Raw genomic sequence first — 144,179 nt, forward strand, 5'->3', positions numbered from 1 at the left:
CTGTTTCTCTCTTTCTCTCTCTGTACATATGTATATATATATATATAGTATTTTATTTTGTTGTTGCAAATATGCTCAACAGGACATACACCAATTCAACAATTTCTACATGTACCATTCAGTGACATTGATTACATTCTTCAAGTTGTGCAACCATTCTCAGCTTCCTTTTCAGAGATATTCCTCCACCATTAACATAATCTCATTGCTTTCTAAATTTCCAATCTAATCTTTCAAGTCGCTGTTGGCAATTTGATCCCGTATAGATAGCTCTTAAAAGAGCATAATGCTCAAGGCAGACCTTTCTACTAAAAAAAAAACTAGTTAAGCTAAACTATTATTTGGTTTTGAGAAGGGGATATTTTTCTTTAAGGTTTAAAGATTATCTCAGGGCAATGGATTCAGGGGTTCATCCAAACTTTATGGCTCCAGAAAGTCTGGAGTTCATGAGAATTTGAAATTCTGTTCTGCCTTTCCAGACTTTTGATCAAGATTCTTCTATAGAATCTTTTTTTTTTCTAAAAGTTATTTTGTTGTTGTTGAGAATATACACAGCAAAACATACACCAATTCAATAGTTTCTACATGTACAATTTAGTGACACAGATTGCATTCTTCAAACTATGCAACCATTCTCACCCTCCTTTGTTGAGTTGTTCCTCCCTCATTAACATAAACTCTCTGCCCACTGTTTCTATCTAACCTGTTCAATTGCTGTTGTCAATTTGGTCCCATATAGATAGTTTTTAAAAAAGAATAATGTTCAAGGCAGACCTTTTTTTTTTTTTTTTTTTTTTTTTACTAGCTAGGCTAAACTATTGCTTGATTTTAAGAAGATTTCAGGGAATATTTTTGGTTTAAGATTTAAAGATTTTATCAGGGTAATAGTTTCAAGGGATCTTCCACCCACCATGGTTCAGAAAGCCTAAATTGTATGAAAATTTATAATTCTATTCTACATTTTCCCCCTTTTGATCAGGATTCTTCCATGGAAACTTTGATTAAAATTTTGAGTAATGGTAGTTCTCCTGGCTTACCATCCAGTTCTTCTAGTTTCATGGCAAAGAAGGCAGTGGTTCATGGAGGCAATTAGCCACACATACCATATCCTCCTCCTATTGCTGACTTTCTTCCTCTGCTGCTCCAGGTGAATAGAAACCAGTTGTTGTGCCTTGAATGGTATCTTGTAAGCTTTAAACACCCCAGGCACTACACAGTGAACCAGGGGATAGAACAGAAGCACTAAATACATTATCAGGCCAATGAACTGGGATGTCGCATGAAACCATGACCCCAAGCCTCCAAACCAGGGAACCAAACCCCATGAGGTATTTGGTTGTACTAAGTAGGCTCAATAGTTATTTTTTTTGTCATTGTTTTAAATATAACTATCATACAACTTTTGCCAATTCAACTTTTTACAAGTGTACAATTTATTGACAGCAATTAAAACAATCAGCTGTGCAACTCTACGCTTAATCAATGTGATTTTTCCATTACTGTTAACCTCCCTTTTCCCTCCTCTCTCTCACCCCTGGTAACCGCTAATAAACTCTGGTCTCTGTACATTTGCCTTTTCTTGTCTTTTTACGTAAATGAGTTTATGTTGTCCTTTTGTGATTGACTTATTTCACTCTGCACGATGTCTTCAAGCTCCATCCATACTGTACCATGTATCAAGACTTCATTTCTCTTACTGGCTGAGTAGTATTCCATTGTATATGTGTATCACATTTTGTTTATACTTTCATCTGTTGATGCACATTTAGGTTGTTTCCACTTTTTGGCTATTGCAAGTAGTGCTTCACTGAACATTGGTGTTCTCTTTTTGAGTCTAGGCTTTCAAGTCTTTTTGGTATATACCTAGGAGTAGAATTGATGGGTCAGATGGTAGTTCTATTTTCAGTTTTTTTTTTTTTTTTTAGCAACTTACACCATTTTGCATTCTCACCAGCAATGGACAAGGGTTCCAATTTCCCCACATCCTCACCAACATTTGATATTTTCTTTTTTTTTTTTTTTTTTAATCCTAGCCATCCTAGTGGGAGTAAAATGATATCTCATTGTGGTTTTGATTTGGATCTCTCTGATGGCTAATGATGCTGAGCATCTTTTCATGTGTTTGGTGGCCATTCGAATGTCCTCTTGGCGAAAAGTCCTTTGCCCATTTTATGATTGTGTTGTCTTTTTGTTGTTAAGTTGTTGAAGTTTTACATACATTTTGGTTATTAGATTCTTATCAGGTATACAGTTTCCAAAGATGTTCTCACAGTCAGTAGCTCGTCTTCTCACTTTTTTGATCATGTCTTTTAATGAACAAAAACTTTTAATTTTTATGATGCCCTATTTATTTATTTTGTCTTTCACTGTTTGTGATTGTTATTGTATTAGATAATCCATTATAAAAACTAGGCCTGATAAGTGTTACCCCTGCATTTTCTTCTAAGGACTTTATGATTTTAGTTTTCATATTTAGGACTTTAACCTATTTCGAATTTATTTTTGTGTATGGTGTGAGGCATGGGTCATGTTTTATTTTTCTGCATGTGGAAATTCAATTTTCCCAGCACTATTAATTGAAGAAACTCTTCTTCCCCATCAAATAAACTTAGTACCCTTGTCAAAAATCAGTTGACCATAGATGTGTGAGTTTATTTCTGGACTCTCAATTCTATTCCATTTGTCTATGTGTCTATTGTTATACCAGTACCAGGCTGTTTTCACTGCTATAGCTATGTAAAATATATATATATATATATATATATATATATATATATATTTTAAGTATGTTTTAAAATCAGGAGGTATGAGTCCTCCTACTTTGTTCTTCTCTTTTAACACCCGTTAGCTATCTGGGGCCTCTTGTCATTCCATATAAAGTTGAGGATTGGTTTTTCTATTTCTAAAGAACACTGTTGGAATTTTGTTTGGGATTTCATTCAATCTATAGATAGGTTTCGGTGGTGTAGACATCTTAACAGTATTTACTCTTCCAATCCATGAACACAGAACATCTTTCCATTTTTTTTTAAGTCTTCTTTAATCTCTTTCAGCAGTATTTTATAGTTTTATTGTATAAGTCCTTCATGTCCCTGGTTAGATTTATTCCTAAGTATTTTATTCTCTTAGATGCTATTGTTAATGAAATAGTTTCCCTAACTTCCCCTTCAGATTTCTCATTGTTGGTATATAGAAACCCAACTGATTTTTGTTTGTTTACGTTGTACCTTGCAACTTTACTAAATTCCTCTATTAGCAGTAGAAGTTTTTCTTGTGGACTTCTTGGGATTTTCTATATATAGGATCATATTATCTGTAAATGGAGATAATTTTACACCTTCTTTCTGTATAATTTTTTTATCAAAATGTCCAGTAATTGTAGTTGGGCACAGTTCAGTTCTCCTGGTCTTGTGGCAGAGGAAGCAGTTGTTCATGGAGGCAATGAGCTACACTTGCCATTTCCTCTCTCTATTCCTAGTTCTCCTTCCTCTGTTGCTCCTGGCAGAGACCAATGTTGTACTTCGATGGCTGCTTTCAGGCTTTTAAGACCCCAGGCACTACGCAACAAACTAGGAGATAGAAGAGAAACACTAGAAACAATACTAGGCCTATTGACTGGAATGTCCCATGAAACCATGACCCTGAACCTCCAAACCTCCAAACCAAATCCAATAAGGTGTTTGCACATGAGTGGTCTCATAAGCTGCTCATTTTTGTTGTTATTTTTGTAAATATATCTATCATACAACATATGTTTTTTATTGTGGTAAAAATATCTGTAACGAATCATTTGCCATTTCAACATTCTCACACATACAATTCAGTGACATTAGTTATGTTCATCATGTTGTTCAACCATCATTTGTTTTCAAATTTTCCCATTGCCCTTAACAGAAACTCAGTGTCCCCTAAGCAGTAAGTCCCATTTTTCCCCTCTCTCCCACCTGCCCCTGTAACCAGTAGTAAACTTTGTCTCTATACATTTGCATATCCTAGATATTTTATATAAGTGGAATCATACAATATTTGTCCCCTTGTGAATGACTTATTTGACTCAGCATAGCATTTTCAAGGTTCATCCATGTTGTAGCATATATCAGGACCTCATTTCTCTTTATAGCAGAGTAATATATTATTGTGTGTATATACAACGTTCTGCTTATACACTGATATGGACATTCAGGTACCTTCCACCTTTCGGCTATTGAGAATAGTGGCGCAAAGAACATTAGTGTATATATATTTTTAATATTGTAGGATCCTACTTTTGAATAGGTTGCTGTGCCTGCTTACCTCCACCTGCCCCTCCACAAGGTAGGTTTGATGGTTAAGATTGTGTGTCAACTTGTCTGGGCCATGATTCTCAGTGCTTCTGTAGTGGTATAATGCTGTGATCACTTCCCTGTTGAAATTTGATACTTGATCACCCCCATGATGGAATATGCTGAGTGGTATCCACAAGGGCGGGGCCTGTAGAGGCTCACATCCCCTCAGCCTTCATCTCTCTGCCCTGTTCCACCTACTTTCTTCCTACTCTCCTTGCTCCCATTTTTCTGGCCTCTGGTTCTCGGGATTTAGGCTGGTGGCTTTCTAGTGGTCTTGCCTACTGATCTTGAGATTTGTCTGTCTTCACTGCCTGCAGTGGCACTGTTCTCCGGTCTGCTGATCTTGAGTTCACCAGTCCCTGAGACAACGTGGATCGGGAGAATTCCCTTTCCTGCCTCATGGACTTTGGATGTACAGCCTCTAGGGGCCACGTGAGCCATTTCCTTGATAAAAATATATAAATCACTCCCTCTAGCTCTCTGTCTCTGTCTCTTTCTATATGTATATGTTTTGCTTCTCTGGAGAACCCAGCCTAAGACATTTGGTACTCAGTGTGGTTCTAGAGAAACAAAATTGTAAGGATGAATTTTCTAAATTGGCTCTCAGGTCTGGTTAGCCTTAAAGATGTTGATGACTCTGCTTCCAGTAGTAAGGAGGGCACTGCTAGTCCACGGCATGAGGTGGCAGTTCAAATAAGCAAAATATCACCACTAATGGATCAGGTATTGGTGAAAAGTGAGGCTCTGGGTGATTGCATATATGATACCTTTCTACAATTTTGTCATATTGAGAAGTATAGGCAGGCTGGTTGGCTGATCCTAATTTTGCTAGACAAACTGGTGAAAGAAAGAGATGAGCTTAGAGCTTCAGAGTGAAAGCTCAAGTGCTGCATAAATGAACTCAAAGTTTCCACTTGTGCCTTGAAAGAAAGCCTTATTTCTTAAAATAATAGAACTGTTATAGCCAAAAACCAAACCCAGGGTTTTATTTTAAGAGTGGCTAAATTACAAAGCTAACTCAACAACCAATCTTGAGAGATGTCTGAAGTTAAAATGAGAGCATTTGTTTGGAATAATTGGGATCCTGAAACCTGGGATGAGGACAGATAATCAGGAAGCTGGAGACACTGAGCCACTAAATTCCATTGAGTCACTCCTGCCAACAGAACTTTTAGCCCCACCACTCGCATTTAATGAGATTAACCCAGCTGTATGTAAATTGCCTTTGTCTGAGTTATTGCCTGGGACATCGTCTGAGGCAGATGGTTTACAAGACAATTCTGAATGTTGTCAAAACATTTACCCACTGATTTTGGCTTCTAGACCTGTACGTAAACTTAAGTCCCAGCGAGCCCCAAAAGATGAAGTACGAAGTGTAACCCAGGAGGAGGTATACTACACTTCAAAACCACTGCTTGGCTTTTCTAATATGTACAAACAGAAACCTGGGGAATATATGTGGGAATGGCTATTAAGGTATGGGATGATGGTGCAAGGAACATAAAGATGGGTCAGTCTGAGTTTATTGATATGGGTCCACTAAGCACAGATTCTTCATTCAATGTTTTAGCTCAAGAAATTAGGGAAGGATCTAATAGTTTATTTGGTTGGGTTGCTGAAGCATGGATTGTGCAGTGGCCTATACTAAATCAAGCTGAAGTACCAGACTGCCTTGGTATACTGTAGAAGAAGGTATCTAAAGGCTTAGGGAATTGGGTATGCTACAGTGTATTTATCAGGTTAGACCCACAAACCCACACATGGAGTGCCCAGAGGACACACCTTTTACCACAATGATTTGAAACAAATTTGTGAAGGGAGTCCCAGAATCCTTAAAGATTGCTGTGATTGCTATTTTCTGTCAGAGTTGACAGTGGGAACTGCCCTAACTGAATTAAGACACCTAACTACAATGGGACTGATTGGAGCCCATGGTGATGGGGGCCAAGTGGGTGCACTCAATCGACAAAGACAAGGTTGGAATGGTTACCATAATGGACAGCAGAGTCAAAGCAGTAATCAGAATACTCTGACTCATATTGAACTTATGGCATTGACTACTTAGTCATGGTGTCCCTAGGGTTGAAATAGATAGGAAATGTACCAAATATTTACTTGATCTGTACAAGTGCATGAATTCTAGGTCAAGTGAACAGTAGTCCAACTCGAATCACTGGAATAGAGAGTCACAGCCCCTCAATCAATTCCCAGACTTGAGTGAGTTCACAGATCCAAAACCCTTTGATTGAAGGGGAGGCTGAGTCCCCTTGGAGAAGGGCTCCAATAAACTGCCAAAAACTTATACTGTTAGTCTTTCTCCCAGCCTTCCCCAAAAGGATCTACAGCCTTTTACAAGAGACAGTTCACTGGGGAAAAGGAAATAATCAGACTTTTCTTAGACTACTGGATATGGCTCTGAACTGACACTTATTCCAGGAGACCCAAAATATCTCTGTGGCCCACCAGTCAGAGTGGACATATGGAGGTCAGCTTATTAATGAAGTCTTAGCTCATATCAGTCTCAGAGTAGGTCCAGTGGGTCTCTGAACCCATCCTGTAGTGATTCCCCCAGTTCTAGAATACATAATAGGAAACGATACACTCAGCAACTGGCAGAACCACCACATTGGATCCCTGGCAAATGGAGCAAGGGCTATCATGGTAGTAAAAGCCACGTGGAAGCCATTAGAGCTGCCCCTACCTAGGAAAATAGTAAACCAAAAGAAATACTGCATTTCTGGAGGGATTGCAGAGATTAATGGCACCATCAAGGACTTGAAGGATGCGGGGGTGATGATTCCCACCACATTCTCATTCAACTCACCTATTTGGCACGTGCAAAAAACAGATGGATCTTGGAGAATGATAGTTGATTACTGAAAACTTAACCAAGCGATGACTGCAATTGCAGCTGCTGTTCCAGATGTAATCTCATTGCTTGAGCAAATTAACACATCTCCTTGTAACGGTATGTGGCTATTGATCTGGCTAATGCCTTTTTCGCCATATGTGTTTCTAAGGACCACCGGAAACATTTTGCCTTTAGCTGGCAAGACCAGCAATACACCTTCAGTTGCCTACCTCATGGCTACATCAACTCTCCAGCCCTATGTCATAATTTAGTCCACATGGACCTTGATTGCCTTTCCCTTCCACAAGATGTCACACTGGTCCATTGCAGTGATGATATTATGCTGATTGGCCAGAGGAAGGAAGAAGTGCCAGTGACCCTGGACTTAACTGACAAAACATCTGCATGCTAGAGGATGGGAAATTAACCCCACAAAAAATTCAGGCATCTTCCACCTTTGTGAAGTTTCTAGAGGTGTGGGGCTTGTCAAGATGTTCCTTCTAAAGTAAAGGAAAAGTTATTGCTTCTGGCTCCTTCCACAACTAAAAAGGAGGCACAAAGCCTAGTAGGACTCTTTGGCTTTTGAAGGGAGTATATCCTCATTTGGGTGTGATACTCTAGCCTCTTTCAACAGGTTCAGGCTGCTGTGCAAGCTGCTCTACCACTTGGACCATATGATCCGGCTAATCAAATGGTGCTTGAAGTGTCTATGGAAGATAGAGATGCTGTTTGGAGTCTTTTTCAGGCCCCTATTGGTGAATCACAGCACAGACCCTTAGGATTTTGGAGCAAAGCCCTGCCATCCTCTGCAGATAACTACTGTCCTTTTGAAAAAGAGCTTTTGGCTTGTTACTGGGCCTTAATAGAGGCTGGATGCTTAACCATGGAACACCAAGTTACCATGCAGCCTGAACTGGGTGTTGTCTGACCCACAAAGTCATAAAGTTGGAGGTGCACGCCAGCACTCCATCATTAAATGGAAGTGGTATATAGGAGATCGAGCCCAAGCAGAACCTGAAGGCACAGTAAGTTGCATGAGGAAGTGGCCCAAAAGTCCGTGATCTCCACTCTTGTCACATTGCCTTCCATCTCTCAGTCTGCACCTATGACCTAATGGGGAGTTCCTTATGATCAGTTGACTGAAGAAGAGAAAATTCGTGCCTGGTTTACAGATGGTACTGCGCAATATGCAGGCACCACTCAAAAGTAGCAGTAACAGCACTACAACCCCTCTCTGAGACCTCCCTGAAGGGCAGTGGTGAAAGGAAATCCTCCCAATAGTCAGAAATTTGAGTAGTGCACCTGGTTGTTCACTTTGCTTGTAAAAGAGAAATGGCCAGATGTGCAAGTATATACTGATTCATGGGCTGTGGCCAATGGTTTGGCTGGGTAGTCAGGGACTTGGAAGGAATATGATTGGAAAGTTGGTGACAAGGATTTATGGGGAAGAGGTATGTGGACAGATCTCCCTGAATGGGCCAAGAGGTGAAGATATTTGTGTCTCATGTGAATGCTCACCAAAGGGTGGCCTCGACAAAGAAGGATTTTAACAATCTAGTAGATAGAATGATGTGTTCTGTGGAAACCATTCATCCTCTTTCCCTACCTACTCCTGTTATTGCTCAATGGGCTCATGAACAAAGTGGCCATGGTAGTAGGAAAGGAGGTTATGCGTGAGCCCAGCAACACCTACTTCCACTCACCAAGGCCAACTTGGCTACAGCCAATTCTGAGTACCCATTCTGCCAGAAACAGAGACCAAACTTGAATCCCTGATATGGCACCATCCCTTGGGGTGATTAGCCAGCAACCTAGTGGCAAGTTGATTACATTGGACCATTTCCATCATAGAAAAAGAAATGTTTTATTTTTACTGGAATAGACACTCTGGTTATGGATTTGCTTTCTTTGCATGCAATACTTCTGACAAAACTACTTTCCATGAATTTACAGACTGCCTTATCCATTGTCATGGTATCCTGCACAGCATTGCCTCAGATCAAGGGACTCACCTCACAGCAAATGAAGTGTGGCAGTGGGCCCATGCTTATGGAATTCACTGGTCTTACCATGTTCCCCATCATCCTGAAGCAGCTGGATTGATAGAATGATGGAATTGCCTCCTGAAGACACAATTACAGTGCCAGCTAGGCAGCAATACCGTGCAGGATTGGGGCAATGTTCTCCAGGATGCTGTATATGCTCTAAACCAGCATCTAATATATCATGCTCTATCTTCCATACCCAGGATTCATGGGTCCAAGAATCAAGGGGTGTCAATGGGAGTAGCACCACTCATTATTACCCCTAGTGACCCACTCACAAGATTTTTGCTTCCTTTCCCTGTGACCTTATGCTCTGCAGGTCTAGAGGTCTTAGTTCCAAAGGGAGGAATGCTCCCACCTGGAGACACCTCACTAATTCAATTGAACTGGAAGCTAAGAATGCATCTGGCCACTTTGGTCTCCTTAGGCCTCTGAATCAACAGGCAAAGAAGGGCGTTACTATGCTGGCTGGTGTAATCGATCCCGATTACCAAGAAGAAATCAGATAGATATTACATAATGGAGGTAAAGGAGAGTATGCCTGGAATGCAGGAGACCCCTTAGGCTATCTGTTAGTACTACCACACCCTGTGACTAAAGTCAATGGAAAACTACAGCAACCCAATTCTGACATGACTACTAATGGCTCAGACCCTTCAGGAATGAAGGTTTTGGTTATCCCACCAGGCAAAGAACCACAACCAGCTGAGGTGCTTGCTGAGGGCAAAGAGAATACAGAATGGGTGGTGGAAGGAAGGTAGTTCTAAATACCAGTTACAGCCACGTGACCAGTTGCAGAAATGAGGACTGTAATTGTTATGAGTATTTCTGCTTTGTATGTGTGCATCAAATATTTTTTACTTCACTTATAAAATATAAGATGAAGGAGGCGGAGCCAAGATGGTAGAGTAGTCAGATGCTTCCAGTGATCCCTCTTAAAACAAAGACCCAAAAAAACAAGTGAAATGAGTATATTTGCGACAAGTTGGGAGCCCTGAGCATCAAAGGCAAGCTTAGACAATGAACTGAGGGGCAGAGGAAGGAAGAGACTGTTCAAAAGCGGAGAGGAGTTCCAAGACCTGAATCGCAGAGAACCATCAGGCACCATTTCTGGAGCGGCTGCAATGGTGGCAGCAGTGGCAGAGTGCTGGTCCTAGCTTTCGGCCGCAGTTTCCTCAGGGAGAAGCAGCCAGCCACATAGCCCACTCACACCTCTGGAACCTGAGCAGAAGGGTGCTCTTGGCAAAAGCTAAGTACTTGCGTATATTTTACCGTGTCCCCCCACCCCCAACCCAGCTTCAGCGGCTGAATCCCTAGGCTTCAGAGAGACCCTGGTGAGCACCTGGAGCTGTCCTCCCGGCCTTGGGGAAGGAAAAAATTTGCAACTGGGAGGAAAAGATAATTTGCTAGCTCCATTAACTGGGGAAGTTCAGGAAAGAAGGGGCTCCTGTCCATCAATAAAGAGTCCATGTACCTTGAGCAAATTTCCCTTATGCATGGACCCGTGTGGGCCTATTTAGGGAGAATAAGCCCTTGTTGGCAAACTCCAACCATTTCAGCGGCACGGTGGAGAGGTGGCTGTTTGACATTTGACATTACTTTGCCGATTAAAGAAGGTCCTCACCCACCCACAACAGGGACCTAAGGACTGGTGGCTCAAATTGGGGCCCCCAGGCACCCACGACAGGCGCCCAGGGATAACTGGTACCTCCCAGTCCTTACAACAAAATCTTTGGGTGCCCATGGTCCCCTGCAGAACCCACCCAGCAGCACGCTTTAGGGAACAGAGGCGCGTTTTCCTCAGAGACACTTGGGGGTCGGTCCTCAGCCCCCTGCCTTGTTCAGAGTGTGACCCCCTGCTGCAATCAGTTACAGGTATATACGCCAATCACCTCTGCCCCTCTAAGACTGTAGGACAGAGCCTGTACCATACACTTGATACCAGCTGCCTGGAAACCTGAGCTGAATTCATACAAGAAAACTGAATGGACTCCCAGACTGATATACCTGATAACAGCTCTAGCCAGCTGGGGACAGGACACCAGAGCTCCAAAGGCAAAAATAATGAAGCTAACTCACTCAAGCAACCCATAGGGGTATACCAAAACAAAACAAAGCAAGCAGCTACGACACAGTAAGCAAGCATAAACTAATACAATAACTTATAGATGGCTCGGAGACAGCAGTCACTATCAAGTCACATAAAGAAACAGGCCATGATCACCGCAACAGGCTGTCAAAACAAAGAATCCAGGGATCTTTTAGATGAAAGTGCATTCCTGGAATTACCAGATGCAGAACACAAAAGTTTAATATACAGAACCCTTCAAGACATCAGGAAGGAAATGAGGCAATACACAGAACAAGCCAAGGAACACACAGATAAAGCAACTGAAGAACTCGGAAAGATTATTCAGGGACATAATGAAAAGTTTAATAAGCTGGAAAAATCCATAGACAGACAGCAATCAGAAATTCAGAAGATTAACAATAAAATTACAGAATTAGATAACTCAGTAGAAAGTCAGAGGAGTGGAATTGAGCAAGTAGAAGATAGAATTTCAGAACTCGAAAATAAATAACTTGGCACTAATATATTTGAAGAAAAATCAGATAAAAGAATTTTAAAAAATGAAGAAACCTTAAGAATCATGTGGGACTCTATCAAGAGAAATAAGTTATGAGTGGTTGGAGTACCAGAACAGGGAGGGATAACAGAAAATACAGAGAAAATTGTTGAGGATTTGTTGGCAGAAAACTTCCCTGATATTGTAAAAGATGAGAAGATATCTATCCAAGATGCTCATCAAACTCCACATAAGGTAGATCTTAAAAGAAAATCACCAAGACATATTATAATCAAGCTTGCCAAAATCAAAGATAAGGAGACAATTATAAGAGCAGTGAGGGGTAAAAGAAAAGTCACCTACAAGGGAGAGCCAGTAAGAATAAGCTCTGACCACTCAGCAGAAACCATGTAGGCAAGAAGTCAATGGGATGACATATATAAAAAATTGAAGGAAAAAAAACTGCCTGCCAACGATCATATATCCATCAAATTGTCTCTTAAATATGAAAGTGAAATTAAGACATTTCCAGATAAACACAAGTTGAGGGAATTCATAGAAACCAAACCAAAACTACAAGAAATACTAAAGGGAGTTCTTTGGTTAGAAAATCAATAATATCAGGTATCGAACCAAGTATGAACACTGGGCAGAGCAACCAGAAGTCAACCCAGACAGGGAAATTCAAAAAAAAAAAAAAAAAAAAGCAAGATTAAAAAAAAAAAAAGCCCAACACAAGGTAAAGGTGATATTATCATATAAAGGAAGACAACATTAAAATAATAAAGAGGGACTAAGAAATGTAATAATACACCCTCCATATGGAGAGGAAGATAAGGCGATACAAAGAAATAAAAGTTAGTTATAAATTTAGAAAAATAAGGGTAAATAATAAGGTAACCACAAAGGAGACAAAAAGTCCTACTCATCAAAATAAAATACAAGGGAAAAATACAGACTCAGGAGAAACAAAATCAACAACAGCAAATATGAGGAAAGGACAATATATAAAGAAAATCTACTCAGCACATAAAATCAAGTGGGAAAAAGAAGCTGTCAACACACTAAAAAAAACATTAAAATGATAGCACTAAATTCATACCTATCCATAATTACCCTGAATATAAATGGACTAAATGCACCAATAAAGAGACAGAGAGTGGCAGAATGGATTAAAAAACAATATCCGTCTATATGCTGCCTACAAGAGACACACCTTAGACTTAGAGACACAAACAAACTAAGACTCAAAGGGTCAAAAAAATATATCAAGCAAACAACGATCAAAAAAGAGCAGGAGTGTAAATATTAATTTCTGACAAAATAGACTTTAAAGTTAAATCCATCAAAAAGGATAAGGAAGGACACTATATAATGATTAAAGGTACAATACACCAAGAAGATATAACCATATTTATGCACCCAGTGACAGGGCTGCAAGATACATAAAACAAACTCTCTCAGCACTGAAAAGTGAGATAGATCCACAATGACAGTGGGAGACTTCAACACACCATTCTCAGTGAAGGACAGGACATCCAGAAAGAAGCTCAATAAAGACAAGGAATATCTAAATACCACGATCAACCAACTTGACCTCATAGACATATACAGAACACTCCACCCAACAGCAACCAACCATACTTTCTTTTCTAGTGAGCCTGGAACATTCTCTAGAATAGACCACATATTAGGTCATAAAGCAAGCCTTAGCAGAATCCAAAACATTGAAATATTACAAAGCATCTTCTCTGAACATAAGGCCATAAAAGTGGAAATCAATAACAGGAAAAGCAGGGAAAAGAAATCAAACACTTGGAAACTGAACAATACCCTGCTCCAAAAAGACTGGATTACAGAAAACACTACCAATGGAATAAGGAAATTCAGAGAATACAATGAGAATGAAAACACTTCTGATCAGAACCTTTGGGACACAGCAAAAGCAGCGCTCAGAGGCCAATTTATATCAATAAATGCCCACATCCAAAAAGAAGAAAGGGCCAAAATCAAAGAACTATCCCTACAACTTGAAAAAATAGAAAGAGAGCAACTAAAGAAACCCTCAGGCACCAGAAGAAAACAAATAATAAAAATTAGAGGTGAACTAAATGAAATAGAAAACAGAAAAACAATTGAAAGAATTAACAAGACCAAAAGCTGTTTTTTTTAAAAAACTGAACAAAATTGATCAACCACTTGCCAAACTGACAAAAGAAAAACAGGAGAGAAAGCAAATAACCCGAATAAGAAATGAGATGGGCAATATTGCAACAGACCCAACTGGAATCAAAAGAATCATATCAGATTACTATGAAAAACTATACTCAAACGAATTGGAAAACCTAGAAGAAATGCATGAATTCCTAGAAACACACTACCTACCTAAACTAACACAAAAACAGAGGTAGAACAACTAAATAGACCCATAACAAAGGAAGAGAGTGAAAAGGTAATCAAAAAACTCACAACAAATAAAGCCACAGCCCGGACGGCTTCACTGCAGAGTTCTACCAAACTGTCAGAGAAGAGTTAACACCACTACTACTAAAGGTATTTCAGAGCATAGAAAAGGATGGACTACTACCAAATTCATTCTATGAAGCCACCATATTCCTGATACCAAAACCAGGTAAAGACACCACAAGAAAAGAAACTTATAGACCTATATCCCTCATGAATGTAGATGCAAAAATCCTCAACACAATTCTAGCCAATAGAATTCAACAACATATCAAAAAAATAATTCACCATGACCAAGTGGGATTTATACCACGTATGCGGGGATGGTTCAACATTAGAAAAACAATTAAAGTAATCCACCACATAAATAAAACAAAAGACAAGAATCACATGATTTTATCAATTGATACAGAAAAGGCATTTGACAAAGTTCAACACTCATTCATGATAAAAACTCTTAGCAAAATAGGAATAGAAGGAAAATTTCTCAACATAATAAAGGGCAATTATACAAAGCCAACAGCCAACATCACCCTAAATGGAAAGAGCCTTAAAACATTCCCGTTGAGATCGAGAACCAGACAAGGATGCCCTTTATCACCACTCTTATTCAACATTGTGCTGGAAGTCCTAGCCAGAGCAATTAGGCTAGATAAAGAAACAAAGGGTATCCATATTGGTAAGAAAGAAGAAAAAGTATCTCTATTTGCAGATGACATGATCTTATACACAGAAAACCCTAAGGAATCCTCCGGAAAACTACTGAAACTGATAGAAGAGTTCAGCAGAGTATCGGGATACAAGGTAAACATACAAAAATCAGTTGGATTCCTCTACACCAACAAAAAGAATATCGAAGAGGAAATCCCCAAATCAATGCCATTTACAGTAGCCCCCAAGAAGATAAAATACTTAGGAATAAATCTTACCAGAGATGTAAAAGACTTATACAAAGAAAACTACAGTACACTTCTGCAAGAAACCCAAAGAGACTTCGCAAGTGGAAGAACATACCTTGCTCAGGGATAGGAAGACTTAACATTATAAAAATGTCTATTCTACCAAAAGCCATCTATACATTTAATGTAATTCCAAATCCCAACAACATTCTGTAATGAGATGGAGAAACAAATCACCAATTTCATGTGGAAGGGAAAGAGGCCCCGGATAAATAAGGCATTACTGAAAAAGGAGAACAAAGTGAGAGGCCTTATTTTACCTGATTTTAAAACCTATCATACTGCCACAGTAGTCAAAACAGCCTGGTACTGGTACAACAACAGATACATGGACCAATGGAACAGAATTGAGAATCCAGACATAAATCCATGCACATATGAGCAGCTGACAAAGGCCCCAAAACAGTTAAATGGGGGAAAAGACAGTCTTTTTAACAAATGGTGCTGGCATAACTGGATATCCATCTGCAAAAAAAATGAAACAAGACCCATACCTCACTCCATGCACAAAAACTAACTCAAAATGGATCAAAGATCTAAATATAAAATCTAAAATGATAAAGATCATGGAAGAAAAAATCGGGACAATGTTAGGAGCCCTAATATATGCCATAAACAGTATAGAAAACATTATAAAGAACATAGAAGAAAAACTAGATAACTGGGAGCTCCTAAAAATCAAACACGTATGCTCATTCAAAGACTTCACCAAAAGAGTAAAAAGACTACCTACAGACTGGGAAAAAGTTTTTAGCTATGACATTTCTGATCAGCACCTGATCTCTAAAATCTACATAATACTGCAAAAAGACAAATAACCCAATTAAAAAATGGGCAAAAGATATGAATAGACACTTCACTAAAGAAGACATTCAGGTAGCTAAGACATACACGAGGAAATGTTCACGATCATTAGCCATTAGAGAAATGCAAATCAAAACTACAATGAGATTCCATCTCACTCCAAAAAGCTTGGCATTAATTGAGAAAACACAAAATAATAAATGTTGGAGAGGCTGTGGAGAGATTGGAACACTCCTACACTGCTGGTGGGGATGTCAAATGGTACAACCACTTTGGAAAACAATTTGGCACTTCCTTAAAAAGCTAGAAGTAGAACTACCATACAATCCAGCAATCCCACTCCTTGAAATATATCCTAGAGAAATAAGAGCTTTTACACAAACAGATATATGCACACCCATGTTTATTGCAGCACTGTTTACAATAGGAAAAAGATGGAAGCAACCAAGGTGCCCATCAATGGATGAATGGATAAATAAATTATGGTATATTCACACAGTGGAATACTACGTATAGATAAAGAACAGTAAGGAATCTGTGAAAGATTTCATAGCATGGAGGAACCTGGAAGGTGTTACGCTGTGTGAAATATAGTCAGTTGCAAAGGGACAAATATTGTATAAGACCACTGGTATAAGAACTTGAGAAATAGTTTAAGCTGAGAAGAAAACATTCTTTTGTGGTTACGGAGGGGGAGGGAGGGAGGGTGGGAGAAGGGTATTCAATAATTAGATAGTAAATAAGAACTACTTTAGGTAAAGGGAAAGACAGCACACAGTGCAGGGAAGGTCAGCGCAATTGAACTAAACCAAAGCAAAGCAGTTTCCTGAACAAACTGAATGTTTCGAAGGCCAGTGTAGCAGGGGCAGGGGTCTGGGGACCATGGTTTCAGGGGACATCTAAGTCAATTGGCATAATAAAATCTATTAAGAAATTCTGCATCCCACTTTGAAGAGTGGCATCTGGTGTCTTAAACACTAGCAAGCAGCCATCTAAGATGCATCAATTGGTCTCAACCCACCTGGATCAAAGGAGAATGAAGAACACCAAGAACACAAGGTGATTACAAGCCCAAGAGACAGAAAGGGCCACATGAATCAGTGACTATATCATCCTGAGACCAGAAGAACTAGATGGTGCCTGGCTACAACTGATGAATGCCCTGACAGAACACAACAGAGAACCCCTGAGGGAGCAGGAGAGCAGTGGGATGCAGACCCCAAATTCTCATAAGACCAGACTTAATGGTCTGACTGAGACTAGAAGGACCCCACTGGTCATGGCCCCTAGACCTTCTGTTGCACCAAGACAGGAACCATTCCCAAAGCCAACTCTTCAGACATGGGTTGGACTGGACAATGTGTTGGAGAGGGATGCTGGTGAGGAGTGAGCTTCTTGGATCAGGTGGCCACTTGAGGCTATGTTAACATCTCTTGCCTGGAGGGGAGATGAGAGGGTGGAGGGTGTTAGAAGCTGGCGAAAAGGACATGAAAAGAGAGAGTGGAGGGAGAGAACAGGCTGTCTCATTAGGGGGCGTGTAATTGGGAGTGTGTAGCAAGGTACATATGGGTTTTTGTGTGAAAGACTGACTTTATTTGTAATCTTTCACTTAAAGCACAATAAAAGTTATTTTAAAAAAAGAAATTCAGATTAACAATAAAATTACAGAGTTAGACAACTCAATAGAAAGTCGTAGGAGCGGAATAGAGGAGATGGAAGGCAGAATTAGTGAGATTGAAGATAAAACACTTGGCACCAATATATTTGAAGAAAACTCAGATAAAAGAATTTTAAGAAATGAAGAAATCCTAAGAATCATGTGGGACTCTCTCAAGAGAAATAACCTACAAGTAATTGGAGTACCAGAACAGGGAGGGATAACAGAAAATACAGAGAGAATTCCTGAAGATTTGTTGGCAGAAAACTTCCCTGGTATTGTGAAAGATGAGAAGATATCTATCCAAGATGCTCATCAAACACTACATAAGGTAGATCTCAAAAGATAAGCACCAAGACATACTACAATCAAACTTGCAAAAATCAAAGATAAAGAGAGAATTTTAAGAGCAGCTAGGGATAAATGAAAAGTCGCCTACAAAGGAAAGTCAATAAGAATAAACTCGGACTGCTTGGCAGAAACCATGCAGGCAAGAAGGCAATGGAATGACTTATATAAATCATTGAAGGAAAAAAATTGCCAGCCAAGAATCATGTATCCAGCAAAACTGTCTCTCAAATATGAAGGTGAAATCAAGGCATTTCCAGATAAACAGAAGTTTAGGGAATTTGTAAAAACCAAACCAAAACTACAAGAAATACTAAAGGGAGTTCTCTGGTTAGAAAATCAATCATATCAGATATCGACCCAAGACTAGAACACAAAAGACTAGAACACAGGAGAGAGAAATCAGATATCAACCTGGATAGGGAAATCACAAAATAAATCTAGGTTAAAAAAATCACTCAAAACAGAAACAGAGATGTCATTATGTAAAAGATGATGTCATGGATTGAATTACATCCCCCCAAAAATGTGTGTATCAACTTGGTTAGGCCATGTGTGGTTGTCCTTCATTTTGTGATCATAATTTTATGTTGAGAGGATTAGGGTGGGATTATAATACCGCCCTTACTCAGGTCACCTCCCTGATCCAAGGTAAAGGGGGGTTCCCTGGGGTGTGGCCTGCCCCACCTTTTATTTCTCAAGAGATTAAAAGAAAGGGAAGCAAGCAGAGAGTGCGGGACCTCATAACATCAAGAAAGCAGCACCAGGAGCAGAGCGTATCCTTTGGATCTGGGGTCCCTGTGCCTCAGAAGCTCCTCGACTGGAGAAAGATTGAGGACAAAAACCTTCCTCCAGAGCCGAAAAAGAGAGAAAGCCTTCCCCCAGAGCTGACACCCTGAATTTAGACTTCTAGCCTACTGGGCTGTGAGAGAATAAACTTCTCTTTGTTGAAGCCATCCACTTGTGGTATTTCTGTTATAGCAGTAATAGATGACTAAGACAGAATTTGGTACTGAGAGGGGGATGTTGCTCTAACAGATACCTAAAATGTGGAAGTGGTTTTGAAACTGCAAATGGATAAAGTTGCAATAACAGCAGAGGACCATGCAGCAGAGAACCTGCAGTGGCAGAGAAGCAGCAGCAGCAGCAGAACCAGGAGACCAGTGCGAGACAGTGCTGGAGCAGACCCATGGAATGAGAGAGCTGAGGGCCTTTGCACAGGAGGTTTCCTGGCAGAGTGGGGTGCCTTTGGGCACTTATCGGTGGAGCTAAGCTTGCCAACCCACAGAGCCAGAGAGCTGAGTGCCTGTGTGCAGGAGGCTTCGAGGCAGAGGGTGGTGCCCCTGAGCAATTATCAGTGGAGCTACAGAGCTTTGGAACACTTGTCCCAGCAGGGCAGATGCGGGCATGAGGCCTGACGAGCCGAGAGGCCAAGAAACCATGAAGCTGAAGCTGAAGAGACAAGGAACAAAAGAAGCTGAGCTGCCTCAGTCTCAAAAGGTATGGCCAAAACCTCAGGGGTTTCTAAGGGTGGAGCCACAGCCTCTGGTGTTTCTAACAGTGGAGTTGCCACACAGATGGACTAAGAGAATGGTGTGCCTAAAGCGAAGGGAGCAGAGTTGCTGTCCCAGTAGGCCTGGAGGGTGGAGCTGAAGCCCAGGGCCAAGGGGCCTCCAGTCTGAATCTGGAGGGTGTGGCCAATACCTAGAGGCTACAGGGCAGGGTTATTGTGTAAATTGTCTCAGAGAAAGCTTTGAGGGCTAATGTAATATATTCTGCTGACTTGCTCGGTGCCTGTTATGCCTTCTTTCCCTTCAGTTTCTCCATTTGTAATGGAAATGTCTAGCTTCTGCCTGTTCTGCCATTGTACCATTGGAAGCAGATAACTTATATTCTAGATTTCACAGATGAAGAGGAATTTTTGGATTTTGGACTTGGAGTTAAGACTTCTGCTATGATATGATGGGGTGAATACGTTTTGCATGTTGTAAGAATGTGATTTTGTGGGGGCCGGAGGGTGGAATGTCATGTATTGAATTATGTCTCCCTAAAAATGTATGACAAAGACCTTCCTCCAGAGCCGACAAAGACAGAAAGCCTTCCCCTGGAGCCAACACCCTGAATTTAGACTTCTAGCCTACTGGACTGTGAGAGAACAAACTTCTCTTTGTTAAAACCATCCACTTGTGGTACTTCTATTATACTAGCACTAGATGACTAAGACAGATGACTACATTAAAAAATGTAGTCATAGATCTTTCATATGGAGAGGAAGTCAAGGCCATAAAAGAAATAAAAGTTTAGTTTAAACTTTGAAAAATAGGGGTAAATATTAAGGTAACCATGAAGGAGACTAACAATCTTACACATCAAAATAAAACATAAGAAAAAAAGAGACTCAGCAAAAACAAAATCAACAACAACATACAAGAGGAAAAGACAATATATAAAGATAAACCACTCAGCACAAAAAATTAAGTGGAAAAAAGAAACTGTCAGAACACACAAAAAAGACATCAAAATGACAGCACTAACCTCAATTTTTTTTTATGATACCTATCCATAATTATGCTGAATGTAAGTGGATGAAATGCACCAATAAAGAGACAGAGAATGGAAGAATGGATAAAAAAAGCATGATCCATCTATAGGCCGTCTACATGAGACACACCTGGGACTTAAAGATACACACACAAAAAACGAAAATTTAAAGAATGGAAAAAAATATATATCAAGCAAACAACAATCAAAGAAGAGCAGGAGTGACAACATTAATTTCTGACAAAATAGTCTTTAAAGTGAATCCGTCACAAAGGATAAGGAAGGACACTATATAATGATTAAAGGAACAATATAGCAGGAGGATATAACCATATTAAATATTTACACACCCAATGACAGGGCTTCAAGATACATAAAACAAACTCTAACAGCATTGAAAAGTGAGATAGACAGCTCCACAATAATATATGTGACTTCAACACACCAGATTTAAATGCCACAATCAAACAACTTGACCTCGTAGACATATACAGAACACTCCATCCAATAGCAGACAAGTATACTTTCTTTTCCAACACACATGGAACATTCTCTAGAATAGACCACATATTAGGTCATAAAGCAAGTCTTAACAGAATCCAAAACACTGAAATATTACAAAGCATCTTCTCTGACCATAAAGCCATAAAAGTAGAAATCAATAACAGAAAAAGCAGGGGAAAGAAATCAAACACTTAGAAACTGAATAACACCTTGCTCAAAAATGACTGGGTTATAGTAGGAATTAAGGATGGAATAAAAAAATTCACAGAATCCAATGAGAATGAAAACACTTCCTATCAGAACCGTTGGGACACAGCGAAAGCAGTGCTCAGAGGTCAATTTATATCAATAAATGCACGCATACAAAAAGAAGGGCCAAAATCAAAGAATTATCCCAACTTGAACAACTTGAACAAATAGAAAGAGAGCAACAAAGAAATCCTCAGGCACCAGAAGAGAGCGAATAATAAAAATGAGACAACTAAATGAAATAGAGAACAGAAAAACAATTGAAAGAGTTATGACCAAAAGCTGGTTCTCTGAAAAAAATTAACAACATTGATAAACCATTGGCCACACTGACAAAAGAAAAACAGGAGAGGAAGGAAATAACCTGAATAAGAAATGAGATGGAGGTTATTACAACAGACCCAACTGAAATTAAAAGAGTCATATCAGATTGCTATGAAAAATTGTACTCTAACAAATTTGAAAATAGATGAAATGGATGAATTCCTAGAAACACTACCTACCTAAACTAACATAAAGAGATGTAGAACAACTAAATAGACCCATAACAAAAGAAGAGATTGAAAAGGTAATCAAAAAACTCACAACAAATAAAGCTCCAGCCCGAACAGCTTCACAGCAGAGTTCTACCCAACTTTCAGAGAAGAGTTAACACCACGACCACTAAAGGTATTTCAGAGCATAGAAAAGGACAGAATATTTCCAAACTCATTCTATGAAGCCACCATATCCCTGATACAAAAACCAGGTAAAGACACCACAAAAAAAGAAAATTACAGACCTATATCTCTCATGAACTTAGATGCAAAAATCCTCAACAAAATTCTAGCCAGTAGAATTCAACAACATATCAAAACAAGAACTCAACATGACCAAGCGCGGTTCATACCAGGTGTGCAGGAATGGTTCAACATTAGAAAAACTATCGATGTAATCCATCACATATGTAAAACAAAAGACAAGAACCACATGACCTTATCAATTAATGCATAAAAGGCATTTGACAAATTCCAACACCCACTCATGATAAAAAGTCTCAGTAAAATAGGGATAGAAGGAGAATTCCTCAACATAATAAAGGGCACTTATACAAAGCCCACAGCCAATATTATCCTAAGTGGAGAGAGTCTGAAAGCATTCCCCTTGAGAATGGAAACCAGACAAGAATGCCCTTTATTACCACTCTTATTCAAACTTGTGCTGGAGGTCCTAACCAGAGCAATTAGGCTAGAAAAAGAAATAAAGGGACACCAATTGGTAAGGAAGAAGTAAAAGTATCTCTATTTGCAGATGATATGATCTCATACACAGAAAACCCTGAAGAGTTCTCACAAAAACTACTGAAACTAATAGAAGAGTTCAGCAGAGTATCAGGATAGAAAATAAACATACAAAAAACAGCTGGATTCCTCTACACCAACAAAAAGAACATTGAAGAGGAAATCACCAAATCAATACCATTTACAGTAGCCCTCAAGAAGATAAAACACTTAGGAATAATTCTAACCAGAGACGTAAAAGACTTGTACAAAGAAAACTACAAGACACTACCACAATTAACCAAAAGAGACATACATAATTGGAAAAACATACCTTGCTCATGGATAGGAAGACTCAACATTGTAAAAATGTCTATTCTACCAAAAGCAATCCCATCCAAATTCCAACGTCATTCTTTAATGAGATGGAGAAACAAATCAACAACTTCATATGGAAGGGAAAGAGGCCCCGGATAAATGAAGCATTACTGAAAAAGAACAACGTGGGAGGCCTAATGCTACCTGATTTTAGAATTTATTATACAGCCATAGGAGTCAGAACAGTCTGGTACTGGTACAAGAACAGATACATAGACCAAAGAAACAGAATTGAGAATCCAGACCTAAATCCATCCACACATGAGCAGGTGATATTTGACAAAGGCCCAACGTCCATTAATTGGGGAAAAGACTGCCTCTTTAACAAATGGTACAGGAACTGGATATCTATTTACAAAAAAATGAAACAAGACCCATACCTCACACCATGCACAAAAACTAAGTCAAAATGGACCAAAGACCTAAATATAAAATCTAAAATGATAAAGACCGTGGAAGAAAAAATAGTGACAATACTAGAAGCCCTAATACATGGCATAAACGGTATACAAAAAATTACTAACAATGAGCTAACAATGAACCAGAAGAGAAACTAGATAACTGGGAGCTCCTAAAAATCCAATACCTATACTCATCCAAAGACTTCACCAAAAGATTAAAAACATTACCTGTAGACTGGGAAAGTTTTTAGCTATGACATTTCCTATCAGTGTCTGATCTCTAAAAATCTACATGATACTGCAAAAACTCAACAACAAAAAGACAACCCAATTAAAAAACTGGCAAAGGATATGAACAGGCACTTTACCAAAGAAGACATTGAGGCAGCAAACAGATACACAAGGAAATGCTCACTATCATTAGCCATTAGAGAAATTCAAACCAAAACTGCAATGAGATACCATCTCACTCCAACAAGGCTGGCATTAACCCGAAAAACACAAAATAATAAATGTTGGAGAGGTTGTGGAGAGACTGAAACACACACTGCTGGTGGGAATGTAAAATGGTAAATCAGTTTGGAAATCGATTTGGCGCTTCCTTAAAAACCTATAAACAGAAGTACCATACAATCCAACAATCTCACTCCTTGGAATATATCCTAGAGAAATAAGAACGTTTACGAGAACATATATATTCACACCCATGTTCATTAAAGCACTGTTTACAATAGCAAAAAGATGGAAGCAACCATGGTGGCCATCAATGGATGAATGTATAAATAAATTATGGTATATTCACATGATGGAATACTACGTAACAATTAAGAACAATGATGAATCCATGAAACATTTCATAACCTGGAGGAATCTGGAAGGCATTACGCTGAGTGAAATTAGCCAGTTTCAAAAAGACAAATATTGTATGAGACCACTATCATAAGAACTCAAGAAATAGTGTAAACAGAGAAGAAAATATTCTTTGATGGTTATGAGAGTGGGGAGGAAGGGAGAAGGGTATTCACTAATTAGATAGCAGAAAAGAACTATTTTAGGTGAAGGGAAAGACAACACAAAATACAGGACAGTTCAGCACAATTGAACTAAACCAAAAGCAAAGAATTGTGCTGTATCCCAGGTGTTTCTGAGGACAGGTTGGGTGGATTTGAGGCCCAGGTAGAGCTCTGGAAAACCCAGTGCCTTCCCCAGTTTTCCACAAGTTCTCAAGGAGTGTGTATTCTCCTGGTCACTTTTGTTCTGAAGTTCCTGTTTCCACAAGATGAGCTTATTTTGGAGCCATTTTACCTCCCTGTGCTTGTTCTGCATCAACATTTTTCCTGAATCCCACCCATCCCACTCAGCACAGTAGCTGTGTGTGAAGGGAGTGGGAATTCACATTGCACATTGGCAAAGAAATTGAAGGGAACAATGGACATTCCTGTTTTCAGTAAGGCTTTTGGCTAATTTCACAACACTAGTCTCACCCTACCCCCTACCTCCACCTTCCTGCAGTGCGCCAAGGGATGCCACAGGGTTCATGTAGTTTTTTACACAGCAATTCTGCTCTTCTCAAGTCCACTCTCAGCTTCAACTTCCAACCTATCCAATTACATATCCACATCCATTAAGGTCCTTGTCTGAATGAAAATAGCCTTCTGCTTAGATGGCAACACAGAAGACCAGCAGAAACTTTAGAATTCCTTTCAATGTCTGGCCTTCTCCTTAAAAGATGGCTGTGACTTCTGAGTGCATTTCTTCCCCCTTTATATAGGAACTTCCCATATTCCTAATATCTCTTGGCAGGGTCACTGGACACATAAGATGCAATGGGGAAGACTGGCGGAAGTGAGGACCAGCCCTCTGCCAACACCATGCTGATAGCACATGGTAGCTGAGGGTAGAAGTTTGCAAGTGAAGAGAAAGGGTGGAGGAGAATCAAAACTACTCCCACCCAACACTGTTCTGCAAAGTACAAGGACTGCAAACAAGTATTCATTCATTCATCCATCAATTCATTCATTCAACAAGTAACTGTAGGCTGTTTGCTATTTGCCAGGCATGGACTGGATTTGGGAGCCTTGGTCGGGTACACACACAAGGCCCCACCCTAGGATGGGGAGAACTTGAATCAAAGAGTGGGGAGGACCCACTGGACAGATGCCTCCCACCCTCAACTCTGCGTGAGGTGGCACCCACACCTCTGTGCCTAGTCAGTCAGCCCAGGTCTGCATTCATCCAGCAAGGGGACCTGAAGAAGATACTTCCTTGTCTACAAATGAGGATGGACCAGGACAACCTCCCCAAAACTGTCCCACAAAATGTCTGTGTCCCGCCAGATGTTGATAGTGTTCTCTGGGAAAAGGCATTGATGGAAGTGGCATTTCTAGGCTAACACTTATTTTTAAAATCAATGTAAGATTTCTTGATCCTTGGCGCCTTCTCTTTATCCCTTATTAACACCATAGTGAGGGTTGCTGTTGTCTTCTCATCCCTTCCTCCTAAAGTTCTGCGTATGGATGGATACAGGACAAACAGTTGTCAGACAATGTTGAGAAGCAGCATCTTTGGTGACCAACCAAGACCAGTGATGGGCTAAGGGCAAACATAAGAACACATGAGGCAAAAATGAGCTGCTCTGGAGAAAGGCCAGAAGCACTAGTGGGAGGGGTGCACTCTGGGGCCTCAGCTCTCCAGGGAAGCAGAGGGCAGTTACACAGTCTTAGACCCCCAGGAGACCTTATAAATCTCTGGTCATCAGGGTGGGGTGGGCGCATAAGGAGGAGTCCTGACAAGGAGGTGGAATTGCCTTTCCAACCTCAGCCTGGCTGTCAACGGGGGGATGCTGATGAACTACCTGGTGTGCAGGCTCATTCAGGAAAGGGTAACTCCACAGCTGATGGGGGACCAGTCTGTTAATGGGGACTCAAAAACATTGACTAGAATGTTAAGGCAGAACATACATCCTGTCTACATTATGAGAACAGTCACCTAATTTGGAATCCCACTTGTTTCTTTCTCTCTCTCTCTGTCTCTCATGTGCGCACGTCTGTTTATGTGTCTTCTGTTTGAGTGCCTCCTATGTATGTGTGGTCTGTGAGCCTCCTGTGTATTTGTTTCCTGTGTGTGCCTCCCCCATCCTATGGGCAGAAGCAGAACATAACAAAAATGACATGAGGCCAGTCTGACTTTATCACCAATGGTTTTATTGACCATCTTGGTAAAACAGAAGTAATGATAACATATGTCACAATATGAACGAGACTGAGACAGATACTATTGTGTTACTTCTGGGGCATGCACTGGGATGTTGGGGGCACATGGGGGCATTGGGATCACAGGGAAGCCCCTGACTTCCCCGTCTTAACTCCCTCCACACACACTGGCTGAGCCTGTTTAGGCCAGGGCCCGAGTCTTACTCTCCTTATCCTGGTGTGTCCAGTAGGTGCTCAGTGAATGCTTGTCAGAGATGTGGATGAACCCACAAAGAGTGGTGTGAGGAAGACAAGCAGGTCCCAATCTGCAGGAAACAGGTGCTCCAGTGGAGCGATTTGGTAGTCTGTTCTCCGAGGCGGGCAGGGGCTGAAGAGACCAAAATGCACTGAGAGCGCTGCCTCTTCAGGCCTGAGGGACAGGGAAGGGCGAGGCTGGAAGCTCACTGCAGAGGGTCGCTGTGATGAGAAGTACTCTTGTATCTCTTTCCAACTCCTGCCTGTGCCTCGCACTGTCTGCGCCCACTGGTAGCCCATGGCCAGGCATCCTGTGGATGTTTGAGGCCCACACAGGCCTTCTTAAGCCAGAGGCATGCAGGAGACCTGTGGTACACCACATCCTTGGGATGGTCCACAGCTAGCCCAGGACCTTCCCTACTAGCCTGGCAGCAGAAGCTGGACAGGAAGTGGGGTGAGAGAGGTGGGAGCCTCACTGTCCTTTCTGAGACCTGGGTTAGGCTGGCCAATGTCAGGATCTCTGGGGCTCCTGTCAGGCCCCTTGGGGCTGCCCCCTGGCTCCACCAAGGTGGAGGAACAGGTGTGGGGTGTATACCTGGCATTTGCCTAGATGTGGGAGGGAGAAAAAGTGGAAGTCCACAGCAGGTAGCATCACCAACCTGCACGTGGAGGCTATCCAGAGTTCAAGCTCATGGGGGAGGCCAGGGAGGGATGGAGTTAACAGTTGGGACTGTGCCAGGAGCACTGTTGCTGAAAGCTGGACACAGCTGTTGAAGGGACCATGGTGGGAAGAAGCCTGTCTGAAGTAGTGAACACTGGCTGGGTGTTCAGGGAGAGCACTGTCCACAGCTGGCAGCCACTGAAGCATTTGTGGGGGTGTGCTTGTGTTGTGTTGCTTGTGTAGGGGTATGTGTATATAGAGGGCTGGTGAGGGGAAGTGAGTGGTATGTGGGGGTGTTGGGAGGTGAAATTGTTTTTGTGTATTTTGTAGGTTTACATGGGTGTGTGTGTGTGTGCATGAGGGTATGGGGGTGTGTGTGAGTGTATGGGGGTATGCTTGGGAGGGGTGAGTGGTGTGTGTGTATTTGTGTGTGCTGTGGATGTAGGGGTGTGTGGGTATGGTGTACACACATGTATGGGAGGTGCGTGTATGTGTGTGTGGAGTGAGTGGTGTTTGTGGGTTTGTTGCTGTAGGACTGCATGGAAACTGGAGCTGAAGGCATCTGATTCTCCACAAGCGTGTCTTTTCAGCAGGAAGGCTGTGGGGACACTTTCTGTTTGTATAGAGGGAGTATCCTGCCAGCTTCAGGTCAGATTTGAACTGGAGGCCAGTCCCCACCTCCAGTCTCAGAACAGAGCCCCCCGTTTTCACCCCATGCCATCTTCCTCCTCTCCAGCCTCCTTGCCTCTCCCCCTCTAAACTGTCCTGTACACAGAAACCTCCACAACAGAAGTGCAGACTGTTTCGACTCAGGAATTGAGTGGCCAACATGGATGGATGCTCTCAGGGCACATGTACCCAACATCATGTTCACAGGCCTGCACTGTTACCTACAGTTCCCTGGTGCAGCCTGCCATGTGTCCCCTGAGCCCATTTTCCCTGTCATGTCCTCCCCACCAAGTGTCCTCCTGTCTTTGGCTGGTGTCTTAGGCTGGATTCTCTATAGAAGCAAAACCAGTAAAGCATATAAATAGATACATATAGAGAGAGAGATTTACATCAAGGAAATAGGTCACATGATTGTAGAGGCTGGAACATCCCAAGTCCACGAATCTGGATAGAGGCTTCTCTTGACTCAAGTAGCTGCAGGGGCTGGCAAACCCATGATCAGCAGGTGGGAGGGCAGGGCTCCCGCTCTCAGGCTGTGAAGATCGGTGAATCCCAAGATCAGCAGATAAGCTGATAGCTCAAGTCCTAAGAGCTGGAAGTCAGATGAACAGGAGGCAGCCACAGGCTCCAGGGTGAGCAAAAAAAACGGAACGTCTGCTTATATTTGGAGGCAGGCCACACCCCCCAAAGAAACTCCCATTCAACTGATTAGCTACTCACAGCAGATTCCATCATGGGAGTGATTGCATATAAACACTGAGAGTCATGCCCCAGCCAAGTTGACACACAATCTTAAAAATTACATTTGGGTTCTCTAAAGAAGTAAAACCAGTAAAGCATATATAAAAAGATATATAGAGAGAGAGAGATTTATATCAAGGAAATGGCTCCTGTGGTTGTAGAGGTTGGAATATCCCAAGTCTGTGAGTCAGGGCAGAGACTCCTCCTGATTCATGTAGATGCAAGGGCTGGCAAACCCAAGATAGGCAGATCAGAGAGAAGGGCTCTTGCTCACAGCTGTGAAAATCAATGAATCCCAAGGTCAGCTGGCAAGACCACAGGTAGGCTGCCAGCTCAAATCCCAAGAACCAAAGGTCAGATGAACAGGAGCCAGCTGCAGGATCCAGCAGGAGCAAAAAGCCCCCAAGCCTTGCCAGCAAGTCTCCTTATATTCGATGCAGGCCATATGCCCAAGGAATCCCCCTTTCAACTGATTGGCTACTCACAGCAGATCCCATCATGAGGTTATCACATATCAAATCTCAACAGGGAGGTGATAACAACATTACAAGACTGCCAAAACACTGAGAATCATGGCACAGCCAAGTGGACACACAATCAACCACCACACCCCCACATCCCCTGCCCTCTGGTCCCCCATGTCCCCCCTGCCCTGTATTCCCCCGTGTGTTCCCCTCACCCCCTGTCCCACCCACCCTGTTTTTGCCCTGTGCCCCCCATGTTTTTTTTTACCCCATGTCTCTCCTCACCCTGTGTTCCTCCCCCATGTTCCCCCTGCCCCATTTTCACCACGGAATGAAGTACACCTGTGCCTTGGCTGACTACAGCCAGTCAAAGAACTCTGGCCTGAGGGGCCTGGGTCCATTCTTAGCAGAAACTCCAATACACATCAACAGAGTAAAGCTGAGCAAGTCCCAGAGTAGTATGTCATTCGACTGGATTGAAGACATCACAAGAATGCCTGTCCACTCAAAGAAATGCCTGGGCAGTATGAGACTGATGGCAACTATGCTAGGCACACAGGTGTTCATGAAAAGGAGTTTGGGATGGCAAGCAGGAATCTGAGCAGGGGGATCACTGAGGACTCCTGGATAAGTAGGTTTACATGCTAACAAAGGAGGGAGGGGATGGGAGGCATCAGCACCTTCAGGCTGGTGGGTTTCATCTCTCTCCATGGGGCCTTGCCCTCACCACTCCCACAGCCCCCTACTCATCACATCACCAACCTGGCCCTTCCACCTTTGGTCAGGGGAAATTGGGAGGATATTTGGAGAGGTTTAGAAAAGACAGACATCCCATGGCCGAGAGGCAGTGAGAGGGGAAAGGCTTGGATTCAAGAATGAGCCTGGGTCCAAGAGGACAGATGCACAGAAGTATCCTTTTCTCTTCTAGAAAGGACCAGGAATGAACCTGGGTCCCAGGGGGAGACGGAGCACAGAGAAAATTCATCTTGAGTTCCAAGGGACCCCAGGGGCACAGAGAGGGCTTTTCTATTCTGCAGAGGAGAAGGAGTGAGCCTGGGTCCCAGGTGAGGACAGGAACAAAAAGGACTCCTTGTAGGTGAGTATGGGTCCCAGAGGAGGACAGGCTCACAGAGGACTCCTTTCCTCTTCTCAGAACCAGGGGTGATCCTAGGGCCCATGGGAGGACAGGTACACGGACGGCTTCCATTTTTGTAGAGGGGCAGGAGTGAGCCTGGATTCCAGGGGAGGATGGGCACACAGAGCACCCCTCCTCTGGAGGGAAACAGGAATGAGCCTGGGTCCCAGGGGAGGTCAGGCTTACAGCGGACACCACTTCTCATATCAGAACAAAGCAAGGGTGAGAAAAGAGGAGGATGGGCACGCAGAGCACTCCCCTCTTCTTCGTGGAGAGGAGGAGGGGTGAACCTGGTTCCCAGGGAAGGACAAGCTCACAGAGACTCCTCTTCTCTTGTCAGAGAGGAGCAGGAGTGAGCCTGGGTACCGGGGGAGGGGGAGGAAGATTCACAGAAGATTCCTCTTGACACAGAGGGGCAGGGGTGTGCCTGGGTCCCAAAGGAAGACAGGCATACAGAGGACTTCACTTTTTTAGACAGAAGTTAAGGTGAGTTTGAGTTCCAGGGGAGGACAAGATAACAGAAGACTCCTCTTCTTGGAAAAAAAAAAAGAGGGGAGCATAAAACAGCCTCTTCTCTGAGACGAGCAGGGGTGATCCTGGGTCCCAGAGAAGGAATGGAACACAAAAGACTCCTCTTCTCTTCTGGATAGCAGCAGGGGTAAGCCTAGGTCCCAGAGGAGGCCAGAAGCACAGAGAAGCAGAGATAAGCATGAGTCCCAGGGGAGGACGGACACACAGAGGACTCATCTTCTCTCCTGGAGAGAAGGAAGTATGAATCTGGGTCCCAGGAGAGGACGAGATCACAGAGAATTCCTCTTTTCTGTCAGAGAGGAGCGAGAGTGAGCCTGTGTCCCAGAGGAGGATTGGCACACAGAGGACTCCTCTTCTCTTCTGGAAAGGCGAAGGGGTGAGCTTGGGTCAGGGGAGGATGGAGTTACAGAAGGCTTCTATTCTCTTATCAGAGAGGAGCAAGGGTGGTGAGCCTAGGGCCAAGGGGAGACCAGGCACACAGAGGACTCCCATTCTCTTCTGTAGAGGAGCAAGGGTAAGCCTGGGTCCCAGAAATGGACAACCTCACAGAGGACTCCTTTTCTCTGTCAAAGAGGAGCAGGTGTGAGCCTGTGTCCCAGAAGAGGATTGTCGCACAAAGGACTCCTCTTCTCTTCTGGAAAGGTGAAGGGGTGAGCTTGGGTCCTAGGGGAGGATAGGCTCGCAAAAGACTTATCTTCTGTTGTCAGAGTGAAGCAGGGTTCAGCCTGGATCTCAGAGATGGATGGATGCACAGAGGACACCTCTTCTGTTTGGAGAGAAGCAGGGGTGAGCCCTGGGTACCAGGGGAAGGTGAACTCACAGAGGACTCCTCTTCTGCAGAGAATCAGGGATGGGTCTAGGTTCTAGAGGAGGTCAGTTGCACAGTGGACTCCTCATCTCTTCTGGAGAGGAGCAGGGGTGGGCCTGGTGCCAGGAGAGGACATCCACACAGAGTACTCCTCTTCTCTTGACAGAGAGGTGCAGGGGTGATCCTAGGGCCCATGGAAACCAGGCACACAGAGAACTCCTCTGTTCTTACAGAAGAGGAACAAGCATGAGCTTAGGTTCCAGGGGAGAATGGGTATGCTGAGTACTCCTCTTCTGCAGACAAGCAGGGTTGAGCCTAAGTCCAGGGGAGGATGGGTGAACAGAAGAATCCTTTTCTCTTCTGGAGAGAAGCAGCTGGGCAGCTTCGCTTTGCCAAAACAATAGGGCTGGCACTGAGGGGAGAGGACGCCCAGCAGACCATGGAAGGAACCCACGTTCCCTGAGAAAGACAACATTCTGCTTCTTCTCCCTCCCCCGACTACGCATTTCATCATTTCATTTCATCATGGGAAATGAGAGTGATGGCCAGAAATGACCAGAAGAAAAGTTCAGGCAGGGGTGGGGCCTCAGCTGGAATGAGTCAGCCAGCAGCTGAGCTCTGTATGACCCGGAGGAGTTGGGCCCACTCACCGTTCACAGACCAATGCCTCTTCTGCTCATCTTACGCCAGGTGCCGAGTTCACCAAAGGGCATGGATCTTGCAGTGACATTGCAGTGACCTGTCTCTGCTGGGCAAGGATTTTGCCCTTACCACTACCACCCTCCTCCTCAGCATCCCTATGGCCACTGTTCCTGCACAGGTCCTGGGCTTCCTCCCCATTACCACATCAACTCGTCTCTGGTCTTCCCATCTTCTTCCAGACCTTGCAAACCTCACTCCATGCCCAGAGTGATTGCCCAGAGCAGCAATTTCCAAGAGTGTTCCTTATGGATCAGTGACCTAAGAGTCCTTTAGTCCTGCATGTTGGGAAAAGGCCACATCTTACATCCCCATTCCACATCCACATTTGACATCCATGTCCCACATTTGTGTCAATGTCCTTGTCCCATATCTGCATCCCACATTCCCATCTCATATCCCATGTCCCCATCCCACGTCAACATCTTATGTCCACTCCTGTGTCACTATCCCTAGTCCCCATTCCACATCCTTGCCCTACAGCCCATGTCTTTGTCCCATTTCTCCATCCCTGTCCATCTCACATCCACGTCCCATCCCCACAATCCATCCCACATCCTTATTCCATCTCCCACATATCGTGTCCATATCCCACATCTCTGTCCCATATCCCTACCGCATGTCCCTGTCCCACATTCCTTTCCCACATCCCTATCCGGCGTCCCCATCCCATCTCCCACATCCACACTCACAACCTCATCCCATATCCCCATCCCACATTCCTGCCACCGTCCCACATTTTTGTCCCACATTCTTGTCCCATGTCCTAGTCTCCATCCCATGTCACCCACCCATTTCCCCACTTCACAACCTTATCCCACATTCACATCCCACATCGCTATTCCATCCCACATCCATGTCACTCGCTTCCACTTCCCTGTCTTATTTCCCCATCTCACATCCCCCACCCACTTCCCCATTCCATGTCCTCATCTCACATCCTTGTCATGGTCCCACATCCCCACCCCATGTCCTCATCCTTGGCCCATGTCCTCATCTTACATTCTTTTCCCTGCTCCTGTCCCTTATCCACGTTTCATGACCACACTTCACGTCCCCATCATACAATACGCATCCATGTCCACATTCCTGACTCCATCCCACATCCATGCTGCATGTCCATGTCCACATCCCATATCTTGATCCCACATCCCCATCCCATGTCCTCATCCCCATCCCACATCTTCATCCCATACCTCTGTCTCACATCCCCATCACCACCCCAGGTGCCAGTCCCTGTCCCACATCCACATTTCATGTCCATCCCTTACATCCCCATCACACATCCCACATTCACTTTCCATACGACCATGCTCAACTTCCCTGTTGCACATCCCTATCCCATGTCTCCATCCCCTCCCACGTTCCCATTGCATATTCACCCTCCACATTCATGTCTCCACCTCCTCCCACACCCCCCCACATCTCCACCCCATATACCCATCCCCACCCCATCCCACTTCCATGTCCGCATCCTCACCCCATGTCCCTGTCCCACATCCTCTTTTCACCTCTCCATCCCTGTTCCACATCCCCATCCCACATCTCATGTCCCCAACACACATCCTCATCTCACATCGCCATCCTCATCTCACATCGCTATCCCCATCCCACATCCCCATCCCACACCACTTCCATGCCCAATGACATTTTTCCTTACATACATCCCTCCCATCTATCCCTATTCCGTGTCTACATCCCCATCTGACATCTGCTCCCCATCACTGTCCCATGTCTCCATTCCACATTCACATCCCTTGTCTCTGTCCCACATTGCTGCCCCATGTCCATGTCCCATATTTATGCCCTATGTCCTTGTCCCATAGCCCTGTCCCCATCCCATGTCCATGCCCCACGTCCACGTCCCTATTTCACATTCTCATCCCATGTCCCTGCCCTATGTCCTTGTCCCATAGCCCTGTCCCCATCCCATGTCCATGCCCCACGTCCACGTCCCTATTTCACATTCTCATCCCATGTCCCTGTCCCATGTCCATGTCCATCCCTCAATCCTGTCCCTGTCCCACATCCCCATCCACCCCCCATACCCACATCCCCATCTCGCATCCGTGTCTACATGCCACATTCACACCCTACATTCTTAACTCATCCCTATCCCCATCCCATGTCTCCACCCCATGTCCATGCCCCATGTCTTAGTTATCTAGTGCTGCTACAACAGAAATGCCACAAGTGGATGGCTTTAACAAACAGAAATTTATTATCTCACAGTTTAGGAGTCTGTTGTTGTTGTTGTTAGGTGCTGTTGAGTCCATTCTGACTCATAGCAAGCCTATGTACAACAGAATGAAAGGCTGCCTGGTTCTGCACCATCCTCACAATTATTTCTGTGTTTGAGCCCATTATTGCAGCCAGCATCAACCCATCTTGTTGAGGGTCTTCGTCTTTTTCGATGACTCTCTACTTTACCTAGCATGAAGTCCTTCTCCAGGGACTAGTCTCTTCTGATAACATGTTCAATGTATGTGATACAAAGTCTTGCCATCCTTGCTTTTAATGAGAATTCTGGCTGTAATTCTTCCAAGGCAGATTTGTTCATTGTTCTGGCAGTCCATGGTATATTCAATATTCTTCAACAACATAATTCAAAAGCATCAATTCTTTCATCTTTATTATTCATTGTCCAGCTTTCATGTGCATATGAGGTGATTGAAAACACCATGGCTTGGGTCAGGTGCGTCTTAGTCTTTAAAGTGACATCTTTGCTTTTAAACACTTTAAAGAGGACTTTTGCAGCCAGTTTGCCCAAATGCAATGCATCATTTGATTTCTTGACTGCTGCTTCAATGGCATTGACTGTGGATCCAAGTAAAATGAAATCCTCGACAACTTCAATCTTTTCTCCATTTATCATGACGTTGCATATTGGTCCAATTGTGGGGATTTTTGTTTTCTTTATGTTGAGGTGTGATCCATACTGAAGGCTGTAATCTTTGACCTTCATCAGTAAGTACTTCAAGTTCTCCACTTTCAGCAAGCAAGGTTGTGCCATCTGCATAATGCAGATTGTTAATGAGTCTTCCTCCAGTCTCGATGCTGCATTCTTCTTCATATAATCCAGCTTCTCAGATTATGTGCTTGGCATACAGATTGAATAAGTACGGTGAAAGGATACAACCCTAAAACACACCTTTCCTGACTTTAAAACATGCAGCATGCCCTTGTTTTTTTTTGAACGATTGCCTCTTGGTCTAAGTACTGGTTCCTTGTGAGCATAATTAAGTGTTCTGGAATTCCCTTTCTTTGCAATGTTATCCATAATTTGTTATGATCCACACAGCCAAATGCCTTTGCATAGTCAATAACACACAGTTAAACTTCTTTCTGGTACTCTCTGCTTTCAGCCATAATCCACCTGACATCAGCAATGATATCTCTCATTCTGTGTCTTCTATTGAATCCCGTTTGAATTTCTGGCAGTTCCCTGTTGATGGACTGCTGCAACGGCTTTTGAATGATTTTCAGCAAAATTTTACTTGTGTGTGATATTAATGATGTTGTTCGATAATTTCCTCATTCTGTTGGATCACCTTTCTTTGGAATGAGTGCAAATATGGATCTATTCCAGTCAGTTTGCCAAGTAGCTGTCTTACAAATTTTCTGGTGTAGATGAATGAGGTCTTCCAGAGCTGCATCTGTTTGTTGAAACATCTCAATTGATATTCCTGGAGCCTTGTTTTTCATCAATGTCTTCAGTGCAGCTTGGACTTCTTCCTTTAGTACCATCGGTTCTTGATCACATATTACCTCCTGAAAACGTTGAATACTGACCAATCCTTTTGATACAGTGACTCTGTGTATTCCTTCCATCTTCTTTTGATGCTTCCTGCTTTGTTTAATATTTTCCCTGCAGAATCTTTCAAATTGCAACTGGAGGCTTGAATTTTTTCTTCAGTTCTTTCAGCTTGAGAAATGCCAAGCGTGTTCTTCCCTTTTGGTTTTCCATCTCCAGGTCTTTGCACATTTCATTATAATATTTTACTTTCTCTTCTCTAGCTACCCTTTGAAATTTTCTGTTCAGCTCTTTTACTTCATCATTTCTTCCTTTCACTTTAGTTACGTCACATTCAAGAGCAACTCTGAGTCTCTTCTGACATCCATTTTGGTCTTTTCTTTCTTTCCTGTCTTTTTAATGACTTCTTACTTTCTTCATGTATGATGTCCTTGATGTCATTCCACATGTCGTCTGGTCTTCAGACATTAATATTCAACACATCAAATCTGTTCTTGAGATGGTCTCTAAATTCAGATGGTATATACTCAAGGTCGTACTTTGGCTCTCCTGGGTTTTTCTAATTTTCTTCAACTTCAACTTGCATTTGCATATGAGCAATTGACGGTCTGTTCCACTGTCGGCCCCTAGCCTTATTCTAACTGATGATATTGAGCTTTTCTATCTCTCTTGCCACAGATGCAGTCGATCTGCTTCCTGTGTATTCCATTCAGTAAGGCCCATGTGTAGCGTTGCCATTTAAGTTGTTGAAAAAATGCATTTGCAATGAAGTTGTTGATTTTACAAAAATCTGGCATCATTTCTATCACCAAGGCCATATTTTCCAACTACCAGTCCTTCTTCTTTGTGTTTATAACTTTCCCATTCCAATCCCTAGTAATTATCAATGAGTCTGGATTGCAGAAGTTGGTAAAAATCTTCAATTTCTTCATCTTTGGCCTTAGTGGTTGGCGTATAAGCATATGGGTATTATCCTATCACTGACAGCTTTGTACTTCAGGATAGACCTTGAAATGCTCTTTTTGATGATGAACATGATGCCATTCCTCTTCAATTTATCATTCCTAGCTGTGACGGTTAAGATTGTGTGTCAGCTTGGGTGGGCCATGATTCTCAGTGTTTTGGCAGTTGTATAATGTTGTGATCACTTCCCTGTTGAAATATGATATGTGATCACCCCCACGATGGTATCTGCTGAGTGGTACCGGTAGGAGTAGGGCCTGTGGCAGCTCACCACCCCCTTAGCCTTCATCTATCCACTCTCCGCTGCCTACTTCCTTCCTGCTTGCCTTGCCAAGGTTTTTGGCTGCTTCTGGATCTTGCCGCTGCCTCTCATTCATCTGACCTCTGGTTCTTGGGACTTGAGCTAGCAGCTTACCTGCTGATCTTGGGTTCACCACCCCCTGCAGCTACATGAATCAGGAGAAACCTTGAGGTCTTGCCTGCTGATCTTGGTATTCATCAACCTTCACAGCCTGTGAGCAAGAGCCCTGCTCTCTGACCTGCCCATCTTGGGTTTGCCAACCCCTGTGGCTACGTGAATCAGGAGAAATCTCTATCCTGATCCACAGACTTGGGATGTTTCAGCTTCTATAATCACATGAGCTGTTTTCTTGATATAAATCTCTCTGTGTATATATTTATACACTTCCCTGGTTTTGCTTCTGTAGCAAACCCACCCTAAGACACCAGCATAGTAGACCAAGATTCTCTGATTCAAAATGACCAATACCAGTCCATTTCAGCTCACTAATGCCTAGGATATCAATGTTTATGCATTACATTTCATTTTTAATGACTTGCAGTTTTCCCGATTCACACTTTCACATTCCAATCACCAGTAATTATCAATGCATCTTGCATGTTTAATCAATTTCGAACTGCAGCAGCTGATAAAAATCTTCTATTTCTTCATCTTTGGCCCTAGTGGTTGGTGTGTAAATTTGAACAATAGTCATATTAACTGGTCTTCCTTGTAGGCTTATGGATATTATCCTATCACTGACAGCATTGTACTTCAGGATAGTTCTTGAAACGTTCTTTTTGACGCTGAATGCAACACCATTCTTCTTCAAGTTGTCATTCCCAGTATAGTAGACTATGTGATTGTCCAATTCAAAATGGCCAATACCAGTCCATTTCGGCTCACTAATGCCTTAGGATATTGATGGTTATGCGTTCCATTTCATTTTTTGACGATTTCCAATTTTCCTAGATTCATACTTTGTACATTCCAGGTTCAGATTATTAATGGATATTTGCAGCTGTTTCTTCTCATTTTGAGTCGTGCCACAACAATAAATGAAGGTCCCAAAAGCTTTACTCCCATCCACATCATTAAGGTCAACTCTGCTTTGAGGGGGCAGCTCTTTCCTGGTCATCTTTTGAGTGCCTTCCAACCTGGAGGGCTTATTTTCCAGCACTATATCAAACAATGTTCCAGTGCTATTCATTAGATTTTCACTGGCTAATGCCTTTCAGAAATAGACTGCCGGGCCCTTCTTCCTAGTCTGTCTTAGTCTGGAAGCTCAGCTGAAACCTGTCTTCCATGGGTGACCCTGCTGGTATCTGAATACCAGTGGCATAGCTTCCAGCATCACAGGAACACGCAAGCCCCCACAGTACAACAAACAGACACGTAGGTGACAGGAAAGACAACACACAATACAGGCAAGGTCAGCACAACTGGACTACAGCAAAAACAATGAAGTTTCAGGAATAAACTGAATGCTCTGAAGGCCAGCATAGCAGGGACATGGGTTTTGGGACCATGGTTTCAGGGGACATCTAAGTCAATTGGCATAATAAAATCTATTAAGAAAACTTTCTGCATCCCACCTCAGAGAGAGGCATCTGGGGTCTTAAACGCTAAGATGCATCAATTGACTTCATCTGTGGAAAGAAGTGATGGAAAAGCTCAATATCTTCAATCAGAACAAGGCCAGGGGCTGACTGTGGAACAGACCATCAATTGCTTATATGCAAGTTCAAGCTGAAACTGAAGAAAATCAGAGCAAGTCCACGAGAGCCAAAATATGACCTTGAGCATATCCCACCTGAATTTAGAGACTATCTGAAGAATAGATTCGCCTCATTGAAGACTAGTGATCGAAGACCAGAAGAGTTGTGGAATGACATCAAGGACATCATACTTGAAGAAAGCAAGAGGTCATTGAAAAGACAGGAAAGAAAGAAAAGATCAAGATGGATGTCCAAGGAGACTGCGAAACTTGCTCTCAAACGTCGAGCAACTAAAGCAAAAGGAAGAATTGATGAAGTAAAAGAACTGAACAGAAGATTTCAAAGGGCCTCTCGAGAAGACAAAGTAAAGTATTATAATGACATGTGCAAAGAGCTGGAGATGGAAAACCAAAAGGGAAGAACACACTCGGCGTTTCTCAAGCTGAAAGAGCTGAAGAAAAAATTCAAGCCTTGACTTGCAGTAGTGAAGGATTCCATGGGGAAAATATTAAACGACTCAGGAAGTATCAAAAGAAGATAGAAGGAATACACATAGTCATTATACCAAAAAGAATTAGTCGATGTTCAACCATTTCAAGAGGTGGCATATGATCAGGAACTGATGGTACTGAAGGAAGAAGTCCAAGCTGCTCTGAAGGCATTGGCAAAAAATAAGCCTCCAGGAATTGATGGAATATCAATTGAGATGTTTCAACAAACAGGTGCAGCACTGGAGGTGCTCACTCGTCTATGCCAAGAAATATGGAAGGCACCTTCCTGGCCAACTGACTGGAAGAGATCCATATTTATGCCTATTCCCAAGAAAGGTGATCCAACCAAATGTGGAAATTATTGAACAATATCATTAATATCACATGCAAGTGAAATTTTGCTGAAGATCATTCAAAAATGGCTGCAGCAGTATATTGACATGGAATTGCCAGAAATTCAGGCTGGATTTAAAAGAGGACATGGAACCAGGGATATCATTGCTGATGTCAGATGGATCCTGGCTGAAAGCAGAGAATACTAGAAGGATGTTTACCTGTGTTTTATTGACTATGCAAAGGCATTCGACTGTGCAGAACATAACAAATTATGGATAACATTGTGAAGAATGAAAATTCCAGAACACTTAATTGTGCTCCTGAGGAACCTTTACATAGATCAAGAGGCAGTTGTTCCGACAGAACAAGGGGATATTGATTGGTTTAAAGTCAGGAAAGATGTGTTTTAGGGTTGTATTCTTTCACCATACCTATTCAATCTGTACGCTGAGCAAATAATAGCAGAAGCTGGACTATATGAAGAAGAACGGGACATCAGGATTGGAGGAAGACTCATTAACAACCTGTGCTATGCAGATGATGCAATCTTGCTTGCTGAAATTGAAGAGGACTTGAAGCACTTACTAATGAAGATCAAAGACCACAGCTTTCAGTATGAATTGAACCTCTACATAAAGAAAACAAAAATCCTCACAACTAGACCTATGAGAAACATCATGATAAATGGAGAAAAGATTGATGTTGTCAAGGATTTCATTTTACTTGGATCCACAACGAACAGCCATGGAAGCAGCAGTCAAGAAATCAAAAGACACCATTGCATTGGGTAAATCTGCTGCAAAGGACCTCTTTAAAGTGTTGAAGAGCAAAGATGTCACCTTGAAGACTAAGGTGCGCCTGACCCAAGCCATGGTATTTTCAGTTACATCATATGCATGTGAAAGCTGGACAATGAATAAGGAAGACCGAAGAAGAATTGATGCCTTTGAATATACCATGGACTGCCAAAAGAGCACACAGGTCTGTCTTGGAAGAAGTACAACCACAGTGCTCCTTAGAGGCAAGGATGGCGAGACTGCGTCTTACATACTTTGGACATGTTGTCAGAAGGGATCAGTCCCTGGAGAAGGACATCATGCTTGGCAGAGTACAGGGTCAGTGGAAAAGAAGAAGACCCTCAACAAGGTGGATTGAGCCGGTGGCTGTTACAGTGGCTCAAGCATAATAACGATTTTAAAGCTGGCTCAGGACCGGCCAGTGTTTCGTTCTGTTGTGCATAGGGTCGCTATGAGTCGGAACCGACTTGATGGAACCTAACTACAACAACAAAGTAGTACTTATCTACTATTTAATTAGTGAATACCCCTCTCCTACTCTCCCTCTCTTCCCCGTCTTGTAACCATCAAAGAATATTTTCTTTTCTGTTTAAACTATTTCTTGAGTTGTTACAATAGTGGTCTTATACAATCTTTCTCCTTTTGCAGCTGACTAATTTCACACAGCATAATGACTTCCGGGTTCCTCCACGTTATGAAATGTTTCACTGATTCATCACTGTTCTTTATCAATGCATAGTATTCCATTGTGTGAATATACCATAATCTACTTATCTGTTCATCCTTTGATGGGCACCTTGCTTGCTTCCATCTTTTTGTTATTGTAAACATTGCTGAAATGAACATGGGTGTACATATATCTGTTGGTGTAAAGGCTGTTATTTCTCTAGGATACATTCCTAGGAGCGGGATTGCTGGATCCTATGGTAGTTCTATTTCTAGCTTTTTAAGGAAGCGCCAAATTGATTTCCAAAGTGGTTGTACCATTTTACATTCCCTCCAGCAGTGTAGAAGTGTTCCAATCTCTCCACAGCCCCTCCAACATTTATTGTTTTGTGTTTTTGGGATTAATGCCAAGATTGTTGGAGTGAGATGAAATCTCATGGTAGTTTTCATTTGCATTTCTCAAATGGCTAATGATTGTGAGCATTTCCTCATGTATCTGTTAGCCACCTGAATGTCTTCTTTAGTGAAGTGTCTGTTCATATCTTTGGCCCATTTTTTGACTGAGTTATTTGTCTTTTTGTAGTTGAGCTTTTGCAGTATCGTGTAGATTTTAGAGATCAGGTGCTAATCAGAAACGTCATAGCTAAAAGCTTTTTCCCAGTCTGTAAGTAACCTTTTGGCTCTTTTGGTGAAGTCTTTGGATGAGCATAGGTCTTTGATTTTTAGGAGCTCCCAGTTATCTAGTTTTTCTTCTGCATTGTTAGTAATGTTTTGTATACTGTTTATGCCATGTATTTGGGCTCCTAATTTTGTCCCTATTTTTTCTTTCATGATCTTTATCATTTTAGATTTTATGTTTAGGTCTTTGATCCATTTTGAGTTCTTTTTTGTGCATGGAGTGAGGTATGGGTTTTGTTTCATATTTTTGCAGATGGATATCCAGTTATGCCAGCACCATTTGTTAAAAAGACTGTCTTTTCCCCATTGAACTGTTTTGGGTCCTTTGTCAAATATCAACTGGATTTATGTCTGGATTCTCAATTCTGTTCCATTGGTGTATGTATCTGTTGTTGTACCAGTACCAGGCTGTTTTGACTACTGTATAATAGGTTCTAGAATCAGGTAGAGTAAGGCCTCCCGCTTTGTTCTTCTTTTTCAGTAATGCTTTACTTATCTGGGGCTTCTTTCCCTTTCATATGAAGTTGGTGATTTGTTTCTCTATCTCATTAAAGAATGTCGTTGGAATTTGGATCAGAATTGCATGAAATATATAGATTGTTTTTGGTAGAGTAGCCATTTTTATAATGTTAATCTTCCTATCCACGAGCAAGGTATGTTTTTCCACTTATGTAGGTCTCTTGCAGAAGTGTACTGTAGTTTTCTTTTACATCTTTGGTAAGATTTATTCCTAAGTATTTTATCTTCTTGGGGGCTACTGTAAATGGTATTGTTTTGGTGATTTCCTCTTCAGTGTTCTTTTTTTTGGTGTAGAGGAATCCAACTGATTTTTTTGTTTGTTTGTTTATCTTGTATTCTGACACTCTGCTGAACTCTTCTATTAGTTTCAGTATTTTTCTTGAGTATTCCTTAGGGTTTTCTGTGTATAAGATCATGCTGTCTGCAAATAGAGATAATTTTACTTCTTCCTTGCCAATCTGGAAACCTTTATTTCTTTATCTAGCCTAATTGCTCTTGCTAGGACCTCCAGCACAATGTTGAATAAGAGTGGTGATAAAGGGCATCCTTGTATTTTTCCCGATCTCAAGTGAAACGGCTTCGGGCTCTCTACATTTAGGGTGATGTTGGCCGTTGGCGCTGTATAAATGCCCTTTATTATGTTGAGGAATTTTCCTTTTATTCCTGTTTTTCTGAGAGTTTTTATCATGAATGGGTGTTGAACTTTGTCAAATGCCTTTTCTACATCAATTGATAAAATCATGTGATTTTTGTCTTTTGTTTTATTTAAGTGATGGATTACATTATTGTGTTTGTGATGTTGAACCATCCCTGCATACCTGCTATGAATCCCACTTGGTCATGATGAGTTTTTTTTTTTTTGGATATGTTCCGGAATTCTATTGGCTAGAACTTTGTTGAGGATTTTTGCATCTAAGTTCATGAGGGATATAGGTCTGTAATTTTCTTTTTTTGTGATGTCTTTACCTCGTTTTTGTAGCAGGGATATGGTGGCTTCATAGAATGAGTTTGGAAATATTCCGTCCTTTTCTATGCTCTGAAATACTTTTAGTAGTCGTGGTGTTAACTATTCTCTGAAAGTTGGGTAGAACTCTGCTGTGAAGCCGTCCGGGCTGGGGCTTTATTTGTTGTGAGTTTTTTGATTACCTTTTCAATCTCTTCTTTTGTTATGGTCTATTTAGTTGTTCTACAACTCTTTATGTTAGTTTAGGTCAGTAGTGTTTCTAGGAATTCATCCATTTCGTCTATTTTCAAATTTGTTAGAGAACAATTTTTTATAGCAATCTGATATGACTCTTTTAATTTCAGTTGGGTCTGTTGTAATATCCCCCATCTCATTTTTTATTGGGGTTATTTCCTTCCTTTCCTGTTTTTCTTTTGTCAGTTTGGCCAATGGTTTATCAATCTTGTTGATTTCTTCAAAGAACCACCTTTTGGTACGTTAATTCTTTCAATTGTTTCTCTCTTTTCTATTTCATTGAGTTTTGCTCTAATTTTTATTATTTGTTTTCTTCTGGTGCCTGAGGGTTTCTTTTGTTGCTCTCTTCCTATATGTTCATATTGTAGGGATAATTCTTTGATTTTGGCCCTTCTTTTTGTATGTGTGTGTTTATTGATATAAATTGGCCTCTGAGCACTGCTTTTGCTGTGTCCCAAAGGTTCTGATAGGAAGTGTTTTCATTCTCATTGGATCCTATGAATTTCTTTATTCCATCCTTAATGTTTTCTATAAGTCAGTCTTTTCTGAGCAGGGTATTGTTCTGTTTCCAAGTGTTTGATTTCTTTCCCCTGCTTTTTCTGTTACTGATTTCCACTTTTATGACCTTATGGTCAGAGAAGTTACTTTTTAATATTTCAATGTTTTGGATTCTGGTAAGGCTTGCTTAATGCCCTAATATGTGGGCTATTCTAGAGAATGTTCCATGTGCACTAGAATAGAAAGTATACTTGGTTGCTGTTGGGTAGAGTGTTCCGTATATGTCTCTGTTGCCTAGTTGGTTGATTGTGGTATTTAGATCTTCTGTGCCTTTACTGAGCTTCTTTCTGAATGTCCTTTCCTTCACCGAAAGTAGTATGTTGAAGTCTCCTACTGTTATTGTGGACCTATCTCACTTTTCAATGCTGATAGAGTTTGTTTTATGTATCTTACAGCCCTGTCATTTGGTGTATAAATATTTAATATGGTTATATCTTCTTGGTGTATTGTCCCTTTAATATTATATAGTGTCCTTCCTTATCCTTTCTGATGGATTTAACTTTAAAGTCTATTTTGGCAGAAATTAATATTACCACTCCTGCCCTTTTTTGATTGTTGTTTGCTTGATATATTTTTTTGACCCTTTGCGTTTCAGTTTGTTTTGCATCTCTCAGTCTAAGGTGTGTCTCTTGTAGGCAGCATATAGATGGATCATGTTTTTTAATCCATTCTGCCACTCTGTCTCTTTATTGGTGCATTTAGTCCATTTACATTCAGCATAATTATGGATAGGTGTGAATTTAGTGCTATCATTTTGATGTCTTTTTTTGTGTGTTGTTGACAGTTTCTTTTTCCCACTTAATTTTATTTGCTCAGTAGATTATCTTTGTATATTGTCCTTTCCTCATATTTGGTGTTGATTTTGTTTCTGTTGAGTCTCATTTTTTTCTTGTATTGTATTTTGATGAGTAGTATAGTTTGTCTCCTTTGTGGTTGCCTTATTATTTACTCCTATTTTTCTAAATTTAAACCTAACTTTTATTTCTTTGTATTGCCATGTCTTCCTCTCTATATGGAAGATCTGTGATTACATTTTAGTCCCTCTTTATTGTTTTAATGTTGTCTTCTTTTATGTAATAACAACGCTGTTACCCTGTTTTGAGCTTTTTTTTTTTAAAATCTTGCTTTGTTTTTTTGATTTCCCTGTCTGGGTTGACTTCTGATTGCTCTGCCAAGTGTTCCCTAAACTTCTGTTTATCTGGAAGTGTCCTAATTTCTCCTTCATATTTAAGAGACAGTTTTGCTGAATATAACATTCTTGGCTGGAAATTTTTTTTCTTCAGTTTTTTAAATAAGTCATCCCATTGCCTTCTTGCCTGCAAGGTTTCTGCCAAGTAGTCCAAGCTTATTCTTATTGGCTCTCCTTTGTAGGTGGCTTTTTGGTTATCCCTAGCTACTCTTAAAATTCTCTCTTTATTTTTGGTTTTGGCAAGTTTGATTATGATATGTCCTGGTGACTTCTTTTAACATCTACCTTATGTGGAGTTCAATGAGCATCTTGGATAGATATCTTCTCATCTTTCACAATATCAGGGAAGTTTTCTGCCAACAAATCTTCAAGAATTCTCTCTGTATTTTCTGTTATCCCTCCCTGTTTTGGTAATGCAATCACTTGTAGGTTATTTCTCTTGATTGAGTCTCACATGATTCTTAAGGTTTCTTCATTTTTTTAAATTCTTTTATCTGATTTTTCTTCAAATATATTAGTGCCAAGTGATTTATCTTCAAGTTCAGAAATTCTGGCTTCTACTTGCTCAATTCTGCTCCTCTGACTTTCTATTGAGTTGTCTACTTCTGTAATTTTATTGTTTATCTCCTGAATTTCTGATTGCTCTCTATCTATGGATTTTTCCTGCTTTTTAAATTTTTCATTATGTTCCTGAATAATCTTTCTAATTTCTTCAATTGCTCTGTGTGTTCCTTGGCTTGTTCTGTGTATTGCCTCATTTCCTTCCTGATATCTTGAAGGGTTCTGTATATTAATCTTTTGTATACTGCCTCTGGTAATTCCAGGAATGCACTTTCATCTAGAAGATCCCTGGATTCTTTGTTTTGAGAGCTTGTTGAGGTGATCATGGTCTGTTTCTTTATGTGACTTGATATTGACTGTTGTCTCTGAACCATCTATAAGTTGTTGTATTAGTTTATGCTTCCTTACTCTGTCATAGCTTCTTGCTTTGCTTTGTTTCAATATGCCCAAATGGGTTGCTTGAATGAGGTAGCTTGATTATTATCACCTTTGAAGCTCTGACGTCCTGTCCCCAGATGGCTAGTGCTGTTATCAGGTATAACAGTCTAGGAGTCCATTCACTTTTCTTGTAAGAATTCAGCTCAGGTGTCCAGGTAGCTGCTCATCAAGTGTGTGGAACAAGCTGTGTCCTACAGTCTTAGAGGGGCAGGGCTGATTGCAGAAGGGGGTCACACTCTGAACAAGGCAGGGGGCTGAGAACTGACCCCCGAGTGTCTCTGAACATAGTGAGTCCCTGTTCCCTAGAGCGTGCAGGTCGGCAGGTTCTGCAGATGTACCATGGGCACCCAGTGTTTTTGGTTGTAAGAACTGGGAGGTACCAGTTATCCTTGGTCCCCTGTCGCAGGTGGCTGGGTGGCCTGAGTGGAGCTACCAGTCTTTAGGTCCCTGATGTGGGTAGGTGAGGACCCTGTTTAATAGGCAAAGCAATGTGAATCATCAAACACCCACCACTCCACCACACAGTTGAAATGGTTGCAGTCTGCCAACAAGGACCTATTCTCCTGAAATAGGCCCCCACAGGTCCGTGCAGAAGGGAAAGATGCTCAAAGTCCACAGATCTTTTATGCCTGGACAGGAGCCACTTCTGCCCTGAGCTCCCCTGGTTAGTGGAGTTGGCAAATTGTCTTTTCCCCCAGTTGCAAATTTTTTCCTTCTCCAAGGCTGGGAGGATGGCTCTAGGTGCTCAGCAGGGCCTATCTCAGGCCCAGGGAATTCAGCCACTGAAGCCAGCTTGGGGGTTGCGGGGCATGGTAAAATATACACAAGTACTTAGATTGTGCCTAGACTGCCGTTCGTCTCTGGCTGCGTGGCTGGCTGCTTCCGCCTGAGGAAACTGTAGCTGAACACTAGTATCAGCCCACCGCCACTGCTCCAGGAATGGTGCCTGAGGGTTCCCCACAGTTCAGGTCCAGTAACTCCTCTCCGCTTCTAAACAGTCTCTTCTTATCCCTGCCCCTCAGTTCGTTTTCTAAGCTTGCCTTTGATGCTCAGCGCTCCTAGCTTGTAATACATATACCCGTTTCACTTGTTTTTCAGGTCTTTGTTGTAAAGAGGGCTCGCTGGAAATGTCAGTCTATTCCACCATCTTGGCTCCACCTCCTCTTCTCATTTTGAGTCATGCCACATCAGAAGATGAAGGTCCCAAAAGCTTGGCTCCACGCACATCATTAAGGTCAACTCTACTTTGAGGACGTAGCTCTTCCCCAGTTGTATTTTGGGTGCCTTCCAACTTGAGGGGCTCATCTTCCAGCACGATACCAGACAATGTTCCTCTGGAATTCATAAGGTTTTCCCTGGCCGATTTTTTCAGAAATAGACTTCCAGGTCCTTCTTCTGAGTCTGTCTGGAAGCTCTGCTGAAACCTGTCCTCCAAAGGTGACCCTGCTGATATTTGAAATATGGAGGCAAAGCTTCCAGTATCACAGCAATGTGCAAGCCACTACAGTATGACAAACTGAGAGACACGTGGTGATTAGGAGCCTAGAACTCCAAATTCGGGGCACCAGCTCTACAGACAGGAAGGTTTACTCTCTCTGTCGGCTCTGGGGGAAGATCCTTGTCTCCTTTCAACATCTGTAGCCCTGGCATTCCTTGGGGATCTTCATGTGTCTTGGCATTTTCCCCTGTGTTTAGGTGGTTCTCAACACAGGGACCCCGGGACCAAAGGATGCACTCCCCTCCTGACTCTTTTTTCTTGGTGTAGGAGATCCCTTTCTTTCTGCTTCCTTCTCTGTCCTTTATCCTTTGCAAGATAAAAGACGATGCAGGCCATACTGTTGGGAAACTCCCATTACATCAGATCAGAGCTGCGACCTGAGTAAGAGAGTTGCATCTCACCCTAGTCCTCATTAACATGACCTAATCCTGCCTCATTAGCATAGTGGACAGCTCACTCCTAAATGGGATCATAACCACAGGCATAGAGGGTAGGATTTACAACTCATCACAAAATGAAGGATAATCAGATCACAAAATGGAGAACAACCACACAATACTGGGAATCATGTCCTAGGCAAGTTGGCACATACTTTTTGGGGTCACAATTCAATCCATGATACCCCACATCTGCATTCCCATCTCACGTCCATGTACCCATCCTATGATCCCATCCACGTTCACACCCTACATCCTTGTCCCATCCTTTGTGCACTACCAGCTTCTGTTCTTGATCTCTAAAATGGCTTCACTATGTAAAAAATTCTGAAAAGCGTGCACCAAATAAATACATTTAACCCAGAGTAATGCAGCATTTCCTGAATCTATTTGATGACAGGGAACTTTTCTCGTTTACCACATTTTGAGAAAAACTAACTAAAGTGTTGGTCAGGCCATCTCTTCTTTCAACATCTGAGTGGCCCCTCAGACAGGCTTCTCTGTTCCAGAGTGTTTCAATGCCAATGCTACTTTCACCTTACCTTCTGGACACAGGGCCCTTCACCGTACTGTCCCCAGGCCCTCCTGAGCCTGGCCTCACCTCTGCCTGGGTTTGTCTACACCTACTCCCTTCACACAAAGTCAGCCCTACTCCTTTTCAAAATTAGGAGTCCTCCATGTGCTGGTCTCTGAGCACAGCACAAGTTTTCACCTCTTTGCATTTGCTCCAGATATTCTCCAGCCTACTCTGCCCTCCCCTATCTCTTCTTCCTTCTATTCGACTCTAACTCATCATTCAGGCTCAGCTCAAATGCTACCTCCTCCGTGAGGCTTTTCTTGATCTCACAAGGCAGAGTGACTCACTCCTGCTAGGCCACTCACTCTGTTGTTTCCTTATTATACCTCTCCTGCCTTTAGCCCTGTGCTTTCCATCTCACCTATCAGATTCATCCTCTAGGGAGAGTTATGGGTGTGATTGGACTCTAATCCCTTCTCACCCCCATCATACCCCACCAGACAAAGAACAAGGCCTTCTTCATTTCCATCAAGAGCGAACAATAGATGTTACTGAAATCACTTCTTCACCTCTCGGTCTTGTTTCTGGGAAAAACATAGCCCCTCTATAACCCTTCATAGCCAAGAGGGCAGGAAGAACACGTATCTGGGGGTTCTCTTCAGAAGAGTCCTGGAATTATTGCACCAACGTATACAGGCTACAACGGTTTTATCAGTCAGGAGAATGAATGTGGCAGCATTGATTAAACCTCAGTGCTCATTAGAACCATGTATTGAATGAATTCCATAGTTCAGCCATCATATAAGGAATGAATGAGACTGTCAGAAGGTCCAAAGAGACTCCATACCATTAGGACAAGCATAGCCTCCTCAGGGAGGGAGTGGGGAGACAAGGGCACTGGGCAGGACATAAAAAGGTTGCTGACCTTGGCCCAAAGAGGAAAGGAGGGAGGGGTCACCGAGGAATCTTGATGTGTTTTCTGGCTTTGTCAAGCAAGTTTTAATTTGGAAAGTTTTGAACACACAAAAAAGTGTGTAGAACACTATAGCACATACCTTCCTCCCCCCATGTCTTTTTAGCTCTATCTCCCTGTGCATTTGCTCTGGTGCAGGTCAGGGGGATAATAATGCTGCCCCAAAAGGAACTGCAGTGAAGTCCAGAGATCCTTGGGATGAGTGGAGAGGCACTGGCTTCCCACCCTGGCAGAGCCATGCTGGTGCCACGAGCTTAGACAGATACCTGAGGCTGACACGGACTATATGGGTGAGTCTGCATCAGTACTACAGACCTGCAGAGAGCTGATGAAGGTGACAAAGATGAAGGAGGAGGCATTGAGAAGCAGAGGGGAAGGCAGGGTTAAGTAAGAAAGCTCTGACCCTACACTTTCTTCTGTGTCCCCCCACCCACACTATAATCACTGGTGACAGGCCCCAACTTGTCCTTAAATCAGAGTGGTGTGGAGCTTCCTTTACCTTGGGTAGTCCTTCCTGAAGATGAGCATGTAAGACCAGATGTCCCAGGCCTTTCTCCTCAGAGTGGGGTCCTTGGGGTAGCTAGATGAGCACCATGTTCTTGGGCCCCAGCCCAGGCCCCTGGATCAAAACCTACATGTCACCAGAACCCCACAGGACTAGTGGGCATAGGGGTAAGAAGCACTGATTTCAGGTGCCTTCCATCCAGTATGACCTCTCATCTGTGCAGATTCCTTGAGGTGCAAGCCCAGTAGCATGATTCTCTTTGCCCTCCTCAAACCCACCCACACAACCCGAAGGAAGGTAAGTACTCAGCAAAAAATAAAGTAAGTGAAATCAGTTAACTGGGATCAGCACTTACTTGTGAGCTTAAAAATCATGGTCACCTCATTTGAGGGAAACTGTGAGCTGCATTTGAGCACCTGTGCCAGCATGCCCTCCAAGGTCATGTACTAGTCAGCACTTGAGTTGGGCAGGACCCAGTCCTGTAGACCTCCTGGCCCCACATTCAACTGGAGGAAGCAGCAGGTCTTGTTGACCTTTTTGCAGAAGAATGACACTCTTGCTTGTTTAAGGGGCCTCAGGAAACACACCCACACACTGAGTGCCTCCAACTGTTTCCATGATCTCATCGTGCTTGTGTTGAGATCCTGACCAGAAGAATCTAGAGAAAGGCAGCTGTTCTCATTGCTGTTGGAGCAGTCGCTTGACGTCACTGAGAGTTGCAGGCAGAGTTTCCTGGGCAGCTGGGGACAAAGAAGGTAGCCTTCAAACAGAGCTGCTGCCCTGGCAGTGGCAAAGAAACATCTGCTACCACCCAAAAGGCTGAGGTAATAAAGGTGGAAACGATATGTTCCTGGTCTTGTCCAATCAGTGGAGGAGGATGAAGATTGAGAAATGTGTCTGGCACTGGTGCAGAAGGAGAATGCATAAGTAGCGAGCTCACTTGCTTACCAGAATGAGATGACTTCATTAGCCAAGCCAGCCTGCATCTCAATGGGAAGACCAGCCCCAGGGTGAGGGTGTGAGGGGGCCCAGCAAAAGGGCTGATGGTGGGAAGTCACCTGGAACCAACAAGGAGCAGAGTGCCTTTCTACCTCTGTGTCTCCTCTTCATGCCCTCAGAGCCCCTTTCGAAGGCAGCAGCTGACCAGAAAATGCCACTCTTTAAGCCAAGAGTGAAAAGCACCTAAGAGGAGAAATGCTTCAGCAGAACCACAGACTGGGCGACCTGATCCCCGTCTGCCTTTTCAGATAGAAAAGCATCAAAGAAGGCTGAGGATCATGAATACTACCCTTGTATTTTGTAGAGAGCATCCATCCTTCTTTTGTCTTCATTATACAAATAATATACATTTGTCATCAATAAATAAGGAGAAAGAGAAACTTGCTGTTCCCCACACAGACATTCCTTTTGAGTGGACACCACAGCCCAGCACTGCTGGGACTGAGCTGTGTGCAGGATCATGGTCCTGCCATGGAGCAGATGCCTCAAGTCTGTTCTGCTATTTTTCGTGGTCCTGACATGCTACTGAGTGATTCAGGGACCACACCATGAGCTGCAAGGCCCTGCCAGATGTTCATTGTTGTTGTTGTTGTTAGGTGCCATCGAGTCACTTCCAACTCATAACAACCCTATGCACAACAGAACAAAGCACTGCCCAGTCCTGCGCCATCCTTAAAATCGTTGTTTTGCTTGAGCTCATTGTTGCAGCCACTGTGTCAGTCCACCTCATTGAGGGTCTTCATACATACCCACATATTTTTTATTCTAAAAATTTTCTAAGAACATACTATTTACCTTATTATGACTCCTTTTCCATATCAGAAATATAATTCATAAATTTATTTTATTTTTTGAAAGTTTTTCATAAGTTCCAGAATTTATTTAACCAATCTCCTATTGTTGGATACATGGACTGTTTTCAACTCTTCTTTATAAATGGCCCTTATAAAGACCAATCTTGTAGCTAAACCTTATCATACAATGTCATGGATTGAACTGTGTCCCCCAAAATATGTGTCAACTTGGTTAGGTCATGATTCCCAGTATTGTGTGGTTGTCCTCCATTTTGTGATTTTCCTATGTGTTATAAATCTTAATCTCTGCCTGTGGTTAAAGAGGATTAGAGTGGGATGTAACACCCTTACTCAGGTCACATCCCTGATCCAATGTAAAGGGAGTTTCCCTGGGGTGCGGCCTGTACCACCTTTTATCTCACAAAAGATAAAAGGAAAGGGAAATAAGCAGAGAGTTGGGAACCTCAGACCACCAGGAAAGCAGTGCTGGAAGCAGAGCGCACTTCTTTTGGACCTAGGTTTCCTGCATGGAGAAGCTCCTAGTCCAGGTGTCATGGATTGAATTGTGTCCCCCCAAAATATCTGCCAACTTGACTAGGTAACAATTCCCAGTATCATATGATTGTGTATCATTTTGCCATCTGATGTGATTTCCCTATGTGTTGTAAATTCTATCACTATGATGTAATGAGATGGACTAGTGGCAGTTATATTGATGAGATTCACAAGATTAGTTAGTGTCTTAAGCCAATCTCTTTTGAAATTTAAAAGAAAGAAGTGAGCAGAGAGACATGGGGACCTCATACCACCAAGAAAGCAGCACTGGGAGCAGAGCATGTCTTTTGGACCCGAGGTTCCTGTGCTGAGATGCTCCCAGATCAACTGAAGACTGATGACAAGGACCTTCCTCCAGAGCCAACAGAGAGAGAAACCCTTCCCTTGGAGCCAGGGCCCTGAATTCAGAATTCTAACCTACTGGACTGTGAGAGAATAAACTTCTCTTTGTTAAAGCCATCCACTCATGGCATTTCTGTTATAGCAGCACTAGATAACCAAGACACCAGGGGAAGATTGATGAGAAAGATCTTCCTCCAGAGCCGACAAAGAGAGAAAGCCTTCCCCTGGAGCTGACACCCTGAATTTGGACTTCTAGCGTATTAGACTGTGAGAAAATAAATTTCTCTTTGTTATAGCCATCCACTCGTGGCATTTCTGTTATAGCAGCACTAGATGACTAGGACATACATGCTTGATTATTTCCTTAGAATTTCAATAAGTAATATTAAGAACATGCATAATATTAGGGCTTTCTATATCAATTGCTATATTGCCTCCCAAAAAGGTTAAACAACTAACACACCCAACAGCAATGTATCAATCACTCCCATTTTAAACAATTCTTCAGAGAAGTAAATTCAATGCCCCCCAGGTTCCTCTCTCAGTTTTTGCTGCATCAAGGTCATCCATTTTCCCACACCTTCTTCACAAATGACACCTTCTTCACATCTGCTATGTAAGGAGACACAAAGATGAATCCCATGCAGTCACAGTACAGAAGTGAACAAAGACCCAGTAAAAATGATCTATGCTCCCAAAGTTTCTCTGAATATTCTTAAATTCCCTGAAAGTTACTCACTTAGAGGGGCCCACTGGGAGTCTTGGTCTGTTGCCTTAGATTGCCAACCAGGGAACTGAAACCAAGCAGTGTACTGACCTGCCAGGCTGGATCTTTAGGAAACCAACCCCAAGGGCCTGCTCCTCCACTATCCCTGATTTCCACCCTGCTGGTTAGGGCACCTCACTGAGGTGCATTTCAGTCCTCTCCAGTTTTCTCCATGCAAAGCTGGTGCATTTCAGTCTGATGACTTCTTACCCATGTGATTGGTATAGCTCACTAAGGTGTGGGACTATTCAGGGGAATAAGGAAAGGGTCTGTGCAAGGTGAGCTGTACAAGGTGAAAGGCGCGAGGCTGTATAGAGTGATAATGGAGAAGATGATGCAAGGTAAGAGGGGTGGAGGCTGTCCCAGGCAGTGGAGGGGCCTGAACCGTATCAATCACCTGGAAAGGATGCAGTGTGGACAGTGCTGGCTCCATGTCTGAGGACCCAGAAGGTATTCTGGGTAGAACAACCTGAGCAAGATTGTGCTGGTCTCTGACACCACCTCCAGAGCCTCTTGTTCTCCTACCCTGAGAAACACAGGAGGTTGTGTGCACTAAGGAGGAGTGTTCACAGCCACATGTAGAACGGCTCTTCGCTGACTGTGTGGAAGGTGGAATGCATTGCAGCCGGGTGGCTATGAGTCCAGACCAGAACTCAACTAAAAATAACACAAGGACACCCAGAACAGAGAGCGAGTTAAAAGAGAGTCAGAGGTCCACTGAGAGGACCTGATGCCAGGTGAGGAAAGGGAGGGAGAATAAGGGGTCTAAGGTGATGGGATATTTTCCCTTGGGTATGTATTTTTACCACTGACCTATCTAGAAAATATAAAAGCAGGTTGGGGACAAAGGTTAAGAGAATAATATAGGACACCCTGAACCTGAAGTGCCTCTGGGATAGCTCAGTGGTTAGAAACTGGGACAAGTGGGTCTAGAAAAAGTCATTTACCGTTTCTGAGATTCAGTGTTCTCCTCTGTAAAATAGGGACCCAAGAGAAAATTGCTTTGGGAGTCCTTAATATTCAAGTGACTATTCAGGCAGAAAAAGTGGGTGGACGCACTGCAGGGAAAGCAGAGCACCAAGAGGAAAAAGGGCCAAATGGAAAACCTTGAGGTTTTTGAGCATTTCCTGGGCGAGTGGAGGAGCATAGAGGACATATTGCAAAGAAGGAGTCAGAGAGACAAAAGTAGATACATAGCAAGGTCCTTCCACTGGAGCTGAAGGAGGAACAGTTTCTAAAAAAAAATCTTAAAAATATGAAAACTTTAGATGTACTTTGACCCACAATTCTACCTCTAAGAATATGTCCTCCAAAACCACTTACACAAATGCTTGAATGTGGTTACAAATATATTCATATTTTTTGTGAGAGAAAAATTGGAGACAATCCCAGTGCTTAAAACAGCAGAAATTTGCTGCCATAAAAATTAAATAGACCCAGTATATTCACTCCAACATAAAGAAAACAAAAATCCGCACAGCTGGATCAATAAGAAACATCATGAGAAACGGAGAAAATGTTAAAGTTGTCAAGGAATTCATTTTACTTGGATCTGCAATTAAGAAATCAAACATAGTGTGGGGCCAATAGGGCGGAATACTCAGATGCTTCCTGTCATCCCTCTTACAACAAAGGCCCAAAAGACAAGTGAATGGATTATATATGACAATCTAGGAGCCCTGATCATCAAAGACAAAGCTGAAGAGTCAGATTTAGCAGCAGGGGTAAAAAGAGACAATTCAAAAGCACCAGAGAAGCACCAGTTGCAAGATTGCCAGTGCCCTGCTGGCTGGGTTGGCCAGTGCACGTGGCATTCAGGATTCATCTAACCACATCAGATGAGGCTGGAAAGCTTTGAGTCTGCATACGCCTCCGGAGGCAGGTGGAAGCAGCCCTGAGCCTGCGAAAGTTAAGTGCATAGGGGCAAAATGATCCCTCCCCTTCAGAGTTTCGAAGTAGAGAAGTTCTTCTTTCCCTTCACCTGCCACCAACCCCACTCCACTTCAACACCAGTCTGGCAATATTCAACAACTTCCATACCCCCTAAGCTGCAAACTCAGGGCTATCCGTGCCCACACCAGTTTTGTGGCTTTAAAAAATGCCATGCCCCCTAAGTCAGGAACTCAGGGTGGGTAAGGAGGCCCTGCCCTTCAGACAGTCACTGGCATAAGGGGTCCACAGACTTGCAGTGCCCTTCGCCCATCTCTAGGCCTGTGTTGGCCAATTCAACACTGCATGCCATCATTAGCATGAAACAGCAGGACGTACACCTGAATCCCATTTTCAACTGCATCAGCCAAAGAGGAGCTGCAGATTTGTGATATTTGACACTGCCGTGTCCCTTAAGCAGGGGCCTTACCCACCCACATCAGGGGTCTAAGGGCCAGAGGTACCACTCATTCCATCTAGCCACCCATGACAGAGGTCTAAGAATAAGTAGTACCTCCCGGGCCCTCCAGCCAACGGCATTGGGTGCCCAAGGACAGGCATGATACCCTCCCACTAAGCACTCCAGGGGACAGGGAAATTCCCCCTACCCAGGCACCAGGGGACAGGTGTGAGCCCCATGCCTTGGTCCACACATGGCCTCCTACTCAACCAGATACCTGTGCCTGCTCTGAACACCTCTATGCAGCCCTGCTGATCTAGGACTGTAGGTGAGAGTCTGCACCACACAGTAGGTGACCAGTAACCTGCACACCTGTGCCACACCTGCACAAGAAAAGTAAACAGCCTCCTGGGCTCACACACCCAGTACTGCTCTGACGGCCTGGAGACAGGACGTGAGAGCTTCAAAGATGCCAATAACTGAAGTAGCTTGCATGCCCAGCCTGCTTGGACATATCAAAACAAAACAAAACAAAAATGACACAATAAACAAACATGCAATAAATAAATTTAATAACTTATTGATACCTCACAGACAACAGTCAATATCAAATTACACAAAGAAGCAAATCAAGATGACTCTAGCAAGCAACCAAAATAAAGAACCAGGAAACCTTCCAGAGAAGGAGGAGGTAATGGAACTACCCGAGATAGAATTCAAAAGGCTAATATACAGAGCTCTCCAACAGATCAGAAAGATCAGGCAAAACTCAGACTAAGCCAAGGAACACACGGACAATGCAATAGAGGAATTCAGGAAAACAGTACAAGAACAAAATGACAAATTTAACAGGCTGACTGAATCCACACAGAGACAGCAACTAGAAATCAAAAAGATTAACAATAAAATTTCAGAATTACACAACTTGATAGAAGGTCATAGGAGCAGAATTAAGGCAGTTGGAAGTCAGAATTAGTGAGACTGAAGATAAATCCCTTGACATTAATTTATTTGAGGAAAAATTAAAAAAAAAGAATTTTAAAATATGAAGAAAGCCTAAGAATTATATGGGACACTATCAAGAGGAAAAACATACAAGTGATCAGAGTACGAGAACAGGGAGGGATAACAGAAAACACAGACAGAATTGCTGAAGACTTGCTGGCAGAAAATTTCCCTAATATCATGAAAGACGAGAAGACATCTATCCAAGAAGCTCAATGAAACCCACACAGGGTAGACCCAAAAGAAAGTCATCAGGATATATCATAATCAAACTTGCCAAAACCAAAGATGAAGGAAGAATTTTGAGAGTGGTAAAGGATAAACGAAAACTCACTGTCTTAGTCATCTAGTGCTGCTATAACAGAAATACCACAAGTGGATGGCTTCAACAAAGACAAGCTTATTCTCTCACAATTTAGGAGGCTACGAGTCCAAATTGAGGGTGTCAGTTCCAGTGGAAGTCTTTCTCTGTCTGCTCTGGAAGAACGCACTTGTCATCAATCTTCCCCTGGACCAGGAGCTTCTCTGTGCAGGAACCCCGGGTCCAAAGGACTAGCTCTGCTCCAAGACCTGCTTTCTTGGTGGTGTGAGGACCCCATCTCTCTGCTCACTTCCCTTTCCTTTTATCTCTTGTAAGATAAAAGGTGATGCAGGCCACACCCCATGGAAACTCTTTTTACATTGGATCAGGGATATGACCTGAGTAAGGGTGTTACATTCCACCCTAATCTTCCTTAACATAATCTAATCCTGCCTCGTCAACCACAGGCAGAGATTAGGATTTACAACACACAGGAAAAACACATCAATCACAAAATGGAGGAATCTTGGCCCAACCAAGCTGACACACATTTTGGGGGGACACAATTCAATCCTTGACAGTCAACTACAAAGGAAAACCAATAAGACTAGGGTCTGACTACTCAGAAGAAAGCATACAGGCAAGAAGGCAATGAGATGACATATATAAAGTCCTGAAGGAAAAAAATTGCAAGCCACAAATTACATATCCAGCAAAATTGCCTCTCAAATATGATGGCAAAATTAGGACATTTCCAGATAAACAGAAGTTAAGGAAATTTGTAAAAACCAAAGCAAAATTACAATAAATATTAAAGGGATACCTCAGGTTAGAGAAACTACTATATAGACAGCAATCCAAGACTAGGACACAAGGTAGATCAACCAGTTATCAACCTATACAGGGAATTCAAAAATCAAAACTCAAAGACTGAAAATAGGGAACCAGAGACATCAGTATGTAAATGACAATATCAAAACAAAAAAGATGGAATAAACATTGAAGTCACAGAACTTCCACGTGGAGAGGACATTAAGGCAATATCAAGTAATAAAATATCAGTTTAAATTTAGAAAAATAAATTTCAAGGTAACCACAAAGGAAACTAACAAACTTACCCATCAAAATAAAAAAGAACAACATAAAGATCCAGCAAACACAAAATGAACAATATTGAAAAAGATGAAAAGAAAATATATAAAGTAAAATGACTCATAACGGAAAATTAAGCACAACAAAGAAACTGTCAACACCACACACACAAAAAAAAATGACAGCAGTAAACTACCTACCAATAATTACACTGAATGTGAACGGCCTAACTGCACCAGTAAAGAGACAGAGAGTGCCAGAATGGATTTAAAAAAAAAAAAAAAACACATTTCATCTATATGCTGACAAGAGACACACTTTAGACACAAAGGCGTAAACAAACTAAAGATCAAAGGATGGAAAAATATATTAAGCAAGCAACCACCAAAAAAAGAGCAGGAGTGGCAATATTAATCTCTGACAAAATAGACTTTAAAGCAAAATCCACCACAAAGGATAAGGAAGGACACTATGTAATGATTAAAGTGTCAACACAACAGGAAGACATAACCATAATAAATATATATGCACTAATGACAGGGCTCCAAAATACATAAAACAAACTATAACAGCATTGGAAAGAGAAATAGCTCCACGGTAATAGCAAGAGGCTTCAACACACCATTTTCTGTGAAGGACAGAGTACCTAGAAAGAAACTCGATAAAGATAGAGAAAATCTAAACACTGCAATCAATCAACTTGATCTTATAGGCATATACAGAACACTCCATCCAACAGCACACAAGTAGACATTCTTTTCCAATACACATGAAACATTCTCCAGAATAGACCACATTTTAGGCCACAGAGCAAACCTTAACAGAATCCAAAACATCAAAATATGACAAAACATCTTTTCTGGCCATAATGCCATAAAAGTAGAAATCAGAAACATCAAAGAAAAAAATACATGGAAATTTAACAACACCTTGCTTAAAAACTACTGGGTTATAGAAAAATGAAGGATGGAATAAAGAAATTCATAGAATAAAATGAGAATTTAAATACATCTTACCAAAACCTTTGGGACACAGTAAACGCATTGCTTAGAGGTCAATTTATAGTAATAAATGCACACATCCGAAAAGAAGAAAGGGCCAAAATCAAAACATTAACCCTACAACTCGAACAAATAGAGAGTAGCAAAAGAAGCCCTCTGGCAACAGAAGAAAGGAAATCATAAAGATTAGAGCAGAAATAAATGAAAGAGAGAATAGAAAAACTTTTCAGTCAACAAGACCAAAAGTTGATTCTTTGAAAAGATCAACAAAATTGGCAAACCCTTGGCCAAACTGACAAAGGAAAAACAGAAGAAGAAGCAAATAACCTGAATAAGAAATGAGATGGGTAATACCAAAACAGATCCAACTGAAATTAAAAGGATCATAACAGAATAGTATGAAAAATTGTACTCCAACATATTTGAAAATCTAGAGGAAATGGACATATTTCTAGAACCACACAACCTACCTAAACTAACACAAAAGAAGGTAGAAAAACTAAATAAACCCATAACAAAAGAGACTGAAAAGGCAATAAATAAGACTCCCAACAAAAAAAAAGCCCAGGCCAGATGGCTTCACCAGAGAATTTTACCAAACTTTCAGAGAAGAGTTAGCACCAGCACTTCTAAAGGTATTTCAGTGGATAGAAAATGAAGGAGTACTCCCAAACTCATTCTATGAAATCAACATAACCCTGATACCAAAGCCAAGTAAAGACACCACAAAAAAAAGAAAATGACAGACCAATATCCCTTATGAACATAGACTCAAAATTCCTCAACAAAATTCTAGCCAATAGAATCCCACAGCATATCACAAAAAGTGGGATTCATACTAGGTATGTAGGGATGGTTCAACATTAGAAAATCAATCAACATAATCCATCACATAAATAAAACAAAGGAGCCACATCATTCTATCAATCAATACAGAAAAGGCATTTGACAAAATCCAACACCTATCCTTGATAAAAACTCGTAGCAGAATAGGAAAAGAAAGGAAATTGCTCAACATAATAAACAGTATTTATACAAAGCTGACAGCCAATATCATTCTAAATGGGAAGAAACTGAAAGGATCACCTTCGAGAACACGAACCAGACGAGGATGCCTTTTATCACCACTCGTATTCAACACTGTATTGGAGGTCCTAGCCAAAGCAATAAGGCAATAAATAAATAAATAAATAAAGGGCATCCAGATTGGTAAGAAAGAAGTAAAAGTATCCCTATTCACAGATGATATGATCTTGTGCACAGAAAAACCCAAAGAATCCACTAGAAAACTACTGGAATTAATAGATTTCAGCAAAGTATTAGGATAAAAGATCAACACAAAAATCAGTTGGATTCCTCTACATCAACAAAGAGAACTTCGAAAAGGAAACCACCAAATCAATACCATTTACAATACCTCCCAAGAAGATAAAGTACTTCGGAATAACTCTAACCAGAGATATAAAAGACCTATACAAAGAAAACTACAAAACACTACTGAAAGAGGCAGGTCCAAGATGGCGGAGTAGTCAGATACTTCCAGTGATCCCTCTTACAACAAAGACCAAAAAAAACTAGTGAAATTATTATATATATGACAAGCTAGGAGCCCTGAACAGCAAAGGCAAAGTTAGGATATTGTACTGAGTGGCAGGGAGAGGGAGAGGCGCTTCAGAAGTGGCAAGAAGTTGCCAGGCCTGAATCAGTGGAAACCAGCATGCCTCAGGCACAATCCCCTGGGGTGACCTCAGCAGGGCTGGAGGTAGCGTTCAGGACAGGGTTTTCTCAGAGAGAGGCAGCAAGCCGCACAGTCTACTCACACCGCTGGAACCAGAGAACAGCGATCTCAGCAAAAGCTAAGTACATGCATTTATTTTACCATGCTCCCAGCCCCCAAGCTGGCTTCAGTACCTGTTGATTTCCCTGGGAATGAGAAAGGTTCTGCTGAGCACTCTGAATCGTTCTCCCAGCCTTGGAGAAAGAATAAATAAACAATTGGGGGAAAAGATAATCTGCCTGCTCCGCTAAGCTGGGGAGCTCAGGAAAGAAGGGGCTGCTGTCCAGGCACAAAAGGTCCATGGACTTTGAATACCTTTCACCCCTGCACAGACCTGTGTGGGCCCATTTTAGGATCATAGGCCCTTGTTGGCAGACTGCAACAGAGTATGTGCTTGAGACCTGATTTCAACTGTTTCAGCTGTGCAATGGAGAGGTAGGTTTTTGATGTTTGACACTGCTTTGCCTACTAAATAGGGTCCTCACCTACCCACACCAGGGGCCTGAGGACTGGTGGTTCCACGCACATCACCTACACACCCACAACAGGGGTCCAAGGATAAGTGGTGCCTCCCAGTCCCTACAACCAAAAGCATTGGGTGCCCATGGTCCAGCTGCAAAACTCACCCACCTGTGTGCTGTATGGAACAGGGTTATGCTTTCTGCACAGACACTCGAAGGATGGTGTCAGCCCCCTGCCTTGTTCAGAGCATGACCCCCTGCTGCAACCAGATACCTGTGCCTACACCAAACCACCCCTACAATTCTAAGACTGTAGAGCAGAGCCTCTACCTCACACTTGATGACCAACTACCTGGAAACCTGAACTGAATCCATACAAGAAAATTGAATGGACTCCTGGGCTCATATACCTGGTAACAGCTCTAGCCACCTGGCAACAAGATGTTAGAGCTTCAAAGTCACAAATAATCAAGCTACCTCACTCAAGCAGCCTATTTGGGCATATCAAAACAAAAAAAGCAAGAAGCTGGGATACAGTAAGCAAACTTAAATTAATACAATAAATTATAGATGGCTCAGAGAAAACAGTCAATATCAAAACACATAAAGAAGCAGACCATGATCACACCAACAAGCTCTCAAAAGAAATAACCAAGGAAACTTTCAGATGAAGATGTACAATACAAAAGATTAATATGCAGAACTCTTGAAGATATCAGGAAGGAGATCACGTAAAACACAGAACAAGCCAAGAACACAAAGATAAAGCAGTTGAAGAAATTAAAAACGTTATTCAAGAAAATAATGAAAAATTTAATAGGTGGCAAGAATACATAGAGAGACAGCAATCAGAAATTCAGATTAACAATAAAATTACAGAATTAGGCAACTCAATGCAAAGTCAGAGGAGCAGAATTGAGGAAATGGAAGGCAGAATTAGTGAGATTGAAGATAAAACATTCGGTACCAATATGTTTGAAGAAAAATCAGAAAAACAAATTTAAAGAAATGAAGACAGGTTAAGAAACATGTGGAACTCTGTCAAAAGAAATAACCAAAGAGCGATTGGAGTGCCAGAACAGAGGGGGATAACAGAAAATACAGACAGAATTGTTTAAGATTTGTTGGCAGAAAACTTCCCTGATATCACGAAACAGAAGATACTTATCCAAGATGCTTACTGAACTCCACATAAAGTAGATCTCAAAAGAAAGTCACCAAGACATAAGCAAACTTGCCAAAAACAAAGATAAAGAGAGAATTTTAACAGTGGCTATGGATAAGCAAAAAGTCACCTATAAAGGAGAGTCAATAAGAATAAGCTCGGACTACTCTACAGAAACCATGGAGGCACGAAGGCAATGGGATGACTTATATAAAGCATTGAAGAAAAAAAATTGCCAGCAAATGATCATATATCCAGCAAAATTGTCTCTCAAATATGACACAAAATTAGGACATTTCCAGATAAACAGAGGTTTAGGGAATCTGTAAATACCAAACCAAAACTACAAGATATACTACAGGGAGTTTTCTGGTTAGAAAATCAATAATATCAGATATCAACCCAAGACTAGAACAAAGGACAGAGCAACCATATATCAACCCAGATAGGGAAATCACAAAATTAGATCAAGATAAAAAAATGCTCAAAACAGGGAAACAGCAATGTCACTACATACAAGATGACAATATTTAAAAAATAAAGAGGGAATAAAACATGTAGTCATTGATCTTTCACATGGAGAGGAAGTCAAGATGATATAAAGAAATAAGTTTTGTTTAAACTTGGAAAAATAGGAGTAAATATTAAGGTAACCACAAAGGAGACTAACAATCCTACAAATCAAAATAAAATACAAGAAAAACATAAAGGCTAAACAAAACCAAAATCAACAACAATGAATAAGAGGAAAAGACAATCTAGAAAGATAAAATGCTCAGCACAAAATATTAAGTAGAAAAAAAAACTGTCAAACACACACACATAAAAGGCATCAAAATGACAGCACTAAACTCATACCTATCCATAATTAGGCTGACTGTAAATGGACTAAATGCACCAATAAAGAGACAGGGAGTGGCAGAATGGGTTAAAAAACATGATCCATCTATACGCCTACAAGAGGCACACTTTAGACTTAAAGACACAAACAAACTAAAACTCAAAGAATGGAAAAAAATATATCAAGCAAACAACAATCAAAAAAGAGCAGGAGTGGCAATATTAATTTCTGGCAAAATAGAATTTAAAGTTAAATCCACCACAAAGGATAGGACAGGACACTATATAATGATTAAAGGGACAACATAGCAAGAAGATATAACCATATTAAATATTTATGCACCCAATGACCGGGCTTCAAGATACTTAAAATAAACTTTGACAGCATTGAGAAGTGAGATAGACAGCTCAACAATAACAGAAGACTACAACACACCACTTTTGGTGAAGGACAGAACATCCAGAAAGCTCAATAAAGACAAGGGAGATCTAAATGCTAAAATCAACCAACTTGAACTCATAGACAAATACGGAACATTCCACCAAAAAGCAGACATGCGTACTTTCTTTTCCAATACACATGGAACATTCTCTAGAATAGACCACATATTAGGTCAAAAAGCAAGCCTTAACAGAATCCAAAACATCGAAATATTACAAAGCATCTTTTCCCACCTTACAGACAAAAAGTTAGAAAACAATAACAGGAAAAGCGGGGAAGACATATCATAAATCTGGATGCTGAACAACACCCTGCTCAAGAATGACTGGATTATAGAAGAAATTAAGGATGGAATAAAAAAATTCATAGACTCCAATGAGAATGAAAACACTTCCTATTAGAAACTTTGGGACACCGTGAAAGCAGTGCTCAGAGGTCAACTTATAGCAATAAATGCACACATACAAAAAGAAGAAAGGGCCAAAATCAAGAACTATCCCTACAACTTGAACAAGTAGAAAGAGAACAACAAAAGAAATCCTGAGGTACCAGAAGAAAGCAAATATAAAAATTAGAGCAGAGTTAAATGAATTAGAAAACAGAAAAACAATTGAAAGAATTAACAAGAGCAACAGCTGGTTTTTTGAAAAAATTAACAAAATTGATAAACCTTTAGCCAAACTGACAATAGTAAAACAGGAGAGGAAGTAAATAATCCGAATAAGATGGGCAATACCACAACAGACCCAGCTGAAATTAAAATGATTATATCAGATTACTATGAAAAATTGTACTCTAACAAATTAGAAAACCTAGACAATGGGTGAATTTCTAGAAAAACACTATCTACCTAAACTAACACAAACAGAGGTAGAACAACTAAATAAACCCATAACAAAAGAAGAGATTGAAAAGGTAATCAAAAAACTCACAACAACAACAAAAAAAGAGTCCTGGCCCAACGGCTTCACTGGAGAGTCCTACGAAACTTTCAAAGAAGAGATAACATCACTACTACTAAAGGTATCTCAGAGCGTAGAAAAGGATAGAATACCCCCAAACTCATTCTATGAAGCCAGCATATCCCTGATACCAAAACCAAGCAAAGACTCCACAAAAAAAGAAAATTACAGACCTACATCCCTCATGAACTTAGATGAAAAAATTCTCAGTGAAATTCTAGCCAGTAGACTTCAACAACATATCCAAAAAATAATTTACCATGACCAAGTGGGATTCATACCAGGTATGCAGAGATGGTCCAACATTAGAAAAACAATGAATGCAATTCATCATATAAACAAAACAAAAGATAAGAATGACAAAGTCTTATTAATTAATGCATAAAAGGCATTTGACAAAGTCCAACACCCACTCATGATAAAAACTCTCAGGAAAATAGGAATAGAAGGGAAATTCCTCTACATAATAAAGTGCATTCAGACAAAGCCAACAGCCAACATCATCCTAAATGGAGAGAGTCTGAAAGCATTCCCCTTGAGAATGGGAACCAGACAATGATGACCTTTATCACCACTCTTACTCAACATTGTACTGGAGGTCCCAGCCAGAGCAATTAGGCTAGATAAAGAAACAAAGGACATCAAGATTGGCGAGGAAGAAGTAAAAGTATCTCTATTTGAGAGGACGTGGTCTTATACACCAAAAACCCAAAGAATCCCCAAGAAAACTACTGAAGGTAGTTGAAGAGTTTCGCAGTGTTTCAAGACACAAGATAAACATGAAGATCAGTTGGATTGCTTTAAACCAACAAAAAGAACATCAAAAAGGAAATCACCAAATCAATACCATTTACAGTAGCCCCCAAGAAGATAAAAAAAACTTACGAATAAATCTAACCAGAGACATAAAAGACCAGCAGAAAGAAAACTACAAGATGCTACTGCGAGAAACCGAAAGAGACCTACATACGTGGAAAAACATATCTTGCTCATGGATAGGAAGACCCAACATTGTAAAAATGTCTATTCTACCGAAAGGGATCTATAGATACAATGCAATTCCGATCCATATTCCAGTGGCATTTTTTAAGGAGATGGAGAAACAAATCACCAACTTCATATGAAAAGGAAAGAGGCCCCAGATAATTAAAGAATTACTGGAAAAGAAAGACTACCTAATTTTATACCACCAGAGTAGTCAAAACAGCCTGGTGCTGGTACAACAACAGGTACATGGACCAATGGAACAGAATTGAGAATCCAGGCTTAAAGCCATCCAAATATGAGCAGTTAATGTTTCACAAAGGCCCACAGTCTATTAATTGAGGGTAAGACAGTCTCTTTAACAAATGGTGCTGGCATAACTGTGTATCCATAACTGAAGACCCATACCTCACACCATGCACAAAAATGAACTCAAAATGGATCAAAGACCTAAATATAAAATCTAAAACAACAAAGATCATGGAAGAAAAAATAGGGATAACGTTAGGAGCCCTAATACATGGCATAAACAGTATACAAAACAGTACTAAGAATGGAGAACTAGATAACTGGGAGCTCCTAAAAATCAAACACCTATGCTCACCCAAAGACTTCACCAAAAGAGTAAAAAGATTACCTACTGATTGGGAAAAAGTTCTTAGCTATGACATTTCTGATCAGCACCTGATCTCTAAAATCTACACGATACTGCAAAAACTCAACTACAAAAAGACAAATCACCCAATTAAAAAATGGGCAAAACATAAGAACAGACACTTCACTAAAGAAGACATTCGGGTAGCTAACAGGTACATGAGGAAATGCTCACTTCACAATCATTAGCCATTATACAAATACAAATCAAAACTAATATGAGATTCCATCTCACTCCTACAAGGCTGGCATTAATCCAAAAAACACAAAATAATAAATGTTGGAGAGGTTGTATACACTGCTGGTGGGAATATAAAATGGTACAGCCACTTTGGAAATCAATTTGGTGCTTCCTTAAAATGCTAGAAATAGAACTACCATAATATCCAGCAATCCCACTCCTTGGAATATATCCTACACAAATAGGATCCTTTACACGAACAGATACAGTCACACCCATGTTCATTGCAGCACTGTTTACAATGGCAAAAAGATAGAAGAAACTAAGGTGACCATCAACAGATGAATGGATAAATAAGTTCTGGTATATTCATACAATGGAATACTATGCACAGATAAAGAACAAGGAGGAATCCGTGTAACATTTCATAACACGGATAAATCTGGAAGGCGTTATGCTGAGTGAAGTTAGTTGCAAAAGGACATATATTGTATGAGACCACTATTATAAGAACTCAAGAAATAGTTTAAACACAGAAGAAAATATTCTTTGATGGCTATGACAGTGGGGAGGGAGGGAGGGGGAGGGGTATTTGCTAAATAGATGTTTTTGTTTTTGTCTTTGTTAGGTGCCATCAAGTCAGTTCCGACTCAGAGACCCTATGTGCCACAGAATGAAACACTGCCCAGTCCTGCACCATGCTCTCAATCGTTATGCTTGTGCCCATTTGCAGACACTGTTTCAATCCACCTCGTTGAGGGTCTTCCTTTTTTCCACTAATCCAGTACTTTACCAAGCATGATGTGCTTCTCCAGGGACTGATCCTTCCTGACAACATGTCCAAAGTATGTAAGACGAAGTCCCGCCATCCCTGCTTCTAAGGAGCATTCTGGTTGTACTTCTTCCAAGACAGATTTGTTCCTTCTTTTGGCAGTCCATGCTATATTCAATATACTTTGCCAACACCACAGTTCAAAGGCATCAATTCTTCTTCAGTCTTATTCATTGTACAGCTTTCATAAGCATATGACGTGATTGAAAATACCAGGTCTTGTGTCAGGCATACCTTAGTCTTCAAGGTGATATCTTTGCTTTTCAACATAAGAGGTCTTTCGCAGCAGGTTTGCCCAAAGCGATGTATCTTTTGATTTCTTGACTGCTGCTTCCATGGGTGTTTATTGTAAATCCAGGTAAAATGAAATCCTTGACAATTTCAATCTTTTCTCCGTTTGTCATAATGTTGCATACTGGTACAGTTGTGAGTTTTTTTGTTTTCTTTATGATGAGGTGTGATCCTTACTGAAGGCTGTGGTCTTTGGTCTTCATCAGGAAGTGCTTCAAGTCCTGTTCACTTTCTGCAAGTAGGGTTGTTTCATCTGCATAATGCAGGTTGTTAATGAGTCTTCCTCCAATCCCGATGCCCCATTCTTCATATAGTCCAGCTTCTTGGATTTTTTTGTTCAGCATACAGATTGAATAAGTGTGGTGCAAGGATACAACCCAGATACACACCTTTTCTGACTTTAAACCAATCAGTATCCCCTTATTCTGTCTGAACAACTGCCTCTTAATCTATGTAGAAGTTCCTCATGAGCACCCTTAAGCGTTCTGGAATTCCCATTCTTTGCAATGTTATCCATAATTTGTTATGATTCACACAGTCGAATGCCTTTGTATAGTCAATAAAATACAGGTAAAATCTTTCTGGTATTCTGTTTTCAGCCAGGATCCATCTGACATGAGCAATGATATCCCTGGTTCCATGTCCTGTTCTGAATCTGGCCTGAATTTCTGGCAGTTCTCTGTTGATATACTGCTGCAGCCGCTTTTGAAGGATCTTCAGCAAAATTTTGCTTGCATGGGATATTAATGATATTGTTCAATAATTTCCACATTCGGTTGGATCGACTTTCTTGGGAATAGGCATAAATATGCATCTCTTTCAGTCAATTGGTCAGGAAGCTGTCTTCCATATTTTTTGGTATAGATGAGTGAGCACCTCCAGCACTGCATGCATTTCTTGAACCATCTCAATTGATATTCCATCAATTCCTGGAGGCTTGTTTTTCACTAATGCCTTCAGTGCAGCTTGGACTTCTTTCTTCATTACCATCAGTTCCTAATCATATGCTACCTCTGGAAATGGTTGAACACCAACTAATTCTTTTTGGTATAATGACTCTGTGTATTCCTTCCATCTTCTTTTGATGCTTCTTGGGTCATTTAATATTCTCCTTATAGAATCCTTCACTATTGCCACTCCAGCCTTGAATTTTTTCTTCAGTTCTTTCAGCTTGAGAAACGCTGAGCGTGTTCTTTCCTTTTGTTTTTCTATCCCAGTTGGGTCTGTTGTGATGTGGCCCTTCTTGTTTCTTATTTGGGTTATTTGTTTCCTTTCCTGTATTTCTTTAGTCAGTCTAGCCAATGGTTTATCAATTTTGTTAATTTTTTTCAAAGAACCAGCTTTTGGCTTTGTTAATACTTTCAATTGTTTTTCTGTTCTCTAATTCATTGAGTTCAGCTCTAATTTTTATTATTTGTTTTCTTCTGGTGCCTGATGGATTCTTTTGTTGCTCACTTTCTATTTGTTCAAGTTGTAGGAACAGTTCTCTGATTTTGGCTCTTTCTTCTTTTTGTATGTGTGCATTTATCGATATAAATTGGCCTCTGAGCACTGCTTTTGCTGTGTCCCAGAGGTTTTGATAGGAAGTATTTTCATTCTCGTTGCATTCTATGAATTTCCTTATTCCTTCCTTAATGTCTTCTACAACCCAGTCTTTTTTCAGGAGGGTGTTGTTCAGTTTCCAAGTATTTGATTTCTTTTCCCTAATTTTTCTGTTATTGACTTCCACTTTTCTGGCCTTGTGGTCTGAGAAGATGCTTTGTAATATTTCAATGTTTTGGATTCTGCAAACATTTGTTTTATGACCTAATATGTGGTCTATTCTAGAGAATGTTCCATGTGCACTGGAAAAAAAAAGTATACTTTGCAGCAGTTGGGTGGAGAGTTCTGTAGAAGTCAATGAGGTCAAGTTGGTTGATTGTTGTAATTAGGTCTTCCGTGTCTCTATTGAGCTTCTTACTGGATGTCCTGTCCTTCTCCGAAAGTGGTGTGTTGAAGTCTCCTACTATAATTGTGGAGGTGTCTATCTCACTTTTCAGTTCTGTTAAAATTTAATTTATGTATCTTGCAGCCCTGTCATTGGGTGCATAAATATTTAATATGGTTATGTCTTCCTGATCAATTGTCCCTTTTATCATTATGTAGTGTCCTTCTTTATCCTTTGTGGTGGATTTAAGTCTAAAGCCTATTTTGTCAGAAATTAATATTGCTACTCCTCTTCTTTTTTGCTTATTGTTTGCTTGATATATTTTTTTCCATCCTTTGAGTTTTAGTTTGTTTTTGTCTCTAAGTCTAAGGTGTGTCTCTTGTAGGCAGCATATAGACGGATCGTGTTTCTTTATCCAGTCTGAGACTCTCTGTCTCTTTATTGGTGCATTTAGTCCATTTACATTCAGTGTAATTATAGATAAGTAAGCGTTTAGTGTTGTCATTTTGATGCCTTTTTATGTGTGTTGTTGACAATTTCATTTTTCCACTTACTTTTTTGTGCTGAAATGTTTTTCTTTGTAAATTGTGAGATCCTCATTTTGATAGTATTTGACTTTATGTTTGCTGAGTCGTTACGTTTTTCTTGGTTTTTGTTTTGAGTTATCGAGTTGTTAGACCTCTTTGTGGTTACCTTAATATTTACCCCTATTTTTCTAAGTAAAAACCTAACTTGTATTGTCCTATATCGCCTTGTATCCCTCTCCATATGGCAGTTCTATGCCACCTGTATTTTGTCCCTTTGTTTGATTATTGTAATCTTTTACATATTGACTTCAATGATTCCCTATTTTGAGCATTTTTTTTAATTAATTTTAATTTGTTTTTGTGATTTCCCTATTTGAGTTGATATCAGGATGTTCTGTTCTGTGACCTTGTATTGTGCCGGTATCTGATATTATTGGTTTTCTGACCAATTTCCTTTAGTATTTCTTGTCGCTTTGGTTTGGTTTTTGCAAATTCTCTAAACTTGTGTTTATCTGTAAATATCTAAATTTTGCCTTCATATTTCAGAGAGAGTTTTGCTGGATATATGATCCTTGGCTGGCAGTTTTCTCCTTCAGTGTTCTGTATATGTCATCCCATTGCCTTCTTGCCTGCATGGTTTCTGCTGAGTAGTCTGAACTTATTCTTATTGATTCTCCTTTGAAGGAGACCTTTCTTTTCTCCCTGGCTGCTTTTAAAATTTTCTCTTTATCTTTGGTTTTGGCAAGTTTGATGATAATATGTCTTGGTGTTTTTCTTTTTGGATCAATCTTAAATGGGGTTCTATGAGCATCTTGGATAGATATCCTTTCATCTTTCATGATGTCAGGGAAGTTTTCTGTCAGCAGATCTTCAACTATTTTCTCTGTGTTTTCTGTCCTCCCTCCCTGTTCTGGGACTCCAATCACACACAAGTTATTCTTCTTGATAGAGTCCCACATGATTCTTAGGGCTTCTTCATTTTTTTTAATTCTTTTATCTGATTTTTTTTTCAGCTATGTTGGTGTTAATTCCCTGGTCCTCCAGATTTCCCACTCTACATTCTAATTGCTCAAGTCTGGTCCTCTGACTTCCTATTGCATTGTCTAATTATGTAATTGTATTGTTAATCTTTTGGATTTCTACATGCTGTCTCTCTATGGATTCTTGCAACTTATTAATTTTTCCACTATGTTCTTGAATAATCTTTTTGAGTTCTCGAACTGTTTTATCAGTGTTTTCCTTGGCTTTTTATGCAGTTTGCCTTATTTCATTTCTGAGGTCATCCCTGATGTCTTGAAGCATTCTGTAAATTAGTTTTTATATTCTGTATCTGATAATTCCAGGATTGTATCTTCATTTGGGAAAGATTTTGACTCTTTAGTTTGGGGGGTTGTAGAAGCTGTCATCGTCTGCTTCTTTATGTGGTTTGATATCGACTGCTGTCTCCTAGCCATCACTAAGATATTGTAGTGATTTATTCTATATTTGCTCACTGAGTCTTATCTTGTTTTGTTTTCTTTCAGTATACATGGATGGGCTACTAGATTGTGCTGTCTTGATTGTTGTAGCCCTTAACTTACTTATGACCTATTACCAGCTGGTCTGGGCTATTACCAGATATATATGCCTGAGTCCATTCACTATTCTTGAGTAGAATCTGATTTGGGGTCATCAAGTGTGTGATGCACACTGTCACCTATCCACCTTGAGAAGTAGTGGTGATAATTGTGTGCACCAGATTCTAGTAGCAGCTGGAGTTCACACTCCAGCGGGGGCAGGATGCTGACAGGCTTCCTCCAGGTGTCAGTGAGGTAGGTGTGTCTCGATTCTTAAAGCACCTTGGTGGGAGGGCTCTGCAGCTGTACCTTAGGTCCCCAATGCAAGTACCTCTACAGATTGGTAGGTGTCACTCTCCTTAGACCCCTAAGGCAAGAGGCTAGGTGGTCTGGGGGAGCTTCAGCCCTCAGTTCCCTGTTGTGGTTCAATTAGGGCTCTGTTGAATACACAGAGATATCAGACCTGGGAAACTTGTTTTTCCAGTAAATCCACTAAAAAAATGCAGTCAGATCCCTATCAGAAATGCCTTTGCATTATAATAGCCGCCTTGTTCCCTGTAGGGATGAAAGCCCAAGATATGGATCATATATGCTTGGCTGGAGCTGGTTCTGTGTTTTTAGTCCAATTAGGGAAGGATTTTTGGTCCCTGGTTTTTTTGTGGTTGCTTCTCTCAGGCCAGAAGAATGGGTTAGGAAAAGACCAAAAAAAAAAAAAAAGGGAAAAGAAAAGCCGCGGAGCCGGAGCCATTCTCCCTCTGGCTCAGGAAATTCCAATGTTAATGAAGCCATCTGGGAAGGGGAGGGGAGGGTTCAGAAAAACAGGAGAGAGTAGCACCCCGGAATATAGCCAAAGTTGCTTATCTTTCTTGGGATGACTATTTTATCTGAGATTCCTGAGGGGCCTGTCGCCCATATGTGCTGGCTGTGTAGAAATTGCCCCCGAGGGTCTGGCCTGCAGAAGCCACGGTCAGTTCCTCCGCCGCCAGTCCAAAGCCCCACGTCAAGGTTCCCCGGCTGGGACGCTGCACCTCCGGCTCCAAAATCAGTCGCTGCCTCCCAGGTACTTCTCCTCCCGGCGCCCACGTGGATGGCTGGGCCCGCTCCTGGGGTTAGTTCAGGGGTGTAGGGCTGCGCCCCGTGTTTGCGCTGTGACTGGATGCCGTACTCAGCACCCCTGTGCCCAGTCGAAAGCCTGGAGCCAAGGTTCCTCAGCTGGGATTCTGCATTCCCGGCTCCAAAACCAGTCACTTCCTCCCGGGGACTTCTCCCACCAGCCACGTCGCCACGCCGCCCGCACGGACTGGCTGGGCCCCCTCCCGGGGTTAGTTCAGGGGGGTAGGGCTGTGCCCTGTCTTTGTGCCGTGACAGGATGTTTTGTTCAGCTCCCCTGCGCCCAGTCCTAAGCCCGGCGCCAAGGTTACCTGACTGGGACGCTGGCTCCAGGCTCCAAAAACAGTCTCTGCTTCCCCGTAGTTGTTCGTTCTCCGTCTCTGTCACTCAGGTCAACTCTTTAAATCTGTGTTTGTTGTTCAGGGTTCGTAGATTGTCACGTATGTGATCGATTCACTTGTTTTTCCAAGTCTTTGTTGCAAGAGGGATCCGATGTAGCGTCTACCTGGTCAGCCATCTTGGCCCCCCAATGAGGTCATTTTTGAGGTTCACCTTTCAGCCGAAGATTGAATGGGCCCATGGAACAAAACACGACTAAAGTGACGCACCAGCCTTAGCGCAGGGACTGGAAGGCAAGAGGGAAAAGGAAAGCTAGTAATAGGGAACCTAGGGTTGAGAAGAGAGTGTTGGCATATCGTGGGGTTGTTAACCAATATCATAGAACAATGTGTGTACTGACTGTTTGATGAGAAACTAGTTTGTTCCATAAAACTTCATCTAAAGTGAGATTAAAAAAATAAAATAAATAAAGTAGGGTTTTAACTGGTTCACTATGGTTCAAATCCATGCTTATAATTTGTATTTCTAAGAAGCTCCCTGCTGAGAATTTGCATTTCCACCCCAGATGTACTGAATGAGAATCTTACATTTTTACAAGATCTCCAGGTGATTCTTATGCATAAGTCCCTGGGAACTTGTTAGAAATGCAAATTCTCAGCAGGGGTTTGAACCAGAATGAAGTGGTTCAAAGAGCTGGTTTAAAGAATACTTCAGGGGGTATTTTTGGTTTAAGGTACAAGGCTTAAAGGTTATCTCTGGGCAATAGTTTTGAGGGTTCATCCAGTCCCAACAGCTCCAGAAAAGTCTGAATTCCATAAGAATTTGAAATTCTGCTCCACATTTACACTTGCTGTCAAGTTGATTCTGACTGAAAGCAATTCTATACATAACAGAATAAAACACTGGCTGATCCTGCGCCAGCCTCACAATCATTGCTGTTTTGGCCCATTGTTGCAGCCACTGTGTCAATCCATCTTGTTGAGGGTCTTCCTCTTTTTCGCTGACCCTCTGCTTTACCAATCATGATGTTCTTCCAAGGACTGGTCCCTCCTGATAACATGTCCAAAGTATGTGAGACAAAATATTGCCATCCTTACTTTAATGAGCTTTCTGGCTGTACTCCTTCCAAGACAGACTTTTTCCTTCTTCTGGTAGTCCAAGGTATATTCAATATTCTTCACCAACACCACAGTTCGAAGGTGTCAATTCTTCTTTGGTCTTCCTTATTCATCATCCAGCTTTTGTATGTGTATGAGGGGATTGAAAATACCATAGCTTTGGTCAGGCTCACCTTAGTCCACAAAGTAACGTCTTTGCTTTTTAATACTTTAAGGAGGTCTTCTGCAGCAGATTTACCTAATGTAATATGTCATTTAACTTTTCTTCTTCTTCTTCTTCTTCTTTTTTTTTTTTTTTGGTTCTAAGGAAAAGAACTTTATTGTCTCACATTTTTTTCCTTTTTTTAATTGTGCTTTAGGTGAAAGTTTACAGCTTAAGTTAATTTCTTATGCAAAAACTTATACACATATTATTTTGTGACATTAGTTGCAATCCCCACAGTGTGATAGCACATCCCCCCCTCTCGAATGGACACAGGAACACTCTGGGTTCCCTGTGCCCATTTGACCAGTTCCTGCCTTCTTGTCCTGCTTTTGGACAGGAGCTACCCCTTTGGTCTCATATATCTGATTAAGCTAAGAAGCACATTTCTCTTGTGCATTGTTTTCTGTTATATAGGCCTGTCTAAACTTTGTTTGAAGAGTGGGCTTTGGGAATGGTTTCAGTTTTGGGTTAACAGTGCATGTGGGGGCCATAGTCTGAGGGGTTCCTTCAGTCTCTCTCAGACCATTAAGTCTAGTCTTTTTGTATGATTTGAGCTCTGCTTCACACTTGTCTCCTGCTCCATCCAGACTCTTTGTCGTGTTCCCCTGTCAGGGCCGTCATTGGTGGTAGGTGAGCACCCTCTAGTTCTTCTGGTCACAGGCTGGTGGAGTCTCTGGCTTGGGCTAACATTTTCCTTGTGTCTTTGGATTTCTTCATTCTCCTTTGCTCGAAGTGAGATGAGACCAGTTGATGCATCTTAGATGGCTGCTCTTAAGCTTTTAAGCAGCAATTCACCAAACTGGAGTGTAGAACATTTTCTTAATAAACTTCATTATGCCAGTTGACCTAGATGTCCCTTGAAATTATAATGTCCAGGCCCCAGCCCCAGCTACTCTGTCCCTCAGAGTGTTTGGATGTATCTAGGAAAGTTCCAGGTTTTGCTTTGGTCCGGTTGTGCTGACTTCCCTGGCATTGTGTGCTGTCCATCCTTTCACCAAAGTTCATCCTTATCTACCACCTAGCTAGTGAATTTCTCTTCCCCTCATAGCCATCAAAGAATGTTTTTTTCTGTGTTTAAACCATTTCTTGAGCTCTTATAATAGTGGTCTCATACAATATTTGTTCTTTTGTGTATGACTAATTTCAATCAGCATAATGCCCTCCAGATTCATCCATGTTGTACAGTGTTTTGCGGAATCATCATTGTTCTTTATTGTTGCATAGTATTCCGCTGTATGCATGTAACATAACTTGTTTGTCCATGTATCTGTTGATGGGCATTTAGGTTGTTTCCATCTTTTCGCTATTGTGAACAATGCTGCAGTGAACGTGGGTGTGTAAATGTCTGTTTATGTGCCAGCTCTTACTTCCCTAGGATATATTCCTATGAGTGGGATTGCTGGATCTTGTGGTACTTCTATTTCTAGCTTTTTAAGGAAGTGCCAAACTTATTTCCAAAGTGGTTGTACAATTTTACATTTCCTCCAGCAGTACACAAGAGTTCCAATCTCCCCACAACCTCTCCAACATTCGTATTTTTTGTATTAGTGCCAGCCTTATTGGGTGAGATGGTATCTTATGGTAGTTTTGATTTGCATTTCTCTAATGGCTAATGATCATGAGCATTTCTTCACATGTCTGTCAGCCACTTTTTTGATGAAGCCATTTTTAATTTGATTATTTGTCTTTTTGTTGTTGAGGTGCTGCAGTATCTTGCAGATTTTAGAGATTAGACCCTTATCAGACATGTCATAGCCAATTTTTTTTTCCCAGTCTGTAGGTTCTCTTTTACTGTTTTGGTGAAGTCTTTTCATGAATATAAGAGTTTGATTTTTAGGAGCTCCCAGTTATCAAGTTTCCCTTATAGTGTTTGTGCATTATTAGTTATGGTTTGTATACTATTTATGCCATGTGTTAGGGCCCTTACCATTGTCCCTATTTTTCTGCCATGCTCTTTATCATTGTAGATTTTATATTTAGGTCTTTGATCCATTTTGAGTTCGTTTTTGCAAATGGTATGAGGTATGCATTCTGTTTCTTTTTTTTTAACAGATCAATATCCAGTTATATCAGCACTGTTTGTTAAAGAGACAATCTTTTCCCCATTTAACAGATTTTGGAACTTTGTTAAATATCAGCTGCTCATAGGTGGATGGATTTATGTCTGGGTTCTCAATTCTGTGCCGTTGGTCTATGTGTCTGTTGTTGTACTAGTACTGGGCTGTTCTGATTACTGTGGCAGTATAATGGGTTCTAAGGTAGAGCGAGGCCTCCAACTTTGTTCTTTTTCTTCAGTAATGCTTTACTTATCCTAGGCCTCGTTCCTTTCCATATGAAGTTGGTGATTTGTTTCTCCAACTCATTAAAAAATGCCATTGGGTTTAAGGGGACTTCGAAGTCAATTGGCAAAATAATTATATTATGAAAACATTCTGCATCCCACTTTGAAATGTGGCGTCTGGGGTCTTAAATGCTAACAAGTGGCCAACTAAGATGTATCAATTGTTCTCAACCCACCTGGAGCAAAGGAGAATGAAGATCACCAAGGTCACATGATAACTAAGAGCCCAAGAGACAGAAAGGGCCACATGAACCAGAGACCTACATCATCCTGAGACCAGAAGAACTAGTTGGTGCCCAGGCACAATTGATGACTGCCCTGACAGGGAGCACAACAGAGAACCCCTGAGGGAGCAGGAGACCAGTGGGACGTAGACCCCAAATTCTCACAAAAAGACCATACTCAATGGTCTGACTGAGACTAGAGGAATCCCGGCGGTCATGGTCCCCAAACCTTCTGTTGGTCCAGGACAGGAACCATTCCCGAAGACAACTCATCAGACATGAAAGGGACTGGACAATGGGTAGGGGAGAGAAGCTGATGAAGAGTGAGCTAGTTATATCAGGTGGACTCTTGAGACTGTGTTGGCATCTCCTGTCTGGAGGGGTATGGGAGGATAGAGAGAGTTGGAAGCTGGCAAAATTGTCACAAAAGGAGAGACTGGAAGGGCTGACTCATTAGGGGGAGAGCAAGTGGGAGTACGGAGTAAGGTGTATATAAACTTATATGTGACAGTCTGACTTGATTTGTAAACGTTCACTTGAAGCTCAATAAAAGTTAATAAAAAAAAAAATGACCTCATTACTGAGTCTCTGTCAGGCCAGCAAGTCTGGTATTTCTTTTTGAGTTAGAATTTTATTCTAAATTTTTCTCCAGCTCTGACTGGGACCTTCTATTGTGATCCCTGTCAGAGCAGTCAGTGGTGGTAGTTGGGCACCATTTCGTTGTACTAGACTCAGTCTGGTGGAGACCATAGTCCATTAGTCCTTTGGACTAATCTTTTCCTTGTATCATTAGTTTTCTTCATTCTTCCTTGCTCCAAAAGGGGTGAGACCAGTGGAGTATCCTAGATGGGTGCTCACAGACTTTTAAGACCCCAGGCACTACTCACCAAAGCAGAATGTAGAACATATTCTTTATAAACTATGTTATGCCAATTGAGCTAGATATTCCCTGAGATCATGATCCTCACACCCCTCAGCCCAGCAATTCAGTCCCTTAGGGAATTTGGATGTGCCTATACCATGACCTTGCCTTTGCACAGGTTGTGTTGGTTTCTAAAGCCCTACTTCAAATCAAACGACAGCTTAATTAGGAAAAATGTTGTCTTTCAGCATTGTGCTGTTTTAAAGAACTAGCTATATAGGATCAAATTGACAACAGTGATTCGAAAGCTTAGATGAGAAGCTTAAGGGGCAGAGGGTTTTTGTTAATGGGGGAGGAATAATTTGGAAAAAGAGGGTGAGAATTGTTGCACAACTCAAAGAATGTAGCCTATGTAACTGAATTATACGTGTAGAAATTGTTGAGTTGGTGTATGTTTTGTTGTGTACATTTTCAACAACAGCAAAAAAAGTAAATTACAAAAAAGGAGGGTTTCACGGCAATGCAGCAGGGAGGGAAAATCTCTGGAACAAGAGAGGGCAACTAAAGAAGAGTAACTCAGGGTCTACTGAATCAAGTCGGAGGGAGCTCAGTCACCAGTTGGTGTCTACATTTCAAGATTATATATCTTCAGAGGAAGGTAACCTCATGAAAGCGCTTGACAAATTTGGAATAACATGTTATATGATGATGATGGCATTTAAACTAATGACTCTGATGGAACTTAAAATCATACATGGTGCCAAAGAATGCATGACATTGGTGCAGGTGATCCTGTAAACATAACTGGTCAAAACTTTCTCAGCTGTAAGCAAAGGGATTATTCTCCAGGAAATGTTGAAGATCCAAGAGGAGACAACCAAGTTCTTCCATCATCTACTCTGAAGCCCTGCCACTGAATGTTTTTATACCATATCAAGTCTGTTGGAAAAGCATGATTTCAAGAGAAAGGAAAGAAAATATTAATGAAAGATAAAACAAAGCAGGTATGTATGATAGGTTTTATATCCTAAATTTTGAATGTAAGTGGCTAACTTTTCTATATGTTATTTGGAATGACAACACTTGGGACTACATAAAACTTGAGATAAAGTGATTAGGGTGATTTGAGACAAGAATTTTGAAGGACTATGAGTCTTTTTATGAGTCTAAGTTTAGAAACTATGGCTGTGGGTCACAGCCAAATCATTGTAGAATGTGCTGTTGAGAATTATGGTACCAACATGGTGGTGGTATGTGACAGTGATTTCTCCCATCTCCTCACAGATAGCCTACAAAAATAACAAGGTAAGTAGAAGAAAAAAAAAAAAAAAGCACAAACTCCATTGTAAGCAGAAGTAAGACACAGTATAATCTCTACACTCAAAATATGTGTAAAAACTATCAAATAAGCTCATAAACCACTTGGGGTAAGTGCAGGAAGAGGTGAAGCTGGGGAGAAATCATCAGAGCAACAGATCTCAGAAGACAATAGCAAAAAATACACTTTCTATAGTAAGGGACACACTCAGGAGTGATGAGCCCATATCCCTTACACACAATTATGGCTGTGGTATCTGGGATAATTGAGCACAGAGCAAGCAAACAGAAAATAAAAAGGGGGGATAGATAGTGAAGTGCTAAGAAAACATCTAGAGCATGAGGCTGCGATTCTCAGAAATTGCCAGGAAAAAAAAAAAAAAAAAAAACCTCTAAAGTAACCTCCTGCAAATAGGTAAGCACGGAAAATCCAACTCATTATACAATGAACTAAAAGTTTCCTGGAACAAACATCAGTGCAAAAAAAAATTTTTTTAATGAATAAGATTAACAAAGAACACTTTTCAAAAAATGTTTCCATGAAGTTGTTAGCAACAAAACATCCTTCTGGGAATTAAAAAAAAAAAAACTACGTACAGTAACAGCTTATATGAAAGATCACAAAGCAGAAATACAAGATGGTAACAAACTAAAGAGAATAAAAGAGAGAATAGACATGAGGAAAACTTATTAAGAGACATGAGAATAGAAATAAGAAAGGCAAACAAAACGAAACAGACATGAAAGAGTTAAAAAGAATTTGAAAAAAACGGAGTCAAAACTCAAACCAAATATATCTGGCTTATAAGTATTGTAAATGGGCTAACTTCACCTATTTTTTATTAGAATTTTCAGATTGCATCACAAAATAAAACCCAACTCAATGCTGAATGCAAGAGATGCATGGACAAAATACAAGAGTTGCATGGACAAAAATATACCAGACAAATATAAACAAACAAAACCAGAGTCAATATCTTGATATCAGAAAAAAAATGAAATTCAGACCAAAAAAGCATTAAATTAGACAAAATAATGCACATTATCAATGCTAATAAAGATATGAACATTATAAATATCTATACATGAAATCACACAGCAGTAATCTTGATAACACAGAAATTCCAGTATATATGAGGAGAAACAGGCAAATTGGTAATTTCCTTTAATCCAAGAATGTTGAAATGAACAGATAATAAGCAAAGATATTGAATACTTTAATAATATAATTAATAAGGTCAAGATGATAAATACATACAAAAAATACATACAGCACTCTGAAAATGAGAATAAATTATTATTTTAAGTATTCATGGAGCATACAAAAAACTGACCATATAATAGACTATAAATTTCAATACATTTAAACAGAACAGCATTCTTTGATCACAGGACAGTGTACCTATATGTTAATAAGAAAATTAGGGGAAAAATTTCCGTCTTTGCTGGAAATTTAAAATATCTTTTTTAACTTCTGGGTCAAAGAGGAAACACAAACCAAATTTTCAGAATTCCTATAAAATTATGATGATGAAACATAGAAATAAGAAACTAAGATAGCACACAGATACGCACACACACACATGCATTGTTGTTTGTCATAAAACAAACATAACGATTTTTTGAAAATTGAAATGATACAAAGTATGTTTTCTGACCATAATGGAAACGACCTAGAAAAAAACCTAAAAGCAACAGAAAGATAACAAGAAAATCATCAAACACTTGGAGATTAAGCAACATACTTTTAAATAATCCACAGGTCAAAGACGAAGTCCCAAAAGAAATTAGGAATGATTTTGAATTAAACAAAAACGAAAATACCATGTATTAAACTTGAAGAGATGCAGGTAAAGCAGTGGTTAGAGGAAAAATCATGGCAGAAATAAGAAAGAAAAAAAATACCAAATCAGTAATTTAAACTTTCACCTTAAGAAAAAGAATTCTTAGATATGATACAAAAGCATACAACAAAAGAAAAAATAGATCAGTTGGACTTGATCAAATTTAAAAACTTTTGTGCCTCAAATGACTTTACAACAAAATGAAGAGACAACCCAGTGGAGGAGCCAGCCAACATGGTGCTATAGACAGATGCACCATGCCATCTCTCCTCAGCAAAGATAAAAAAAAAACTAAGTCAAACAGATACAAACATCAACCCTGGAACCCTAAGCATTAAATGAAGTGATAAAGAACTTGATCAAGCACTGAATGGAATAAGAAACTGACAGAGAACAGACAATAAGGAGAGTTACAGAGTGGAGATCCCCTACCAGTTAATGGGGCAGGGATTCTCCATCTTGGGCTACAGCCACCAAGGAATTCAGACAGGGTATACGGGAAGGCAACTTTGAGGAACCGCCAACAGGAAACAAAACACGTGGTAACCAGGGATACACTGCCCATCCTTCTTCCCTGTAGAAGACCTCCACCACCTTCCAATGAGATATGGTCACTTGGCAGTAGAGACAAGAGCTCACTGCCACCCAGATTTGCTGTCTTGGACCTCAGGCACCAAGGACTGTGGACAGGGAATACAAGAAGGAAACAAAGACATAAATATATTAAAAACCAAAGGATGGAAAAAATATATATCAAGCAAACAGCAACTGAAAAAGAGCAGGAGTGGCTATACTAATCTCAGATAAAATAGACTTTAAAACAAAATCCACCACAAAAGACAAGGAAGGACATTATATGATAATTAAATCCACCATGAAGATATAACCATAATAAATATCTACGTACCTAAAGACAGGCTCCAAAATACATAAAAACTCTAACAACACTGAGAAGAGAAATTGACAGTTCCACAATAATAGTAGGAGACTGCAAGTCACCACTCTAGATAAACGACAGAACATCTAGAAAGCAACTCAACAAAGTTACAGAAGATCTATAACACACAATCAACCAACCTGACCTCATAGACATGTATAGAACATTCTACCTAACAGAAGCAGAGTACACATTCTTTTCCAGTGCACATGGAACATTCTCCAGAAGAGACCACATCTTAGGCCACAAAACAACCCTTAACAAAATCCAAAACATTGACATAATACAAAATATCTTCTCTGATCACAATAGCATAAAAGTAGAAATTAATAACAGGAAGAACAAGGGAAAAAATCAAATACATGGAAACTGAATGAACACTGCTTAGAAACCACTGGGTAAAAGAAAAAATCAAAGATGGAACCAAAAAATTCCTAGAATCCAATGAGAATCAAAACACATGATAATAAAACCTTTGAGACACAATAAAGGCAGTGTCCAGAGATCAATTTTTAGTAATAGATACACACATCACAAAAGAAGGGAGAAAATCCAAACATTAGCAATACAACTAGAACAAAGAGAAAGAGAGCAGCAAAAGAAGCTCACAGCCACCAGAAAAAAGGAAATATTAAAGACCAGAGCAGAAATAAATGAAATAGAGACCAGAAAAACAAGAGAAAGAATCAATAAAAACTAAAGTTGGTTCTTTTAAGGATCAACAAAATCAATAAACCACTGACCAAATTGACAAAAGTAAAACAGAAAAGGAAGCAAATAACCCAAATAAGGAATGAAATGGGGGACATTACAACAGACCCAAATGAAATAAAAATGATCATAACAGAATATTTTGAAAAACTACACTCCAATGAATTTGAAAACCTAGAGGAAATGGACAAATTTCTGGAAACACACTACTTACCTAAACTAACACCAACTGAGGTAAAAAATCTGAACAGACCCGTAATAAGAGAAGAGATTGAAAAGGGTATTTAAAAAAAAAAAAAAAAAAAAACTCCCAACACAAAGAAGCCCTGGCCCAGATGGCGTCACTGGAGAATTATACCACACATTCTGAGAAGAGCTTGCACCCAAACTACTCAGACTATATCAGAACATAGAAAAGGAAGGGATACTTCTGAATTCCTTCTATGAAGCCAGCATAACACTAATACCAAAACCAGGCAAAGACACAACAAAAAAAAGAAAATTACAGACCAGTATCTCTCAGGAAACCCCCAAAACAAACCAGTTGCATCAATTCTGACTCATAGCGACCCTATAGGACAAAGTAGAACTGCCCCATAGAGTTTCCAAGGAGTGCCTGGTGGATTCGAACTGCCAACCTTTTGGCTAGTAGCTGTAGCTCTTAACTAGTACTCCACCAGGGTCTCCTTTCATGAATATAGATGCAAAAATTCTTAACAAAATTCTGGTCAGTAGAATTCAGCATCATATTAAAAATAATACACCACAACCCCAGGTATACAAGGATGGTTAAACATAAGAGAATCAATCAACATAACCACCAGATAAATAAAACAAGAGAAACTAATCACACGATCATCTCAATCGATGCAAAAAAGGCATTCAATAAAGCCCAAAACCCATTAAAAAAAAAAACTGAAAAAAACTCTCAATAAAATAGGTATAGAAGGGAAAATCCTTAACATAATAAAGGCATTATAGGGTCGCTTTTTTTTTTTATGAGCTGGAATTGACTCAATGGCGCTGGGTTTGATTTTTTGGTTTGGTATACAAAACCAATGGCCAACATCTCTTTTAACAGAGAGAGACTGAAAACATTCCGCCTGAGAAAAGGAACATGACAAGGATGCCTTTTGTCACCACTCCCATTTAACACTGTGCTGGAAGTTCTAGCCAGGGCAATAACACAAGAAAAAGAAATAAAGGGCATCCTAATTAGTAAGGAAGAAGAAAACCATTCGCATCAGCAGATAGAAAACCCAAAGGACTCCACAAAAAACTACTGGAACTAATAGAAAGATTTAGCAGAATAGCAGGATACAAGATACACATATAAAAATCAGTTGGATTCCTATATACCAACAAAGAGAACATTGAAAAGAAAATCAGGAAAGCAATACCATTTTTAAGAGCTCCTAAAAAAATAAAATAGGAATAAATCTAACCAGAGATGTAAAAGACCTATACGAAGAAAATTACAAAACGCTGCTGCAAGAAACCAAATGAGACTTACAAAAATGGAAAAACATACCATGCTCAAGGATAAGTAGACTCAACATTGTGAAAATGTCTATTTTACCCAAAGCAATCTACAAATACAACGCAATCCTGATCCAAATACTAACAGCATTCTTTAACAAGATAGAAAAACTCATCATTAACTTTATGTGGAAAGGAAAGAGGGCCCGGATAAGTAAAGCACTATTGAAGAAGAAGAATAAAGTAGGAGGCCTGGCACCACCTGACCTCAGAACCTACTCTACAGCTACAGTAGTCAAAACAGTCTAGAACTGGCACAATGACAGATATGTTGATCAATGGAACTGAATCGAGAACCCAGATGTAAATCTATCCACCTACAGTCACCGGATCTTCCACAAAGACCCAAAATCCATTAAATGGGAAAAAATCTTTTTAATAAATGGTCCTGGCAAAACTGGACATCCATCTGTAAAAAAATGAATCAGTTCCCATACTTCACACCATACACAAAAACTAATTCAAAATGGATCAAAGACCTAAATATAAAACCAAAATCTATAAAGATCATAGAAGAAAAAGTAGGGTCAATGCTACAGACCCTAATACATGGAATAGATATAATACGAACCATAACTAACAATACACAAACACCAGAAGATAAGCTAGATAACTGGGATCTTCTAAAAATTAAACACGCTTACCAAAGTACCTCACCAAAAGGGTAAAGAGAGAACCTACAGACTGGGAAAAATTTTTTGGCTGTGAAAAATCTGACAAATGTCTAATATCTAAAATCTACAGGAAAACCCAACACCTCTAACAACAAAAAAGACAACCCAATTTAAAAATGGGCAAAGGATATGAACAGACACTTCACCAAAGAAGATGTCTGGGCAGCTAATAGACACATAAGGAAATGCACCCAATCACTAGCCATTAGAGAAAAGCAAATCAAAACTACAATGAGACACCATCTCAGCCCGAGATTACTCGCACGAATCAAAAAAAACAGAAAATAACCAATGTTGAAGAGGCTGTGGGGAAATTGGAACTCTTATGCACTGCTGTGGGAATGTAAAATGATAAAACCATTTTGGAAAAAGGTATGGTGCTTCCTTAAAAAGCTAGGAATAGAAATATCATACAATCTAGCAATACCACTCCTAGGAATATATCCTATATAAGTAAGAACCATCACACGAATAGACATATGTGCACCCATGTTCGATGCATCATTATTCACAAAAGAAAAAAAAAAAAAAATGGAAACAGCCTAAATGCCCATCAAGAGCTGAATGGATAAACAAACTATGGTACATACACACAATGGAATACTATACAACAATAAAGAACAATGATGAATCTGGGAAACATCTCACAACACGGATGAATCTGGAGGGCATTATGCTGAGTGAAATATGTCAATCACAAAAGGACAAACACTGTATGAGGCCACTATTATAAAAACTCATGAAAAAGTTTACACACAGAAAGAAAAAATCTCTGATAGTTATGGGGGCTGGGGTGTGGGGAGGTAAAAACACTAACTAGACAATAGATAAATGGTAACTTTGGTGACAGGTAAGAGTACACGATTCTGGGAAAGTCACACAACTTGACCAAGGCAAGGTCATGGAAGCTTTATAGACACATCCAAACTCCCTGAGGGACCAAATTAATGGGCTGAGGGCTGGGGACCATGGTCTCAGGGGACATCTAGCTCAACTGGCATAACAGTTCATAAAGAAAATGTTCTACATTCTACATTGATGAGTAGCGTCTGGGGCCTTAAAAGCTTGTGAGTGGCCATCTAAGATGCTCCACTGGTCCCACCCCATCTGTAGCAAGAGAGAATGAAGAAAACCAAAGGCAAAAGGGAAAGATTAGTCTAAAGAACTAATGGACCACAAGTATCACAGCCTTCACCAGACTGAGTCCAGCACAACTGGGTGGTGCCCGGCTACCACCACAGACTGTTCTGACAGAGATCACAGGTCCTGGACAGAGCTGGAGAAAAATGCAGAACAAAATTCTAACTCACACACACACACAAAAGACCAGACTTAGTGGTCTGTCAGAGGCTGGAAAAACCCCGAGGGTATGGCCCTGGACACCCTTTTAATTCAGTACTGAAGTCACTCCTGAGTTTCACCCTTCAGTCAAAGATTACACAGGCCTATAAAACAAAATGAGACTAAATGGGCACACCAGTCCAGGAGCAAGGACAAGAAGGCAGGAGGGGACAGGAAGCCAGGTAATGGGGAACCCGAAGCTGAGAAGTGGAGAGTGTTGCCATGTCGTGGGGTTGGCAACAGATCTTACAAAACAATATGTGTATTAGTTATTTGATGAGAAACTAATTTGCTCTGCAAGCCTTCATCTAAAGCACAATAAATAAAATGAAGAGACAACCTGAAGCATGGGAGAAAGTATTGGGGAACAATATATCTGACAAGGGTTTAATATCCATATATGTAAAAAGACCTGCCACAACTCAACAACAAAAAGATGACACAATTTGAAAAATGTGCAAAGGGTTTAAATAAGAATTTCACCAAAGATGATATAAAAATTGCCAATAAACACATGAAAATATGCTCAATATCATTAGCCATTAGGGAAATGCATATCTAAACCACAGTGAGATATTATTTCACCCCCACTAGGATGGCTGCTAACAGAAAAACAAAATAACAAGTGTTGGAGAGGATGTGGAGAAATTGGAATCCTCATCTATTGATGGTGGGATTGTAAAATGGTGCAGCCACCAAGTTTCCATCAACAGATGAATAGATTAATAAAATGTGTTAGGTACATATAATGGAATATTATTCATCCATAAAGAGGAATGAAATTCCGATATATACTACAGCATAGATGAACTTTGAAAACATTATGTTAAGTGAAATAAGTCAGACACAAAAGGACAAATAACATATACTTATATAAAGTATCCAGAATAGGAAAATACATAGAGACAAGAGTTTATTAGTAGGTACCAGAAGCAGAAGGAAGGAGAAAATGGGGAGGGATTGCTAAGGAGTCCTGAGTTTCTATTAAGGGTGATGGAAAATTTTGCACAACATGGTGAACATAATTAATGTCACTGAATTGTACCCGTAAAAATGATTGAACTGGTGAGTTTTTTATTATACATATTTCACCACAATACAAATTTTTAAAAGAATTATAATAAAAAATAGAAAAAGAAGAGCAAATCAAGCAGAAGAAATAAGATTAAGGAGATAAGTAAGAGCTTACATCAAAGAATTGAAAACAGAATTACTCAAGTTACAATAAAGAAATCAACGAAGCCAAAAGCAAGTTCTTTGAAAAGATAAGTGAAACTGATAAACCTCTAGCAAGACTGACAAACAATGACAAAGAAAAAAAGAGATGACACAACTTAACAAATCAGAAAAGAAACCAAGGATATCACTACAGACCTCACAGCCATTAAAAGAGAACACTCACAGCTACTGTGGAAAACAGTTTGGCAGTACTTCAAAAGGTTGAACATAGATCTACCATATTTTCCTGTGACCCAGCAATCATAATCCTAGATATATGCCTAGAAGAAGTGAAGGAAGAAACACAAACGGAAACCTGTACACCAATGTTTACTGCGTCACTTTTGACAATAGCCAAAAGGTGGATACAACCTAAATGTCCACGAACAGATGAATGGGTCAATAAAATGTGGTATATATACATGATGGAATACTACTCAGCCATAAAGATAAATGAAGTCCTAATGTATGCCATGACATGGATGAAACTTGACAATCTCATGTTTAGCAAATTAAGTCAGTCACAAAATGTCTAATATTGTATGATCTCACTTATATGAAATAGGCAAATATACAGAAGCCAAAGATTATCAGTGGTTACGAGGGGTGGGAAGGAAGGAAAAAGGGAGAGTTCTGGCTTAGGGGGCATTGAGTTTCTGTTAATGGCAGTGGAATAATTTGGGAAAGGATAGCAAGAATGATTGCACTACTTGAATGCAATCAATGTCACTGAATTGTACATGAAGAAACTGTTTAGATGGCATACATATTGTTAGGTATATTTTCACCATGTTATAATTTTAAAAAGGGAATATTATACACTTTTAATGCACATTTTTCAACATGGATGAAATGGACCAATTTCTTGAAAACAACAAACTACCAATCTCATTTAAGTTGAAACAGATAATTTTAATACTCCTGTAACCATTAAAGAAATTGACTGTGTAGCTGAAACGTTTCAAAAGAGAAATCTCCCAAGCAAGATTGTTTCAATGGTAAAGTCTATGAAATATTTAAAGAATAAATAACCCAATTTTACTTAATTTCTTCCAGAGAATGGAAGAGGGAACACTGCCCAACCCGTTTTACAATGCCATCATTATCTTGATACCAAAACCAGACAAAGAGTGAAAACTATACACTAACATCCCTCATGAACCAAGATGCAAAAATCCTCATCAAAATAGTAGCAAATGGAACCCAGAAATATATAAAAAGAATAATATACAACAGTCAAGTGAGGAATGCAAGGATGATTCAATATTTGAAACTCAATGTACTCCACCATATAAATAGCCTAAAGAAGAAAATCCAAAGGATTGTATCAATTGACTCATAGAAGGTATCTGGCAAAATAAAACACTTATAATGAAACCCTCAGCAAACTAAGAATAGAGGAAAACTTTCTCAACTTGTTAAGGAGCATCTGCACAAACTATACGGCTAACGTCATACTTAAAAGTCAAAGACTAAATGCTTTTCTTCTAAAATTAAGAATAAGACAAGGATATCCACTTTAACCACTCCTTTAACATCATACTGATAGTCCTAGCCAGTGTGATAAGACAAAAAAAGGAAACAAAAGCAAAGGAAGAAATAAGTGTCCCGAGATTCAGATGACATGATTATCTATATAGAATACCCCAGAGAACCTGCAAAAACTCCTAGTATTAATAAGTGAGTTTAGCAATATTACAGGGTAAGTCAACACCTAAAAAAAAATCATATTTTCATATACTAACAATGTACAATAGGAAGCCAAAATTAAAACAATACTGCTCATAATTGCCCCAAAAGAGAAATATTTAGGTATAAATCTGGCAAAGTACTGCAGAATCTATATGCTGAAAACTTCAAAGCATTTAACAAATAAATAAATATGCTGAAATAAATGGGAAGATATACCGTGTTCATGGATTACAAGATTCAATATAAAAAATAAGTTAATTCTCTTCAAAATGATTTATAGATTTAGCGTAATTCTTATCTAAATCTCAGCAAGCTTATTTGTCAATAAAGGCAAGCTGATTCTAAAATTTGTACAGATGGCCAAAGGAACCAAAATAAAACAATTTTGGAAAAAGAAGAATACATTTAGGGGAATCACACCACTTTATTGTAAGACTTACTGTAAGTCTACAGTAATCAAGACAATGTGGTATTGGCAAAGTGATAGACACATAGATCAGAATAACAGAATATAGGATACAGAAATAGACCCATAGGAATAGAGTCATTTTATCTTTGACTAAATGCAAAAGAAATTTAATGGAGAAAGATAGTCTTTCCAACAAACGTCACCTATTGTTCATCCTTATGCAAAAAAAGAAAATAGCTTTGACCTAAACTTCATACTTTATACAAAAATTAACTCAAAATGGATCACAGGTATAAATGTGACACATCAAACAATATAACTTTTAGATGATAATGAAGGAGAAAATCTTCAGAATCTGGGGTTAGGTTAGGTGAAGAATTCTTAGATGTGACACCAAAATCATGGTCCATAAAATAAAAATTGATAAATTGAAATTCACCAAAATTAAAAATGTTCTGAGAAAGATATTAAAGGAATGAAAAAACAGAGTGAAGAAAAATATTTGTAGATCATTTGTACAACAAAATACTTGTATTCAGAATATATAAAATTCTCTCAAAATTCACCCCCCACCTCCCCCCGCCAAATAATTTAAATAGTCAAGGAACTTGAACAGACAAGTCAACAAAGAGGATGTGAGGATGGTAAATAACATCATTAACCACTGAGGAAATGCAAATTAAAGTCATAATGAGATACTACTACAGGCCTATTACAATGCTAAAATTAAAAAAAGCAGATAGTAGCAAGTACTGGCTGATGTAGAGCAAGTGTTACCCGAATAGGGTCTGTGCCCTGGACCAGTGGAGCCAATAAAACATACTCCAAGTCAGAAAGAGTGAGAAAGTTTATTAAGGAGATCTATACATCACTGGGGACCTGGCAGCAACACGGGCTGTCTCTAAGGAGTCCCAAGGAGCGATTTTACATTAGAGCTTATACAGAATCTTACAAAAGTTAGAAGTGCCTTTGTAGCCTGCAGATGGCCTGGCCAGAGGAGTTATGCATTACAAGATAGTGACAAAAGACTCCTTATTGGACTAAGAGATAACATATCAGACACCTGGGCTCTAATTTCCTGTGGGGGATTGTAAGTCACAGGTGGTCTGAGAGGAAAAACATCAGATCAAACAAAGAACAAAGTCATTAACAGAGGTATATGAAGGAGGAGGCAGGCAGAGGAAGAAGAAAAACTTACAGGTTCATCTTGGGTTAGTTAGGTCAAGCTCTTAGTCACCCATTTTGAAAAAAGAGAAAACATACTGGGGAGTATTGGGGTCACGCAAGCGAAACTCTCACACATTGCTGGTAGAGGTGTGAAATGGTACTGCAACTTAGAATGTAGTTGGCAGTTTCTTATAAAGTTATAGATACACTTACCATATGACCCAGCAATCCCACACTTGGGAATTTACCCTAGAGAAATGAAAACTGGTGTTCACAACACCACCAATACGCAAATGTACCTAGCAGCTCTATGTATAATTGCCCAAAACCGGAAACAACCCGAACATCCATTAATGAGTGAATGAATAAACAAACTGGTACCTCCATGCAATGGAATAAAAAAAAACTACCCAGAAATACAAAGGAGCAAAATGTCGATACATAGAACAATACGGATGAATCTCAAAGGCATTATGCTTAGTGAAAATAGTCTCAAAAGGTTACATACCATATTATTCTATTAATATTTAATTTTCTAAAAAATAAAACTATAATGACAGAGAACAGATCAGTGGTTGGCAGGAACTAGGAGTAGAGCAGGAAGTCAATAACACGAATTTTTTTTTTTTTTTTTATTTCATGGGACAGTTCTGTATCCTGACTGTGGTGGTGGTTAAAGGAATCTATATATAGTTACAATTCATAGAACTATGCACTGAAAAGAAATAAAAAGACAGTTTTACTGTATAATTATTTTTAAAATAAACTTTAAAAAAGACTAAAGAAGCACGTTTTAGTCATTTAAAGAAAAAACTGAAGGAAAGCACAAAAAGGCATTAACAAAGATAAAAGCATAAGTTAATGATTTGAAAATATGTAAAAATAGCGTCCAAAGGCTTTTAGGAGGAAGTAGGGAGAATAGCATCTATAAACACTAAATAACCTAAGGAAGAAAGTTTTTAAAAATACCACAAAGAAGAAATAACAAGGGGAGAAATAACCAGAAACAGAAAAAAATTAAAAGAATCATAAGGATTTACTTGTTCAATTCTGTACAAATATATTTGAAAACTTAGAAGAAATGGAATATTTCCTAGAAAAATATGATTTACCAAAACTGACCCTAAAAGAGATAGAAAATTTAAACAAATTGATTTCCAGGATAAAATAGTAAAGTTCTCCAGAATAGCTTCAGATAATTTTAAAACAGAATTTATACAGCCTTTAACATTTTTTAAATAAATAACAATTTCGGTGCTTTTTTTTTTTTCCATTTCCACATTGCCTCACTTAGGGGATTTATTTAGTAATTTTTTTTACTAAATGTTTTTTTTTTTACAAAAATTCTTCCAACACTTTGTGTACTTAAAGTTTTCTTATAAGATCGTAAAAACAATGCTTCCTGTGGTTTCTAGGCTTGATGCTAAAAGCTGTGATTCAGGGAAACAATCACCATTTCAACATAGAAAACTAGAACATAAAATAACTTGTCACATAAATTACTTTTGTACCTAGGTTTATGGGGGATATTGCTGTATGGTTTTCATCCTTTGTAGTGCCTTTGTCTGGTTTTGGTATCAAGATAATGCTGGCCTTGTAAAACGGGTTGGGCAGTGTTCCCTCTTCCATTCTCTGGAAGAGACTAAGTAAAATTGGGTTATTTATTCTTTAAAAATTTGGTAGAACTCACCAGTGAAACCATCTTGCTCTGGAGATTTCTCTTTTGAAATGTTTCAACTCCACAGCTAATCTTGCTAATAGTTACAGGAGTATTAAAGTTATCTATTTCAACTTAAATGAGTTTGGCAGTTTGTTGTTTTCAAGAAATCGGTTCATTTCATCTATGTTGTTGAAAAAATGTGCATTAAGTTGTTCATAGTATTCCCTTCTTAAAATTTTAATATGGTGAAAATATACCTAACAAAATGTATACCATCTAAACAATTTCTTCATGTACATTTCAGTGACATTGATTACATTCAAGTAGTGCAATCATTTTTGCTATCCTTTCCCAAATCATTCCACAGCCATTAATAGAAACTCAGTATCCCCTAAGCAATAGCCGTCCCTTTCCCCTCTCCTTCCATCCCTGGTAACCACTGATAATCTTTGGTTTCTACATATTTGGCTTTTTCGTATAAGTGAGATCTTACAATTTTCGTTCTTTTGTAACTGACTCATTTTATTCAGCATAATGTTTTCAGGGCTCATCCTTGTTGTGGCATGCATCAGGACTTCATTTCTCTTTATGGCTTCATTCCACTGTATGTAATACATTTTGTTTATCCATTCATCTGTTGATGGACATTTACTTTGTGTATACATTTCACTATCGTCAAAAGTGCTGCAATTAATGTTGGTGTACAGATTTCTGTTTGCATTCCTGCCTTCCCTTCTTCTGGTTATATACCTAGGATTAGGATTGCTAAATCAAATGATAGTTTTATGTTTGACTTTTTGAGGAACCACCAAACTGTTTTCCACAGTTGCTGTACCATTTTACATTCCCACTAGCAATGGATGAGGGTTCCAATTTCTCCTTATTTTTGTCAGCATATTTTTTTAAGCCATTGCCATTCTAGTGGGGTGAGTTGGTATTTCCTTGTGGTTTTGTGTTTCTGTGCTTTTTAAACTGTTACAAAGCATTGAAATTTAAGAAAAACTTCCAATTTATTTCCTATGAAGTAGATAAAACATTGTAACCTGACAGAGTACACATACGAAAAAGGAGATAAAATAGACCAACCTCAATGATCAATATCAACTTAAAAATCCTAGATAAAATATTAGAAAACAGGATATAACAGTGTATTAAAATAATAAAAATTCATTATGACTAAGTTGAAATCGATCCAGGAATGAAAGGATAACTGATTATGAGAAAATTCAAATTATTCAAAATATCAATGGATGTAAAGAGAAAAATAATAAGATCACCTCCAGAGACCATATAAATTTTAAATCCAGTCTTGGTTTTAATATTTTAAATGAAACAGTAATAGTTTGATACTTCATAACATGACAAATATATATCTACCTCAGCCTCAAAATTCATATCACTACAAAGATTCCTACCAGTGTCAGAAAAAAAAAAACAAGAATTTCTCCTGTTACCATTATTATTTAATATAACACTGGAGGTACTAATCAATGCGATTAGACAAGAGAAACAAATAAGAGGAAGAAAATTTGACAGACTCATGGGGAAATAGACTCACTAATAATAATATTCAATAATTGAATATAATAATTGAGCTCAATAATAAAAAGACAACCTAATTTCTGAAACAGGGAAAGGACTTGAATAGGCATCTTCAAAGAAGATATGCAGTTGGTAAATAAACACATGAAAAGATGTTCAACATCATTAGTCATTACCAAAACCAAACCCAACACACTGCCATCGAGTTGATTCCAACTCATAGCGACCCTATAGGACAGAGTAGACCTGCCCCATAGAGTTTCCAAGGAGTGCCTGGCAGATTTGAACTGCCAACCTCTTGGTTAGCAGCTGTAACACTTAACCACTACGCCGCCAGGGTTTCCCATTAGTCATTAGGGAAATGTAAGTCAAAACCTCAATGAGATGTTACTTCACACTTTCTAGGATGGCTATAATTTAAAAAAGACAGACAATAACAAGTGTTGGGGAGGTTATGGAGAAATTGAAACCCTCATACACTACTAGAGGGAATGTAATACGGTGCAGCCAGTTTAGAAACAATTTGGCAGTGCCTTAAAATGCTAAACATATTTGTCATATACCCAGAAATTTCACTCCTTGGAGAATTAACCCCACATGTCTATCAGTTTGTTGTACTGTGGTGGCTTGCATGTTGCTGTGATGCTGAAAGTTATGCCACCAGTTTTTCAAATACCAGTAGGGTCACCCACGGTGGACAGTTCGTTTTCAGCTGAGCTTCAAGACAAAACAAACTGGGAAGAAGGACCTGACAGTCTACTGCTGAAAAAACTGGCCAGTGAAAACCTTATGAATAGCAGTGGAATATTGTCTGACATAGTGCTGGAAGTCGAGCCCCTCAGGTTGGAATGCACTCAAAACGTCACTTGCGAAGAGCTCCCTCCTCAAAGTAGAGGCAACCTTAATGATGTGGGTGGAGTTAAGTTTTTGGGACCTTCATTTGCTGAGGTGGCACGAGTCAAATTGGGAAGAAACAGTTACAAACACCCATTAATAATCAGAACGTGGAATGTACAAAGTATGAATCTTGGAAAATTGGAAGTCATCAAAAATGAAATGGGCTGCATAAAGATCGCTGTCCTAGAGAGCAGAAATGGACTGGTATTGGCCATTTTGAATTGGATCATATGGTTTACTATGCCAGGAATGACCAATTGAAGAAGAATGGCATTGCATTCATTGTCAGAAAGAATGTTTCAAGATCTATCCTGAAGTACAATGCTGTCAGTGTTAGGATAATATCCATATGCCTACAAGGAGGACAAGATAATCCAACTATCATTCAAATTTATACACCAACCACCAATGCCAAAGATGAGGAAATTAAAGATTTTACCAACTTCTGCAATCTGAAATTGATCAAACATGCAATCAAGATGCATGGATAATTACGCAGGATTAGAATGCAAAAGTTGGAAACAAAGAAAGATCGGTGGCTGGAAAACATGGCCTTGGGGATAGAAACGATGCTGGTGATCACATGATACAATTTTGCAAGACCAACAACTTTTTCATTGCAAATACCTTTTTTCAATAACATAAATGGTGACTATACATGTGGACCTCGCCTGATGGAAAACTGAGGAATCAAATCAACTATATCTGTAGAAAGATGATTGAGGAGCTCAGTATCATCAACCAGAACAAGGCCAAGGGCAGACTGTGGAACAGACTATCAATTGCTCATATGTGAGTTCAAGTTGAAGCTGAAGAAAATGAAAACAAGCCCACAAGAGCCAAAGTGCAACCTTGAGTACATCCCACCTGAATTTAGAGACCATCTCAAGAATAGATTTGAGGCATTGAATACTGATGACCAAAGACCAGGCAAGTTGTGGAATGACAAGGACATCATACATGAAGAAAGCAAAAGGTCACTAAAAAGATGGGAAAGAAAGAAAAGGCCAAAATGAATTTCAGAAGAGACTCTGAAACCTTCTTTTGAAAGTTGAGTAGCTAAAGCAAATGAAAGAAATGCTGAAGCAAGATGGCTGAACAGAAGATTTCAAAAGGCAGCTTGAGAAGACAAAGTATTATAAGTAAATGTGCAAAGACCTAGAGTTAGGAAACCAAAAGGGAAGAACGCACTAGGCATTTCTCAAACTAAAGAAAAAATTCAAGCCTTGAGTTGCACTTTTGAAGGATTCTACAGGGAAAAATATATATTTTTTCAACTTATTTATTTTTTATTGTACTTTAGATGGAGGTTTATAGAACAATCTAGCTTCTCATTAAACAATTGGTACACATATTGTTTTATGACATTGGTTGCCAACCCCAAGACATGTCAGCACTCTCCCCTTCTTGACCTTGGGCTCCCTATTACCAGCTTTCCTGTCCCCTCCTGCTTTCTAATCCTTGCCCTTGGGCTGGTGTACTCCTTTAGTCTCCTTTCGTTTTATGGGCCTGTCTAGTCTTTGGCTGAAGGGTGAACCTGAGGAGTGACTTCATTACCGAGTTAAAAGGGTGTTCTGGTCAGGGAACACAACAGAGAACCCCTGAGGGAGCAGGAGAGCAGTGGGATGCAGACCCCAAATTCTCATAAGGCCAGACTTAATGGTCTGACTGAGACTGGAAGGATCCCGGTGGTCATGGCTCCCAGACCTTCTGTTGGCCCAGGACAGGAACCATTCCCAAAGCCAACTCTTCAGACATGAATTGGACTAGACAATGGGTTGGAGAGGGATGCTGGTGAGGAGTGAGCTTCTTGGATCAGGTGGACACTTGAGACTATGTTGGCATAGTCTGGAGGGGAGAGGAGAGGGTGGAGAGGGTTAGAAGCTGGCGAAAAGGGCACGAAAAGAGAGAGTGGAGGGAGAGAGCAGGCTGTCTTATTAGGGGGAGAGTAATTGGGTGTGTAGCAAAGTGTATATGGGTTTTTGTGTGAGAGACTGACTTGCTTTGTAAACTTTCACTTAAAGCACAATAAAAATCATTTAAAAAAAAAAGGGTGTTCTGGGGCCATACTCTTAGAGTTTCTCCAGCCTCTGTCAGACCAGTAAGTCTGACAATCTCTATGCTTAGCAAATAATCTGAGAAGCTGGACCATATGAAGGAGAACATGGCATCAGGATTGGAGGAAAACTCATTAACAACCTGCCATATACAGATGACACAACATTGCTTGCTGAAATATTTTGTGTGTGTGTGAGTTAGAATTTTATTCTACATTTTTCTCCAGCTCTGTCTGAGACCCTCTATTATGATCCCTGTCAGAGCAGTTAGTGGTGGTAGCCAGGCACCATCTAGTTGTGCTGAACTCAGTCAGACAGGGGCTGTAGTACTTGTGGCACATCAGGCCTTTGGACTAATCTTTCCCTTGTGTCTTTATTTAGTTTTCTTCATTCTCCCTTGCTCCAGATGGGGTAAGACCAATGAAGTATTTTAGATGGCTGCTCACGGGCTTTACAGACCCCAGACACTACTCACCAAAGCTGAATGTAGAACATTTTCTTTTTAGGCTGTATTATACCAATTGAGCTAAATGTTTCCTGAGACCCTGGTCCCCAGTAATTTGGACCTTTGGGGAGTGTGAAAGTGTCTATGGAACTCCCATTACCTTGCCTTGGACAAGTTGTGCTGGCTTCCCTAGTATTGTGTACTGTTTTACCTTTCAGCAAAGTTACCACTTGTCTATTGCCCATTTAGTGTTTTTCCATCCCCATCCCACCTCTCCCTCATAACCATCAAAAATTGTTTCTTTTTGTGTGTAAACATTTTCGTGAGTTTTTATAGTAGTGGTCTCATACAATATTTGTCCTTTTGTGATTGACTTATTTCACTCAGCATAATGCCCTCCAGATTCACTCATGTTGTGAGATGTCTCGCAGATTCATCACTGTTCTTTTGTGTAGTCTACAGGGAAAACATTGAACGACTCAGGAAGCATCAAAAGAAGATGGGAGGAATACAGAGTTACTGTACCAAAAAGAATTGGTCGACATTCAACCATTTCAGGAGGTAGCATATAATCAAAACAGATGGTACAGAAGGAAGAAGTCCAAGCTTCACTGAAGGGAATGGCAAAAAACAAGGCTCCAGAAATTGATGGAATACCAACTGAGATGTTTCAACAAACAGATCCAGTCCTGGAGGTGCTCTCTGGTCTATACCAAGGCAGATTCCTGGACAACCAACTGGAAGAGATCCATATTTGTGCCCATTCCAAAGAAAGATGATCCACCAAAATGCAGAAAATATTGAACAATATCATTAATATCATACACAAGTAAAATTTTGCTGAAGATCATTCAAAAGCAGTTGCAGCAGTACATAGACAAGCTGGATTCAGAAGAGGATGTGGAATGAGGGACAGCATTGCTGACATCAGATGGATCTTAGCTGAAAGCAGAGAATATGAGAAAGATGTTTACCTCCAATTTATTGACTGTGCAAAGGCATTTGACTGTGTGGATCATAACAAATTATGGATAAAATTGAGAAGAATGGGAATTTCAGATCACTTACTTGTCCTCATGAGGAACCTCTACATAGACTACGAGGCAGTCATTTGAATAGAAGGAGGGGATAGTGTGTGGTTTAAAGTCAGGAAAGGTCTGCGTCAGGGTTGTATTCTTTCACCATACTTATTCAATCTCTATGCTGAGAAAATAATCTGAGAAACTGGACTATATGAGAAGAACACGGCACCAGGATTGGAGGCAGACTCATTAACCTACAATATACGGATGACACAATATTGCTTGCTGAAAGCAAAGATGACTTGAAGCATTTACTGATGAAGATCAAAGATTACAACCTTCAGTATAGATCACACCTCAACATAAAACAAAAATCTTCGCAACTGGACCAATATGCGACATCATGATGAACAGAGAAAATATTGAGGTTGTCAAGGATTTCATTTTACTTGGATCTACAATCAGCACCCATGAAAACAGCAGTCAAGAATTTAAATGAAGTTTTGCATTAGGCAAATCTGCTGCAAAAGACCTCTTTAAAGTGTTAAAAAGCAAAGATATCTCTTTGAGGACTAAGGCGCGCCTGACCCAAGCCGTGGCGTTTTCAATCACCTGATACACATACAAAAGCTGGACAATGAATAAGGAAGACCACAGAAGAATCTATGCCTTTGAACTGTGGTGTTGGCAGAGACTACTGAGTATACCATGGATGCCAGAAGAACAAACAAATCTGTCTTGGAAGAAGTATAGCCAGAATGCTCCTTGGAAGTGAGGAAGTGAGACTTTGTGTCATGTACTTTGGACATACTATCAGGAAGGGCCAGTTCCTGGAGAAGGGCATCATGCTTGGTAAAGTAGAGGGTTGGTGAAAATGAGGAAGATCCTCAATGAGATGAATTGACACAGTGGTTACAACAATGGGCTCAAACATAGCAATGATTGTGAGGATGACACAGGACCAGGCAGTGTTTCATTCAGTTGTACATAGAGTTGCTATGAATTGGAATTGACTTAATCGCATCTAACTACAACATTCCTATAGGCAGCCTTTCAAATGTGTAGATTATTCACTGCAGCCCTGTTTTCAATGGCAGAAGTTTGGAAACAACATAAATGTGTATCATCATAAGTAAAAAGTGGAATAAGGACAAATACAGATATGGACAAATCCTCCAAGATGCATTATTAACTGAAAAATAAGGCAGGGTGCAGAACAGTTTTTGTCATGCCTTACCTTTTGCTTAAGAAAAGGGAGGCAGACAGGATCTATTTGCATTTTCCTAATATGCATCAATTAATTCTGAAAGGATGCATATAAAACTAGTAACAGTGTTTCTTATGGGAGGGGAAATCAAGTAAAAAGGAACAAAGATGCAAGAGAGTTTTCACCTTATATTTTCTAATTTTTAACCAAGTAAATGTGTTATGTATTCAAAAATTAAGTAACTCTAAGTAAATAAACATATATACACAAAGAACGAGCCCTTGAGACACCTGAGCTTGCTGTATATTCATATACACGAAATTCGTCATGTTCAATTACTATAATTAGTGAACTACATCAATAAAGATGAGCTATTGGAGGTGACTCAACCTGTTTTGTTTATATGATGCACATATATGAAACAGATGGCACAATTAAATGGGGTCAGTGATGATAACATAGTGAAAGGGCTAAATAGTGGGTGAGGTGGGCTTCAGGGATGGTGAAATTCTCAGAAGCTAGTAACAGCAGGGTGCCATTACCACACCTAGGCCTTAAAGGGCTTAGGGAGAAGGTAAGAGAGTGCTCTCCAGAATATAAAGTGACAGACACTCTGACCTTTGGTAGAAGAACACAGCCAACTCACAATGCTCTGTCAGGAACGGATACCCCAACCTCACTCCCTTCTTGTTCCCCACTACTCCTCTCCCCAACCTCAAACCAATGTTTCCCATTGACTAAACTCAACCAGAAGACAGAGGTCAAGGGAGTCCAAATGTTGAAATCCAGAAAGATTAGCCTCTTGAAGCACAAAGAAGACTGGGGAAGAGTTGGCAAATAAAAAATACTCAATCCTCCTTTTTTTTTTTTTTTTTTTTTGGATAGTTAAATTGAAAAACTACAGTTTATGAAGACTATCCCTATACAATATTGGTAAAAATGAGTGATGAGTATATGGTTGAAAGAGCTATCACACATGCTAACTCTGTCAATTAGTGCCTGTTAGTTTGAGCTATGTACAGTTGTTCCAAGACAAATATTTGAGATAGGTGATAATATTTTGTCACCAGTTAAAAAAAAAAAAATCACTTTACAAGTAATGACCAAACAATCAAGACCATAATCCAGCCATCATCCTATCTGTCCCATGCATGCTATACTGTATTGTGTGTAACAAATTTGTTGGTGACCATAAAGTAATTACTTATATAAAATGTAAAAATTTTGATGCCATAATCTTTCTGGGTGATTAGAATGTGCGTGTAGGACTGTCATAGGTCGAAGTGATGAACTAGCCAAGGACTTCTGACTTGCTCCTCAAAGTCAACCATGAGGAAACCATAGATGAAAAGGGACACATGAGCCCTAAAAACTAAAAAAGAAATCCCTGCGGATATTAAAAACTGTTTTAAACTAGTGTGTGCATGTGTATGTGTTAGACAGTCAGAAAAGATAGGGAAATAGTAAAGTGAAGAAAATTTTGTAGATTTTGGTCTTGCTTCTCCTCTACATTGTCTTGGGACAATCAGAAATCACTCACTAGTGGTAATGTTCCAAGAAAAATTCAGAGCAGTACGAAAGAGTCCTATGGTTGTCAGAATTCTAAAGATGTTCCCCAAGATTCCTGTACCCTGGCTATTTAATCAAACACTAACCTATGTACTGATGTGAAGGGACTTTGAAAATGTAATTAAGGTTACTCATCAACTGATTGTAAGAGAATACCCTTGATTATTCAGGTAGGCCCAGTGTAATCACCCGAGCATTTAAAAATAAAGGTGGAAGGTTGAGTTAGACAGATGAGGAAGAAAAAGAGAAAAGAGATGTGTGGAAGAGAAGTTAGAGGGTTCCCAACAGTGAGAAGGATTCAAAGTTGGCTCTGAGAAGCAGGGGGCACGTCCTAAGCCTAGAAGGAGGCCTCTAGAAGCTAAGAACAGCCAGCAAGGAAAAGAGGGTCTTAGTTCTACAAGCAAAAGGAACTGGATTCTACCAACCTTGGAGTGGATTCTTCCCGGAGCCTCACAATAAGAGCCCAGCCATATGACATCTTGATTTCAGCCTTGTGAAACCTAGAGCAGAGAAACCAGTAGAGTTGACCTGGACTTGTGACCTACACACTTGTAAGATAGTAAATCTGTGTTCTTTTAAGTCATTAAGTTCATGTTAATTTATTGCAGCAGCAATAGAAAACTAATACAGTCCTATTATGGTAAAGACTTAATGAAAATGGGTACAGACTGACCAGTTGCCCTCTGACATTTATGCCCCCTAAACCCTAAGAACTGATTAATTACATCCTAAGGAGACTTCTGTTCCCATTGCATCTCCTAAGAATTTGACTGTAAAACTCTGGTCAGAGAGTTGATTAATAGAGTGGGAACAAGTGGTTGTGTTTAACCCTAGCTCTCAAGGTGTCTGGGTTTCTGTCATTGGGCTCATCCTCTTCCCTCTCCTTAACCCACCAGGACAGGCACCAACTACAGACCAGATTTTAGCTCTTTCCCAGTATACAGTGCCAGGCATTAGCTGATACCTCTAGGGAAATATGAAGACACAGGTAAAAATAATCAGACACTTGAAGAGTGCTGCTACTACAAAAAAAGACAATGAACTGAACAATACAAACCATATGAAGCAAAATTATTGTAAGAATGGAAAATTAGCATGATACATATAATTAAGGAGGCAAAATTATGAATAATATGAAGCAAAAATAAGAAGTAAAAAAAAAAAAAAACCAAGCTGAACTAGTAGGTATAAAAAATACAACAGTGGAGAGGAAGAACATGATACATAAGATAAATACCATGGTGGGTAGACCTGAGGAGCAAATTAGGAAATTGAAAGGAAAGGCTGAAAACGTTTCAGAAGGCAGGAAAGAATATAGAGATAAAAATTATAAAAGCACAGTAAAAGATTGGAAGATATAAGTAGAAGTGCCAATATCCAGAGGGGAGAGAGGAAAGGAGTCTCTCCCAACAAAGTTACGGGGGGGAGGGGCGGGGAGGAGGAAAGGAAATATTTGAATAAAGGTAAAGATAAATTTCCCAGAAATAAGGACTTCAGGGTGAAAGGGCTCATAAAGTGTCAAACAGAAAAGATGGAGGGAAAGACGAACTTAGACTCATTACAGTAAATTTTAAGAACATAAGAGAAAATTTTAACAGCTACAGAGGGAAAATTCTAAAAGCTTTCAGAGAGCATTTACAAAGAAATAAGAATCAAATTAGCATCATACTTCTCAAAAGCATTATTGGAAGCTTAGGACAATTGAGAATTATTTTAAAGTGTTGAAGAAAAAGAACTGCAAAAGAAAATCTTTTTATTTTTCAACCATTTCTTTTTTAAAGATAAGGATATATTAAAAATATGCTAAGGCATGTAAGGCCTCAGGCTTGCCACACAAAGACCCACAGTGAAAATACTTTTAGAAAAAGTACAGGAGGGGACCAAGATGGCTGACTAGGTAGATGCTACATCGGATCCCTCTTGCAACAAAGACTCAGAAAAACAAGTGAATCGATCACATACATGACAATCTACGAACCCTGACCAACTAACACAGATTTAAAGAGTTGACCTGAGTGACAGAGACTGAGAACGAACAACTATGGAGAAGCAGCAACTGTTTTCGGAGCCTGGAGCCAGCATCCCAGTCAGGAAACCTTAGCGCCATGCTTTGGACTGGGTGCAGGGGAGCTGAGCACGGCATCCTGTGACGGTGCAAATATGGGGCACAGCCCTACTACCCTGAACTGACCTCGGGAGGGGGCCCAGCCGGTCCTCACGGGTGGCGCGGTGATGCAGCTGGCAGGAGGAGAAGTCGCCGGGAGGCAGCGACTGGTTTTGGAGCCGGGAGTGCAGTGTCCCAGCCGGGGAACCTTGACGCTGGGCTTTGGACTGGGAGTGGAGGAACTAACCGCTGCTTCTGAGACAGCGCAAGCATGGGACTGGGCCTGACCCTCGGGGGCAATCTCTACCCAGCCAGTGCACACAGGCGACGCGCCCCTCAGGAATCTCAAATAAAACAGTCATCCCAAGAAAGATAAGCAACTTTGTCTATATTCCGGGGTGCTACTCTCCTGTTTTTCTGAGTCCTCCCCTCCCCTTCCCAGGCGGCTTCATTAACATTGGAATTTCCTGAGCCAGAGGGAGACCGGCTCCGGCTCCGCGGCTTTTCTTTTCCCTTTTTTTTTTTTTGGTCTTTTCCTAACCCATTCTTCTGGCCTGAGAGAAGCAACCACAAAAAAACCAGAGACCAAAAATCCTTCCCTAATTGGACTAAAAACACAGAACCAGCTCCAGCCAAGCATATGTGATCCACAGTCTCAGGCTTTCATCCCTACAGGGAACAAGGTGGCTATTATAATGCAAAGGTATTTCTGATAGGGATCTGATTGCATTTTTTTAGTGGATTTACTGGAAAAACAAGTTTCCCAGGTCTGATATCTCTGTGTATTCAACAGAGCCCTCACTGATCCACAACAGGGAACTGAGGGCGGAAGCTCCCCCCAGACCACCTAGCCTCCTGCCTTAGGGTTCTAAGGAGGGTGACACCTACCAATCTGTAGAGGTACTTGCATTGGGGACCTAAGGTATAGCGGCAGAGCCCACCCACCAACGTGCTTTAGGAATCGAGACACACCTACCTCACTGACACCTGGGGGAAGCCTGTCAGCATCCTGCCCCCACTGGAGTGTGAACCCCAGCTGCTACTAGAATCTGGTGCACACAACTATCACCACTACTTCTCAAGGTGGATAGGTGACAGTGTGCATCACACACTTGATGACCCCAAATCAGATTCTACTCAAGAATAGTGAATGGACTCAGGCATATATACCTGGTAATAGCCCAGACCAGCTGGTAATAGGTCATAAATAAGTCAAGGACTACAACAATCAAGACAGAGCAATCTAGTAGCCCATCCACATATATTGAAAGAAAACCAAACAAGATAAGACTCAGTGAGCAAATATAGAATAAATCACTACAATATCTTAGTGATGGCTCGGAGACAGCAGTTGATATCAAACCACATGAAGAAGCAGACCATGACTGCTTCTACAACCCCCCAAACTAAAGAATCAAAATCTTTCCCAAATGAAGATACAATCCTGGAATTATCAGACACAGAATATAAAAAACTAATTTACAGAATGATTCAAGTCATCAGGGATGACCTCAGAAATGAAATAAGGCAATCTGCAGAAAAAGCCAAGAAACACATTAGTAAAGCAGTTGAAGAACTCAAAAAGATTATTCAAGAACATAGTGGAAAAATTAATAAGTTGCAAGAATCCATAGAGAGACAGCATGTGGAAATCCAAAAGATTAACAATAAAATTACAGAATTAGACAACGCAATAGGAAGTCAGAGGAGCACACTCAAGCAATTAGAATGCAGACTGGGAAATCTGGAGGACCAGGGAATGAAAACCAATATAGCTGAAAAAAAATCAGATAAAAGAATTTAAAAAAATGAAGAAACCCTAAGAATCATGTGGGACTCTATCAAGAAGGATAACTTGCATGTGATTGGAGTCCCAGAACAGGGAGGGAGGACAGAAAACACAGAGACAGTAGTTGAAGATCTGCTGACAGAAAACTTCCCTGACTTCATGAAAGATGAAAGGATATCTATCCAAGATGCTCATCGAACCTCATTTAAGATTGATCCAAAAAGAAAAACACCAAGACATATTATCATCAAACTTGCCAAAACCAAAGATAAAGAGAAAATTTTAAAAGCAGCCAGGGAGAAAAGAAAGGTCTCCTTCAAAGGAGAATCAATAAGAATAAGTTCAGACTACTCAACAGAAACCATGCAGGCAAGAAGGAAATGGGATGACATATACAGAACACTGAAGGAGAAAAACTGCCAGCCAAGGATCATATATCCAGCAAAACTGTCTCTGAAATATGAAGGTGAAATTAAGATATTTACAGATAAAGACAAGTTTAGAGAACTTGCAAAAACCAAACCAAAGCTACAAGAAATACTAAAGGAAATTATTTGGTCAGAAAACCAATAATATCAGATACCAGCACAACACAAGGTCACGAAACAGAACATCCTGATATCAACTCAGATAGGGAAATCACAAAAACAAATTAAGATTAATTAAAAAAAAATGCTCAAAACAAGGAATCATTGAAGTCAATATGTAAAAGATTACAATAATCAAAAAAAGGGACTAAATACAGGTGGCATAGAACTGCCATATGTAGATGATACAAGGCGATATAGGACAATACAAGTTAGGTTTTTACTTAGAAAAATAGGGGTAAATATTAAGGTAACCACAAAGAGATATAACAACTCCATAACTCAAAATAAAAACCAAGAAAAACGTAATGACTCAACAAACATAAAGTCAAATACTATGAAAATGAGGAACACACGATTTACAAAGAAAAACAGCACAAAAAAGTAAGTGGAAAAATGAAATTGTCAACAACACACATAAAAAGGCATCAAAATGACAACACTAAACACATACTTATCTATAATTACGCTGAATGTAAATGGACTAAATGCACCAATAAAGAGACAGAGAGTCTCAGACTGGATAAAGAAACACGATCCGTCTATATGCTGCCTACAAGAGACACACCTTAGACTTAGAGACAAAAACAAACTAAAACTCAAAGGATGGAAAAAAATATATCAAGCAAACAATAAGCAAAAAAGAAGAGGAGTAGCAATATTAATTTCTGACAAAATAGACTTTAAAGTTAAATCCACCACAAAGGATAAAGAAGGACACTACATAATGATAAAAGGGACAATTGACCTGGAGGATATAACCATATCAAATATTTATGCACCCAATGACAGGGCTGCAAGATACATAAATCAAATTTTAACAGAACTGAAAAGTGAGATAGACACCTCCACAATTATAGTAGGAGACTTCAACACACCACTTTCGGAGAAGAACAGGACATCCAGTAAGAAGCTCAATAGAGACACGGAAGACCTAATTACAACAATCAACCAACTTGACCTCATTGACTTCTACAGAACTCTCCACCCAACTGTTGCAAAGTATACTTTTTTTCTAGTGCACATGGAACATTCTCTAGAATAGACCACATATTAGGTCATAAAACAAACCTTTGCAGAATCCAAAACATCGAAATATTACAAAGCATCTTCTCAGACCACAAGGCCATAAAAGTAGAAATCAATAAAAGAAAAATTAGGGAAAAGAAATCAAATAATTGGAAACTGAACAAAACCCTCCTGAAAAAAGACTGGGTTATAGAAGACATTAAGGAGGGAATAAGGAAATTCATAGAATGCAACGAGAATGAAAATACTTCCTATCAAAACCTCTGGGACACAGCAAAAGCAGTGCTCAGAGGCCAATTTATATCGATAAATGCACACATACAAAAAGAAGAAAGAGCCAAAACCAGAGAACTGTCCCTACAACTTGAACAAATAGAAAGTGAGCAACAAAAGAACCCATCAGGCACCAGAAGAAAACAAATAATAAAAATTAGAGCTGAACTCAATGAATTAGAGAACAGAAAAACAATTGAAAGAATTAACAAAGCCAAAAGCTGGTTCTTTGAAAAAATTAACAAAATTGATAAACCATTGGCCAGACTGACTAAAGAAATACAAGAAAGGAAACAAATAACCCAAATAAGAAACGAGATGGGCCACATCGCAACAGACATAACTGAAATTAAAAGAATCATATCAGAATATTACGAAAAATTGTACTCTAACAAATTTGAAAACCTAGAAGAAATGGATGAATTCCTGGAAAAACACTACCTACCTAAACTAACAGAATCAGAAGTAGAACAACTAAATAGACCCATAACAAAAAAAGAGATTGAAACGGTAGTCAAAAAAACTCCCAACAAATAAAGCTCTGGAACGGATGGCTTCACTGCAGAGTTCTACCAAACTTTCAAAGAAGAGTTAACACCACTACTACTAAAGGTATTTCAAAGCATAGAAAATGACGGAATACCAGCTAACTCATTCTATGATGCTAGCATAACCCTGATACCCAAACCAGGTAAAGATATCACAAAAAAAGAAAATTAGAGACCTATATCCCTCTTGAATTTAGATGCAAAAATCCTCAACAAAATTCTAGCCAATAGAATTCAACAACATATCAAAAAAATAATCCACCATGACCAAGTGGGATTTATGCCAGGTATGCAAGGCTGGTTTAATATTAGAAAAACCATTAATGTAATCCACCACATAAATAAAACAAAAGACAAAAACCACATGATCTTATCAATTGATGCAGAAAAGGCATTTGACAAAGTCCAACACCCATTCATGATAAAAACTCTCCCCAAAATAGGAATTGAAGGAAAATTCCTCAACATCTATGCAAAGCCAACAGCCAATATCACTCTAAATGGAGAGAACCTGAAAGCATTTCCCTTGAGAACGGGAACCAGACAAGGATGCCCTTTATCACCGCTCTTATTTAACATTGTGCTAGAAGTCCTAGCCAGAGCAATTAGGCTAGACAAAGAAATAAAGGGCATCCGATTGGCAAGGAGGAAGTAAAATTATCTCCATTTGCAGATGACATGATCTTATACACAGAAAACCCTAAGGAATCCTCCAGAAAACTACTGAAACTAATAGAAGAGTTTGGCAGAGTCTCAGGTTATAAGATAAACATACAAAAATCACTTGGATTCCTCTACATCAACAAAAAGAACATCGAAGAGGAAATAACCAAATCAATACCATCCACAGTAGCCCCCAAGAAGATAAAATACTTAGGAATAAATCTTACCAAATATGTAAAAGACCTATATAAAGAAAACTACAAAGTACTACTACAAGAAACTAAAAAGAACCTACTTAAGTGGAAAAACATACCTTGCTCATGGATAGGAAGACTTAACATAGTAAAAATGTCTATTCTACCAAAAGCCATCTATACATACAATGCACTTCCGATCCAAATTCCAATGTCATTTTTTAATGTGATGGAGAAACAAATCACCAACTTCATATGGAAGGGAAAGAAGCCTCGGATAAGCAAAGCATTACTGAAAAAGAAGAAGAAAGTGGGAGGCCTCACTCTACCTGATTTCAGAACCTATTATACAGCCACAGTAGTCAAAACAGCCTGGTATTGGTACAACAACAGGCACATAGACCAGTGGAACAGAATTGAGAACCCAGATATAAATCCATCCACATAAGAGCAGCTGATATTTGACAAAGGCCCAGTGTCAGTTAATTGGCGAAAAGATAGTCTTTTTAACAAATGGTGCTGGCATAACTGGATATCCATCAGCAAAAAAAATAAAACAGGACCCATACCTCACACCATGCACAAAAACTAACTCCAAGTGGATCAAAGACCTAAACATAAAGACTAAAATGATAAAGCTCATTTAAGAAAAAATAGGGACAACATTAGCAGCCCTAATACAAGGCATAAACAGAATACAAAACATTACCAAAAATGACAAAGAGAAACCAGATAACTAGGAGATCCTAAAAATCAAACAGCTATGCTCATCTAAAGACTTCACCAAAAGAGTAAAAAGACCACCTACGGACTGGGAAAGAATTTTCAGCTATGACATCTCCGACCAGCGCCTGATTTCTAAAATCTATATGATTCTGTCAAAACTCAACCACAAAAAGACAAACAACCCAATCAAGAAGTGGGCAAAGGATATGAACACACACTTCACTAAAGAAGATATTCAGGCAGCTAACAGATACATGAGAAAATGCTCTTGATCGTTAGCCATTAGAGAAATGCAAATTAAAACTATGATGAGATTCCATCTCACTCCAACAAGGCTGGCATTAATCCAAAAAACACAAAATAATAAATGTTGGAGAGGCTGCGGAGAGATTGGAACTGTTGTGCATTGGTGGTGGGAATGTAAAACGGTACAACCACTTTGGGAATCTATCTGGCATTATCTTAAACAGTTAGAAATAGAACTACCATACAACCCACAAATCCCACTCCTCGGAATATACCCTAGAGAAATAAGAGCCTTCACACAAACAGATATATGCACACCCATGTTTATTGCAGCTCTGTTTACAATAGCAAAAAGTTGGAAGCAACCAAGGTGTCCATCAACGGATGAATGGGTAAATAAATTGTGGTATATTCACACAATGGAATACTACGCATCGATAAAGAACAGTGACGAATCTGTGAAACATTTCATAACATGGAGGAACCTGGAAGGCATTACGCTGAGCGAAATGAGTCAGAGGCAAAAGGACAAATATTGTGTAAGACCACTATTATAAGATCTTGAGGAATAGTATAAACTGAGAAGAACACATACTTTTGTGGTCACGAGGGGGGGAGGGAGGGAGGGTGGGAGAGGGTTTTTTACTGATTAGTTAGTAGATAAGAACTGCTTTAGGTGAAGGGAAGGACAATACTCAATACATGGAAGGTCAGCACAATTGGACTAAACCAAAAATAAAGAAGTTTCCGGGATAAGCTGAATGCTTCAAAGGTCAGCGGAGCAAGGGTTGGGGTTTGGGACCATGGTTTAAGGGGACTTCTAAGTCAATTGGTAAAATATTTCTATTATGAAAACATTCTGCATCCCACTTTGAAATGTGGCGTCTGGGGTCTTAAATGCTAACAAGCGGCCATCTAAGATGCGTCAATTGGTCTCAACCCACCTGGATCAAAGGAGAATGAAGAACACCAAGGTCACACGATAACTATGAGCCCAAGAGAGAGAAAGCACCACATGAACCAGAGACTTATATCATCCTGAGACCAGAAGAACTAGTTGGTGCCCGGCCACAACCGATAACTGCCCTGACAGGGAGCACAACAGAGAACCCCTGAGGGAGCAGGAGATCAGTGGGATGCAGACCACAAATTCTCATAAAAAGACCATACTTAATGGTCTGACTGAGACTAGAGGAATCCTGGCGGTCATGGTCCCCAAACCTTCTGTTGGTCCAGGACAGGAACCATTCCCGAAGACAACTCATCAGACATGGAAGGGACTGGACAGTGGGTAGGAGAGAGATGCTGATGAAGAGTGAGCTATTTGTATCAGGTGGACACTTGAGACTGTGTTGGCATCTCCTGTCTGGAGGGTGGATGGGAGGATAGAGAGAGTTGGAAGCTGGCAAAATTGTCACGAAAGGAGAGACTGGAAGGGCTGACTCATTAGGGGGAGAGCAAGTGGGAGTACGGAGTAAGATGTATATAAACTTATATGTGACAGTCTGACTTGATTTGTAAACTTTCACTTGAAGCTCAATAAAAGTTAAAAATATTACAGAAATAAGAAGAGAAAAAATTCAGAAAGATGATACAAGAGATATGGCAATAGGGGTCTTCCAACACATCAGCAAAATTTACCCTTATCTTAGAAAGAAAGGGAAGAAGAAAAAATAAAGAAGAGAGGGAAGGAGGAAGAAAGGAAAATGGAACTAAGGAGGAAAAGGAGTAAATCTAAGACTAAAGGAAAGAAAATATATCCATGACGATTAAGAACTAAGATTCTAAACAATATCAACATAACAAAGATTAGGGGAGGAGGAAGGAGAGACCAACGGTATTGTGAATATCTAAAGCACTTATATTGTTAATAGAAAGACGGATATACTAATATGCTTAAAAAATAAAATAAACATGTTTGGATATTAAGGTCAATTGCCATATGAATAAAAATGGTGTTAAATCAACTAAAGAAAACAATATATTCAATGTAAAAAATGAAATAGGAAATAAGTTGACAGAAATAATTCCTAATATAACAGTAATTACAAAAATATAAATAGACAATCTACCAAAAGACAGATACTCTCAGAATTGATTAAAAGAAGTACAGTATTCAGCAACATGTGTTCTCCAGGAGACAACAGTTTTAATAACTATTAAAACAAGAGGCACAAAAGAGTTGAAAATAAAATTATGGAAATAGGCATTCCATGAAAATGTAAACAAAAAAACAAGCAAAAATCTGGGGGATCAATTGTAATGCATATATTGCATTGCATCTGAGTTTCCATCAATTGTAAGGCATCATTATGTACCACTAAGAAAGAAAAAAAAAACAAACCATGACACAATGCTTTCTCATCACTGAGAATTTTTAATTTATATGTATTGAAGAGATCTGTTAGCCCTATTTAGGTATCATTTTTAAAATTTTTTATCAAATTTTGTCCATACATTAAGAAAACTAAAAAAATTTCACATCAGACTACGATTCTTCTGAAATACTTTTTCACTCAGAGTCACTGCTGCCCAAGCCTTAAAGCACACTAAAATATCCTCTGTGTTAACAATAGAATTGATGATGAAGCACTATTATCTCTGAATTTTTTCTTCCAAGACAGTGACACCCATTCTGAAAGCTGATGCTGGTGTTTTTATGACCAGAACTTGTCTGTGGCAGGTTTTCAGACAACGAACAAAACTCATGTTTCGTCCTCAAATAGACCTTAAATGGTTTGTTGATTATATCATCAAGGGGTCATACTCCAGTCATGCCACCAAGAGTAAGAACCAAGTCAATTCAATTTCTAGTGAGTTTATTCTGCAGCTGTTCAGATATATATTCACGAAATGCATCAGAGCAAATATGCTTGGTGAATTATTTAGAGCTCATAGACACCTATTCCAGATTATTTTAGTTAGTCTGCCATCAGTGTACCTAATGTCTTATTTGTCTTTTTATTGCAAGCACAGTAATTTATTTAGGGAAATGCTATTCTTACGCATTTTTTCTCTGGTTTTAAATTAAATATGTGGCAACTTTTGACCTTTGGAAACCCTAGTGGAGTAGTGGTTAAGAGCTACGCTGCTAACCAAAAGGCTGGCAGTTCAAATCCACCAGGTGCTCCTTGGAAAGAAACCCTATGGGGCGGTTCTACTATGTCCTATAGGGTCGCTATGAGTTGGATAGAATCAACAGCAGTGGGTTTGGTTTTTGGGTTTTTGACCTTTGGTAATTATGTAAAGCATCTTAGTGGTTAGCTGCTTTTTATAACCTGTCCTCAAAATTTTATCTCTTAAGCACTTTAGGAGCCCTCTTGGTGCAGTGGTTAAGTGATATAGCTGCTAACCAAAGGGCCGGCAGTTCAAATCCACCAGCTTCTCCTCAAAAACCCTATGGGGAAGTTCTACTTTGTCCTCGAGGCTCGCTATGGGTCGAAATCGACTCAAAGGCAATGGGTTTAGCACCTTAAGGAATGGCCCCATAAAAACATCAGGGTTTCATTAGCATTTTCTATTGTATTTAATTTATAGAATTATGCTTTTTTTTGGTTGAATCATATGTCACTGGAAGTTAAATAGTTTCAGACCAAAGTCAGACAGAAGTTTCTGACAAATTGATATTTGACATCTAGACTATAGTTCTGCATTACATATCAGCAGGTCATACCAGCCTCTTGGTTTTTTCTTTCACCCATTTCAAGAGTTTTGAAAATTATCCTCCCTTTATTTGGATCACCTCGTGGGTGATAAGTTATTCTTATGCATGAATCTCAGTAACAAATTAATGCCCCTTCATATACTTGTGGATATCTTCTTTTCTCAGGTCCTATTTTTAGAGTCGTTATGAATTCGGAATCAACTCAACAGAAATGGGTTTGTTTGTTTCTTTTTTGGTACTAAGTGTTTGATTATTGTTTTGCAAGAAAACATGTAATTTCTATCATTTCTCCAATGACAAATATGCATTTTATTATCAAATGTATGTCCTGTTGTTCAGTTTCTATGTTTTCTGCATCCATTATAACTTTCGATTTCAATGCTGTGATGGATTGAGTTGTGTCCCCCAAAATATGAGTTGTAAATCTTAACCCCTATACCCAAACCCCTATACCTGTGGTTATAATCCCATTTGGGAATGGGTTTTCTTTTTTATGTTAATGAGGCAGTATTAGTATAGGGTGTGTCTAAGTCAATCTTTTAAAGATACAAAAGTGATTAAGCAAGCAGCAAAAAAGCAGAGATGAGGGAAGATAGATGCAAGGAGACAAGGAACGAAAGACGAAAAGACAAGGACCTTCTGCCAAAGCCAATACAGAGAGAAAGCCTTTCCCTAAAGCAAGCACCCTGAGTTCAGACTTCTAGCCTCCTAAACTGTGAGAAAATACATATCTGTTTGTTAAAGCCACCCACTTATGGCATTTTTATTATAGCAGCACTAGATAACTAAGAAAAATGCCAAATCATAAGGTAATTGTTTGAAAACATTTTAAACAGAATTCAACTCACCATAGATAGTACCAACAATGCACATAATTCAGTTGAAGCGATGACAAAAAGAACACCTATGGTTACATTTGCATAAGCACAGACAATGACAACTAGGTCACATCTGCTGCCTTTCTGACAGCAGTGTGAGAAGCAACTCAATTCTGGAGACATTAAAATGTGGAAAGATACTTTACCTAGAAACAATGAAATATGGCATCTCATGAAATAAAATTTGGAATAAAAATATTTAGGGAAAAATAAGGACGTTATAAACTACTTAAAGGAAAAATAAAGTATACATATTACCATCATGAAAATATAAATCCTTACATTATAGCATCAAAACATTTAAAGGAACAACAGACAGAACTGCAAATATAAACTGATGAATCAATAACTAAGGTCAGATATTTTAACATACCACTTTAGAAGCTGACAGATGAAGCAGACAAAAAAACAAGCACACATATCAATATCTGATCACAAAAATTAGTAGATACACAGAGAATTCTAAACACAACAAATATTATGCATTGAATGAGCATCCGTGGAACATGCACAAGAGTTGGCCATGCATGAGGTCACAAAGAAAGCCTCCATAAATTCCAAAGAATGAATTTCACACAGAGCACGTTTCCTAAAAATAACACAAAATTAATAACCAAAGAGATTTTTTAAAATATTTTATTTTTGTTGTTGAGAATATACACAACAGAACACACTCTAAATCAATTTCTACACGTACAATTCAGTGACATTAATTAAATTCTTCAGCAATCATTCTGACCCTTCTTTTGAGTTGTTCCTCCCCCATTAACATAAACTCTGTTGTTATTGCTAGACGTCATCAGATTGGTTCTGACTTACGGAGACCCTATGTACAACAGAGTGGAATGCTGCATGGTCCTTTGCCATCCTTACAATTATTGTTATGCTTTAGCCCATTGGTGTAGCCACTGTGTCAATTCATCTCGTTGAGGGTCTTCATCTTTTTCGCTGACCATCTACTTTACCATAAATTCACTGCCCCCTAAATTTCCTATCTGATCTTTTGGGTTGCTGTTGTCCATTTGATCCCATATTGCTAGATCTTAGAAGAGCACGATGCTCAAGACATTCTTTACTAGTTAAGCTAAACTATTGTTTGGTTTTAAGAAGCCTTCAGAGGATATTTTTGATTTAAAGATTATCTCAGGACAATAGTTTGAGGGGTTCATCATGCTTCCATGGTTCCAGAAATTCCGGAGTCCATGAGAATTTGAAATTCTGTTCTGAATTTTCCCCTTTTTGATCAGGATTCTTCTACAGAATCTTTGATCAAAGTGTTCAGTAATGGTAGCTGGACACAATCCAGTTCTTCTGGTATCATGGCAAAAGAGGCAGTTGTTCATCAAGGCAATTAGCCACACATCCATTTCTTCCTCCTATTCCTGATTCTCCTTCCTCTGTTGCTCCGGGTGAATAGAGACAAATTGTCGTACCTTGGATGACTGCTTTCAGGTTTTTAAGATTTCAGGCACTACGCAAAGAACTAAGAGGTAGAACAGGAGCACTGTAAAACACAATACTAGACCAATTGACTGAAATGTCCCATGAAATCATGTCCCTAAACCTCCAAACCAAGAAACCAAATCCCATAAATTGTTTGGTTACACATAAGCAGCACAGCAGCTACTCATTTTTTTTGTCTTTGTAGCCTATCACACAACTTTTCCCAATTCAAATTTTTACAGATGTACAACTTATTGACAGCACTTACAATAATCAGAATTACAATCCTATTCTTAATGTGATTATTCCATCACTATACACCAAAACTCAGTAGTCCATTCCCCCTCACTTCTACCCCTGGTAACTGCTAATAAACTTTGGTCTCTTTAAATTTACGTGTTCTTCTCTTTTTGTATAAGTGAGGTCATACAATATTTGTTCTTTTGTGATTGACTTATTTCACTATGCATAATGCCTTCAAGGTTCATCCATGTGGTACCATGTATCAGGATGTTATTTCTCTTACTGGCTGAGTAGTACTTCATTACATGTATGTAGACATTTTGTTTATCCACTATCTGTTAATGGGTTGTTTCCATCTTTAGCTATTAGGAATAATGCTGCAATGAACATTGGTGTACAAGTCTCTGCTTTCAAGTTTTTTAGGAATATACATAGGAATGGAGTTGCTGGGGCATATGGCATTTCTCCCCCACATGTCTCTCAGTTTATCATACTGTGGAGGCTTGCATGCTGCTGTGATGCTGGAAGCTATGCCACTGGTATTCAACTACCAGCAGGGTCACCATGTGGGACAGGGTTCAGCTGAGCTTCCAGATTAAGACAGACTAGGAAGAAGGACCTTGTGGTCTCCTTCAGAAAAGAACTAGCCAGTGAAAACCTATGAATAACAGCAGAATATTGATATAGTACCAGAGGATGAGCCCTCCAGGTTGAAAGGCACTCAAAAGATGACTGGGAAAGGGCTACCTCTTCAAAGTAGAGTCGACCATAATAACGTGCCTAGAGTCAAGTTTTGGGGACCTTCATTTGCTGATGTGGCACTACTCAAAATAAGAAGAATTAGCTGCAAACATCCATTAATGATTGGAATGTGGAATGTAACAAGTATGAATCTAGAAAAATTGGAAATGGTCAAAAATGAAATTGAAATGCATGAACACTGATATCTTAGGCATTAATGAGCTGAAATGGACTGGTATTGGCCATTTTGAATTGGGCAATCGTGTGGTCTACTATGCTGAGAATGACAACTTGAAGAGGAATGTTGTTGCATTTGTTGTAAAAAAAAAAAAAAAACATTTAAACACGTACCCCAAAGTTCAACGCTGTCAGTGATAGGATAATATCCATATGCCTACAAGGAAGACCAGTTAATATAACTATCATGCAAATTTACGCACAAACCACTAAGGCTAAAGATGAAGAAATTGAAGATTTCAACCAACTTCTGAAGTCTGAAATTGATCGAACATGCAATCAAGATGCGTTGATAATTACTGATGATTCGAATACAGAAGTTGGAAACAAAGAAGGATCAGTAGTTGGAAAATATGGCCTTGGTGATAGAAATGATGCTGGAGGTCACATGATAGAATTTTGCAAAATGAATGACTTCTTCATTCTGCAGATACCTTTTTTCACCAACATAAACAGTGACTATACACGTGGGTCTCATCAGATGGAATACATAAGAATCAGATCAACTACGTCTACGGGAAGAGACGATGAAAAAGCTCAATATCATCAGTCAGAATAAGGCAAGGGGCCGACTTCGGAACAGATCATCAATTGCTCATACGCAAGTTCAATATGAAACTGAAGAAAATTATAACAAGTCCAAGAAAACCAAAGCACAACCTTGAGTATATCCCACCTGAATTTAGAGAGCATCTCAAGAATAGATTTGAGGCCTTGAGCACTATGACTAGTTGTGGAATGACATCAAAGACATCATACATGAAGAAAGCAAAAAGCCATTAAAAAGACAGGAAAGAAAGAAAAGACCAAAATGGGTGTCAGAAGAGACTCTGAAACTTGCTTTTAAAAGTAGAGTAGCTAAAGAAAAAGAAGAAATGATGAAGTAAAAGAACTGAACACAAGATTTCATATGGCAGCTTGAGAAGACAAAGTATTGTAATGACATGTGCAAAGAGCTGGAGATGGAAAACCAAAAGGGAAGAACAAGCTCAGCATTACTCAAGCTGAAAGAACTGAAGAAAAAATTCAAGCCTCGAGTTGCAATAGTGAAGGATTCTATGGGAAAAATGTTAAATGACACAGAAAACGTTAAAAGAAGATGGAAGGAACACACCGAGTCATTGCACCAAAAAGAATTGGTTGATGTTCAATCATTTCAGGAGGTAGCATATGATCAGGAACTGATGGTACTGAAGGAAGAAGTCCAAGCTACACTGAAGGCATTGATGAAAAACAAGGCTCCAGAAATTGATGGAATATCAATAGAGAAGTTTCAACAAATGAATGCAGTGCTGGAAGTGCACACTCGTCTATGCTAAAAAATTGGGAAGGCAGCTACCTGGCCAATTGACTATAAGTGATCCATATTTATGCCTATTCCCAAGAAAGGTGATCCACCTGAATGCAGAAATTATCAAACAATATCATTAATATCGCACACAAGTAAAATTTTGCTGAAGATCATTCAAAAGTGGCTGCAGCAGTACATCGATAGAAAACTGCCAGAAATCAAATCCAGATTCAGAAGAGGATGTGGAACCAAGGGTATCGTTGTTGATGGCAGATGGATCTTGGATGAAAGCAAATAATACCAGAAAGATGTTCACCTGTGTTTTATTGACTATGCAAAGGCATTTGACTGTGTGGGTCATAACAAGTTATGGATACAATTGCAAAGAATGGGAACTCCTGAACACTTAATTGTGCTCATGAGGAATCTGTATTTACATAGAAACTTCTCAGAAGCACTTGTTCAAACAGAACGAGGGGATACCGTGTGGCTTAAAGTCAGGAAAGATGTGCTTCAGGGTTGTGCTTCAGGATGTGAAGCACTTACTGATGAAGATCAAAGAATATAGTTTTCAGTATGGATTACCCCAACATAAAGAAAAGCAAAATCCACACAACTGGCCCAATAAGCAAAATCATGATAAATGGAGAAAAGATTGAAGTTGTCAAGGATTTCACTTTACTTGTATGCACAACAAACCCCCATGGAAGCAGCAGCCAAGAAATCAGATGACACGTTTCATTGGGCAAATCTGCAGCAAAAGACCTCTTTGAAGTGTTGAAAAGCAAATATGTCACGTTGAGGACTAAAGTGCACCTGATTCAAGCCGTGGTGTCTTCAACGACTTCATGTGCATGTGAAAGCTGGACAATGAATAAGGAAAACCGAAGAAGCATTGAAGCCTGTGAATTGTGGTTTTGGCAAAAAATATTGAACATACCATGGACTGCCAGAAAAAACGAACAAATCTGTCTTGGAAGAAGTATAACCAAAATGCTACTTAGAAGCAAGAAGGGGATCTGTCTGTATGTTGCCTACAAGAGACACACCTTAGACCTAGAGACACAAACTAACTAAAACTCAAAGGATAGAAAAAAATATATCGGGCAAGCACCAATCAAAAAAGAGCAAAAGTGGCAATATTAACTTCTGACAAAATAGACTTTATAGTTAAATTGACCACAAAGGATAAGGAAGGACACTATATAATGATTAAAGGGAAAATACACCAGGAAGAATATAACCATATTAAATAATTATGAACCCAATGACATGGCTGCAAGATACACAAAACAGACTTTAACAGCATTGAAAAATGACGTAGGGCCACAATTATAGCAAGAGACTTCAACACACCACTTTTGGTGAAGGGCAGGACATCCAGAAAGAAGCTCAGTAGAAACACGGAAGATCTAAATGCCACAATCAACCAATTTGACCTTACAGACATATACAGAACACTCCACACAACAGCAACCAAGTATACTTTCTTTTCTAGTGCACATGGAACATTCTCTAGAATAGACCACATACTAGGTCATAAAGCAAGCCTTAGCAGAATCCAAAACATTGAAATATTACGAAGCATCTTCTCTGAACATAAAGCCATAAAAGTAGAAATCAATAACAGAAAAAGCAAGGAAAAGAAATCGAACACTTGGAAACTGAACAATACCCTGCTCAAAAAGACTGGGTTATAGAAGACATTAAAGGATGGAACAAAGAAATTCAATGAATCCAAAGAGAATAAAAACACTTCCTATCAGAACCTGTGGGACACAGCAACGGCAATACTCAGAGGTCAATCTATATCAATAAATGCACATATCCAAAAAGAAGAAAGGGCCCAGAATCAAAGAATTATCGCTACAACTTCAACAAATAGAAAGGGAGCAACAAAAGGAACCCTCAGGCACCAGAAGGAAGCAAATAATAAAAATTAGGGCAGAATCGAATGAAATAGAAAACAGAAAAACAATAGAAAGAATTAACAAGACCAAAAGCTGGTTCATAGAAAAAAATAACAAAATTGATAAGCCATTGGCCAAACTGACAAAGAAAAACAGGAGAAGAAGGAAATAACCCAAATAAGAAATGAGATGGGCAAGGTTACAACAGACACAACTGAAATTAAAAGTGTCGTACCAGATTACTATGAAAAATTGTACTCTAACAAATTTGAAAACCTAGAAGAAATGGATGAATTTCTAGAAACACACTACCTACCTAAACTAACACAAACAGAGGTAGAACAACAAAATAGACCCATAACAAAAGAAGAGATTGAAAAGGTAATCAAAAAACTCCCTAAAAAAAAAAAAAAAAAAACTGGTCCAGACAGCTTCACTACACAGTTCTGCCAAACTTTCTACCACTACTACTAAAGGTATTTCAGAGCATAGAAAAGGACGGAATATTCCCAAACTCATTCTATGAAGCCAGCATAGCCCTGATATGAAAATCAGTTAAAAAAAAAAAAAAAAGGAAACCCTGGTAGTGTAGTGGTTAAGTACCACAGCCACTAACCAAAACTTTGACAGTTCGAATCCACCAGGCGCTCCTTGGAAACCCATGGGGCAGTTCTACTCTGTCCTACAGGGGTTGATATCAGGTAAAGACACCACAAAAAAAGGAAAATTACAGACCTATATCGCTCATGAATTTAGATGCAAATATCCTCAACAAAATTCTAGCCAACAGAATTCAACAACATATCAAAACAATAATTCACCATGACCAAGTGGGATTCATACCATGTATGCAGGGATGGTTCAACATTAGAAAAACAATTAATGTAATCCATCACATAAATAAAACAAAAGACAAGAATCACATAATTTTATCAATTGATGCAGAAAAGCCACTTAACAAAGTTCAACACCTGTTCATGAAAAAACTCTCAGCAAAATAGGAGTAGAAGGAAAATTCCTCAACAAAATAAAGGGCATTTATACAGCATCATCCCAAATTGAGAGAGTCTGAAAGCATTCTCCTTGAGATGAGGAACCAGAGAAGGATGCCCTTTATCACCACTCTTATTCAAAGTTTTGCTGGAGGTCCTAGCCAGAGGTATTGGGCTAGATAAACAAATAAAGGGCATCCAGATTGGGAAGGAAAAAGTAAAAGTATCTCTATTTGCAGATGACATGATCTTATACACAGAAAACCCTAAAGAATCCTCAAGAAAAATATTGAAACTAATAGAAGAGTTCAGTACAGTATCAGGATAGAAGATAAACATACAAAAATCAGTTGGATTCCTCTACACCAAAAAAAAAGGAAATCACCAAATCAATACCATTTACAGTAGCCCCCAAGAAGATAAAATGTTTAGGAATAAATCTTACCAGAGATGTAAAAGATTTATGCAAAGAAAACTACAAAACACTACTACAAGAAACCAAAAGAGACTTACGTAAGTGGAAAAACATACCTTGCTCATGGATAAGAAGACTTAACATTGTAAAAGTGTCTGTTCTACTGAAAGCAATCTATAGATACAATGCAATTCCCATCCAAATTCCAACGGCATTTTTTAATGAGTTGGAGAAGCAAATTACCAACTTCATATGGAAGAGAAAGAGGCTCCAGGTAAGTAAAGCATTACTGAAAAAGAAGAAGAAAGTGGGAGGCCTCACTCTACCTGATTTTAGAACCTATTATACTGCCACAGTAGTCAAAACAGCCTGGTACTGGTAAAACAACAGATACATAGAGCAATGGAACAGAAATGAGAGTCCAGACATAAATCCATCCACATATAAGCAGTTGATATTTGACAAAAGCCCAAAGTCAGTTAAATGGGAAATGACAGTCTTTTTAACAAATGATGCTGGTAAAACTGGATATCCATCTGCAAAAAAATAAAACAAGACCCATACCTCACTCCATGCACAAAAACTAACTCAAAATGGATCAGAGGCCTACGTATAAAATCTAAAATGATAAAGAGCATGGAAGAAAAAATAGGGACAACGTTAGGAGCCCTAATACATGGCATAGACAGTATATAAAACATTACCAACAATGCCGAAGAGAAATTAGATAACTGGAAGCTCCTAAAAATCAAACATCTATGCTCATCCAAAGACCTCACCAAAAGAGTAAAAAGATTACCTACAGATTGGGAACAAGTTTTTAGCTATGATATTTCTGATCAGCACCTGATATCTAAAATCTACATGATACTGTAAAAACTCAACTACAAAAAGACAAATCACCCAATTAAAAAATGGGCAAAAGGTATGAACAGGCACTTCACTAAAGAAGACCTCCAGGTAGCCAACAGATACATGAGGAAATGCTCATGATCATTAGCCATCAGAGAAAGGCAAATCAAAACTACAATGAGATTCCATCTCACTCCAACAAGGCTGGCATTAATCCAAAAAACAGTAAAATAATAAATATTGGAGAGGATGTGGAGAGTCTGGAACACTTATACACTGCTGGTGGGAATGAAAAATGGTACAACCACTTTGGAAATCGATTTGGCTCTTCCTTAAAACCCTAGAAATAGAACTACCATACGACCCAGCAATCCCACTCCTTGAACTATAACCTAGAGAAATAAGAGCCTTTACATGAAAAGATATATGCACACCCATGTTTATTGCAACACTGTTTACAATAGCAATAAGATGGAAGCAACCAAGGTGCCCATCAAAGGATGAATGGATAAATTATGGTATATTCACGCGATGGAATACTACTCACCGATAAAGAACAATGATGAATCTATGAAACATAACATGGAGGCATCTGGAAGCCATTATGCTGAGTGAAACTAGTCACTTGCAAAAAGACATATATTGTATAAGACCACTATTATAAGAACTCAAAAAATAGTTTAAAGAGAGAAGAAAATCTTCTTTGATGGTTACGAGAGGGAGGAGGGAGAGGGGATGGAGTGGGGTTTTCACTAATTAGTAGATAAGAACTAATTTAGGTGAAGGGAAAGACAACACACAATACAGAGAAGGTCGGGACAACTGGACTAAACCAAAAGTAAAGAAGTTTCCTGAATAAACTGAAAGCTTCAAAAGCCAGCATAGCAGAGGCAGGGGTTTGGGGACCATGGTTTCAGGGGACATCTAAGTCAATTGGCCTAATAAAATCTATCAAGAAAACATTCTGCATCCCACTTTAGAGAGTGGCATTTGGGGTCTTAAACACTAGCAAGCGGCCATCTAAGATGCATCAATTGGTCTAAACTCATCTGGAGCAAAGGAGAATGAAGAACACCAAAGACACAAGGTAATTATGAGCCCAAGTGACAGAAGGGGCCACATAAACCAGAGACTGCATCAGCCTGAGCCCAGAAGAACTAGATGGTGCCTGGCTATAACCAATGATTGCCCTGACAACGAACACAGCAGAGAACCCCTGAGGGAACAGGAGAGCAGTGGGATGCAGATTCCAAATTCTCATAAAAAAGACCAGACTTAATGGTCTGACTGAGACTAGGAGGATCCCAGTGGTCATGGTCCCCAGACCTTCTGTTATCCCAAGACAGGAACCATTCCCAAAGCCAACTCTTCAGACAGGGATTGGACTGGACAGTGGGATAGAAAATGATACTGGTGAAGAATGAGCTTCTGCATCAAGTAGACACATGAGACTATGTTGCCATCTCCTGTCTGGGTGGGAGATGAGAGGGCAGAGGGGGTCAGAAGCTGGCCGAATGGACACAAAAAGAGAGAGTGGAGGGAAGGAGTGTGCTGTCTCATTAGGGGAAGAGCAATTAGGATTGTATAGCAAGGTGTATATAAATTTTTGTATGAGAGATTGACTTGATTTGTAAACTTTCACTTAAAGCACAATAAAAAAATTAATAAATAAATGGTCCTCATAAAAATTAAGAAACTTTTGTTCATCAATATACTTTACCAAAAAAAAAGTGAAAAGACAAGCTACCAACAGGGAGAATATCTTCAGAAACTGTATATCCAATAAGAATTAAACGAAATATACATAAAACTTGGACACCTTAACAATCAAAAAATAGGGAAAGGACTTGGATCGACATTTGGTGGATTTGAACTGCTGACCTCTTGGTTAGCAGCCATAGCACTTAACCACTATGCCGCCAGGGTTTCCATTTTAGCAAAGAGGATATTGAAATAGACAACAAACACATGAAAAGATGCTCAATGTATTTAGCCATCAGAGAGCTGCAATTCAAAACAACAATGAGATACTATTTTACTCCTACTAGGCTGGCTAAGACGAAAAAAACAAAAAATGACAAATGTTGGCTTATATTTTAGCTGAACAGAAAATTTGAGCTAAACAGATTTCAAAGGGCAGCTCAAGAAGACAAAGTATTACAATGAAATGTGCAAAGACCTGGAGTTAGAAAACAAAAGGAAGACCACACCTGGCATTTCTCAAGCTGAAAGAACTGAAGAAAAAATTCAAGCCATGAGTTGCAACATTGAAGGATTCTGTGGGGAAAATACTGAATTATGCAGGAAGCATCAAAAGAAGATGGAAGGAATACAGAGTCGCTGTACCAAAAAGAATTGGTTGAAGTCCAACCATTTCAGGAGGTAGCATATGATCAAGGAAAAATAGTACTGAAGAAAGACATCTAAGCTGCACTGAAGGCACTGGTGAAAAACAAGGCTCCAGGAATTGATGGAATACCAACTGAGATGTTTCAACAAACTGATACAGCGCTGGAGTTGCTCACTTGTCTATATCGAGAAATATGGAAGACAGCTTCATGGCCAACTGGCTGGAAGAGATTGATATTTATGCCCATCCTGAAGAAAGATTATCCAACAGAATCTAGAAATTTTCAGACAATATCATTAATATCACACAGGTAAAATTTTGCTGAAGATTGTAAAAAAGCAGTTGTAGGAGAAGTTCAAGCTGGCTTCAGAAGAGGAATGAGGGATATCATTGCTGATGTCAGATGGATCTTGGCTGGAATCGGAGACTACAAGAAAGATGTTTATCTGTTTTCTTTTGACTATGCAAAGGCATTCGACTATATGGATCTCAACAAACTATGGATAAACATTGTGAAGAATGGGAATTCGAGAACGCTTAATTGTGCTCTTAAGGAACCTGTACATAGACCAATAGTCAATCATTCAAACAGAACAAGGGGATACTGAATGGTTTAAAGTCAGAAAAGGTGTGAGTCAAGGTTGTATCCTTCCACCATACCAAATCAGTCTGTACAACAAGCAAATAAACTGAAAACTGGACTATATGAAGAAGAATGCAGCATCAGGATTGGAGAGAAGACTCATTAACAACCTGTGATATGCAGATGACACAACCTCAATTGCTGAAAGTGAAGAGTACTTGAAACACTTTGTTACGAAGATCAAAAACTACAGCCTTCAGTATGGATCGTATCACAACATAAAGAAAACAAAAATCTTCACAACTGGACCAGTAACCAACATCATGATAAATGGAGAAAAGATTGAATCTATCAATCTTGATACTGACTTTTGTCTCCAAGCCATCTATGAATCATTGTATTAGTTTATTTTATTTTTGCTTACTATTTTTTTTATATCCTAGTTTCTTGCTTTGTTCTCTTGCGATATGCCCAAATGGGTTGCTTGAGTGAGCTAGCTTGATTATTTTCACTTTTGGAGCTCTGATGTCCTGTCCCCAAATGGCTAGAGGTGTTATCAGGTATATCAGTCTAGGATTCCATTCACTTTTCTTGCATGGATTCAGCTCAGGTGTCCAGGTATCTGCTCATCATGTGTGTGTACACAGTCTTAGAGAGGCAGGGGTGTTTGGTGTAGGTACTGGTATCTTGTTGCTGCAGGGGTTCATGCTCTGAACAAGGCAGGTGCTGAGAATCATCCCCCAAGTTTCTCTGAGGAAAGTGTATCCCTCTTCCCTGCAGCATACAGGTGGGTGAGTTCTGCAGATGGTCCATGGGCACCCAAAGTTTTTGGTCGTAAGGACTGAGAGATGCGAGTTATCTTTGGACCTCTGTCACAGGTGGCTGGGTGACCTGAGTGGAGCCATCAGTCCTTAGGCCCCTGATAAGGGTAGGCAAGGACCTTGCTTAACAGGCAAAGTGGTGTCAAACACCAAACACCCACCTCTGCACCACACAGCTGAAACAGTTGTAGACTGTGAACAAAGCCCTATTCTCCTGAAATAGGCCCACACAGGTCCATGCTGGGGGAAAAGGTACTCTAAGTCCATGGACAGTTTATGCCTGGACAGGAGCTGCTTCTGTCCTGAGCTCCCTAGGTTAGTGGAGCTGGCAAATTATCTTTTACCCCAGTCGCAAATTTGTTCCTTCTCCAAGGCTGAGCAGATGGCTCCAGGTGCTTAACAGGGCCTATCTCAGGCCCAGGGAAATCACCAGCCCTGAAGCCAGCTTGGGGGTGGGTGGTACAGTGAAATATAAGCAAGTACTTACTTTTGCTGAGAGTGCTGTTCTTCTTTAGTTCCGGAGGTGTGAGTAGGCTGTGTGGCTGGCTGCTTCTCCCTGAGGAGACTGTGGCTGAATGCTAGTACCAGCCCACTGCAGCTGGTCCCAGGAATGGTGCCTGAGGCTCTCCAGCAATTCAGGTTCAGTAACTCCTCTCCATTTCTGAACCTTTTCTTCCTCCCTTACTGCTCAGTCCATTTTCTAACTTTGCCTTTGATGTTTAGGGTTCCTAACTTGTCGTAAATATAATCGTTTCTCTTGTTTATTTGAGTCTTTGTTGTAAGAGAGTTCGCCATAAGCATCTGTCTATTCTGCCATTTTGGCCCAGTCTCCTGCCATTTATTTATTTTGTCTTCTCTTTTTGTTATTATATTAGATAATTCATTGTTAAAAACTAGGCCTGATGGCCTGGCAGCTCATTTTCTTCTAAGAATTTTTTGGTTTTATTTTTCACTTTTAGCTCTTTAATCCAATTTGAATTTGTTTTTGTATATGGTATAGGGTATGGATCCTGTTTCATTTTTCTGCATGTGAAATTCTATTTTCCCAAAACAATTTATTGATGAGACCTGCATTTCTCCATTAAATGGACTCAGCACCCCTGTCAAAAATCAGATGGCCATAGATGTATGAGTTTATTGCTGGATCTCAATTCTATTTCATTGGACTAAGTGTCTACTGTAATACAAGCACTGGTCTGTTTTTTTGTTACAGTAGCTGTGTTTTAAATCAGGAAGTATGAGTCTTACTACTTTGTTTCCTTTCGACTTCGCTTTAGCTGTTTGGGACTGTCTCCCATCCCATATAAAGTTTAGGTTCTTGTTGCTGTTAGGTGCTGTCAAGTTGGTTCTGACTCATAGCAACCTTAGGTACACAGAATGAAACACTTCTCAGTCCTGCACCATGCTCACAATCGTTGCTATGCTTGAGCCCATTGTTGCAGCCACTATGTCAGTCCATCTCATTGAAGGTCTTCCTCTTTTCCGCTGACCCTGTACTTTACCAAGCATGATGTCCTTCTCTAGGGACTGAGCCCTCCTGATAAGTCCAAAGTATGTAAGACATAGTCTCACCATCCTTGTTTTTAAGGCGCATTCTGATTGTACTTCTTTCAAGACAGATTAATTTGTTCTTTTGGCAGTCCATGGTATATTCAATATTCTTTTCCAACACCACAATTCAAAGGTGTCAATTCTTTGGTCTTCCTTATTCATTGTCCAGCTTTCATATGCATACGATGTGATTGAAAACACCATGGCTTGGGTCAGGTGCACCTCAGTCTTCAAGGTGACATCTTTGTTTTCAACATTTTAAAGAGGTCTTTCACAGCATATTTGCCCAATGCAATGTTTCTTTTGATTTCTTGACTGCAGCTTCCATGGGAGTTGAACAGAAGATTTCAAAGGGTGGCTCAAGAAGACAAAGTAAACTATTTTGATGACAAGTACAAAGACCTGGAGTTGGAAAACTGAAAGGGAAGAACACTCCCTGCATTTCTGAAGTTGAAAGAACTGAAGAAAAAATTCAAGCCTTGAGTTGCAATAGTGAAGTATTCTATGGTAAAAATATTAAATGACATAGGAAGCATCAAAAGAAGGTGGAAGGAATACACAGAGTTCTTATGCCAAAAAAGGATTGGTCAATGTTCAACCATTTCAGGGGATAACATGTGATTAGGAAATGATGGTACTGAAGGAAGAAGTCCAAGCTACACTGAAGGCATTAGTGAAAAACAAACCTCCAAGAATTGATGGAACACCAATTAAGATGTTTCAACAAATGGATGCAGCATTGGAAGTGCTCACTCACCTATGCGAAAAATTTGGAAGACAGCTAAGTGGCCTATTCTCAAGAAAGAGATCCAACTGAACATGGAAATTATCTAACTATATCATTAATATCACATAGCGTCGCTATGAGTTGGAATCAACTCTAAGGCACTGGGTTTCTGGGATTTATCACATGCAAACAAAATTTTGCTGAAGATCATTCAAAAGGGCTGCAGTAGAAAATCAACATGGAACTTCCAGAAATTTCATCTGGATTCAGAAGAGGATGTGAACCGAGGATATCATTGTTGATGTCAGATGGATCCTGGCTGAAAGCAGAGAGTACCAGAAAGATATTTACCTGTGTTTTATTGACTAAGCTAAGGCATTTGACTTTGTGGATCATAACAAATTATGGATAACATTGCAGAGAATAGGAACTCTGGGACACTTAATTGTGCTCATGAGGAATCTGTACAAGGATCAAGAGGCAGTCATTCAAACAGAACAAGGGAATATGCATGGTTTAAAGTCAGGAAAGGTGTATGTCAGTGTTGTATCTATTCACCATACCTATTCAATCTGTATGCTGAGTAAATAATCTGAGAAGCTGGACTATATGAAGAAGAATGGGGCATCAGGATTGGAGGAAGACTCATTAACAACCTGCATTATGCAGATGACACAACCTTGCTTGCAGAATGAGAAGGTGACTTGATGCAGGTACTGATAAAGTTCAAAGACCACAACAAAAAGAAAAGCAAAATCCTCACAACTGGACCAATAAGCAACATCATGATAAATGGAGAAAAGATGGAAATTGTCAAGAAGTTCATTTTACTTGGATCCACAACAAACACCCACGGAAGTAGCAGTGAAGAAATCAAAAGACATGACTTCTGGCCAGCATGGTACCATAGACAGAAGCACCATGCCATCCCTCCACAGGAAAGACCTGAAAAACTAAGTAACACAGAGACAAACGTCAGTCCTGGAACCCGAAGTGTCAAATTAAGAGATAAAGAACTCAGCCAAGCACGGAATGGAATAAGAAACTGACAGAGAGCAGAGAGAGGAGAGATATGCGCAGAGGCCCCCTATCAGCTAGCACAGCACAGATTCTCCATATTGACTCCTGTCAGAGATCAGTGGACAGGGAGCATGAGAAAGCAGCTTCATGGAGCTCCAAGCAGGAGACAGAGCACCCAGTAACCAGCAATACATGCTTTTTCATCCCCATCCTTTCCCCACTACTTTACCTCCTTGCTTCTTGGCTGGCAATGGTGGTTCAGCCAGCTGGGAAGTACAGAGCCCATGCCACTTGGATTTGCCCCTTCCACATCACAGATCGGCAGACAAGGGGTATGAGAAAACAGCTTCATGAAGCTCCCAGCAGGAGACAGGCCACACAGTAACCAGTGATACACATTTTCCTAGCACCTGCCCTTCTCCCCGCCTTCCCGTCCGCCCTCCCCTGCTCGGCCTTCTCTGCTTCCCGCTGGCCACAGTCTCTTGGCTGGGAGACAACTGCTTCAGCCCTGGGCCACTTGGATTCACCCCACCCACAATGGCCAGCTCTCTAAGTGTCATTTGTTGTTGATCTTGCTTTTTCCTGTTTCTTTTTCTTTTTTTTTTTCTGTGCCTCCCATAACCTCCTCCTCCTTTCTCTCAAACATCTGACTCCATGTGCCATCTTTGCTTCTTCTTGAAAGGCTGTGAAGCACTGCTCGACTGGGGATCCACTCCCCCAACCCACAACACCACATTGGTGAGGTCCCCAGGGCTTTTTGTTTGTTTCTTCCATTTTGTTTTGCTTTGTTCTGTTTTGTTTTGCTTGTTTCTTCATTTTCTTTTTCCTTGCATGGCTTGGAAGACACTTCTAGCCGGGTTGCACTGTGCGGCTTAGGAGCTGCTTCCCCTGTCTGTGCAGACACGTCAGAGGGATCCCTGGGGGCGTTTCTTTTTTCTTTCTTTCTCTCTTTCCCACTTTTTTCCTTTCTGTCTTTCTTCATTTCTCGGTTCTTGTCACTCTATGCTTACCTTCTTTCCCTGTCTTCTGAATACCTGGCACTGTGTGACAGCTATACCCCCTGTAGCCAGGCTATACTGCATAGCCTGGGGGCCTCTTCTCTGATCTTCACAGCCTCACCATTGGGACACCTGAGGGCTTTTATTTCTTTTTTCCAAATTTTTATCTAGTTATTTTTTCTTCTTTTTCCCTTTTCCTTTTTTTCCCCCTCCATTTCCTGGTTTCTCAGCTCCCCGCTCCAATGGGAAGCTCTTTTACACTCTTTTTTTGTTGTTGTTTGTTTTGGGCTCCTGTTTCTCTCTCTCTTCTCTTTCGCATACCCATCTTAGCTCCACACATCACAACCCCCCCCCCCCGCTTCCTGCCTATCTGCACTGTGTGCTGAACATCACACCCTCAAGCAGCTCAGGCACAGCCTACAAGAAACTGCCCAGCACTGATTCCCGGCCTGCCCTATCAGCCCTAGTACATGCCATAAACAACCCATCCCAGCCCCTCGCCTTCAGGTGGACCTGCCCTGCTGCACCATAGCTGAGCCAATGGCCCTGACCATTGAACAAGGGAGTGAAAAGTATCATGACCACAGACAAGCAAATGACAAACAATGCACAGCCTTCCTCCTCAGACATAACCAAATAAAACAAAAAGCAGGATGAAACAGATATACAATACATAAATGAAGAAAATAACTACTGAATGTCCTGAAGACAGCAGACTATATCAAAACATTAAAAAAAAAAAAAAAAGAGGACAGGATGGTTCCAGTAAATAAAACACCAGATGACTTTCCAGTAGAAGAAAAGGCACTAGAACTACCTGACAGGGAATTAAAATCTCTAATATTCAGAGCTATACAAGAGATGAGCCAAAAAACAGACAAAAATGAGGAAAAAATAGACAAATTCATGGAAAAGGCAGACAAATTCATAGAAAATACAGACAAAAAAAATGGAACAATTCGTGAAAATAATACAGGAACAAAATGCCATAATAAATTCACAACTAGAAATCTACAAAAACAACAACTAGAAATCCAAAAGATAAACAACAAGATTTCAGAAATGGGCAGTGTCATCCAAGGGCTGAAGAACAGGTTTGAAATTATGGAAGATAAGATCAACGAAATTGAAGACAAGTGCTTGGATACAACTCTGAGGAAAAATCAGAAAAAAGAAAGAAGAAAACTGAAGCCACCCTGAGAATTATGTAGGATACAGTCAAAAGCAAAAATCTGCAAGTGATCAGAGTTCCAGAACAGAGTGAGAAAACAGAAAACATAGAGAGGATCATTGAAGAATTTTTGACAGAAAACTCTAATATCATGAAAGATGAAAAGCTGCCCATTCAAGAAGCTGAATGAACCTGACATAGGATAGCTGCAAAGGAAAATCACCAAGGCATATCATAATCACACTTGCTAAAACCAAAGGCAAAGAAAAAAATCCTGAGAGCAGCTCGAGAAAAACAAAAAATCACACACAGAGGAGAAACAATAAGACTAAGATCTGCTTATTCATCACAAACCATGCAGGCAAGAAGGCAATGGGATGACATATATAAAACCTTGAAAGAAAAAAAAACTGCCAACCAAGAATAATATACCCTGCAAAACTCTCATTCAAATATGATGGTGAAATTAGGACATTTCCAAATAAACAGAAATTAAGGGAATCTGTAAAAACTAAACCAAACTTACAGGAATTATTAAAGGGAGTCCTTCAGTCTGAGAGCAAACAACATCAGACCACAGCCTGAATCTAGGATGCAGGATTGTACCAGCTAGACGCCTACGTAGGAAATGAACTCTCAAGGGATATACAAAACCAAAAGAATTACAACAGGAAATAAGACAGGTTAATCTGTAAACTACAACAACATCAGAACAATAAAAGGGTGTAGGTATAGAGCATTCTAATAGAGAGGAAGTAAAGGTGATGACAAGTAATAACAGACTGGTTCAAACCTAGGAAGATAAGGGTGAATTTCAAGATAACCACAAAGAAAGTTAACAAATCTACTCATAAATATAAAGAAGAAAAACGTAAAAACAAAATCTACAAAAACAAAAGAAATCCACAAACAAAAGGAATTCAACACAGGAGTGCAAGAGGAACACAGACAATGTTACCACCACAAAAAAGCACTACAAAATGACACCAATAAATGCACACCTATCAATAATTACCCTGAATGTAAATGGCCTAAATGCAACCATAAAGAGACAGAGAGTGGAAGAATGGATAAAAAAAAAAAAAAAGACACAGGATCCATCAATATACTGTCTATAAGAGACACACCTTAGAAACAAAGGTGTAAAATTATTAAAAATCAAAGGATAGAAAAAAATATCTCAAGCAAATAACTACCAAAAAAGAGCAGGAGTGACAATACTAATCACAGAAAAAAATAGACTTTAAAACAAAATCCACCATAAAAGAAAAAGAAGGGCAGTATATAAAGATTAAAGGGGCAATCCATCATGAAGACAACTATAATAAACATCTACGCACCCAACGACATGGCTGTAAAATACATAAGACAAACTCTAACAGCACTGAAAAGAGAAACTTTCCATTCCACAGTAATAGTAGGAGACATCAACGCACCACTCACTAAAGGACAGAACACGTAGAAAGAAACGCAACAAAGATACAGAAGTGCTAAAGGCCACAGTCAGCCAGCTTGACCTCATAGACATATATAGATCACTCTGCCTAACAGCTGCAATGCACATATCCTTTTCCAAAGCACATGGAATGTTCTCCAGAACAGACTACATCTTAGGCCACAGAGCAACCCTCAATAAAATCCAAAACATTGAGATAATACAAAGTATCTTCTCTGATCACAATGCCATCAAAGTAGAAATTAACAACAGGAAGAGCAAGAAAAAAATATCAGTTACATGAGAACTGAATAACACCTTGCTTAAAAACCAAAAACCACTGGGTAATAGAAGAAATCAGAGACGGAATAAAAAAATCCTAGAATCAAATGAGAATGAAAACACACCATTCCAAAACCTTTGGGACACTGCAAAGGCAGTGCTCTGAGGTCAATTTATAGCAATAGATGCACACCCCAAAAAAGAAGAAAGGAACAAAATCAAAACATTAGCTACACAACTTGAACAAATAGAAAAAGAACAGCAAAAAAGCCCACAACCACCAGAAGAAAAGAAATAACAACGATCAGAGCAGAAATAAACGAAATAGAAAAACGACAGAATCAACAAAACCAAAAGTTCATTCTTTAAAAGGATCAACACAATTGACAAACCACTGGCCAAGCTGACAGAAGAAAAACAAAATAATAATCCAAATAAGAAATGAAATGGGGGACATTACAACTGAAATGAAAAGGATCATAACAAAGTATATGAAAAACTATGCTCCAACACATTTGAAAACCAAGAAGAAATGGACAAGTTTTTAGAAACACACTACCTAACACAAGTTGATGTTGAAAATCTGAACAGGCCCATAACAAGAAAAGAGATTGAAACGGTTAAAAAAAAAAAAAACTCCCAACAAAAAAAACTCTGGCCCAGATGGCTTTACTGGAGAATTCCACCAAACATTCAGAGAAGAGCTTATGCCAGTACTACTCAAACTATTTCAGAACATAGAAAAGGAAGCAATACTTCCAAATTCATTCCAAGCAGCCAGCGTAACCCTTATACCAAAACTAGGCAGTGACACCATAAAAAAAGAAAATTACAGACCAATATCTCTCATGAATACAGATGCAAAAATTCTTATCAAAATCCTAGCCAATAGAACTCAGCATCATATAAAAAAAAAATACACCACAACCAAGTAACATTCATACCAGGTATGCAAGGATGGCTCAACTTTAGAAAATCAATTGATGTATTCCATCACATAAATTAAATGAAAGAAAATAATCACATGATTATCCCAATCATCTCAGAGAAGGCATTTAACAAAGCCCAAAACCCATTCCTGATAAAAACTCTCAATAAAATAGGTATGGAAGGGCAATTTCTCAACATAGTAAAGGGCATCAATGAAAAACAAATGGCCAACATCATTCTTAACAGAGGGAGGCTGAAAACATTCCCCCTTGAGAACAGGAACAAGACAAGAATGCCCTTTATCACCACTCCTATTTAACATTGTGCTGGAGCTAGAGCAATAGGCAAGAAAAAGAAATAAAGCGCATCCAAATGGGTTATGAAGAAGTTAAACAGTCCTTATTTGTGAATAATATGATACTGTGGGTGTACATAGAGAACCCAAAGGACTCCACAAGAAAACTACTGGAGCTAAAAGAAAGATTCAGCACAGTGGCACGATACAAGATAAACATACAAAAAACAGTTGGATTCCTATACTCCAATAAGAACAATGAAAAGGAAATCACAAAAACAATACCATTTATAACAACCCCTAAAAAAATAAAATACTTAGAAATAAATCTAACCAGGGATGTAAAAACCCATGCTCATGGATAGGTAGACTCAATATTGTGAAAATGTCAATTCCACCTAAAGCGATTTACAAACACAATGCAATCCTGATCCAAATACCAACAACATTCTTTAGAGAGATGGAAAAACTTATCATTAACTTTATATGAAAAGGGAAGAAGCCCTGGATAACTAAACACTATTGAAGAAGAAGAATAAAGTAGGAGAGCTCGTACTACCTAACCTCAGAACCCCTTATACTGGTACGGTACTCAAAACAGCCTGATACTGGTGCAATGACAGACACATCGACAATTGGGACATGGGGTAGGGATATGGACATGATATGTGGGAGATGGAATAGGGATGTGGGATGGATTGTGGGGATGGGACATGGATGTGAGATGGATTGTAGATGTGGGACAGGGATGGGGAAATGGGAAAAAGATTTGGGCTGTAGGACAAGGATGCGGAATGGGGACTACGGATAGTGCCATAGGAGTGGACCTAAGACGTGGACATGGGATGGGGACATGGGCTATGAAATGGGAATGTGGGATGCAGATATGGGACAAGGAATCAAAAAATCAGGAAATAAATGTTGGAGAGGCTGCAGGGAAATTGAAACTCTCATGCACTGCTGGTGGGAATGCCAAACGATACAACCATTTTGGAAAATGGTATAGCGCTTCCTTAGAAAGGAATGATATGATCCAGCAATCCCACTCCTAGGAATATATCCTAGAGAAATAAGAGTCGTCACACAGACAGGCATATGCACACTCATGTTCGTTGCAGCATTGTTCACAACAGCAAAAAGATGGAAACAAGCCAGATGTCCATCGACAGATGAATGGATAAACTGTGGTACATACAATGGAGTATTATGCAATGATAAAGAACAATGATGAATCTGTGAAGCATCTCGTAACATTGATGAATCTGGAGAGCATTATGCTGAGTAAAATAAGTCAATCACAAAATGACAAATATTGTATGAGATCACTACTGTAAAAACTCATGAAAAGGTTTACACACAAAAAGAAACAATCTTTGCTGGTTATGAGGGAGGGCAGAGGCAGGGTTGGAAAAAACTCTAAATAGACAATAGATAAGTGGTAACTTTGGTGAAGGGTAAGATACTGAGAAGCCAGCACAGCTTGTACAAGGCAAGGTCATGGAAGCTCTAAAGACACATCCAAATGCCCCAAGGGACAAAATTGCTGGGCTGAGGGCTGTGGGAACCATGGTCTCAGGGAACATCTAGCTCAATTGGCATAACATAGTTTATAAAGAAAATGTTCTACATTCTACTTTTTTGACTAGAGTCTGGGATCTTAAAAGACTGTGAGCAGCCATCTAGGATATTCTACCGGTCTCACCCCTTCAGGAGCTAGGAAGAATGAAGTAAACTAACGATACAAGGGAAAGATTAGTCCAAAGGACTAATGGACCACACACAACTACCACAGCCTCCACCTGACTGAGCCCAGTACAACTAGATGGTACCCAGCTACTACCACCAACTGCTTTGACAGGGATCACAATAGAGGGTCCTGGATGGAGCTGGAGAAAAAAATAAAACAAAATTCTAACTCAAAAAGAAAGACAAGACTTGCTGGCCTGATAGAGGCTGGAGAAACCCAGAGGGTATGGCCCCAGGATACCCTTACGAGCTCAGTAAGCAAGTCACTCCCGAGTTTCACCCTTCAGTCAAAGATCAGACAGGCCTATAAAACAAAACGAGACTAAAGGGGCACACCAGGCCAGGGAAAATGAGTAGAAGGCAGGCGGGGGAGACAGGTGAGCTGGTAATAAAGAACCCAAGTTTCAGAGGGGAGGGTGTTGACATGTCATGAGGTTGTTAACCAATGTCATAAAACAATATGTGTACTAACTCTTTAGTGAGAAGCTAGTTTGTTCTGTAAACCTTCCTCTAAAGTACGATTCAAAAAAAAAAAAATCAGAAGACGCATTGCCTCGGACAAATCGGCTGCAAGAGATCTCTTTAAAAAGTTAAAAACCAAAGATGTCACCTTGAAGGCTAAGGTGCACCTGACCCAAGCCATGGTGTTTTCAGCCACCTTATATGCATGCAACAGCTGGACAATGAAAAAGGAAGACCAAAGAAGAATCGATGCCTTTGAATTGTGGTGTTGGAGAAGAATACTGAATAGACCATGGACTGCCAAAAGAAGGAACAAATCTGCCTTGGAAGAGGTACAACCAGAATGCTCCTTGGAAGCAAGAATGGTGAGACTGCATCTGCCATACTTTGGACATGTTATCAGGAGGGATCAATCCCTGGAGAAGGTCATCATGCTTGGTAGAGTTTCAACGAAAAAGAGGAAGACCCTCAATGAGGTGGATTGACACAGTGGCTGCAACAATGGCTCCAGCACAGCAATAATTGTGAGGATGGCGCAGGACTGGGCAGTGTTCCATTCTGTTGTGCATAGGATCGCTATGAGTTGGAACCAACTCAACGGCACCTAACAACAACAACAACAACAACCTCAGTTGTGTTAGTTTAAGTAGGTAGTGTGTTTCTAGACATTTGCCCATTTCTTCTAGGTTTTCAAATTTGTTGGAGCACAATTTTTCACAGTATTCTGCTATGATCCTTATAATTTCAGCTGTGTCTGTTGTGATATTGCCCATCTCATTTCTTATTCAGGTTTTTTTCTTCCTCTCCTCTTTTTCTTTTGTCAGTTTGGTCAAGGGTTTGTTGATTTTGTTGATCTTTTCAAAGAAACTACTTTGGTCTTGTTGATTCAATTGTTTTTCTATTCTCGATTTCATTTACTTCTGCTCTAATATTTATTATTTCCTTTCTTCTTGTGCCAGAGGGCTTCTTTTGCTGCTCTCTTTCTATTTGCTGGAGTTGTAGGGTTAATGTTTTGATTTTGGCCCTTCTTTTTGGATGTGTGTGTTTATTGCTGTAAATTGACCTCTAAGCATTACTCTTGCTGTGTCCTGCAGGTTTTGGTAAGATGTGTTTTCTTTCTCATTTTATTCTATGAATTTCTTTATTTCATCCTTGATTTCTTCTGTAACCCAGTAGATTTTAAGCAAGGTGTTGTTCATTTCCATGTATTTGATTTTTTTTTCCTTGTTGTTTCTGTGATTGATTTCTTCTTTTATGTTATTATGGTCGGAAAAAAATGCTTTGTCATGTTTCAATGTTTTGGATTCTGTTAAGGTTTGCTTTGTGGACTAAAATGTGGTCTATTCTGGAGTACGTTCTGTGTGCACTGGAAAAGGATGTATACATGTCTGCTCTTGGATGGAGTGTTTTATATATGTTTATGAGGTCAAGTGGATTGCTTGTGACCTTTAGATCTTCCGTATCTTTCTTGAGTTTCTTTCTAGATTTCTGTACTTCGCCAAAAGTAGAGTGTTGAAATCTCCTACTGTTATTGTGGAGCTGTCAATCTCTGTTCCTATGACCTTCTAATGAGTTGTCTAATTCTGAAATTTTACTGTTAATCTATCAGATTTTTATTTGCTGTCTCTGTGGATTCTATTAGTTTGTTAAGTTTGTCATTTTGTTCTTGTATTGTTTTCCTGAATTCCTCTTCTGCTCTGTGTGTTCCTTGGCTTGGTCTGAGTTTTGTCTTATCTCCTTCCTGATCTCTTTGAGAACTCTGTAGATTAGTCTTTTCAATTCTATCTCAGGTAGTCCCAGTATCTTATATTCCTCCAGAAGGCTTCCTGGTTCTTTATTTTTGTTGCTTGCTGTAGCCATCTTGAGCCTGCTTCTTTATGTGATTTGATACTGACTGCTGTCTTCGAGGCATCAATAAAGTATATTTATTTATTGTATGTTTGTTTACTGTGCCCTAACTTCTTGTTTTGTTTTGTTTTGATATGCCCAAGTAGGCTGGGCATGTGAGCTACTTTGGTTATTGGTGTTTTTGAAGCTCTCGCATCCTGTCTCTCTGTCGTAGAGCAGCTACTAGGTGTGTGAGCCCAGGAGCCTGTTCACTTTTTTTGTGAGGGTGGGCACAGGTGTCCAGGTTGTCAATCACTGAGTATGTGGTACAGACTCTCACCTACAGTCCTAGACAGGCAGAGCTGCTCAGAGGTGTTCAGAGCAGGCACAGGTATCTGGCTGCAGTAGGAGGCTGTGGGCAGATCAAGGCAGGGGGTTGACGGTTGTCTCTGGGTGCCTGGGTGGAGGGTGTGTCCTGGCCCCTAGATGATTTAGTAGTGGGTAAAAAAAAAAAAAATTTTTTTTTTTTTATTGCAGCAAGTCCTTGGGCACCCAGTGCTGTTGGCTGGAGAGACTGGGAGGCACCACTTATTCTCCGACCCCTGTCGTGGGAAGCTAGATGGAGTGAGTGGTGCCACCAGCTCTCAATCCTCTGGTGTGGGGGGTGAGTGAGGCCCCTGCTTAAGGGGCTGAGCAGTGTCAAGTGTCATGAACCTGAAGCTTCCCCTTGGCTGCTGCAGTTGAAAATGGGATTCAGGTGTATGCCCTGCTGTTTCATGCTAACAAGGGCATGTGGTGTTGAATTGGCCCACACAGGTCTAGGCAGGGATGAAAGGTGCTACAGGTTCTTGGACCCTTTACGTCAGTGCTTAGACAAGGGGGCAGGGTCTGCTGACCCTCCCTGACTTCCCGGCTTAGGGGGCTGGGCAGTTGTTTGAATACTGCAGGACTGGAGTTGGAGCTGAGTGTGACGGGGATGGGTGAGGGGAAGGATGCGCTTCTCTGCTGTGAAATTCTGGAGGGGAGTGATTATTTTGCCCCTATTTTGACAGTTGCACATAGCATTTGTAGGTTCAGCGCTGCTTCCACCTGGCTCCAGAGGTGTGTACAGACTCACTGCCTGGCCTTACGCAACGTGGTGAGTTGAGTCCCCAACGCTACTGCTCACCTCAGCCCACAAGCTGGCTGACCCAGCCAGCATGGTGCCCTCATGATGGGCACTTCACTGCTTTTAAATTGTCTTTCCTTCCCCCTGCCACTCAGTCCAACTCTTCAGCTTTGTTTTTGATGTTCAGGGCTCCTAGATTATCACATATAATCAATTCATTTGTTTTTTGGGGGGGTCTTTATTGTATGTAAGAGGAATGACAGGAAGCATCTGACTATTCTGCCATCTTGGCCCTGCCTCCTGAATTGACCTTTTTATCAGTATATAATGGCCATCTTTGCCTCTTCTAACAGATTTTGTCTTAATATCTACTTTGAGATTAAGATGGCCACCCCAGCTCTCTTTTGTTATATTTGCACTGAATATTCTTTTCCCTCCTTTTATTTTCAACCTATTTGTGTACTTGGATCTAAAGCGTGTCTCTTATAAACAGCATGTAGTTGAATCATTTTTTTAAATCCGTTATCCCACTCTCTGCCTTTTGATGGGAACATTTAATCCATTTACATTCATTGTAATTACTGAGAAGAAATGACTTACTTCTGCCATTTCATTACCTGATTTGTGTGTGTCTTAAGCCTTCTTTACCTTTGTCCTTTGCTACTGCTTGCTTTTGTGTTTTGTTGGTTTATTATATTGAGCCATTTTGGTTCCCTTTTGTATATATATTTTTTAGTTATTTTCTTAGTGGTTACCATAAATATTATATTTTAGAGCTTGCACTTATAATATCCTAGGGTAACTTGGTACCAAATTTACTTTAGTAACATACAAGAAATTCTATACCTATACCATTCCTCTCTCCCCTTCTGTTGTTATCACTAATTATGTTGTTATAGGTCATGCACCCTGCAAAATAATTTTATCCTTGCTTTTTATGTATTCGTTATTGAAAAACATGAAGGAGAAAATAATTAGAATTATCAAGCGTAAACACATTATACTTGTCCATCCAGTTCCCTTTATTAGGGATCTTTTTATGTATAGCTTTGGATTACTTTCTGATATCTTTTCCATTCCATTTACAGAACTCCCATTAGTATTTTTTTGCAGTGCTGGTTTAGTGGATATGAACTCTTTCAGCTTCTATTTGTCTGGGAATGCTTTAATTTTACCCTCATTCTTGAAGGACAGTTTTATTGGCTATAGCATTCTTGGATGACGGGTTTTTTTTTTGTTTGTTTGTTTGTTTTCCCCAGTGATTTAATATATAATTCCATTGCCTTCTGGCCTCCAATATTTCTGAGACAAAATCAGGATTTAATCTTATTGGGGATCCTTTGTATGTGACTGCTTTTCTCTCACTGTTTTCAGGATTCACTCTTTATCCTTACTTTTGAGAGCCTAACTATAATGTGTCTTGATGTAGATCTCTTTGTGTTTATCTTATTGAGGTTCTTTGATATTCTTGGATTTGTAGATTCATGTCTTTTGTCAGATTAGGGAAATTTTCTGTAATTATGTCTAAAAATACAATAAAGCTTGCAAAAGCTGAAAACTGTGTAAGGCAGAAACTTTTCAGAGAAGGAAACTCAAATATTTTCCACTAATACAGAGCAATAGAAAAGTGGTAAAACTACACATCCTGTCAAAAGTGGAAAACTTATGAGACCCAGAAAACAAGGCTGTCCCATCTAGTTCTAGCTCTAACAGGTTTCACTGTATTCTTTCTGCCCTTTCTATCATCTCCTTCTGGAATCCCCATGATGTTTATATTAAGTCTCCTGTTGTTGTCCCATAATCCCATTAAACTGTGCTCAGTCTTCTTGAGCCTCAATTCTTTTTGCTTTTTGGCCTCTGTAATTTTGATGATCTTATTCTCTAATTAACTGATTCTTTCTTCTGCCCAATTAAATCTGTTGGTAAATCTGTCTATTGTGTTTCTCATTTCAGTTATTGTCACTTTCAGTTACAATACCTTTTTTCAGACCCTCATTTTGTTCTTACATTATTTTCCTTTAGTTTTTTGTCTATGTTTTCCTTTAAATCTTTAATTACGTTTAATGTTGTTGTCATGGATTGAATTATGTCTCCCCCCAAAATTTGTGTATACCGCTCTTATTCAACATCGTGCTACAAGTCCTAGCCAGGGCAATTAGGCTAGACAAAGAAATAAAAGGCATCCGGATTGGCAAGGAGGAAGTAAAATTATCTCTATTTGCAGATGACATGATCTTATACACAGAAAACCCTAAGGAATCCTCCAGAAAACTACTGAAACTAATAGAAGAGTTTGGCAGAGTCTCAGGTTATAAGATAAACATACAAAAATCACTTGGATTTCTCTACATCAACAAAAAGAACATCGAAGAGGAAATCACCAAATCAATACCATTCACAGTAGCCCCCAAGAAGATAAAATACTTAGGAATAAATCTTACCAAGGATGTAAAAGACCTATACAAAGAAAACTACAAAGCTCTACTACAAGAAATTCAAAAGGACATACTTAAGTGGAAAAACATACCTTGCTCATGGATAGGAAGACTTAACATAATAGAAATGTCCATTCTACCAAAAGCCATCTATACATACAATGCACTTCCGAGCCAAATTCCAATGTCATTTTTTAAGGTGATAGAGAAACAAATCACCAACTTCATATGGAAGGGAAAGAAGCCTCGGATAAGCAAAGCATTACTGAAAAAGAAGAAAGTGGGAGGCCTCACTCTACCTGATTTCAGAACGTATTATACAGCCACAGTAGTCAAAACAGCCTGGTACTGGTACAATAACAGGCACATAGACCAATGGAACAGAATTGAGAACTCAGATAGAAATCCATCCACGTATGAGCAGCTGATATTTGACAAAGGCCCAGTGTCAGTTAATTGGGGAAAAGATAGTCTTTTTAACAAATGGTGCTGGCATAACTGGATATCCATTTGCAAAAAAATGAAACAGGACCCATACCTCACACCATGCACAAAAACTAATTCCAAGTGGATCAAAGACCTAAACATAAAGACTAAAACGATAAAGATCATGGAAGAAAAAATAGGGACAACCCTAGAAGCCCTAACACAAGGCATAAACAGAATACAAAACATTACCAAAAATGATGAAGAGAAACCAGATAATTGGGAGCTCCTAAAAATCAAACACCTGTGCTCATCTAAAGACTTCACCAAAAGAGTAAAAAGACCACCAACGGACTGGGAAAGAATTTTCAGCTATGACATCTCCAACCAGCGCCTGATCTCTAAAATCTACATGATTCTGTCAAAACTCAACCACAAAAAGACAAACAACCCAATCAAGAAGTGGGCAAAGGATATGAACACACACTTCACTAAAGAAGATATTCAGGCAGCTAACAGATACATGAGAAAATGCGCTCGATCATTAACCATTAGAGAAATGCAGATTAAAACTACGATGAGATTCCATCTCACTGCAAGGCTGGCATTAATCCAAAAAACACAAAATAATAAATGTTGGAGAGGCTGTGGAGAGATTGGAACTCTTATACACTGCTGGTGGGAATGAAAAATGGTACAACCACTTTGGAAATCTATCTGGCGTTATCTTAAACAGTTAGAAATAGAACTACCATAAAAAAACGACCATACAACCCAGAAATCCCACTCCTCGGAAGATACCCTAGAGAAACAAGAGCCTTCATACAAACAGATATATGCACACCCATGTTTATTGCAGCTCTGTTTACAATAGCAAAAAGCTGGAAGCAACCAAGGTGTCCATCAACGGATGAATGGGTAAATAAATTGTGGTATATTCACACAATGGAATACTACGCATCGATAAAGAACAGTGACGAGTCTGTCAAACATTTCATAACGTGGAGGAACCTGGAAGGCATTATGCTGAGCGAAATCAGTCAGAGGCAAAAGGACAAATATTGCATAAGACCACTATTACAGGATCTTGAGAAATAGTATAAACTGAGAAGAACATATACTTTTGTGGTTACAAGGGGGGGGGTGGGAGGGAGGGAGGGAGAGGGTTTTTTACTGATTAATTAGCAGATAAGAACTGCTTTAGGTGAAGGGAAGGACAACACTCAATACATGGAAAGTCAGCTCAACTGGACTGGACTGGACCAAAAGCAAAGAAGTTTCCAGGATAAACTGAATACTTCAAGGGTTTTCAAAGGTGAGTGGAGCAAGGGCAGGGGTTTGGGAACCATGGTTTAAGGGGACTTCTAAGTCAATTG

General features: G+C 39.9%; 1 long non-coding RNA gene across 20 annotated transcripts; it reads left to right on the forward strand.

Moving 5' to 3' along the window:
* The first annotated feature begins 18,591 nt into the window (after window positions 1-18,591).
* On the forward strand, window positions 18,592-68,198 carry LOC111752992 (uncharacterized). 20 transcript variants are annotated; one of them, XR_010322825.1, is made up of 9 exons: window positions 18,780-19,519; window positions 30,261-30,428; window positions 31,295-31,374; window positions 31,503-31,578; window positions 31,706-31,784; window positions 47,750-48,088; window positions 50,215-50,366; window positions 50,805-50,878; window positions 53,146-61,724. It is a non-coding gene; the product is annotated as an uncharacterized LOC111752992 (long non-coding RNA). The 20 variants fall into 20 exon arrangements; XR_010322816.1 differs by having other exon boundaries at window positions 18,779-19,519; window positions 31,503-31,784; XR_010322829.1 differs by lacking the exon at window positions 31,503-31,578 and having other exon boundaries at window positions 18,782-19,519.
* The last annotated feature ends 75,981 nt before the right edge of the window (window positions 68,199-144,179 follow it).

This window comes from Loxodonta africana, chromosome 8, assembly GCF_030014295.1.
Source record: "Loxodonta africana isolate mLoxAfr1 chromosome 8, mLoxAfr1.hap2, whole genome shotgun sequence".
NCBI classification, from domain to species: Eukaryota; Metazoa; Chordata; class Mammalia; order Proboscidea; family Elephantidae; genus Loxodonta; species Loxodonta africana.